Source organism: Sycon ciliatum, chromosome 4 (genome assembly GCF_964019385.1).
Source record: "Sycon ciliatum chromosome 4, ocSycCili1.1, whole genome shotgun sequence".
In the NCBI taxonomy this organism is placed as follows: Eukaryota; Metazoa; Porifera; class Calcarea; order Leucosolenida; family Sycettidae; genus Sycon; species Sycon ciliatum.
The window spans coordinates 40,689,195-40,819,083 of record NC_088646.1 but is presented as its reverse complement, the minus strand read 5'-3'; the positions used below and the strand labels follow the sequence as shown (position 1 = coordinate 40,819,083).

Genomic DNA, 129,889 nt, shown 5'->3' with positions numbered 1-129,889 from the left:
TCTTGCAGCTCGAGTTTCGAGCTATGCTATCCTCAAGAAAATAATTCTAACATGATTAATTTGCCTGATGATCAATTCTCACATTGCAATGACACAACCAAGTCCTTCTTTGTCATGACTCAGAGTTTTGTCTGAAGAAACAACATTCATCAGACAGCCCTGTGTGTGTGTATAATGCTGACTCTGTCCACTGGACATAGAGCACTCTATGCAGACTGAGGACCTTAGACACCTGTCTGAGGATTACACAGCATGAAAGTCAAGCTGCAAGAAAATCACGTTCTGCCTTCTTCGTAAGGGAAGCCGTGCCCATTGCGTTATTGAACACTGTGTGAACAGAGGACTGACTCCACTGTGTGAACAGAGGACTGACTCTACTGTGCGAACAGAGGACTGACTCTACTGTCTTGTCAGTTGTATTATTAAACACACTCACATACTTTGAAGTACAGTGCTGATCAGTGTACTCCGATTGCGCAAGTCTAGTTTACGCCCTGCCCCCAGCTCACATCCCAGTGCTTGCAGGTCCAGGGCTGCACAGTGCCCGACGTGGCATGGACTCGCTTGATGGCAATTCATTGAGCAGCACTGTACTTCAAAACACTCTGACTAAAAAGACAAGCACAACTCTTTGAAAATGGTACCCTACGTGGAGCGTAGCACACCCTGAGTGAGCACTGGATTGACTTACTCCTTGCTTCAAACTCTGCCCACTCTCCAAGATCTCCTGTAGGCCTGGCAAGCTACTCCCTATACACACACCCTGCCAACAGGCAAAAGAACAACACCGCCAAAAAGAGTGTTACATCGCTAGTACAAACAAACAAACAAACAAACAAACAAATACACAAAGACGTTCAAGGTATGCAGTCTGTGCAGTACAGACTAAGTGTGTTGCAGTACTGGGGTTGAAGGCTCTGAGCTAATAATAGTGTAGTGTTCATATAGCAACATGCACCACACTACAAATCCACAATGGAGCCAAATTTCCCTCAACGCGATGGTACCTGTGAGTGGAAAGCCGTACATTTATACACAAACACAAGGCAGAACAACAGACCAAAAATCTCTCAGAACAACAGAGACCAAAAATCTCTCAGAACAACAGAGACCAAAAATCTCGCAGAACAACAGAGACCAAAAATCTCTCAGAACAACAGAGACCAAAAATCTCTCAGTACAACAGAGACCAAAAATCTTTCTCGTTACTCCGAGTTTCGTGTTTCAAAAACACTCATCAGACGAATACACAAATGTTTTTTTTCCCTCTGAACAGGATCTCAACACACAGAGTCACAAAGACACACCCAAGGAGTCATGCACAAACAAACATGCACGCACACACGCACACACACACACACCTCAGACCTCAGACATGCCCATCGCGGAAGCGATGATAGCGAACAGCTATGTTAGACATAGCAACTTGTGCTGGGATTACACCATTCAACAGCTTGCAAGGCTGATGAATTGACCGCCACTAATTTTTAGCCTGGTATCCACCACACAGCTGATTGAAGTGGCTTTTTCTGGCCAGTGAATCCCGATTTTTCATGTTTCATTTTTCACTCATTTTTACACACACGCCACACCACATACTCCGGCATACACTGGCTGTTGGTAACCACCCAAGAAAATGAAAGAAGAGCTAGGAAAATGAGAAATAGAAGAAAGACGTGTGCGGCCATAGTCGTCGGGAATTGAACCCGCAACCTCTCGATCCACACACACGCATGCTGACACATGCAACCACACGTACACATGCTGACACGTGCTATCACACGTACACATACGTGCACCACCAGAAGTAGTAGGCATCACTCACACGCGTGGAGGATGAATCCACTCAGCAGACAGCAAACAGTTGTACGAGGTTATACGGTATTAGCCATCATGCGTTGAGACTAGTGTCACGTACCGTTCTGGAACAGTCCTCATCGGACGTTGGCTTCCACTTGGCCATGGACAGGGCCTCTGTCGCTGCTGATAAGGCAAACCGAGTTGCCAAAGACTCCTGGGTTTAAAACAAAGAAATATGTATGTTCACTGGTTTGAGGAAAAGACGCAAAAATTTATGTCAGCACACTGTGTATGTATGCATATCTCATGCATATCCCATAACCATTCTGGTCGTAGGGGCTGTCGAGAATATGTAGCACGAATCCGCGTTACGCTCGTTATTATGTCAATATTTGTTCATGTGTACATCATGTGTACATCATGTGTACGTCATGTGTACGTTATGCTGACGTCTTGCTGCACACATCGCATGAACAGTTTTGCAGCGCTCAGGCCAGGGCATGCGCAGCGAGCCAGTGGCTTCTTTTCTGCTACCTTTCTCCATTGGCCCAAGTCCACGAAGCTCCCCATCTTCGAACAGAACCGTGTCAACGCCATCCAGCCGTTCCAGACGTTCTCTACCATTACGTCCCGACAAAGCGGAATCCAGCCGACCTACCGTCCCATGGTTTGAGCGCCGCAGCCCTATTGAAATGCAGCACCTCGTGGAACGGTCCCAGCCTGCCGATTGAAGGCACCACTGCAGCAACTGTCACTGTTGCGCCGGCGGAGGGTCCTCCGGAAGTCACCTCAAAGGGGTCGGGGGGGGGGGGGGGGGCAGCCGTTTGGTCAGGGTTTGCAGACAAATAAAAAAGCTGATGCATTTCCATATGGCATTCTTGTGAAAGACCTCTCGTCGTTCGACTCTTTAGTGCGCGTGTGTGCAACTTGCTTTCATTTCCTCTGTCGGCTGCGGAAGAAACCAACTCCATCTGGACCTGTCACGCCTAGAGAAATCGAAGCAGCAGAGCATGTATGGATCAGCCACAGCCAGTCTGCACACTATGCAGATGTGATCACCGCTCTGTCCAGTGGGAAGCAGCATCCGCTGGCAACTAAGCTGAACTTAGTGCTCGACAACGGAGCACTGAGGTGCCGAGGTAGCCTGGAGAATGCTGACCTCTGCTTCAAATCGAAGTTTCCCGTGCTAATCTCCAAGGAAGACGCCATTGCCGACCTCATCATACGTGATTGCCACCTCAAGGTCATGCATGGCGGCGTAACACACACTCTATCCCATGTCCGATATCAATTTCGGATCCCGAAAGGCAGATCAGCTGTAAAGGCTCTAGTGAGTCGCTGTCAGACTTGCATTCAGTACAAAGGCGCTCCATACAAGACGCCTCAGATGAGTCCGCTACCTGCTACCAGAGCAACCCAAGCGCGACCGTTCTCCCACATCGGCCTGGACTACTTTGGCCCCATCCTCGTCCATACGCAGTCGGAAACCGTCAAGGCATGGGTCTGCCTGATCACGTGCATGGTGACCAGAGCTGTTCATTTGGAGCCAGTCCACGACATGACAGCTGCCGAGTTTCAGCTCGCACTGAGACGTTTCGTCGCCCGCCGTGGCACGCCGGAGTTAGTTGTGTCCAACAACGCTCCTTAATTCAAGCTAGCCAAGTCAACTCTAGACATTGCCTGAAGTAACGTTGTGGTGGATACCAGTGTTGCGTCGTACATTAGCCACCATCGAATCCAGTGGCACTTTCATCGTTGCCAACTCTCCGCAGATGGGTGGAATGTACGAAAGGCTTGTGGGTATCGTCAAACACTCTATGCACAAGATCATTGGGAGACTGTCCCGAAGAAACTTGTTGAACATTCAAGGGTTCAATTGAAAGAAAAAATAATGTTTAGCCGATAACCCGATCGTTATGGTATCAGCTAAGCCACTAAGGAAAAAATGTAATTGTTTCAGCACTAGGAGACACCTCCTCACAACCAGTCAACTCGCCACTCTCCTGCCAGAGGTTGAGTCTGTCGTCAATTCTCGGCCACTTGTCTTACTCTATGTCGATGAGGAACAATACAGAGTACTAACGCCTGCTGGTCATTTCATCAGCCTGTCTACCACACAGGGATTCTTCACGGCCAGCAACGACCCAATCGACCCGGATTACCAGCCCATCAATTCCTCCCAGGGGCGGATCCAGGATTTGTCCAAGGGGGGTTCAATTTTTCCCACCCTACCCACAATGACGAAATGATGACTACGCCGCCCCAGTATGGGAGTCCTCCCTCTCTGCTGCACAGCGGCTCACCCTTGAACGGCTGCAAGCCAGAGTAGCCCGCACAGTCATGCGGCTTGAGAGATGCTCTTGCCCATCAGACGAGCCCAAGTCATCATTGTTTAAACAGCTGGGGTGGCCAAGTCTATCCTGGCGCAGGAAGATCGCCTGCCTTATGGAATTCTTCCATCTGGTCACCACCCAACCAGAACTTTTTGAAGCAGCGGGATACTGCCCCACGCGTAGTCGCCGCCGCCAACTCGCATTCACTCTGCCACGGGTTGGGAAACACGCCGGGAGGTCATTTCTCTTCCGCACCGCTACTGTCTGGAATGACTTGCCCGCAGACCTGAGAGCCACAGCCTCGCAGTCCCTGTTTCACAGTCACATTTGCACGCACTTCTCTGACACCAAACACAATGCCACTCCTCACTGACATGCCTCTGTCCTCCTTCTTTGAGCGTTGCGCTTACTCTTATTTTGTGTTTCTGTTTCGGTATATTTCGTATTTCAAGGCATACCCCGAGGCTATAGGTATTATTGAGTAAAGGACCATTCTGGAACATTCAGCATAATTGTATTTCTCTAGCTAGGCTGTTCATTACGAATCATTAGCCCTCCACTGTCTGCTATCTCAACCCTACAGCCTCCCATTATAATGGAACTCCCTTCAATTTAGACTACGTCTTTGGGAAATCCTCAAATAATAATAATAATAATAATGACATACACATGTATAACAAGTTCACACGTTCGCGTTATACATGTAGGCACAAACATGTAACTTCAGTACCCCTATACCCCTATTTTCAACACTCTGCAGCTAAAACATTATTGAAGACACGCAGCACAAGGAAGAAAATTTCAATTTCTTTGCCGCAGAATTGGTACTTTCTCCAGCAGCTCGTCTGTATTAATTGTCCGTAATATTGTACTCCGAGCCACCCGATGTTGACTCCACTGTACAGTAGGTTCCATAAGGCAGGCTTCCTGCATCTTTTGTGTCTCAGTCTTAATTGTCCCCAGTAAGAGTTCGGAGAAATTTTGATTATTGGATGATGGGACGTTGAACTTGAAGGTGATTTTCAAGTTTCGCTCTTTGTTTTACCTTCGCCACTAGTGGCTACACATTTCTTTGGAGTGTCACCAAAATTCAATGGCAGCTGGTCTTCAGCCTGCCTCTTTTAGACGCTTGGACAAACTCTAAGACAGTTCAAAAAGCACGAGCCGCGACGACAATACAGCACTGCACAGCCACTATTCAGAAACTAGTGTTTGAAACTTACTTTCGAAGTTGCCGCAGCAGCTCAACAAATGCATGCACCTCTTTCTCCGAAGCGAACACGTAGCTGTAGCTGTACATTCAGTGTGGATCTACATGTACATGTACATGGCTGTACTTTACTTTTCTACAAAACTGTACAAGACAACAATGTACACCGGCATGTAGATCTACCAAGGACATAGCTAGCGGACCGCTCTGGCCTGGGCCGCTGGGCCATAGCATCGGGCGCGCACATCGCATGCATGAGCATGGGTCACACCCGAACTATGGTCGGAAAAATCAGGGGGGTTCGTTCGAACCCCCCGAACTCCCCCTGGATCCGCCCCTGCCTCCGCCAACAGCCTCTTGGACCTTTGGAAGAAGGGCCAACAACATCTCGATCAGTTCTGGCTCGCGTAGAGAAACAAATAACTACTCAGCCTGCGAGAATCCCACTCGTCGTCCTTCAGGCAGTCAAAGACTCGCCCATCAACGTTTCCGGAGCCTGCTGATGTCATCTTGATCAAGATTGAATTGCCTCAAGGCCACTGGCGCCTTGGACGAATCCAAGAAGTCCACACCAGCAGCAATGGCAACATCCACTCAGCCACCATCGTCACATTGTGATACTGCTTGGTGTGGCCTGTCAAAACGGCTTCTTCAAAAGCTAGAAGTACATCAGCGCTTACTCTTAAAAATAATTTCGCAAAGACCCAACATTCTCATCTGAATCTCTCTATACTCTTGCTTCTTCATCCCCCCTTGTTGACCGGCACCAGCAACATCTTTGCAGCCTTGCCCATAGAATCCGTCTCGCGCAGGTTCCACGGCATATTCATGCATATAATTGGTTTTCTAACAATGGCTCTACTCGTGATGCGCTAACCCTACCACGTGTCCGATCCTCCCTGTACTCGAAGTCTCCTTTCTTCTCCGCATACTCCGTAGGGTCTGCTCTGCCTCTAAGCCTTAAATCATGCACTGATATCAAGGAATTTAAACGTGTTATCTCTGGCTAACTGTGCCTGCCTCTACTTATCGTCATCTGTACTCTCCTTTAAAAAAGTTAACCTCGGGTTATTTTCGACTCTTGATTCCTTCATGCCTTCTACTTTTTTTACTGTTTCGGATAGTTGCGGTGTTGGCTACCACCTCTCATTTCACATTCATTTTTCATTGGCAGTCGTTTCACGCCGAGCCAGGAAATGTTGAATTGATACAAATGCCGTTAAGTACCGTTGATCCGCCAACGCTCTAATTCCTGCCCCCTGTCGATTTTCTGCCTGTGAAGCGACTTCGGCGTATACAACGAAATACGATGTTGAACTGACGCATGTACTGCTGTACGCAATATGTGCGAGTGCAGGATGAAGATGTGCACAATCCAGCATTCCAGGTCTGATCTTCTGCTTTGTTGTACATCGTACTGCACTTGAACGACTTGATCTAATTCCCGCCCCCTGCCGAAAAACCAGCTGGGAAGCGACACGGCGTGGGAGGGGGCGGATCAACGGTACTTTACGGTACAAATACTTTGGACAAACGTACTGTCAAGCGGCCAGTGAGTCTACTGTGTCCACTTGAGATCAGCAGTAACATGAGTACAGAATCCTCAGCTGCCAGCAGCAGCACACTACCCCGCTCATTATCATCATCATGAATACACTGTGCATACTCACAGATCTATCAAGTCTGCTACTCTCCTGCCACTGTCCATCACCAGACCCTCTGGGTACACGAGCAGCTACAGACGGCATACCGGTACACGAGGTGTGCAGAAAGACAGTAGAGACAAGACACAGTGACACTCTGCATGTTCGAAACGTGATCAAGGCATAGTTGCTGCCACTGTGCCATCCACATTCACAGTATGTGTACAGGCATGCACAGTCATGCACAGTCATGCACAGACGTGGCGGCCAAAAAGAAATCCGACCCGTTAGTCAAAACTAGCGACGCATTTCCATTTCAATTACATCATACACGTACCAAAAACTGATCCGAGGGACGCAGGGGCCCGCACAAGCCATTGCGCTGCTTTCGGCACGTGGGTTGGATTTCTTTGGCCACAAATGTACATTATAACAAAAGCGGGGCAAGATGAGATGAGCTGTCAGAGTCCAACATATTGCACCCTGCATGCGATCTGCAGTGCAGGCAGCGTGATCGCAAAGAGGGAAAGTCGCGGCACTCTGTGACTGGTTTGTGGGCACCAGAGCTGGTATCTGAAAAGAGGCAAGCTGTGACCGGTGTGTGAGTGAGTTTGACTGTATGACTGACTTTGAGGACCGCGACTGCTAAGCGGGACGTGACTACTATGTTGGACGTGACTGCTATGTGGGACGTGACTGCTATGTGGGACGTGACTGCCATGCGGGACGAGACTGCTAAGCGGGACGTGACTGCTATGTTGGACATGACTGCTATGTGGGACGTGACTGCTATGTGGGACGTGACTGCTATGTGGGACGAGACTGCTATGTGGGACGAGACTGCTATGTGGGACGAGACTGCCATGTGGGACGTGCCTGCTATGTGGGAAGTGACTGCAATGTGGGACGTGACTGCTATGTGGGAAGTGACTGCTATGTGGGACGAGACTGCTGTCAGAGTCCAATAGATATCCTCTGACACCTGAAATTGCCTGCTGGTGACCTTGTGTAGGTCAAGTCCAGCAGCTCGTGTATAAGAACTAATGGAGTAGTATCAACAATCATGCACAAGATACCGCAAAAGAAAACAGTGAGTGAAGAGAGATCATTGACGTACCAACTTTAGACGGTATCTCAGCAAATTCTAGCAGAACAGAACCAACACACACACACACACGCACGCACACAAACAAACAAACATGCACCCAAGCACGCACGTACGCACAAACACAGAAAACAAAAGGCAGGGAAATTGGACAGAATGTCAACGGCATCATATTAACGTCTCTATTGCCTCCGATCTTGATAATATACTGCATCTCTGTAGCAGGCTGCAGTGCAAACCATATCCGTAGACACTACAAGATGACTGATCGGTGGGAAAGATCCAAACATGTACAAACACTGCACATATGTATGTTCATCTCATTATCATGAGCAAGTACACGCATCCGGTGTGTGTATACACATGCATGCGTCGCACTCACAAGCCTGAACACACACACACACGCACACACACACACACACACACACACACCACATCTATATCAATCAAGAGTACACAACCCTCCCACAAGAGTGTGCAACCGCCGCATGCAGTGCTGTCCCGAGAGAGTGTCAAGTTCACGTCCTATTTTATGATGCGGTGCTTCTTGCAGGAGCGGCATGCGACATTTGTCCTGGGTGTCAACGCATCACACGTTTTTTTTCCTTGCACCAATTCGTAACCGCTACAGAATGAAATGCGGATTTGCCCACCACAGGTCTAGGATACGTCTCATAACACGTGTACAGTCAACTTCGCGTACAACCACACTCGACGGGGCATCAGAAAAGTGTCGTTATTCGCGAAGTGTCGTTATACCCAAAGTCTCATGTATTACAGTTGGATGGGACTTTGCTCTGGGCATGGAAATTCTGTCGATATTCGCGAATTGTCATTATATCCGCAGTCGTTATTAGTGAACCCCGCCACGTATTGCATCATAAAAGTGGCGTCAACTTGAAATTCCGTCGAGACAGCAGTGACAGTGGAGTTGCACACTCTTGGAGGGTTATGCACTCTTGCTATTACATGTACATTTCTGCTCAATGAAATCCAGTCGCGTCACTCAAGTTTGCGCCTCGAATCATTTTGCAGCCCAGTGTTGGCAGGTCGAGGGCTGCGCAACGCCTGGAGTGTACATGAGTGACACAACTGGATTTCATTGAGCAGCACTGTAAAACAGACAATAATACAGTAATCACATACATGTCCACGTACACATACTTTTGAAGTACACGTAAACGTACACACACAGCCATTGCTCTTACCATCACCATATAGCTGCCCAATACCGCTCTCTCCCGCCAAGAGTCGACTCCACGAGGTTTCCACGCCAACTCCAAGTGGTGTGACGGCACCTTATCACAATGAACGGGCAGTCACAAGGCAAGAAACCGTTACAAGTTGCCATGGGTACAATGAGGGGATAATATTCAGTAGATGAGAATATTTCCATGATGCTATCTGCTAGAATGTTGTTACTGGAGCTGACCGACAGTAAGTAGAGTTGAGCAATCAAATCTCAACAGAGCTGAATGAGAACAGCAACAGCAGCTACTGAGCAAAACTAACCCAAGCACTACAGTATCCTGTCTGTGCAGCTAGATCAAGATGAGAACTGTACAGGGTATCAAGATAGTGCAATGGTGTGAAGAAGACTAGAGCATGCAATACGCCTACAAGTACAGTACTGCTCGATGAAATCCAGTCGCGTCACTCAAGTATGCGCCGGGCATTGCGCAGCCCTAGACCTGCAAACACTGGGCTGCGACATGGTGCAAGGCGCAAACTTGAGTGACACGACTGGATTTCATCGAGCAGCACTGTACAAGGTACAGTTTCAAGATCCTGCAATGGTGTGAATACGATACCATGCAATATGCCTTGTGAAGGATTCAACACAAAGTCACGAGAATGAAGGGGTCAGGTTTTTAAAGTGTGAATTTAATACTACTTCATGTACTTCATGTAACAGCTACGCTGCTCGCTACACTGGATAGATACCCTCCGCACCACTGCTGACTACACTGGATAGATGCCCTCCGCACTACCCACACCAACATCCGTCAATTGTGGTATGCCGATGATTCAAGTGGTGCAGGCAAGCTAGCTACAGGCCCGTCGACGCTGGTGGGATGATGTGGACGAGACTGGGCGACCCTACGGTTACCATGTCAACGCCTCGAAGACTCTCCTCCTCGTCAAGCCGGAGCTACTCAACCTGGCCCACAGTGTCTTTGCAGGAACTAGCATTGAAGTGGTCACGGATGGAGCACGCTGCCTGGGTGCCGCTAAAGGGACACCTGATTTCACCGCTGGCTATACAGCTGGGAAAGTTCGAGACTGGTAGCAGGAGCTTATGCGACTGTCCGAGATTGCCACTACCGAACCTCATGCGGCATATGCTACCCTCACACACGGGCTGCGTGGTCGATGGACGTATCTCCTCCGTCCACTGGAGTTCTCAGCTGAACAGCTGCAGCGCCTGGATGACACGGTCACGGAGCACTTCCTTCCGGCTCTGACAGGGAAACGCACGTTCACGGCGGATGACCTCTCTCTTCTGCGGCTACCTTGTCGGCTCGGTGGGATCGGTCTGCCATGCTTTAAAGAAATCGCTACCTCCCAACTGCAGGCTTCCCCAAGTCATCATGTGCAGCCAGGTTGACGAGATCATCCACCAGCACGATAGAGAGTGGCAACATCATTCCTGCGGATCTGTGGCTCAGGTAGCCCGACGTGAGAGTGTCTGCTGCCAAGTCTTCCAAGAAAGCTAGTGCTGCCTCTTTTGCTGCTCTCCGAGAAGCTGTGGACCGCCCCTTGGCCCGTCGTATGGATGAGCTGTCCCGCAAAGGCCCCTCTTCCTGGCTCACTGCTCTTCCTCTCAAAGAACATGGTTTCCACCTCTCGAAGCAGGAGTTCAGGGACGGCCTTGCATTGCAGTATGACTGGCCTCTCCCCGATGTCCCCACGAAGTGTGCCTGTGAAGTTCTGTTCTCCACTGCTCATGCCATGTGTTGCCCCCGGGGTGGCTTCCCTACAATCCGCCATAACGAAGTCCGCGACGTGGTAGAGGAGCTACTCACGGAGGTCTGCCGCACAGTGGCAATCGAGCCCCAGCTAGCCCCACTCTCCGGAGAGGTGTTCACTGCTGCATCGGCAAACACCGCCGAGGATGCTTCACGCCGATGTCCGTGCCCCTGGCTTCTGGACCCGAGCCCAGGATACTTTCTTTGACGTTCGCGTCTTCCATCCTGATGCGGCGTCGTACTCGGCCCAATCACTGGATGCCCTACTGCTTCAGCACGAGCGCCAGAAGAAGCTGCCTTATGGGGAACGAATCCTCAACGTGGACCGTGGCACATTCAGCCCGCTGGTGTTGTCAACTTCTGGTGTTGCCTCCGCTGAATGCGAAAGGTTCTTGAAGCGCCTCTGTGGCTTGCTTGCCAGGGCTGATTCCAGCATGCCCTATGCACACCATGTTGCATATGTGCGCCGCAGGCTGTCTTTCGCGCTGCTGCGGTCCGCTGTCATGTGTATTTGTGGGTCTCGGTCTGCATACCATCGTCCAGCTAACGAGCACAGGGAGCTGGCGGTGGTTGAAAGCCGGATCTAAACCAGTTGTGTTTTAGTGTAAAACTCTCGCCACTCAGGAGACATATTTTCCACACCTGTGTGTTATTTTCTTCCTATCATACCCTGGTTTCTCATCATTGGGTTGCTTTTGCCCGTAAAAGAGGCTGTTTGATAGATGCCCTCAGCCTCTGGTGTTCATACACTGTACTACACACAGCCCATCTTGCCACAACCGCACTGACAACTACATGACATGCACAGTCTGTGCTGAATGAAATCCTACCTCACCAATACCGTCAAATCCCGTGTATATGCGCACCCGCGTATAAGCCCATGCTCGCGCATAAGCCCAGAGTCAGTTCGAACATCACAAAGCTTCGTCGTACAAGCCCATGGGCCTAGGTCATACCATGTACGTAGCACATGTAGTTTTTTTGTACATTTCAACACAATCATCGGTTGTTTTTGTTTGCACAGTGGTTTTCAGCAGTGTACTTCTCACTTCCTTGGTACTTTTCAATAGCACAATGTTGGTGTCGGCGTACAAGCCCATGCCTGCGTATAAGCCCATGTTCTTGTATAAGCCCACCGAAATAGCCTTGTGAAACAGATAAGCTCATGGGCGCACCCGCGGGATTCCACGGTAAGCTATCACCATGCATCAGTGCAGCACTTGGTGTTCACAGGTCTGGGGCTGTGCCTGAGCCACACCCAGCAAAAGCTGACTCATGCGATTGGAATACATTGAACAGCAGCGCTATAGAAATACTACAGTAGCATTGGAATAGGAACATGATCTATCAACAGACTCTTTCAAGCTAGTAAGGGATTGATTGTATGTGACAATTGTGAAACCCCAGCACCGGTGATCTGCATCTGGGATCTCAGACGCTTATGCAAACAAACTGAAAACTCCCTGTGCGCGTACATAAAAGGGGCTGTCCCAGCCAGTCGGAGTCCAGGTCGAGGCATCTGTGATCCCGCATGATTGAGTCAGCCCATTTGGCGCAACGAGTTTTCCGGTTTTATTGGTATACATGCGGGAGATCCTGGATGCAGGCTGAACTGATTAGCAGCCTGCCTATCTGTCAGCTCGGGCTGAAATGATTTTTATGTGCTCCCTGCCCATCAGTCAGCCTGCGTTGGAGTTGCACAAACAAAAAACCAAAGTTCTCACCACTGTAAACACTACACAGTATTTAGTAATTTACCGTACTTTGAGAGTGATGGCGTTCTCATGGATGCAGTCAAAATTTAGTCTGAATAAGTCTCACACGAACCGTGAATTTTTGCAGCACTTTGTGTGGAGTTATGATAGATGCAGCACTGAATGTGCTGTGGCTTGTTGAAATCAAATACACTCGGACGTCTCTTATCCGGGCACGTTGGGACCGGGCACTGCCCGTATCTCAGATTTGCCCGTATCTCAGGATAACTCCTCTACCATGTATCATATCATTTTTTTGAAGAAGTTTACTGGACACGTACTGCACATGTTCAGGTTACAGAGAGAATCCATTGATAAAAAGGTGTGGATTTCACAGGTTGGCAGTGACAAATAAGCACTTGCGCATACGAAAAAACTTCAAACCAACCAAATTCAAAGCATTTTTGCCATAGGAACTCAAGCTGAAGGTAGAGAGACGTGCCCGTATCTGAGGCGTCCGGATAAGAGACGTTTGAGTGTACATGTAATGTCATTATGCAACATTGTTTTCTTCTCGTACCAAGACTCAAGAGTAACAAAATTGCCTACTGTAGAGTTGAGTCTACCTTCTTGTACAAGTAGCATAATATGCCTAGTTTTGCATGAGTACTCTTGCTACATGTACCGTACTGGCAATATATCTTGCCGCAGTGAGGCCATGAAGCGTTACATTGGCACATGTTTGCCGCACGCAGGGCGTTACATGCAAAGTCGCACAGGAGCCGTTACACAGGTTTCTTTTGCCGCAGTCCTTTTTTTTGCCACGCGCGGTACACGTGCTTTCACAGTTTTCAGCCTTTGCAGTGCAAACTGCAATGAAAAGATCGCCGCACCCCGCCTGACGCGCGTTACGAACGCAACGAAAATTTGTCGCACTAGCCTGGTCGCGCGTTACGCCGCACCCCCCTGCGTTACGCGTTACGCGGCAACATATATTGCCAGTACGGTATTACTTTACTTTCAAGTTGAAATTCAACTGAGACAAGACCTGGGTATAAACTCCCCTGCGTGTACTACTAATAGGCACCAGGTGTTTTGTGTATGCATTGTGGAAATATTACCTGCGCCAGTCACAACAACTCGTCTTCTCGTCCCTTGGGTTGACGTGCTGGACACATTGCGACAACATGTCACTGAGAGCACGGGACTAAAGCAACGAACAGCACTCATGGCAGGCATAGCGTCAACACGCAAACTCAATAAATTGGAAAGGAAGACGTAGAACTGTGCATTTACATTGTGGAACTGGAAAGAACAAACTACACAACTGTTGTGTATTGTAAAAGTTGTAAACAAAATATTTCCTGTGTGCTTCTGTTTGCAATCAATGAACAGATTTTCAAACTGACGTTTCTTTGGCCGCACGTGGCGCGGCGGCCAAAGCGGCGCCGTGCACTCTACTCTCCCGACATAATCTTTTTGAAGTGGCTCCAGCATGTTTCCTATTTCAAACCAAGGCTCAATCAAATCTGTACTTTTTGTTGCTCGACCTTGACCTGATTTTGTTGACATTGGCTGTCATTTCCAAAAGCAGAATGACCTTTGTTGGTACACATGCCATTGCAGAATAAACCCTTTACCTTCAACTAGCTACGATGGTCTCTACGAGCCAGACACCTGAAGCTGGATAAATATTTTGAAAATATTCACCAATAATTGTGGCTCAGTACTAGTACTGATCTTCTTGTCGCTTGCCTGAGCGTAAACAGTGTTGATGTTTGCACAATACTCCTGAAAGATAAATACGCGGAGTATTGAACGTGTGGCGATCATGGCTGATAAGTGTGATTACGATGTGGCAGTAATCGGAGCAGGAGTCAGTGGCGTTTCAGCACTGAAGTGTGTCCTTGAGGCTGGTCTCAGTGCTGTGTGCTTTGAGAAGACAGAGCATGTCGGTGGTTTGTGGCATTTTACTGAGGACGGCTATGGTGTAATGAGATTCACACATATGTAAGAGAAACATTTTGCGGTACAATAATTATTTTAACATCGGGGGCCAATGAAATCCCGCCTCCCAAGGCCCAAGAATACATTATGTAGTATGGGATGTTGCCAGGTGTCCAGTTCCGGCCCAAGAACTGGCGTGCACCCCCCCCCCCCCCCCCCCCCCACACACACACTCACATACTCCATATTCAATGCCCGAAGTGTGCGCTTTGACCCCAGGTTTGGATGCTTCATGTGACCGATGATCTATGCAACATGTGCATATGTGGCCGCGATTGTGGCTTTGACCTGCTGACCCCAAACGTCACAAAGACCAGCGATGCAAGTTTGCATACATTGGCCCTGCCCCAAGGACGACTGGAACAGACAGCTTCGGAGCAAACAACACAAAATCATTGTTTCACACTTCAGTTTCCCGTATCCGATCTACATGGGAAAGAGGGAGCACATACACGTGCTGGGTTTTGTTTGCTTTGCAGACTTTGTTTGTAGATACCGCTGTCAGTCTGGTTGACTCTCACTGGAACTGTGCAATTATTTGTAATGTTATGCCACCGCTCAAAAAGTACCGTATTTCCCCGATTGTAAGGCGCACTCGATTATAAGTCGCACCCCCACTTTGAGGTTTGAACCACATTGTTAATGTTTCAATACATGCCTATAAGTAGGATGTCACTCTCGATTGTAAGTAGCATCCCCTTCTTTGCCCTTGAATCTTAGGTGCCTTGACTTATATTCAGCAAATACGGTATCCTATTCTTGTGAAGCGCTACCAGCAGCATTGCCGGGGATTCCCCCGGGGATCCCTGTTAGCATGCTATACTAGATGTACAGTACAATGTAAACCAGGGTTTCACTAACCAGGGATGCAACATCCAGAGCAGGCAAACAAATTAAAAAAAACTTCACCTCACAGTTCACGTGAGACTCGGTGAGACCGATTTTTCCGCATTCGTAGGAACGCCCCTGCCCCAGATCAGGTAATGTTGCCGGTAAAGCTCAGATATTGACCTGGCCTATTTCTGTTTTCATGTCTTGACTCTTGGCCATGTTCTCTGTTGTCAGCAATGTATCCAAGTACAACTATTGCTTCTCTGACTATCCATTCGCGGATGACGTTGTGGACCACCCGCACAATGCTGACATGCAGAAATACATCGAGGGCTACGTGGAGCACTTTGATCTCATGAAGCACATCAACTTCGGCACCACCGTCGTGCACATGGAACAGCAGACGGACAACGGTGGAGTCTGGACTATTCGTACCCAGAGCGCCAACAAGGCAGAAAGGACGGTCGTTGTTAAGAATGTAGCCGTAGCAACTGGCCACCATGCACTACCAATAATGCCATCGTGAGTGTTAATAGAATGATAGTGTATCTGTAACCATGGTGACCATGTGCGGCTGACTCACTGGATTTAACACTGTAACGTAGTGCACCGTAGACTCCTGCCACACACAGCATCACTGCATCTCTGCTCCATGTGGATGATCATTGCTATGTAGCAGGGAGTAGTAAAATGCTGGTATTTTCCTACTCCCTGCTGTGTACATGTACTTTGTAGTTGAAACAGCTGCTTAGTTGTGTCTGTCCGTGCACACACACACACACACACACACACACACGCGCGCACACACACACACACACACACACACACACACACACACTGTTCTGCAGGTTTCCAGGCCAGGAAACATTCAAAGGTGAACTGCTGCATAGCGTTGCCTACAAGGACGCCATTACTAACGGAATCGTCGACAAGAAGCCGCTGGTCATCGGTGTTGGTAACAGCGGAATGGACGTTGCCGTTGATCTGTTTGCACGCGGTAACTGCAAGCCAGTAAGTGTATTCCTATCGACCTGTTTCCAGGTATGAGAGAGAGAGTGATCGCATCCAGTGAAATCCCATACCCATCGGGTATGCACGCATGTGTGGGTGTGGGTGTGTGCGTGTGTGTGGGTGTGCGTGTGTGTGGGTGTGTGTGTGCACGTGTGTGCGTCTGTGCATGGTTGTTTTAACTGTATGTGTGTGTGTTTCCTTTGTCTCTGGGTACATATTCCTAGACCCTGCTGAGCACCAGATCCGGTGCATGGGTGATCAACAATCACGTGTTCAACTACGCCACCGACCTGTACGCATGTCGATTGTTTCTATGGTTGCCATGGCGCATCGCCACCGTGATTGTGGAGCTGGTGACCAGACTGACGAATGGCAATCCATTTGATTTTGGCCTGAACCCGAGCATGCAGATGCTGCAGACCCAGCCCTCGGTCAGCGGGGCTCTCTATTTCCATCTCCGGCGTCAGAATGTCGTCGTCAAGCCAAATGTGAACAGGTAAGACCAGTGCGGTGTGTGTGTGCATGCTATTGCGCAACACTGCAGACTTGTACCACTTCTGGTGGTACAATGTACAGTCAACTTCGCCAATAACGACTGCGGATATAACGACAATTTGCGAATAACGACAGAATTTCCATGCCCAGAGCAAAGTCCCATCCCACTGTAATCCACAAAATGAGACTTCGGGTATAACGACACTTCGCGAATAAGGACACCTTTTTGATGCCCCGCCGAGTGTCGTTATAAGCGAAGTTGACTGTACATTCAATCAGACGGAGTGAAACTCATAAAGTGTTTGTGTTTGATCAACACTGTTGCAAACCATGTGTACATGTACATGTACCCGTATGTAGGCAAGCACATGTGGGGTCTTCATTCATGCAGGGAGACCTGTAGACATGTAGTGCTGCGCCACTGTTACAGTGTATGCACAGCATGGGTGATTGTGTAGTGTGTCATTACGCACTGGTACACTTTTAGCTGAACAAACTAAACACAGTGGATGTGCACATCAAAAAATGGAGCCCCCATCCCCCTCCACTCGTTGGATAGACTGTCATATTGCTGTAGGCTGCTTGTGTAGGTAGAACATAGGTGACAATGAATACTTCACTAGATGGTATGTGCATATTGCCTGACTGCACTTACACGGGACCTGCACTGTGGCTACTTTCTGAGTCGGTCTCGGCCTTTACTGATGATCCGACTGCTGCAGAATATCGGGTAATCGTGTCTTGTTCACGGATGGCTCATCCGCCGATGTTGACACCATAGTCTGCTGCACTGGGTATCGGATACACCTGCCGTTCATCGACACCAAGCTCAACAATGTGCTCCTGGACGATGAGAGTAACGAGATCAGTCTGTACAAGAATGTCTTCTCGCCGTCCGTTGGCCCGTCACTGGCGTTCATTGGCTTTGTCCAGCCATCGTCTGGTGGCATACTGAGTATGGCGGAGACGCAGGCGAGATGGTTTGCACAGCTTTGCCTCGGTACTGTGAACCTACCAAGCAAACAACTCATGCAGAAGGACATTGAAGAGGAGCGGCAGGTTGCCAGGGAGCGCTACTGCAAGTCCACGCGTCACACCATCCAACGAGATCCGATCGTCTACAACGACGAGATTGCGTCGCTCTTCGGTGCCAAACCACAGTTCTGGAGGCATCCCCTACTGGCATACCGGCTGTTGCTAGGCAGCTGTGGGTCTGCACAGTGGCGTCTGCAGGGCCCCGGTACATGGAGTGGTGCTAGCAAATTGGTACGCAGCATTCCCGTCACGCCGCTCATGCAGGTCATGTTTTGGGCTCTAGTTCTGCTGCTTGCCTGGATGATCAAAGCCGTCTACTCCGTATTTGCTTGAGCATCCTCGTACACACAGTGAAACACACACGTTACGATGTGCGTGCCGGAGTATCGGCTTTACTTGTGTCAAACACACACTGCTGTGTATGCCAGTATGTCCTGCGTACATTGCTGTGTATGCCAAAGTGTCTCGTACATACATTGCTGTGTATGCTGAGGTACTGTATCTCCTACATACATTGCTGTGTGCATGTGCCGAGGTAACTCTGCCAAGCACACATTGCCTGTGCAGTGCAGAGTACTGTTCTTGCCTTGAGACTGCACTGCAATGCCATGAGTGATTCACTTAGAGGATCCAATATCACTTAGCTACCGTTATTTCCTTTCGTGCTCTTGTTCGTCTACTTCAAGTACAAGCTTTAGATAGAGCAAACGAGCCAAGTTGAGACTACAAACACAATATTATACTAGTCAATAGTATGTTCTTCAAGCTACTTCAGTACTTGTATAATGGACACGCTGACGACTGCCAGAATGATAATAGTGCTCTATGGCATTATAGCTGATATTACTCCGTTCTACGCTACTTTGAAGTCACTTTGTCTATTGCAATGGTGCCATCACGCACCAATGCATTATTATACACAGTGACATAGCATAGCCTATAGCTATCATGATGCAAACTGAACAGATTTAACTGTTCTGTGAAATTTTGCAGCCGCATCATTTTTGTATGTGTTTTTTTCCAAAATGGTTACACATAGTACATACTGTCTGTGGTATACAAGTAGTTTTTTAATGGTGTACAGCTGGGAGTGACTGCACATTTACAGCTGGGAGTGACTGCACATTTCCCTTTATATCTCTTTAAGCTATTTACCTTTCAAATTTAGGAATTGTACATTAAATTTTGTAGTCAATGATGTAGTAATCCCACAAGTCACTGGCATCCTACTTGAACTTCAGCAGATGTAGCTCCTGCATATCTGAAAATTTGACTGTCTTTTCCGGGTATTAGCTACACGTTTATTTTCACAAACCATCCAGAAACTGACAATTCGGTTTATGCTCCGAACATTCATCTCACGACGGACATTTGCAAGCTGGAATGTGACTTTTCACCTCCAAGAGGGAGTGGAGTTTAATTAAGTTAACAGCTAGGCCTTTCCGAATAGCTTGTCATGTACTTGGTACTGTGCTTTGGTTAACACAAACACATTGCCTCTATTTTGCAAAATCGCAGTAGAAAGGACCAAGAGCAACAAAGCTCCACCGCACCTGTCGGCATGAACACACATGCTGGAATTCTCTCCATACGTATTACATGTACCGGTACAGTCAGGCCTCGCTTATCCCGTTCTCTTTTATCTGGATCCCTCGCCATCCGGAAGAAAATAGCTGGTTACAGATTTACAGCACACGTGATGCATCCAACATAGCCGGCGTTCGGTTATCCGGTTCCCTCGCCTATCCGGATGTTTTAGCGGAAAACGAATGTGTGCGGTTAAGCGAGGCCGGTCTGACTGCATTATGTTTAGTAGATCTATGCCAGTGCAGCACAGCTATAATCATGATTAGTATTGATACCCAGACCGTGCCAGCAGCAAGATGTTAGTGATCAGCCAGGCCTGACTACCACCTATAATTGTAGCAGTAACATAGTACCTAGTCACCAACCACTCCGCACAACACTCACGTACGCCATGTACACTGCTGTACACTGCTGTACACTGCTGTACACTGCTGTGCACTGCTGTACACTGTAGTGCTGCATGTAGGAACAGCAAACATGCAGCACTGCCCAGGTAACGTTACTCGCAGCCACCGCAGCACATTGCTAGAACATGACATGGTGAAATAGCTAATCAATCTCAATCATTGGTTTTGCAGCAGGCGTCCTGAAATACAACAACAGAGACAGCTATCACAGACACAGAATGTCATAAAAGAAGAGTTTGTATAGATGATAATGACGTTTAAAAATACTCAAGAATGTCGTTTGATCAACGAAACGCTAAGCGAGCACCTGGTCGCCATCTTATTTCCGTCGTCGTGGCTTCTTCTTGTCGACCACAACTGGTTGCCATGGTACTGGATTACAATACGTCGGCGACATGGGTGCTCTCAGGACATCGAACATTTCGCGACGACGTTCTCTGCTAAGTCGATGATCCGCCTCGGCGCACCATGCTCTGTATGCTTGAGTGGCTCGCAACTGCTTCTCAGCCGTAACGACTTCCTACACGTGCACACACACACACACACACACACACACACACACACACTGAACTATTGGCAACTTGCTTGGTATCAGCTAGTGAATGCCAGACAACTTCTACATTGTAGTATCACGGATATAAATTAGATCGTCAACGAGAGAGCTTGGAAGCTCAGGGCCCTACGCTATGCTTTTTGCCTTGATGACCTAGACCAAAAAAAGCATAGGGATGTTATAAATTCTTATAAATTTCTACTTTTTGTTTTTATACATAACCTGGGATTCGAACCCGCACTATCGCCCTGCATGCATTCCCCGATACACTTCGCATACATACTAATTCTTCCAAGTTGCTTCACGTTATGATCTTGTATTTGAAAGCCCTATTTGAATATGCATTGTGGCCAGCCGCCTTTGATTGTACGGTACGGTACGGGACAGGTACGGTCGAGGGTAATACGACACCATCTACCGACTTGATGACGGCAAATAAAGAATAGGGATGTTATAAATTTTTCAATTCTTCTATTTTTTTCAGGCATTACCTGGGATTCAAACCCGCACTATCGCCCTACATGCATTCCCCCATACACTTCGCATTCATACTCATTCTTCCAAGTTGCTTCACGTTATGATCTTGCGTTTGAAAGCCCTATTTGAATAGTGCGGCCAGCTGTATGTGGCCAGCTGTGTTTGATGGTACGGTACGGTACGGGACAGATACGGGATATCGCCAGGCGTGACACAAACACACAAACACCAAATTAAAGCTGTGTGGACCCTGGCTAGCGCCAGACGTTACTGAAGTAACGTCTTCTGCATAGCTACGGGAATAAATACACGTAGCCGGCCAATGTACCTTGCAAGGTACATCTTCACTGACAAGAAAACACAAGAGCATTCGACATAGTCATCTATATCGTGCACACGGTTGAGATCTGAGCCATTCGCTGCAATGCATACCTTTTCTCTTAGCTTCTGCTGCTCGTGAATGACCTGCACCGTGCTCTCCCGTTGCTTATCCTCCAGCCAAGCACGGAACGCTTGTTCAGCCCTTAGCTCAGTTTGTCGCTTATTCTGTGGAGGACGAAATATTAGAGAGAGGGATAGCTAGTGCACAGACTTTCGGATTTTTAGTCCCATGGAAACTAATGATGCTACAGTAAAACCTGTGACTAACGACCACTCCTTGGGGCCAGAGAAAGCGGTCTTTAGTTAGAGGTTTGCACCGCACAACCATACATGAATGTGAGACCGTCCGTGCCTGACGAAGTGGTCTGTAGTACCAGGCTGGTCGTTAGTCACGGTGGTCTTTAGTTACAGGTGTTACTGTACTTCCAGTAAAAACCTGAATAATAAGGAGACCGCCTGGTAACAGAGACCACGCTTGAAGATCCCCTGAGCGGTCATCTTTGACAGGTTTCACTGTACATTGCACAGGCACAGTTGCATGGACGGTCGCTGTGTGAGACTGCTCTCTGCAATACAGGTTCCACCACCTAGGTACTGGTTTGTAGTTTGTCATTCATTACCCCATACACCGCACGCAGGCGCTCTTTCCCTACCTTGTCCTTCCGTCGGAGTGCCTCCAAGTGAAGCTGTTCATCTCGCTCTTGTTTAGCCTGGTCTTGTCTTGCCTTGCTTGAGCACCATTCTTGCCATGCCGTCTCTGCCTTCTCATGTTGGCGACTCATGGCCTGTCGCTCTGTTTCCACTCTCTGTTGAGCAACTCGCTGTGTCAGAGGCAAATCAGACAAACAGCGGTCACATAGTAAGAATCACAAAAACAACCAGTCATATAGTGGTGGTGGTGGTGGTGGTGGTTATTGGGCACATCTACGCCAGGCAGGGCTATGGCAGGCAGGGCTACGGCAGGCAGGGCTACACCAGGCAGGGTTACGGCAGGCAGGGTTACGGCAGGCAGGGCTACGGCAGGCAGGGCTACGGCAGGCAGGGCTACGCCAGGCAGGGTTACGGCAGGCAGGGCTACGCCAGGCAGGGTTACGCCAGGCAGGGCTACGCCAGGCAGGGTTACGCCAGGCAGGGTTACGGCAGGCAGGGTTACGGCAGGCAGGGTTACGGCAGGCAGGGCTACGCCAGGCAGGGCTACGCCAGGCAGGGCTACGGCAGGCAGGGCTACGGCAGGCAGGGTTACGGCAGGCAGGGCTACGGCAGGCAGGGCTACGGCAGGCAGGGTTACGGCAGGCAGGGCTACGCCAGGCAGGGCTACGCCAGGCAGGGCTACGCCAGGCAGGGTTACGGCAGGCAGGGCTACGCCAGGCAGGGCTACGCCAGGCAGGGTTATAGGCGATTCACACGACAGGCAAATCCACGTTTGTCAGGTGCCCGCAGGAAATGAAACGTGAGGCTGCAGTTCACACGGCGGCGGGTGGTGGCCAGAGCTCCCGCGAGTATCCGGTGAGTATACGGCGTTACTGTGGTGTTTTGGAATGAGTACCCAAAGACAAAGGCCAAACAACCAGGGTTCAAGACTACCGTACGATAGTACGACCTCACAGCCTCATAACTGTAAAAGTGCCCGCAGATGAGTGCATCCGTGGGCAAAAAAGGCCATGGACACTTTTGATTCCCGCGGGCAAATTTTGGTCGCCCGCAGGAATATCTCCATGGTGACTTTCCTGTAAACGTGGATTTGCCTGTCGTGTGAATCGCCTATTATGACAGGCAGGGTTACGGCAGGCAGGGTAACGGCAGGCAGGGCTACCCCAGGCAGGGCTACCCCAGGCAGGGCTACGCCAGGCAGGGCTACGGCAGGCAGGGCTACGGAAGGCAGGGCTACGGCAGGCAGGACTACGGCAGGCAGGGCTACGGAAGGCAGGGCTACGGCAGGCAGGGCTACGGCAGGCAGGGCTACGCCAGGCAGGGCTACGCCAGGCAGGGCTTATAGGCGATTCACACGACAGGCAAATCTACGTTTACAGGAAAGTCACCATGGAGATATTCCTGCGGGTGACCAAAATTTGCCCGCGGGAATCAAAAGTGTCCATGGCCTTTTTGCCCGCGGATGCACTCATCTGCGGGCACTTTTACAGTTATGAGGCTGTGAGGTCGTACTATCGTACGGTAGTCTTGAACCCTGGTTGTTTGGCCTTTGTTTTTGGGTACTCATTCCAAATCACCACAGTAACGCCGTATACTCACCGGATACTCGCGGGAGCTCTGGCCGCCACCCGCGGCCGTGTGAACTGCAGCCTCACGTTTCACTTCCTGCGGGCACTTGACAAACGTGGATTTGCCTGTCGTGTGAATCGCCTATAAGGCAGGCAGGGCTACGGCAGGCAGGGCCACGGCAGGCAGGGCTACGGCAGGCAGGGCTACGCCAGGCAGGGCTACGGCAGGCAGGGTTACGGCAGGCAGGGTTATAGGCGATTCACACGACAGGCAAATCCACGTTTACAGGAGAATCACCATGGAGATATTCCTGCGGGCGACCAAAATTTGTCCGCGGGAATCAAAAGTGTCCATGGCCTTTTTGCCCGCGGATGCACTCATCTGCGGGCACTTTTACAGTTATGAGGCTGTGAGGTCGTACTATCGTACGGTAGTCTTGAACCCTGGTTGTTTGGCCTTTGTCTTTGGGTACTCATTCCAAATCACCACAGCAACGTCGTATACTCACCGAATACTCGCGGGAGCTCTTGCCGCCACCCGCGGCCGTGTGAACTGCAGTTTCACGTTTCACTTCCTGCGGGCACATGACAAACGTGGATTTGCCTGTCGTGTGAATCGCCTATTACGGCAGGCAGGGCTACGCCAGGCAGGGCTACGCCAGGCAGGGCTACGGCAGGCAGGGTTACGGCAGGCAGGGCTACGGCAGGCAGGGCTACGGCAGGCAGGGTTACGGCAGGCAGGGCTACGCCAGGCAGGGTTACGGCAGGCAGGGCTACGCCAGGCAGGGCTACGCCAGGCAGGGCTACGCCAGGCAAGGCTACGCCAGGCAGGGCTACGCCAGGCAGGGCTACGGCAGGCAGGGTTACGGCAGGCAGGGCTACGGCAGGCAGGGTTACGCCAGGCAGGGCTACGCCAGGGAGGGTTGTACTCCAGTAAAAATAAACATTCAGTGCTGACAAGTGTTCCACTCGACTAGCTGTTTAAAAACAAGCAGTGTACCTCGTGTTGTAGTTGAGCAGCAGTGCAATCGCGCTCTTGCTTTGCTTTCTTTAACAGCCATGTATCCCATGCACTTAGATCCTCCGTTGCCACCGCCACCGACTCTGCAACACAGGACCGACACATTAAGCCGCAAAGCCGAACAACAATAAACTTTAAGAACTCAGATGGTGAGCCAAGGAAAAATTGTATTAAACTTGGACAAATGTGGGCGCAAGTCATGCGCATAGCGTGTGCCCACATTTCTTCCAAGTTCATGTACCAACTTGACACAACAATCTACTGTAAAAGCAGAAATTTTTGGTGGTGTAATCTTTTCGGTATTCTCCAAAATCGGCGCAGTTCAGTGGAGGGAAAATTCCGCAAACCCGTGTTCCAGGTACCGTACTAGTAAGTGTTACTAGTGTGTTAATATTAGGTTGCGTTTTATTTTACGTAAAAATTGTCGGCACCGAAGTTACCGAAAATAAAACACCACCAAAATGTTCTACTTTTACCGTACGTACATAACAATTATGAGCGGTGTGAAGAGATCGTCCACACTGCTAGTCTGAACAGGCTTCAGACTAGCAGTCGTTGAGCTCGGTGTCTGTTGTTGTTGTAGGAGTAGGCAACAGTGCAACACTGATACAGGAATGCTCTCAACACCAGTACTTGTACAAGCAGCACTATCCTAGCCTGATACAGGTGGACTGGTGCATGCAGTGTGTGGCTCAGTACCGCTGCCTAGTCCGGATCAGCCTTGCTGATCATACATACAGGCCCAGTCAGAGGCAGTCACGCAGACTGAGCACTGGCAGTGGTGTCGGGGTGGTAGTACAGCCAGCTCAATACTCAAAACTGATCATGCAGTATCCACAGTATAACCAAGAGCACACCAGAGTGGATTAGTGGTACAGTCAGACCCCTCGCCATCCGGTCCTCTTTTATCCGGATCCCTCGCCATCCGGAAGAAAATCATTGGTTACCGATTTACAGCAAATGTCATGCATACATACAGTATGTGTGTTCGATTATCCGGTTCCCTCGCCTATCCGGACATTTTTCTGACCGTAGAGAATCAGTGCTGGCTATAACTTTATAAGCGGCCAGGGCCCCTACTTGCAGTCCTGCATGCTGCAGAGTGGCAGTCAAGATTTTCTTCATTTCAACTCCCTCAAACTTATGAAGATACGGTATTGCTTGTGTAGTCCTTCCAGCACAAAATCTAAATTTTAACGGCAACACCGTTACCATGGTAACAGCGTGAACCTCACTGGCTGTAGTGAAGCAGTAGTACCTGGAGTTGGTTGAGAACCAGAAACACCTTGCTGTCTTCCCTGTCGTCCAGTGGCTGATGATGAGCTACGCGGTTTGACGGGTTGAAATGTGCCCGGTTTGCGACTGGGTTTCTGTGGCATGCCCGTCGCACTGCGTGTGCCACACCTGCCTGCCACTAGTGCAGCCTTGGATGGCCGCCGGGTCGATGGTGCAGTACTAGTGGCAGTAGTAGCATGGTTGACAGACTCGGCTCGACTAGTCTTGGCTGCAGCATGTGTGTGCCTTTGACTAGGACACGCAATGTCTAACTGCAATGTGTCCTCACTATCCGTGAGCGAAGACAGGGTGCCAGAACTCAGAAACTGTTGCTGTGCAGCAAAACTGGGATCACTGTCAGACTCTAGCCCTGCGACGTTAGACTTTTTCTCCGTGTGTATCACGCTTGCGTGTGTGGTGTGGCGAGCGGCCGCATTCTGCCCCATCGGGTCAACGAGTAGTTTGGTAGGAGCGCTGTGTGGATCAGTGGTTGCTGTCGCGACGTTGGTGGCGCCGCGCCGTGGAGAATCAGCTGCTGATAGTTCAGCACACCCTGCGCCATGGGTACTATCACTGATGGTAGCTGCGGACAGTCCAGCTGAGGACAACATTGAGTTACTACTGCTGCTGCTGCTGCTTAGATGGCTTAGTACGCTGCTGCCACCGCCCTGATCTTGCTGTGCTGTCTGACAGCTGTCGTCGGAAAGATGGCCATCTCCCTGACTGGTGATTTGCTTGCTGGACATGTGGGTGGACGTCGACATTGCTGCACAACAAGTCCTGTAGACGGTTCCTGCGATTCCGGCGTATTGGTAATGTAGTGCAGTCTTTCACAATCCGTGTCCTCCACAGTATACACAGGACGCTTCCTGCACTCGTCGCTTGCCGAACACACTGCCGCTGTGCCAGTCCGCTATTCCACAGTCACCGAGCCATCACCACGCCATCACTACATCAGCATAAGAAGGGCAGTTCAGTGATGCTACCCACGTCAATAACATAATATCTGCACATGTGAACAGGAAATAGCAGAGAACAGCCATGACATCATTATGACATCATCATAATGACAACTCTGCACAATATGCAGCAGTGAGACAAGCTAGACTAGAGTACATGCATGGCGTGAGCAATGGACTGTACATGCATGTGCATGGAGGATGACCGCGGTATTGTAACAATAGCACCATGATACTGCATGAATAATCCCATTGTGCAATGAATGCATACCTGCCCGACCTTTGTTAACCTGAGATCGGGACAATGATCATACCCATCTATGAACATGTAACTGTTATGCAAATATAGCCGTGAGGCACGCGACAAATGCACTTTTGGGTGCCTATTACCACCCCCGATTTCGGGACAGTCCCGGCCAAATGGGGATGGTTGGCCGGTATGGCAATGCAGTAGTCTGTACCACCAACACCACAGTACACTAGTGACCCCACGCGATGGTCGCCTGGCTATGCTTGTGTAAAGTGCTGAACAGTGTGAACAGTGCTGAACAGTGCGGCTGCCGCATTGCTGATCCCAGCATACAGTACTCACGTGTATTCCTCGTACATTGGACTCGTATTTGGCAATGTGCAAAGGGGTCTATCACCTTGGCTAAAGATACACACTAGTCACTTGCCTCACTGCTTGCCTTGCTGCTATTTCAGCAGGCGCTCCACAATGTCACAATTACATATTCTGTATGTCTCTGGGTCTGGGTGTGATGTACAGTCAGACCTCGCTTATCCGGATCCCTCGCGACCCGGAAGAAAATAGCTGGCTACAGATTTACAGCATACGTGATGCATCCAATGTAACCGGTGTTCGGTTATCCAGTTCCCTCGCCTATCCGGATATTTTTGTGGAAAACGGATGTGTGCGGTTAAGCGAGGTCTGACTGTACTGTTAGCATTTTCAAGCCTTACTGATCAATGCAAGGAGCAGTCTGTGTGTAATGAGTAGCTATGTATGGAGCAGCTAGTCTGTGTGTAATGAGTAGCTGGCCATGTGAGTTCCATAGAAAATCGATTGTGCCTGAGACATGTTGCGTGTCTGGGAAGGGGTGTTAATAGAGAGGTTAAGCTTTACGTGACACGAAAGTTCAGCTCGCGTGTTGGAAAACAACGCGAGTGACCTGCAGCTCACGTCGAAATTTGAAGGTTTACGCCTAATTTGACGTGATATTGCGCATCACGTCAGAAATAACGTGCAGCTTAACCTCTCTCTAATAGTCAGTCATGTGAAGTGTGTACAGAGCACCTTGGTAAGCACATATAGATCATCTACATGTATGTGCTTGACCCTGCTAGGAATGGGAAGGTGGGTTACTAGCACCCCTTCCACAGAGAGTAGTGTGCAGTATGAGCTGATAGAACTTCCATGACAGCGACCTCCATTGGAGAAGGACCCCTGCTGTCTAGTGGAAGAGTTGCCTGAGGCTCAGCCGTACTTCTTATCGGTATCTTTGAGTACAAGAACATTTCAACATGCTACATTATTGTGCTCCTTTGTGGGTGTTCCAGTAAGAAAGCTATGTTTCTTTGCCGATAGATTTCTTCGTGCTATGGGTCATCTCTTACTCTGTGTGTGTGTGTGTGTGTGCCAGCTAGTTCAGTTGGTGGGTACACTTATGCCTGATTGTGTTGGGTATGTTGCCAACGGGCTCAGCTGCTTGAAGGTGTAATGTTGTACTTGCCACCTTTGTTGGTTCCAGGGTTCATATACTTTCTATTTGAAGTATACATACCTGTTAACCATGGACTGCTTCTGGCTAGATTAACTCTTGTGTAATCGATGGGGCTAGTGATGTCTAAATCAGATCCAGCCTGATTTAGCCACCCGCACTAGTAGCAAGTATTACCTCCACTGGGGGCAGGGGTAACTGCAGTTGGATCCCAGGACGGATACCCTGATGCCGTCAATCCTTTTTCTGCACCTTGTCCACACCCACTTACTGAGGTGTGGTGAGCCCATAAGTGGGATCGTTTTCAAGTCCACCCAGAGTTTTGGGGATTTCAGGGGGTGTCGGCCGTTGGGCGGTTCAATAACCAATTGAGTCATCTTTCCAAGATTCCTTTACAGTCTCTCTCCCCTCTCCCGGGGAGACCCACGTGACCACTTTTGGCAGTGAGCAACAAGTACAAGTACAGGTGTGTGTGTGTGTGCGTGTGTGTGCATGTCTCTCTCTCTCTCTCTCTCTCTCTCTCTCTCTCTCTCTCTCTCTCACACACACTCTCTCTCTCCCTCTCTCTCTCCATCCGTTCTGTTGTACCTTTCAGCCAAGTTCATTTAACCCCCTCTTGGATGATTCCATCGTCATGGCGCGTCGTCTGCACGCACTCGGCAAGGATGTGACACTACGCCCATTCGACGGAATATCCCATGGCTTCCTCAACTTCCACGCAGTCAGCCGCTTGGCGCAGCAAGCCACCAACGTGTGCATTGAGTTGATGGACGCAGCAATCAAGCAACACGACCAAGATGTTTACCGTAATGTCGCGTGCATTAGCCGGGGCTTATATGCCTATAAGCCGGTGATGGAGTCAGGCTTGTACACAAGACAGGCTTATACACGAGACAGGCTTATATGACAAGCACCACTCAATGACCAGGCTTGTATGTGCAAACTGCTGACTTTTGGACGTCAAAACCAACATTTTCCAACGGGATGTTGATTGCTGGTGTTGATTTCCGCATCTTCCCACGTTTTCCGCGTGTGCAAGTGTACGGTACCATGCAAACATGAACATGTAAAAGGCGCGCTCACCAGTCTTGCGTAGTAGCCCGGCTTACGCACGCGACACGTGGCGCGTCTCGTGTACTGGCCCGGCTTATGCATGCGACAGGCTTGTACGCGAAAAGCTGTTGCAGATTTCATGCTTCTACACGAGACAGGCTTATGCACAAATCCGGCTTATGCACGCGACATTACGGTAGTCGTGATACAAGTAGTGCCTATTGCAGTACGAGATGTCACCACTCATGCGTTCTCAGTGCAGCACCGGACATTTGCCCATTGGCACTCATTTTACGAGTATTGAACTATTTTTTTAAATACTTAAGTAAGGTCCATAATTAGTTTTATTCCCGTAGCTATGCAGAAGACGTTACTGAAGACGTTACTTCAGTAACGTCTGGCGCTAGCCAGGGTCCACACAGCTTTAATTTGGTGTTTGTGTCACGCCTGGCGCTATCCCGTATCTGTCCCGAACCGTACCATCATACACAGCTGGCCACATACAGCTGGCCGCAATATTCGAATAGGGCTTTCAAACGCAAGATCATAACGTGAAGCAACTTGGAAGAATGAGTATGAATGCGGAGTGTATGGGGGAATGCATGCAGGGCGACAGTGCGGGTTCGAATCCCAGGTAATGCCCGAAAAAAATAGGAGAAAAATTTATAACATCCCTTTTCTTTTTTTTGCCGTCATCAAGGCGGTAGACGGTGTCGTATTACCCTCGACCGTACCTATCCTGACCGTACCGTACAATCAAAAACGGCTGGCCACAATGCATATTCAAATAGGGCTTTCAAATACAAGATCATAACGTGAAGCAACTTGGAAGAATTAGTATGTATGCGAAGTGTATCGGGGGATGCATGCAGGGCGATAGTGCGGGTTCGAATCCCAGGTTATGTCTAAAAACAAAAAGTATAAACTTATAAGAATTTATAACATCCCTATGCTTTTTTTTGTCTAGGTCATCAAGGCAAAAAAGCATAGCGTAGGGCCCTGAGCTTCCAAGCTCTCTCGTTACCAAGCATCAAGTTGAAGTGGTTTGGACATGTTGCAAGGCATCAGGATAGCTACTCCCACTATTTCTTGGATGGAATAGTGCCTGGTTCTTGGCTGCATGTAGTCTAGCCTATTTTGCACTAGCGTGACCCATGCTACCGGCATACCGACAGCTCCTAAACAAAAAATAATGCGGTGCCCACGTTATTGTTGATATAAATATGACTGTGGCTAGTAGGGTAGTGATCAACACAGTAAAGAAATATACACCAGTTCTATGTGCGATAGTGCAGATCTGATACTTGCTGGATATAACATTGGAGGTTAGCGTCAATATGCACTTGGAACACTAGGGACAGGCCAGCCGTCTAGATGACTACATTATCATACTCCCATCAGAGGGTGTACATGATTTAAACATACACACATAAAACGAGGCACTCAACTGTGAATGTACAAAGAGCCATGCGAACACGTAGTCTATGTCTTTTTCTTAGCCTTGGCGCGGGGCACCTTCGTGTCCGCGGATGCCCATGCCTTGAGGGCACACAGCTTCTTGCCCAGGTCAGTCAAGTCGACACCAGCTAGTTCAACCTACAAGTACACCATGTAAACACAGAGATAACACTGTGTTACATGTGTGTATCAAGACTCGCTGACTGAAGACTCACGAATCATGCATGCTCATATCACACGTGCGCATGCGAGACAGGAGACAGTTTGGGGAATGTCATCACACAGGAAAACAATACTAGCACATCGTTACACCACTGGCACTATGATAGGCATGTGACGTCACCCGGATGATGTGGATACATGAATGCAAGGGTATCCGGGATGTGAATACAAGAACACAGACAACAGCACAATAAGCACACAGCTACAGGAAACAACGCGAGGGGCAGTACCCAGAGCACACACAGGGAAGCAAACAATCACATGATCCGCTAGGCAGCAGCAGGACAACAAAACAGCCTAAGGACTACGAGATCTCGTATACTTAGCAGCAGGACAGACACATCCATTACTGGTCACATCAGCCGGCGGAGCACCCGCAACATACCTTGTCCTTGATAAGCTGTCCACGATTCTTAGCTCGTTCTGAGTGGAGGTTGATGGATGGGAACATCTTTACAAATTGAACATACCTGCAGAGGACATTGTAGGTCCACAAGAACTTGTCATAACACGAACCCACACATAGCCTAGAGGGATGATCCTTTCCCACCAACGACTACTATTCAAGACTTCAAGTACCATAGTACAATACATGTCAGTAGCCTATAGCGATAAGCAGCCCATAATTAAGTTCTCCGTATTCCAGGAGGGTCTAGATGCTGCTAGATATCCGGAGAGCATCATCTACTCATGTACCGTAGAGCAGAGCTTTATCATAGATATCAGTCTGGTTGGTGAGAACTGAGTAGGCGGGAAAGCACCTAGTACAAACCACTGCATCAAACTTTAAAACAAATACGGACACACACACACGAGCGCACACTCATACACACACGCACACGAATACTCATATACGTAGCAGTGTTCTGACGTACCTTGCTCGCGTGCTGTTGTTGGGCCGACTGCCGTGCGCCACACGCTGGTCCCAGATGAGTAAGCTGCCAGCACGCATGGGTACTCTCTGGGGCTGTTTGTACATGGGATCATGGCCATGCACAGGTATAAAGTTCTACAAAGAGAACACAGAGATCACAGGTAACAACCAACCATTTGAATGGTAAAGTAGTCGTTGTTGATGAAATCCAGCCAAATAAAACATCTACCCCGCAGCAGTACACAGACAACTGTCCCTGTGGGCAACAACTGTATGGTCCTGACCCTAGTTGAGCATGATACGGCTGGATTTTGCTGGACATGGCAGTAGTTTTAAAAAGCAGCACAGTCCTGGAGAAGGTTGCAGGAGAAAACAAGTAGCTGAAGAGAGAGTTTTTTTTTGCAGATTTAGATTTATATTGCTCCAGGAATGGTCAAGGGTGAACAAGGGTCTTGTCAACTGCACAAAGGTGTTGTTTGTTGCTCGGACCGCGGTCACGTTCTCAGTACTGAATATCACACCAGCCTTGTCGCGCTATACATTGTGCCGTGGTGGTCACAGGTGAACGCGTTGGAGTGTCGCTTCTCAACAGAGCCTACAAAACAAAGTCATGGCGAGTGTGCCGTTATCACCGTTTGCATGAAGCCTCAGATGTCCAGGAGTGATTCTTAGTTTCTTACCTTGCCCTTGGCTCAGCTCCAAGTTTTCCTGTTTCTGTAGTTACGTCATGACCAGTATGGCACTCAGCTGTGGGGTAGCTAAGGATGAACCTAGTAGGGTGCAGAAAAAAAACACATATACATCATACATTAAAAATCCGGTTTGCATCAGCTGTGGATTTTTCAACTCCCATCCTCCCAGTCCCTGCAGAGAAACGAACGGAACTTTGGTATAATTAGTCTGATGTGATATTGAGTCGCGTGATATTGCAAGATAACACACAAAATGTAACACATTGAGTGCCAGATTAGATAACATTCATATCACTTATGTAACATGGACAAATGTGGGCACAAGTTATGCGATTGAGTCTACCAACTAAGCCAGATTTTGAAGAGTCGGACGTGCACAATCCAGCACAAAACTGACAAGGAGCACGGAGACATTCCACGGCATGAAAGTGCCTTGTGCCCACATTTTTCCATGTTATAATTTTTTCTTGGCTCACCGTCTGAGTTCCAATCTCTTATGTGTTGAGTTATAGTATTCTTGAATTGTGTTCAGTTTATCATCATTATAATAAGGTCGAGCATTGAAACGATTGTTTTCAGAATCAGAATATTCTTTGAAATGCTGATAAGTAGTTGATACATGTGGATAACACAAGTGGTTATTTGTAGAGGTTATTCTTCTGGCAACTTTTTATTTCGCCATTTGTTTGGATAATGAACCTACCGCTCGCACAGACTGAGCTCACACAACTTCTCAGCTTCAAGGGCAGTCGTAACTGACTTCTTTAGTTTCTCCAGCTGGGTGTTGTGTCCTCCACCTTGTTTCATGCTGTCAAACTAACAACATGTATGAACTATAACAAGGTTTATCTAATACTAGTATTGTACTAGTATTGGGTTTGTACAGTCTATATCCAGCCCACTGATAATGGTGCAGAGCCACTCCGTTTTATGTGTCTATCAGCACTGCTTGTTGTACTGTTGTGCATTATCATACTACTACGCATTCGTTCCTCATGTTGTATTCACGTCTGATGCGCGTAGTCGCGTACACTGCTTTCATTCCTCATGTTGTATTCACGTCTGGATGCGCGTAGTCGCGTACACTGCTTTCACTTCTCATGTTGTATTCACGTCTGATGCGCGTAGTCGCGTACACTGCTTTCGCGCAATCTTTTGATTTGAATGTTTCTTGAATCTCCGCTTCTGCTTCGAGAGAGGCAGAACTTTCCTTTGTACTGCAAGATGATTTCGATCAGAGTCAGAGTAAAACATTATAATACAGTCTTCTAAAACAACAAGTCGTGTGCTATCCGGAGGCATGTTCGAGTAAGAACAGGGTTATATAATAGTACTTATCTGTATCAGAGGGTCCCGGGCATCATACAGGCGTAGGAATAGGGCCTTTGTAAATAGCTGCCGTTCTTTGCCAGTACGGTAATGTTTCTGTGGGCTCTTTTACCTAGGGTTTTTGTCTCTTTTTTGTGTTCCAATTGATTTTTACTTTATATTTTTGTGTTTAATACTAACATTCATGCATTTTTATGACTTGGGGCTCCCCGCGTGCTAGAGTGTACGTGAAGTGTGTGGGTACAGTGAGGGCTGCGTCCCACCCGCCTGCGTGGATTCACAGGAAGTGTAAGTTACGAAGTCTGAAGAAAATGTTGAACAGTCTCTGCTGGGATGACGACTACACCATAGCTCAGTGGTTAGAGCATCGCTGGCTTCAAGCGAAGGTCCCTGGTTCGAGTCCAGGTGGTGACAGTCATTTTTGTTCAGACTTTTCCTGTTTGTCTCTTTCCCTCAAACTAGTGAAGATTCATGCATTTAAATTGATTTTTGTACTTCAAAGTAGTTTACTGAATTTGAATTTGTTTGATGATATGTGCAATTCATTTTTCCCGCACAAGAGGCTTTACTAGTACTTACCTGCGGAGGCATTGGTTGTGAGAGTTACCACCCCACCCTCGCAGTTTGGCGCTGCATCCCCTCTGAGATGAACGGCTGCTGAAAATGTTATTGCGTCTGCGTTGTTGTGACTGCTTTTGCTACGCTGCCTGCTCTTCTTGGCATTGCTGCTGCTACGAGTACGAGTTCGTACTGCAGTCTTCTGTCTTGGCAATTACTGCACTAATAAAATAATATTGAAGTAATACGCGGAAAACGAAAACGAAAGGACGAACGAAGAAGATTGCTGACCATGACGAACAACAGTGCATATCCAGACGACAGACGGCTTGCCAGAATCAGTCTGGTGCATCTTCAGGAATCCTAATCGCATTCAGCAGTCAGCTTCGAGGTCAAGTTTCAGAAGGAATAATTTTAATTTTTTTTTTTAAATTTTGGAGAAGAAGCTTCCTTTCTAAAAAAAAGCGTTCCTTGCTGTCAAGCAAGGTGCCTACACAATGTGTAGGGCTCCCTGGTCGGGAGTATTAACAGCTGCTCGCATCCCATGGTGCTCAGTTTCGCTCTATCCGATCGAGTAACTTTTTACCTCCTGTAGCTCAAGACCAGGGAGCCCTATACTACACATACCGGTATGTGTAGGGCTCCCTGGTCAAGACTGCACTCGTACTGGGTCACGGCCAAGTGTCTCACTCGCTGTCCCGCCGCAAGTCTGCAGCGCTTTGCGCTGGTGGCTCTCGCGTGCGCGCACTCCTCGTTGCCATGGCGCGCAAAAACTGCCGCACTCCTAGACCAGCGTCCCTTTAGTCCTTCGCGTTCTATTATTGCCAGACGTGCTATTATTGGAGACTGTGTTTATATTAGAGATAATACGGTAAGCAGCATTGCAGGGCCTCAGCAAACCATTGTTCACTGCTGTTGCTAGGTGAGCGCATCAGTCTTGCACTTTGCAGCTTGGCGAGCAAGCAATTCACTTGACTGTTTTATGCAAAGACTCAACGTAGACCCGGGTGCTCGAATCAGAAACGATTTGACAGGTGTGCAATTTCTCATCTGTAAATCTCAACGTCAGAATATACTTTTGGAGAGGCGATGGAACAGGGAAGAGAGTCTGGCTTGACCCACCCAGCAGGAATTCAGAACCTGGGTGCGCTACAACACAAGCTACAGACGCAGTAAAATTGTCGTATTTCCTTCGGATTTTTTATTTGAAAATTGGGTGCTCGAATCAGAAACAGCGAACTCGTCAGATCGTCTCCGATTCAAGCACACGGGTCTGCCATCGTCTACGCTTGGTGTGGCAGTTGAGGGCAGGGAGTAGTAACTTACTACTTCATTTTTGAGAGCAAGATGGTCAGTGGAGCCGCAGATTCAGCAGGTCTTTGGCAGCACCGTACAGGAGACCCATATCCTCGAATCAAGGACCCAGCAAAAAGTGGGTCGCGAGTATTTCAAAAAGTGTTTACCGGGCAGCGCTGAAATTTGGCATACCGTTAGCAGGCTGTATGTTGATGGTATTTGTGAAAACTAAACGAAATCGGAACAAGTTTAGGTACAATTTCAGGGTGTTTCTGTTTTGGTACCCTGTGTCTCATTCGAGCACCCGGGTCTACGAGGCCAACCGGAGTGGTTGTTATTGCACCCAGTAGGAAAAAACACAGACACGTTCGATTACACATTCTCTGGACCCAGATTTGAAAATTCTCGAATACCATAGTAACCAGAATGAACGGCCCTTGCAGCCATGTAAACGAACGGCTGGAATTCATCACGCATTAAATCGTGCCATACCACATAAAAATCGCAACCGGACCATGCAGGTTCGCGTGGGTACGAAAAATATCGATGTGCATTTTGCATGCGTGAGCATGTCCAGAAAAAAACGAAAAATATCGACACTATGTGCCATTTGTATGTGTTCGTTTCTCAGGGAGGGGGGAGGGGGGGTTGAAGAGAAACGACTAGTTTTCGTTTCTAAATAAATATCGGTATTTACGGAAGGCCCCTAAAGGAGCGTTCGTCAATGACTGTAATTTCTGGTGGGAGAATAAGAAATTCCATCCTCTCTTTAAAAGAATAGACAGAATAGGGTTCGGAACATTCCGTAGATTCTGACGGCGGAATTTGTGTAATCGAACGGTGCATGCACGGAACGACAGTACTTTCCGGAGAAAAAGCCGCACTGGAGCACAAGCCGGACTAGGGTTGGTCCGATCCAAATCCGTTGGATCTGGATCTGGATTCATTGAAACGAACGTGCATATATTGAGCGGATCCGATCGATCTGGATCCAGATCCAACCAATCAAACATGCCCTTGGGCTACTGATCCAGTTCTATCTACTCACGTGCACCCAATGCTGTAGACAGTTAGCTGTATCGGCCAATTAGGCTTCCTCAGTACAGCTATGAGCTTTTAAAAGTAATGAAAATAAAAGTAATCACATGTAAATGTACACGATAGGTAAGGTAGAATAGGTGCAGGTTCCTGCCGGTTAAAAACAAATACATCTGAACAGAAAATAACTAAATCCACGCAGAAAATTGTGGACGAGCAGTGTTGCGGCTGCGAGACGGCAAGCGCAGCAAATCTAATCAGCAACAAAAATCTAAAAAATCCTAAATTATTGTTAAATTGTTATCACGAGACAAAGAAACCAATCACAAGAGCTTCTTTTGAGGTACATGATGTTCGTGATAACTTCTATGCTAGACGTTTGCTCAGATCAGCATTGCAAGGAAGAAGGAAGCTCTACAAATCTGAGCTCGTCACTCTAAAACACCCAAGTTGGTGTGTGAACTTGCCTAACAAGTTAGCTAGGATACAAACGGAGCTGAAGTGCTACGTATGCAGACATGTACTTATAGTCAGCCAGCCAGCCATTCGGGCAGTCAGGCAGCCATTCGGGCAGTACGCCGTTCAGGCAGTGAGCCAGTCAGGCAGTAAGCCGTTGCGGCAGTGAGCCAGTCAGGCAGTAAGCCGTTCAGGCAGTCAGCCATTCAGGCAGTTAGCCGTTCAGGCAGTCATTCAGGCACTCCGCCAGTCAAGCAGTCAGCCAGTTAGGCAATCAGCCATTCGGTCAGCAAGCCATTCAGGAAACCTGTCATTCGGGAAGCTCCAGTCAGCAGGACGTAATATCACGTCAGGCGTCTGCCAGAGTCCATTACGATTTCATCTACAACATTGGCTGAGTGTGCGTGTGTCATTTCCTTGTCCACTTTAAAGGTTTCCTTGTCCAATACAGGTGTTCTCTCAACCACAACTGGCGTTTCATCATCCATTGCTGAGTCTGCGTGTGTCATTTCCTTGTCCACTACAAAAGTTTCCTTGTCCAATGCAGGTGTTCCCTCAATCACAACTGACGTTTCATCAATTACCGATGCTGGTGTTTCTTCGGCATCCACTGTAGACATTTCTGTGTCCACCACTAACATGTCCGCGTCTACTGTAGGCATTCCGTCGCCCATTGCCGTTGCAAGTGTTTCACTGTCCATCGCGGATACTTCTTCGACAACTGCTGCTTCCTTGTCCAGGGAAGGCATTTCCCGGTCCAGTGCAGACATGTCGTCACCACCTGCACATGGTCCACTGGTAACCACAGACGTCTCATCACTCATTGCAGACATGTCCTTCTCCATTGCAGATATGTCCTCGTCTATTGCAGATATTTCCTTCTCTATGGCAGACATGTCCTTGTCTGTTTCAGAGATAGGATTACAAGTTGCAGCATGGCTTGCTGCGGTCAGTAGCGGTTCATGGGAGATGGCGATAGCTGATGGCAGAACAAGAAACAATCACACAAAGAAAGTCATCAGGAGAAAGACAGCCTCTCTCTCTCTGCTCTCTGCTCTCTGCTCTCTCTCTATCTCTCTCTCTCTCTCTCTCTCTCTCTCTCTCTCTCTCTCTCTCTCTCTCTCTCTCTCTCTCTCTCTCTCTCTCTCTCTCTCTCTCTCTCTCTCTCTCTCTCTTATCTCTCTCTCTCTCTCTCTCTCTCTCTCTCTCTCTTTCCCCCTCCCCTCCACTGAGTACACAAAATAAATCTAACATAAGATCCACAACAACAACAACGACAACAACAACAACAACGACAACAACAACAACAACAACAACGACAACAACAACGACAACAACAACAACAACAACAACAACAACAACGCCGACGATGATGACAATGACAATGAACAACAAGGACAATTACAACGCCAAGCAAGCAGTGGTGCAGTGGTCCCTCACTGTTCATTTCTCCGGATATCATGTGCTCGTTGATTTCATGCAAAGTCAAGCGACACTTCTTGCTGAAGGACTTGTTGCAGATCTTGCATACGTGAGGCTTCAGCTTGGTGTGGCAGAGCTCATGGCGACTCACGTCACTAGGAGCACGGAATCGCTTGTCGCAGTACTGGCACGCGTATGGCATGATCTTATCTGTACACACACACACACACGCACACACGCGCGCGCGCACACACACACACGCACACACACACACACACACAGAGGCAAAGGCACAAGCACACACACTTAATACACATACTGAACAACCCTCCAGAGTTTCCCGGGAAAATCCCGGGAAATCAACCAATCTCCCGGGGTTCCGGGGATTTCATGCAAACTCCCGGAAAATGGACATTTTGTCGAAGTCCGGGGATTGGCCGCTAAAGTCCCCTTTTTTTCTCTTAAAAAAGCGGTACGGGCGGTTGTGCCCGTACGCGATGTACGGTAGTAGACCTACTCGATGTGCGCGTGACTTTACAATACTTTAGTAGCGCGCTGGCCCTGTAAACAGCTCTCGCATTCGGTCATGCAGTAGGTAACAGGGTAGACCTGACTGACTGTACTTGTAGTACTAGAAACTCCACGTACTGTTGATCGATTTTGAACGAAGCGCAACAGTTGATCTGGCAGCCTCTTGACCTCTCCACTAACCAATTTTCCGCGGAGGTTCTACGAAGCCTGCGTCAAGAAGATGCTTGACAAGTTTCCGTTGAACGATCCCACCATCCGTGCTCTTTCGTTTCTCAACCCGACCAATCGTTCATGGATTTCATCTGCTGCTGTCATCACCACCTGTGCCGCAGGCTACTGGAAGAGCAGTGACCGGAAGAAATTGATGCCATCCTCACTGAGCTGCTCGACTACAAGAGCTTGCCAGATGACAGTGCTGCCGGCCGTTGGTGAAAGCCTCAATTAGTTCTGGTCTTCTTTGAACAAGTTGACTCACCCTGAAGACACAACCCAGCTTCGATTTGCAAATCTGAGTAAGCTGGCGAAGGTGGCACTGGTTCTCCCACATGCACATGCTGATCCAGAGCGCTTTTTTAGTATTGTCAAGAACATTGAGACGAGCTAGCGAAGCTACTTGAAGCCAGAAACAACAAGCAACCTTATCAGTTGTTAGTACAAGCACTCGGTCCCGGGGCCATCAGAGTACCTCACTGTTGAGGCCCCAGTTTCTAAGTCATGCCAAGAAAGCCACAATGGCCAGTCTTCAGCCTTCAGAAACCTGGTTACCAGTGATGAGGATGCAGCCTCTGCCCATCTCCTGTGATCCTCTTTGTCTTCTTTCGTTTCTAAGTCCTGATATCGGTTTTTTTCTCTTGTGGCGGGAGTTCACGCCCCATATGCAATGCCTTTGCTTTTTGGAAAATCCGGTTGCTGTTGTTTCCTTGTGCACATTCAGACTGATATAGCTGCACTCCTTTCTTTCTCCTTTTCAAGTCCTGATCTTTTTCTTATCGCTGTTGTGTTGTAGTGGGAGTTCAGGCCCTACGTTCCATTTTGCCCTTTTTGCTTTTCTTTGCTTTTGCTGTTTATTTCTGCTTGCGTTTTTTCCTATTCATCTTTCTATTCTCGTTCAGGGGCCATTAGACACTGTTTTCTCCATCCGGTGGAAGTTCAGGCCCCACATGTTGCTTTTGCACGTACTCTTGGAAGTCCAGGACCAGCTATGTGCACTTTCTTTTGTTGCCTCAGCCTATTAAGTATTATGTTTTTCCCCACCCGTGGTCTGGTTTACCTGCAACACCATGCGTCCTGTATCGGCACACTTCCGATCGGGGCGAACGCCGTTTTCCTGTTTTTTTTTGGGGGGGGGTGTATCCAGGGATTTTAGCTGAAATCAAGGGAACTACCATGGCTTGTCAAGGGCTTGTCATTTGAGGGGTTGGTCAGTACGAATATAGCACAGGGGAGAATACAGGTGCAGACAAAAGGAATATACAATGGCCCTCTGGGTGGCCATAGCATCCTTCGTCTTAGGGTATAATGTACATGTGCAATTCCAGCCCAGACTCTCTGACAGCTGTGTGTGTGTGTGGGGGGGGGGGGGGGGGGAGGGGGGCAGAGGTCTCTGGCATAAACGTCAACAAATTGAAACTCGCTGTGAGTGTTAAAACATGCCAAACGGGCCAGCCGGGCTAGCTGGGGGCTCTAGATGCCTCGGGCTGGGTCAGCCCGTTTGCCATATAACCGCACAACGATTTTCAGTAAAATAAGAAAAGAATTTTAAAGAAACAAAGATGTTCTCGACTTGACGTGTTTAAAGAAGCATTAAACAAACAGCGAGGAGACAACAATTATGATATCGCTACAGTCAGACCTCGCTTATCTGGTCCTCCTTTACCCGGATCCCTCGCCATCCGGAAGAAAATCATTGGTTACCGATGTGCAGCATACATTACGCATACAACATAACCGGACCTCGCGATCCGCATACCGGTGCATGATGATTTTGTGTACAAACTGGTCGAAATATGTACAAAAAGCTTCGTCGTATCCGGTTGCACGTGGCTTGCAGAAGCTAGAACCAGGGAGTTGTACAAACAAATGAGGTCCTTGACCTGCTGCATGCATGCGGATAGCACTCAGTTGCATGCACTTGTCATTTTTCTCGCTTGTTTTACATATTGTGCACCCTAGTTGTTCTGCATAGGACCCGCATACATGTATGTACGATGCCGCCCATCTTGATGTGCCACATGCATATAGAGTATGTGTGTTCAGTTATCCGGTTCCCTCGCCTATCCGGATATTTTTGTGGAAAACGGATGTGTGCGGTTAAGCGAGGTCTGACTGTATAAGTATAAGGATGACGAGCTGAATTGAGCTCGTCATCCTTATAGTGATATTGAAGATGCTCTTTGACAATCATAACCTGCATGTTTCGTCAGGTGACAAGACTACCAATCTGTATGTTTGGTCATGTGACAAGACTACTAACCTGCATGTTCGGTCATGTGACAAGACTACCAATCTGTATGTTTGGTCATGTGACAGGACTACTAACCTGCATGTTCGGTCATGTGACAAGACTACCAATCTGTATGTTTGGTCATGTGACAGGACTACTAACCTGCATGTTCGGACATGTGACAGGACTACTAACCTGCATGCTTGGTCTGCTTGGTCATGTGATAGAGAAGAGAGTGCTTGGAGGAATACTTCTTGTTGCACATGGTACATTCATAGAGATCTGCCTGTGTATGCAGCAGCACATGCTGGTTGAGATTACGGCCCTCCGTGAAGCGTTTGTGACAGATGCTGCACTCAAACGGACGCACACCGGCGTGCGTGAGGTAGTGACGCAACAACACATACTTGCTCTTCAAGTCTTTGCTACACACCTCACACGTATAAACAGATCTGGTCTCACTGGAGTCTGGACAACCTAGACAGAGATGAAGAGAAGAAGAGCACAGAACACTTGAGAGAGAGAGAGAGAGAGAGAGAGAGAGAGAGAGAGAGAGAGAGAGAGAGAGAGAGAGAGAGAGAGAGAGAGCGAGAGCGAGGGAGAGCGAGAGAGCGAGAGAGAGAGCGAGAGCGAGAGCGAGAGCGAGAGGGAGAGCGAGAGCGAGAGCGAGAGCGAGAGAGAGAGAGAGAGAGAGAGAGAGAGAGAGAGAGAGAGAGAGAGACAGAGAGAGACAGAGAGAGACAGAGAGAGACAGAGAGAGACAGAGAGAGAGAGAGAGAGAGAGAGAGAGAGAGAGAGAGAGAGAGAGAGAGAGAGAGAGAGAGAGAGAGAGAGAGAGAGAGAGAGAGAGAGAGAGAGAGAGAGAGAGAGAGAGACAGAGAGAGAGAGACAGAGACAGAGACAGAGAGACAGAGACAGAGAGAGACAGAGACAGAGAGAGACAGAGAGAGAGACAGAGACACAGAGAGAGACACAGAGACACACACACACACACACACAGAGAGAGAGAGAGAGAGAGAGAGAGAGAGAGAGAGAGAGAGAGAGAGAGAGAGAGAGAGAGAGAGAGAGAGAGAGAGAGAGAGAGAGAGAGAGAGAGAGAGAGAGAGAGAGAGAGAGAGAGAGACAGAGAGAGAGAGAGAGACAGAGAGACAGACAGAGAGACAGAGAGACAGACAGAGAGAGTGCAACTGTGACCTCTTTTCAATGTTATGGGCCAGATGCGCTGTGGACTGCCTTTATTACATGCAGCTATAGCCCGCACACTGTGGAAAGTCAAACACATGATACTGATAGTCACAATTACCGTAAAATCCCGCCAGAGCGCCCCTACCTCCTCGACGCTTCAGGTGGGGAGGGGCGGATGGGCGAGTCCTACTTGCTGCATTCAGTGCTACATGAAAAAGTACTCACCCTACGAAAACTGTTCGTGCATCTCGTACACCGACCAAAGGTCAAGAGCCAGGAGTCGTACAGACCCGACAAAACGCAGGGTTTGTGCGATCCCTGGTCAGGAGGGTGGGCACTGTTGCGTACATTTCCAACGGGGTCGAGCACGCGTCTGCAGTGCAGTACGGCATCACAGACTGCGCCAGAGTCATACGAGGATACAATCAATCACGTCCCTGACAAGAAGTCAGGGAGGGGCGGATGGGAGAGACGGGGCGCTCTGGCGGGATTTTACGGTACTAGCAGCTATTTGACAGCGGCAGCACGGACGTCGACATGGGAGCGGACTCAGTTGAGACAAACACTACAAAGAGACTGCACATTGCACAGTGCAGACTGCATAATTATCTACGCCACTGCAAACATGAGCCAGGCGTGAGCAGAACAACGCCAGCAAGGTGTCACTGAGCTAAACGGGGCTAGGCAAGTTGTGACTCTCTGAACAAATGTAAGTGCAATGCTCTGCTGCTATATAATACCGTACTCATATTCTCAGTGATTACACGCGGACCACAAGCACAAGTAAGCGCAGTCCAGTGCTCAGCGTCTAGTACCGTAGTCATGTTTGTCAGTGATTGCACGTCTAGTACCGTAGTCATGTTTGTCAGTGATTGCACGTCTAGTACTGTACTCATGTTTGTCAGTGATTGCACGTCTAGTACCGTACTCATGTTTGTCAGTGATTGCACGCGGCCCGGGCCACAAACACAGGTCACTACTAGAACAACTTACCGGTGTGTATGTCTAGTAGATGGCGAGTGAGCACCTCCAGCGAGTCAAATGTCTGTTTGCAGACAGCACAGGGGAAAATCCCTTTGGCGGCCAACGCTTGCTGCGCTTTGATGAAGTCGTGCGAGAGGCGGTGGTTGTAGAGACTTTGCGCTGACTTAAACTGCTTTCCGCACTCTGTACACACCCTACTAGCACTGGTACGCGTAGACTTTTTAGCAGCATTGTCCGTGGCAGTCGTCCCACTGCTGCCACTTACATCACCATCACCATCACCATCGCTCACTTGTGCTGTTGCTGACTTTGACCCATTGTCATTAATGGCTTCCAGGCTAGCATGTTCAGGTTGTGAGCTACTGGAAGCGATTACCGGTATGGTGTCTACAGATGGCACTGCCACGCCACTGCCAGGTGATGGTGATAGAACGCTGAAAGTGACCGTTGTGACGGCACTATTTGAAGGCAGCAGGGGGATAGTGTTACTGCCCATGTTCTCACTAATGTTGGTGTTTCCGCTGTCACTGATGCTGCTGCTGGTGGTGGTGGCGGTGGCAGGAGTTGTGATTGTGGCGGTGATGTCGCTGGTGTTTCTTTCTCCAGCACTGCTGTTGCTGTTACTGGCGCTGCAGTTATCACCGGGGTTGTCGTTGCTGCTGCGGCTGCTGCTGTTACTGGCGGTGTTATCAGCAGAGAAGTTGTTGTCACCGCTGTCGCTCACAGTGGCAGCAACGCATTCCACTATAACCTTTGTAGTAGAGTTTCCAGAGTGTCCAACGACCGGTTCAAATGAAGCTGGACACACACACACACACACACACACACACACACACACCTACTTGTACTTGCTCACTGCCATAACTGGGCACGTGGGTCTCCACGGGAGAGGGGAGAGAGACTCAAAAGGAATCTTGGAAAGATGACTCAATGGGCTATTGAACCGCCCAACGGCCGACACCCCCTGAAATCCCCTAACTCTGGGTGGACTTGAAAAATGATCCCACTTATGGGCTCACCACACCTCAGTAAGTGGGTGAGGACAAGGTGCAGAAAAAGGACACGCCCGTCGCAAGAGAAGCACTGGATGTGCAACCACAGATGTTCTCTTATAGCAATGATAGCAGACAAGATCTGAATGAGACAGATCAAGACTGGTGTCAGATAACTATCTAATACTGTATTTTTCGGAGTACAAGCCACACTGGCGTATAAGCCACACTGGAGTGTAAGCCACACTGGAGTATAAGCCACACTGGAGTATAAGCCGCACTGGAGTATAAGCCACACTGGAGTGTAAGCCACACTGGAGTATAAGCCACACTGGAGTAAAAGCCGCACTGGAGTATAAGCCACACTGGAGTGTAAGCCACACTGGAGTATAAGCCACACTGGAGTATAAGCCACACTGGAGTATAAGTCGCGGCTTATACTCCGGAAAATATGGTAACTGTCTAATCCACACAGCTGGCACTTGGCCAACTCTGTTGCTCCCGCCTGGACTTTTATACGGCACGTTCTTTGACTTCGCTTGCTCCTACCATGAATTCCAATGGTGCTCTATACGCATACCCCCCTCCTCCACCAAACACACACACAGACGCACATGCAGATGTATGCTCTCCACCTGGCACATGCAACACACCACAAGACACTAGCTAGTGGGAGCTGTTTCTCATCCACCACCAGCGCCATCGCCCTGCATGCAGCTACTCACCTTTCATTTCTCCTGATGTCTTGTGCACGTCGACGGCATGGAACACCAGCTCACTGCGCTTGTTGAAGGCCATGTCGCAGATCTTGCACGTGTGCTGCGCCACCTTGGCATGTACCTGGTCGTGTCGCGACAGGTCGCTAGGGTTACGGAATGCCTTGCCACACAGCTTGCACACATGACGTAGCGTAGGGGCTGAATAGCAAAACACACAGCAAGAAGTCTCATGAATCATGACATAATTATGATGGCACATGAATCATGGCATAATGATGATGTCATAGCTCCTTCATTCGCAAACAAAAAAACTGGCAACTTTGATTGAACTGTCAGTTCTGTTGAATTGAGCTCTGAGGAATTGAGCGATGGTGACTCGGAGTGAAGCTCAAACAGTGACAATTTCATTTGCACCGCTGCTCAACCACTGACTCTATACGTCATAGCTTTCAAATGATCAGAGTAGAGCCAGTGAGTGAGTGAGTGTAAACGGCTGCACTGGAGTCTGCGAGTGCTCAGGAAAGTATAGCCAGTGTCCTCAAAGAATCACTCAGCACTTCAGCAGCACAACATAGTCCAGGGGAAAAAATTATTGGTCGAAATAAACTATACAACTATGAAGCATAGAGCCAGTGCAGTTTGAGCAGCGGTTTCCCGGACTCCAAACTGACCTGTTTTCTAGTGTGTACTCTCTCAGACCTGAGCTAGCATGCAATTGTGTTATTAAAGGCATGTGTCGACTGGACATCACTTACTTTTGTGTTTAGAGATGTGATAGAGTAGTGAGTCGCGCGACAGATACTTCCTGTCACAGTGCGGGCATTCGTGCAGTTTGCCCTTGGCATGGTGCACGACGTGCTTGTTGAGAGTACGCTCCTCGCGAAACCGCTTCTCGCAGAAGCTGCACTGGTACGGCCGGACGTCGGAGTGCATGAGATAGTGCCGTATCAGCTGGAGACGGTAGGGAAACTCCTTGTAGCACACTTCACACACGAACACACCACGCTGCTTGGCATTCCATGAGCACTGATCTGCAATAATAAAAAAATAAAAAAAATAAAAAATTCACGGTTCGCGTGAGACTCGGCCAAAGGCCCAGTTTTCCGCATCCGCAGGAACGCCGCCACCCTCTTGGATCAAGGCGCAGAGGGGATGCAGCTCCTAAGCGGTGGGGTGGGTAAGTGGTGGTTCTGAATAATAATAAAACAGGTCGCGTAATAAAGCAGCATAACAATAACTAGTTAGATGTGCAAAGTGAGTCTTCTCGTAAGCACCCCGGGTTGCAAGATTACTGCAGAGACCGAGTAACCTACTGGACAGTACGCACCCAACTGAAACTCCAATGTCTAATGAAAGTTGGTGTCAGCGAGTTGCATGTCTCAGTACTCTGTTAGCTTAGCGCCTAGTTGTTGCCCATGTTACCGTATTTCTCGAATAGAAGTTGACCTTTTACAAAATTGAGGTTCCAAGTATGGAGCTTCGACTTATCACCACTTATAAACGGGAAAACACGGTAGTTACAGTGGTGGGTGGCTATTCATACATGTAACACTGACTAAATGTCTCCTGTCCTCTCTATAATAAGATAAGAGTATGATATAATTTATAGGCAACACTACTGATGCACAATGTGAACATGCACTTGTAGCACAGTGTCAGCACAGGGCCAGTCGACATTCAGCCTGCTATCATTCCACACACCATACTAGATCCCCTTGTCCCTTTCCTCAAAGTGACGAACACAGTGACACACACAGTGACACACACAGTGACACACAATCACAACTTGAAACCTACTGATGTGAGTTTCCAGGTGCCGGCTGAGTGATTCCAGCGAGGGGAAGCACTGCTTGCACACAGAACAGGGGGTTTCCCCAATCTCCACCATAGCAGGGTGTGTTCCCAGCGGGTTAAGTACGGCAGCGGTGTGTTGTTGCTCCGTTTCACTGCCTTCTGTTGCTGGGGCGGCAGCTACAGCGACAATATCACCAGTATCCACCGGGGACTCAGCACCATCATCCATACCTTCTTCGCTCCCATTTTCATTCGATGATGTGTGCAAATTCTCAGCGGGCTCATCAGCTTGACCCGTCGAAGGTGCTGTGACACTGGAAGAGACGCCTGCAGCACATCGAGTAGTCACAGTAGCAGCACTGCCACCACTAGCTCTGGCTGAAGCCGGCAGGTAACAGATCAACACACAGTAGATCAACACAGAGACAACATGTCAGTGTACACACACACACACACACACACACACACACACACACACACACACACACACACACACACACACACACACACACACAAACACACACACACAAACACACACACACACACACACACACACACAATGCTGTTGAAAATTGAGTGCCCCTGTCAGTGATGAAATCCCGGAAAAAGGTATGCAGTATCCGACGTACTGTACTTCTTATTCAAAGTTGACTCACGTGGCCCCACCAATACGATACATGTGCAGTACTGTAAATATACAAATTTTCGGCAGCTATTTAATTTCGGCTATATTCGGCACCGACCCAAAATGCCTAAATTAAAACGTCGATGAAATTTTTCACAGCATCTGTCGCACTATACTATGCCCTCTACCCCACGCCGAAAATAAATCGCCGCCGAAATGTCAAAAATCGTGAAGTGCCGAAATTTTGCAGCGCCGAAATTTTGTATATTTACAGTATGTCAAAATGCTTGAAATTATTCATTACATTTCAGAGGTTCCAGCTCGATGCTCCAGTGTGTTAGGCCTTTCATCTCACATAATAAAACCCGAGATTTTTTAGTGACGTCAATAAACAAACACATCTTCGCGCCTTTATCCTCAGCTCCAACCTGACCCTCACTGGCCTTTTTTCTCTCGCTTTCGCTTTGTGTGGATGCCAAAAATTGTTCTCCTGGATCGAAATCCGTCTCTGGCCATGGCTACCTCCCCGTTGAACGTTGCTGATGGGCACCAATCCCCTGCTGCTACGCAGGATGTACCCGTGTTGAACATGGAAGTGGATGCGCCCCCGTTGCTGGGGTTGTCATCCTTGCCGAACGACCCAATGGCTGGTCTGGCACATACGAACTCTGTTTTTCCAGATGGAATTTCTGCAGGCGCATCCCCGGAGCTGGGACTGTCGCATCTGCCGGAGGGCCCATTGGCTGGCCAGGCAACTCCCTCGGCTCGCCCACTGTTCGATCCCAAGGGCGAGGAGGCTGCCACGAAAAGGCATTTGTATAAAGCCTCTCCAGAAGTGCAGAGCTATGTAGAGCAGTATTTCCGGACAATCCAAAGTGATGCTGTAGTAAAGGAGATGACCTCCAAGGACCCACGTCCCGATACCGCAGCATGTGTTGTGCCAACGGTGGACGACGCCGTTGCGTCTTGGCTCGGGGAGGAACTCCCGAAGACCATGGATAGTGGCCTGCACAAATTACAGCAGAATTTTTTATCGGCGTGTGGCCCACTGACCCAACTCTGGGAAGACATTATCAGCAACGGGGACAGTATGGACGTTCCCACGGATGTAGTCCTGGATGCTGTTCAGCGATCACTGGTACTGTTGGGGCATGCCAATGCCCGGATGACTGCTCATCGCCGTGCCGCCATCTTGGAGGGTGCAGGGCACAAGGCACTGGCGAAGGATGCGAAGGAGCTGCCGCTGCCGAAGGAGGGCACCTCCTTGTTTGGTGACACATTTTACAAGGAACTGGAGCAGAAAGGCGAGGTGAGGAAAACCCTCGCCAAGTCCACGTCAGCTTGGACCAACACCCGTCGTGATCGGTTGCCGACCCACCATCACTCTTCGTCAGAGGGTTTTTCCTCCAGGCCCTGGCAAAGCCGCCCCGGGGCGTATTCCCGCGCGAGCCGACCTGCTCCATACAGGCCTCAACGGCCCGAGTGGTCCCGTCCACCACAGCATCCCACAGGCGGTGCGAGCCGAGGACGTTCGGACTGGGATTATGTGGAGTAGACACTGCACAGTTTTCTGGTCATTCAACTCGATCTGCCGCTACGTCTGCTGCTCGCTCTTCTGGTGTCCCCATGGAAGTTGTGCTTGCCGCCGCTGATTGGAGTGGTCCCAGCACGTTTATTCGGCATTACTACCGGCCATCTGCAATGGCCCAGTTCACCCAAGCTGTCCTGAATGCTGATTGATCGCTCAGTCCGGACCGACTGCAGTGTCTGCCTCTTCAGACCGATGTTAGGTTTTGTTCACTTTGAATGACACACTGGAGCATCGAGCTGGAACCTCTGAAATGTAATCTGTAATTCTGCAAGAATTCTCTGAATTTGCAGTGGAATTATGGTTACATGAGGAGGTGAAAGCGAAGATGTGACAGTGTGTTCCCACCCATTCTATGATGAACGTTTCCGATTCTACCCACCCTAGCTGTCACAGTTCCTAACCAGTGGGTTGACTGTCTGCTCTAGTGATCCACATCTGTTGGATTGACCACTATTTTATGTGTTATTTGGCTGCGGTGCCGAATGTATAATACTTCCGTTTATCCCGTTATCCGTGTCATGTTTCCAAGGTGTGGACTGCACGCTTCCTATGGTATATGACTTTGTAGTGCCACCTGCCAATTCAAGTTGTATTCCATGAAATACTAGGTTTTCTGTCAGCTCGTTCAAAAGGCCAGTGAGGGTCAGGTTGGAGCTGAGGATAAAGGCGCGAAGATGTGTTTGTTTATTGACGTCACTAAAAAATCTCGGGTTTTATTATGTGAGATGAAAGGCCTAACACACTGTCACATCTTCGCTTTCACCTCCTCATGTAACCATAATTCCACTGCAAATTCAGAGAATTCTTGCAGAATTACAGATTGCGCTCAGAAATGTATGTGGTTGCTGCCACCAAACCAGGCTTCCTGTGCTACAAACAGTACAAGATCTGACTGAAAAGATAGAATCGCAAACGTTTCTCATCATGAACCAGCCCAATTTATGAAAACGCTAAATTTGCGCACCGCGAAAGTTTGTCGCTTTACAGTACTTGGTTGAGTAGAGTAGAGTAGAGTAGAGTAGAGTAGAGCGGATCAAAAGCCGGTAGGTGCTAGTTTACCAACGTAGATCTACCCTTTTCAGTAGAACGTCGATTTTACAGTACGATGTACGCTATTGTGTGGAAACCAGCTCTCATCGTCACACAAGTACAGAATTACCATACCTCTACCAACTTCTACCGACTTCCACAGGCCTCAAACCTGATAAAGCCGGCAGAGGAAAGTACAATCTACCGTTGGTCGTAGAAAAAACGAACATATTTACCCTGGTTCGAGTCCTGGTGGTGACAGGCACTTTTTTCAGACTTTTCCCGTTTGCTTCTTTCCCTCAAACCAGTGAAATCTACCAGAAGAAGTAGTTTGTACTCAAACCTGTAGATCAAAACGAACGCTCCCTAAGTCGTATCCATACACATTTGTATATGCGCTTACGGGAGGAAAATCCGTGCGACGAAAAAGGACCGTACAGTGCTAAGCGGGTGTACGTGTTTTCCGGGTACGTATTAAGTGAGTTCCACTGTACAGTGAAACATGTCTAAGGCGACCGCTCAAGCCAAGGAACCTTCAAAATGTGGTCTCCATGTACAGGTGGTCTCCATGTACAGGTGGTCTCCTTATCCAGAGTCATTCGACTGGAAATAACACCGCTTGGTCCTAGTTGTAGTGGTCCTCCGAAACAGGTGGTCGCCTTATCAGAGTGGTCCTCTTGACAGGTTTTACCGTATTTGACATTCGATTTCGTTAGCGATTATTTTGACCGATTTCGCGGGAGATTTCAGAGAGTTTTGTGCTAGGATTTTCAATGTGCAGGGTCGGCGGAAATTGTTGACCATTTCCCACAATTTCACCATGGAGACTCAAAAATGGAGTCTGTAGCCCAGCCAGTCGCAGGAAAACTGATTTTCTTCGATCCACGTGATGCACCAATTTGTTTTACTTCCATGTCGTAGAAAAAAGGTCAACTTTGGACAAGTAAGCATCAGCCATGGGTGAACAAACTAACCTACAACTTGCAAAGAGGGAAGCAGTGGTTGCCACGAGCCAGGATGGCTCTTTGTTGCCGGACGGATCGCTCGTATGTTGGGTTTGTCGGCTCATGGAGTCAGACAGATCGTCATCCAGCCAAACGCCGATGAAGTCAGCCGTGCTCAATTCAATGCAATGCCAGCCTCCGCAGCAGGCAAGTGACGCCGCTGTGATGATATTGAAACTCTATATCGTTTAGTGCCAATAAAATAATATCCCTTTAGATATAACTATAACCTTCACATCCTCATATTTAAATCTGTCCATATATGACATTAGAATAGCATGCTGAGTACTATTTCCCATACTACCGGTACCTTTTCTAGTACATGTACTCACATATTGTACAACTTGATAGTATTGCACACCAAGATAAAATAACAAGGATGACAGCCCTTCACGGTTAGTTGTTGGTTAGCCGAACGAGAGTGAGTTGTTGGTTTGTCCTCTCCTTCACTTGGTGTCAGAAGTGGTCCAGTCATTGTGTGTCAGTACTGCGTACCTCCGTCGTTGCTGAAAGTTCGAGTATTTTTATTTTTATTTTTTCATTTTCTCGAGTTCGTGGGCCGCAGTTGAGCCATGTATCTCGAGTCGTTGGCGTGTGCACGCCACGACACGCCACGAGCAGTTGAGGGATATCTGCCGGGGGCTGCATCTCCCCAACGGTGGTTCATGACCTGATCTTGTGCGGAAGATCCTCTCAGTATCGCGTAGCAGTGCGGGGATGGGTCGGGAGATCGATACTGAGTTCGAGGAGGTGGCTCCTGATGATGGCGAGCCCCTACCTGATGCTGGTACCCGGTCGACACTCCCTTCTCCGCCGACGGATTTGTTTCGTTACCTCCGTCACCGAAACCTCGCTTGCCGAAAGTAAGTGCTAATTCTTATTTCGGCAAAAGGAACAAATTTGATTATACCAGTGACAGTGTTGAGCAGTCCTTAGCCACGAACCAGTTGAAGTTTTCCTTCAGGGTTAGTTGTCGGTTAGCCGAACGAGAGTGAGTTGTTGGTTTGTCCTATCCTTCACAGCCGCTCTGTGCTTGTGGAACCTGACCTACTGCCTGACTTCACCTGCGGAAGCAAGCAAGGTATGCTGAACACAAGAGTGATGAGAGGTATGATAGGAGGCTTAAGGTACTCAGTCTCGTTGATCGCTTCAAAACTGCCACGGGATTACGGAAGGAGCTTGCTGCAAAGACTGGCACACATCTCTCACGTCGTACCTGGATCACAAAGTGGCTGTGAAAAAGCCATATATTGCCGAAACACATCGCAAGAAGAGGTTGTAGTTTGCAAAAGATCATAAATCATGAACAACTGAGCAATGGGCGTAGGTGCTATGGACTGGCGAGTCCAAATTCAATATGCAATGCAGTGACGGAGTTCGGTACGTCAGGAGGCGCAAAGGAGAATGACTGAACCCCAACTGTGCTCACGTGGCACAGTTAAGCATGGTGGAGGTGGTATTATAGTGTGCGGCACTATGGCGGCGTGCGGTGTTGGACAGCTCTACAAGGTCATGGGCAAGATGGAGCACACCCAGTGCCCAGTGGCTTGGCATCTTACAGAATTGCATGGTGCCAAGCATGCACGAGTTGTTTGGTGAAGGCCATTGTGTTTTTCAACAGGACAATGACCCGAAACATGCCACATGCGCCTCGAAGAGGTGGCTTTAGGACCAGACATTCCGCACAATGGAGTTGCCAGCCCAAAGCCCTGACCCGAACCCCATTGAAAATCTCTGGGAGACACTGAACAGGCACCGTGACCACTCCAGGCATAGTCGGAATACTCTACTCAATACATAAAAGAAAAAGAAAACCCCAAACTGTCTGCTGCTCACCATTAGAGTCAACATTGTGTACTTCCAGTTTGTGCGCAGTGAGTTGGTTGATCCTGTTGAAGGAGAGGCTGCACGAGCCGCACTGGTGCTGCGGCGCTCGAGTGTGACTGATCTCGTGTCGACTGCAATCACTGGGTGCAGCAAACGCCACGTGACAGTACTTGCACTGAAAGCGCTTGACAACATCTGGACTCACATCAAAGCCATCAAAGGTAGGGGTGAAACGAAGGTCTCAATTTGCAAAACAAACCTTCATCAAAACGAACGAATGTGTCGTAGGATTCTTTTACTTGAAGTACCAGTTCACAGTTCCCGTTGAAGCGAACTCTGTGCATGATGTGCCCTACTATGACTGTACACAAATGTTTCGCTGTGCGGTCACAACAAGCCCATAGCTTTTGCTATGTGCTGATTGTGCCACCAACTGCCCAAGGCTGCTTCTGCACACCGTGGCCGTGACTGGCACGCGCTCAAGCCCAGTCCTTGGCCTACTATGCACTTGCAGTGGCGCCTAACGGGAGTCAAGTGGACACACAACTACCGGTAGTTGACTGTACAGACTACAGTACAGTACGGTACACGTGTATACAGGGAAGATCAGTGCATGCTTGCATGAAGAAATCGTGTGTTGACCTTCTTTTAAATTGCAAACGGAGGTTTGTTTCAAATGAAAACGAAGGTTCTTCGAACCTTTGACACCTTCGTTTCACCCCTTATCAAAGGCAAAACACCCAAAGTCACAGTGCAGAACAACACGGCAACGATGAGTGAGGAATTGAGCGATGGTGACTCGGAGTGAGACTCAAACGGTGTCAATTTCACTTGCACCCCTGCTCAAGCACTGACTCTATGCGTCATAGCTTTCAAATGATCAGGGTACAGCCAGTGACTGAGTGTTAACGGCTGCACTGGAGTCTGCGAGTACATGGGAAAGTATAGCCAGTGTCCTCAAAGAATCGCTGAGCAGTTCAACAGCGCACCCTGGTCCAGGAAAAACAAATTAATTTTATTGGTTGAAATAAACTATACAACTCTGAAGCATAGAGCCAGTGCAGTTTGAGCAGCGGTTTCCCGGACTCCAAACTGACCTGTTTTCTAGTGTGTACTCTCTCAAACCTGAGCTAGCATGTAATTGTGTTATTAAAGGCATGTGTCGACTGGACATCACTTACTTTTGTGCTTAGAGATGTGATAGAGTAGAGAGTCGCGCGACAGATACTTCCTGTCACAGTGCGGGCATTCGTGCAGTTTGCCCTTGGCATGGTGCACGACGTGCTTGTTGAGAGTACGCTCCTCGCGGAATCGCTTCTCGCAGAAGCTGCACTGGTACGGCCGGACGTCGGAGTGCATGAGATAGTGCCGTATCAACTGGAGACGGTAGGGAAACTCCTTGAAGCACACTTCACACACGAACACGCCACGCTGCTTGGCATTCCATGAGCACTGATCTGCAAGAATAATAAAATAAAAAAAATAAAAAAATCACGGTTCGCGTGAGACTCGGTCAAAGGCCAAGTTTTCCGCATCCGCAGGAACGCCACCACCCTCTTGGATCAAGGCGCAGAGGGGATGCAGCTCCTAAGCGGTGGGGTGGGTAAGTGGTGGTTCTGAATAATAATAAAACAGGTCGCGTAATAAAGCAGCATAACAATAACTAGTTAGATGTGCAAAGTGAGTCTTCTCCTAAGCACCCCGGGTTGCAAGATTACTGCAGAGACCGAGTAACCTACTGGACAGTACGCACCCAACTGAAACTCCAATGTCTAATGAAAGTCGGTGTCAGCGAGTTGCATGTCTCAGTACTCTGTTAGCTTAGCGCCTAGTTGTTGCCCATGTTACCGTATTTCTCGAATAGAAGTCGACCTTTTACAAAATTGAGGTCCCAAGTATGGAGCTTCGACTTATCACCACTTACAAACGGGAAAACACGGTAGCTACAGTGGTGGGTGGCTATTCATACATGTAACTCTAACTAAAAGTCTCCTGTCCTCTCTATAATAAGATATTAAAAAGAGTGTGATATAATTTATAGACAACACTACTGATGCACAATGTGAACATGCACTTGTAGCACAGTGTCAGCACAGGGCCAGTCGACATTCAGCCTGCTATCATTCCACACACCATACTAGATCCCCTTGTCCCTTTCCTCAAAGTGACGAACACAGTGACACACACAGTGACACACACAGTGACACACAATCACAACTTGAAACCTACTGATGTGAGTTTCCAGGTGCCGGCTGAGTGATTCCAGCGAGGGGAAGCACTGCTTGCACACAGAACAGGGGGTTTCCCCAATCTCCACCATTGCAGGGTGTGTTCCCAGCGGGTTGAGTACGGCAGCGGTGTGTTGTTGCTCCGTCTCACTGCCCTCTGTTGCTAGGGCGGCAGCTACAGCGACAACATCACCAGTATCCACCGGGGACTCAGCACCATCATCCATACCTTCTTCGTTCCCAATTTCATTCGATGATGTGTGCAAATTCTCAGCGGACTCATCAGCTTGACCCGTCGAAGGTGCTGTGACACTGGAAGAGACGCCTGCAGCACATTGAGGAGTCGCAGTAGCAGCACTGCCACCACTAGCTCTGGCTGAGCGCCTTGGACGATCGGCAGCTATCGCCCTCGCTGAAGCCGGCAGGTAACAGATCAACACACAGTAGATCAACACAGAGACAGCATGTCAGTGTACACACACACACACACACACACACACACACACACACACACACACACACACACACACACACACACACACGCAATGCTGTTGAAAATTGAGTGCCCCTGTCAGTGATGAAATCCCGGAAAAAGGTATGCAGTATCCGAGGTACTGGACTTCCTATTCAAAGTTGACTCACGCGGCCCCACCAATACGATACATGTGCAGTATGTCAAAATGCTTGAAATTATTCATTGAACTCAGAAATGTATGTGGTTGCTGCCACCAAACCAGGCTTCCTGTGCTACAAACAGTACAAGATCTGACTGAAGAGATAGGATCGCAAACGTTTCTCATCGTGAACCAGCCCAATTTATGAAACGCTAAATTTGAGCACCGCGAAAGTACTTGGTTGAGTAGAGTAGAGCGGATCAAAAGCCGGTAGGTGCTAGTTTACCAACGTAGATCTACCCTTTTCAGTAGAACGTCGATTTTTACAGTACGATGTACGCTATTGTGTGGAAACCAGCTCTCATCGTCACACAAGTACAGAATTACCATACCTCTACCAACTTCTACCGACTTCCACAGGCCTCAAACCTGATAAAGCCGGCAGAGGAAAGTACAATCTACCGTTGGTGGTAGAAAAAACGAACATATTTACCCTGGTTCGAGTCCTGGTGGTTTTTTCAGACTTTTTCCGTTTGCTTCTTTCCCTCAAACCAGTGAAATCTACCAGTAGAAGTAGTTTCTACTCAAACCTGTAGATCAAAACGAACGCTCCCTAATTTGTAACCATACACATTCGTATATGCGCTTATGGGAGGAAAATCCGTGCGACGAAAAAAGGATCGTACAGTGCTAAGCAGGTGTACGAGTTTTCCGGGTACGTATTAAATGAGTTCCACTGTACAGTGAAACCTGTCTAAGCCGGCCGCTCAAGCCAAGGGACCTTCAAAATGTGGTCTCCATGTACAGGTGGTCTCCGTATCCAGAGTCATTTCGACTGGAAATCACATCCCTTGGTCCTAGTTGTAGTGGTCCTCCGAAACAGGTGGTCGCCTTATCAGAGTGGTCCTCTTGACAGGTTTTACCGTATTTGACATTCGAATTCGTTAGCGATTATTTTGACCGATTTCGCAGGAGATTTCAGAGAGTTTTGTGCTAGGGTTTTCAATGTGCAGGGTCAGCGGAAATTGTTGACCATTTCCCACAATCTCACCATGGAGACTCAAAAATGGAGTCTGTAGTCCAGCCAGTCGCAGGAAAACTGATTTTCTTTGATCCACGTGATGCACCAATTTGTTTTACTTCCATGTCGATGATATTTGGTCAACTTTGGACAAGTAAGCATCCGCCATGGGTGAACAAGCTAACCTACAACTTGCAAAGAGGGAAGCAGTGGTTGCCACGAGCCAGAATGGCTCTTTGTTGCCGGACGGATCGCTCGTATGTTGGGTTTGTCGGCTCATGGAGTCAGACAGATCGTCATCCAGCCAAACGTCAATGAAGTCAGCCGTGCTCAATTCACTGCAATGCCAGCCTCCGCAGCAGGCAAGTGGCGGCGCTGTGATGATAGAGAGGTTCCGCACTACGTAAAGTTGAGGAACTTTACGTTAGTGGGCGGGGAAAACCCGTGAATTCGCGAGTTTGCACTCCACTTACGAAAAGTTGTCTATGTAGAGTACGTAGATAGGGCTCTGATAACGTAGCTGGTCCGTAAGCTGATTGGGGTACAAATTTATGACTCTCTCCCCAGGTCGATCTGGTCGTACACTGCCGCGTTCGGAGTTGCCAAGGGCAGCTACGTGATTTGAAGACTCCGTATGGTTTTTCTTCTCTTAATTTTGATACACAACGGCCAAGTGCTCCGTTTCCCCCAAAATGCTGCATCACGAGCCCAAAGTGCTGGGTTCGCGGATTGTACCGAAAATGCTAAAAAAATGCCGGCATATTACACGGGGGCCTAGCTGTTTTGCACTGGAATCGTACTTGTACTTTTGACCTCTTCACACTTCTCCTTTTGGCAATGCGTGTCCTAAATCTCTTCGCGAAGTTTCCGCTGATCCCGCGCGGGGTTCTCACGCACTGTGCGGCGCAGTACGGAATTTTGCACTTGTTTCTTTTCTTGTATCCTTTTCTGGTTTCCTAGCACCTTTTCGGGACTGTTCCTCTGGGCAAGAGGTAGCCTTGTCTTGGGGGCTTTCTTGTTCATGGTAGAGTTTTTCTTTGGTGCTCATAGAGTTTGCTTCGTCTTTCTTGTCTTATTATCAAATTTACACTATCGTCATATACTAAGCACAGCTTTGGAGTGTTTTGGAGTGTTGGCGAAATTACATACTCAATACATAAAAGAAAAACAAAAACAAAAACCCACACTGTCTGCTGCTCACCATTAGAGTCAACATCGTGTACTTCCAGTTCGTGCGCAGTGAGTTGGTTGATCCTGTTGAAGGAGAGGCTGCACGAGCCGCACTGGTGCTGCGGCGCTCGAGTGTGACTGATCTCGTGTCGACTGCAATCACTGGGTGCAGCAAACGCCACGTGACAGTACTTGCACTGAAAGCGCTTGACAACATCTGCACTCACACCAAAGCCATCAAAGGGCAAAACACCCAAAGTCACAGTGCAGAACAACATGGCAACGATGAGTGAGAATAAAGAATAATAATAATAATAAGAATAATAATGATGAGCCCTACGTGTTTCACACTATTATACACCACTACCCAAAAAACGGTCTGTCGACTACAAATTCTTCCAAAAGTAAAAATACACACAAACAGTGCCATGCACATGCACACGGATATGATACTGTATCATACTGTATCATACAGTAGATGTACAGTCATGCTTGGTGAAATCTGACCCAAACTGCATATTTAGCATCCTCAACTTGCACGGCCCATGATGCCCTGGAAGTGACACGAATACGGCTGGACGTACACATGTACAAGCACAGTGATGTAATCGGAACTGGTCCAGGGTGTCAGTTTTGCACAACGGGCCAGATTTCAGTGAGCGCAACTGTACATGTACTGTGACATACACCTGTACATATACAGTGACATACACCTGTGCATGTGCAGTGACATACACCTGTGCATGTACTGTGTCAAACACATGTAACCTACCTTTGTGTTTGGTGGCCTGGTGATGACCCAGCGATTGCTTAGAAAAATACTTCTTGTCGCATTGATCGCACTCAAATCGCTTCTCGCTGGAATGCTGCGGCATGTGTTTGCGCAGGTTACGCTCCTCGCGAAAGCGCTTGAAACACACACAGCACTCGTACGGACGAACGTCCGCATGTACAAGGTAGTGGCGTAGCAGGTTGAACCGCTGCTGGAGGTCCTTATCGCACACCTCACACGTGTATGCCCGGACCCCGGAGGACTTCTTCTGATACGCGTCTGCAAAAAACAAGGATAGGAATGTTTGCATAGAAAGTTACAAAGGGCAGAGGGAGGGCCTTGTCACCTTTAAATTAAAACAACAAAGCTTGTGCTTGGGGCTGTCGCTATGCTGGCACTTCACCGCCGCCTCTTGGCAACTCTCACATGATCTCTTGGTCACGTGCTATATGCAAGCAATGGCCATAAGCGAGGGTCCCTGGGTCGAGTCCAGATGGTGACAGTCCAGTTTTCTTCCCTTTGCAACTGCCTCAAACTAATGAAGAAGTAGGAAGTCACGCTCGATGGGGTAAGTCACACCCCCTTCTTTGCTCTTGAAGTTTAGTGTAAAAAGGTGTGACTTACATTCGGGGTAATACGGTACATACTAGTATCCGCAAACCTCTCCACGCTGTGTATGATGATTCGGGCGCATATACAGGAAGCAGTCAACCTGATAATGACTGTCAGTGCCACAAACACAGCTACATGACATAACAGAGTATGTGCAATACACATGGATTTGTATACGCTCCTACGGAAGGAAATCCGTACAGGTCTACTCTCTGGGACCACGCAAAAATTATGCTATATCGAGAGTTATGTTATGTAGAAAAACGTATGTAAAATACAAGGTGTACCTCAAAATGAAGGGTATTACAAGGCAGGTTTAACCGTGCAAACATAATTATACACACTGTATCGCCATCGACATCAGATACCATCAATGCCGCAGAATATATGCACAATAGGACTAAACTGGCTAGCTACGGCTACAGCTTGATCATACCGCGCACGTGATTCTACGTTGTATCGAGAGTGCGCACGTCGGGGACCGCGCCATAGGGTGCGTTATGCCGAGGTTTACGTTATGTAGGACTAAACTGGCCTAAAATGCCTAGCAACAGCTACTGCTTGATCGTACCGTGCAGGTGAATTTACGTTGTATCGAGAGTGTGCACGTCGGGGACCGCGCCGTAGCGTGTGTTATGTCGAGGTTTATGTTATGTAGATTATGTTGTGTAGAACAAAATTTGTTTGGGAGTGATGCTGTTTCGGCGCGGGATTTGATTTTTTTTATTCGATTTTTTTACTTACTAGCGAGGTTTATGTACAAGTGAGAGTTGTTATATCGAGAGCAGACCTGTAGATAACGTCTGCCCTAACCTCAGCAAGTTAAGATATCAAAATGTCTTCCCAGCTTTAAAAATGCTCTCCGATCACATAACGAAGCACAATAGGATCTCTCTTGCTGGCTGCTTGTCTATCCTTCTTTATTCCCTTCTTTTTTTTTCTTGCCGTGGTTGGCTATCATCCCTATCTCGCACTTTGCGTGCCAATTGGTCATGGACCACGAGTTGAGTGAAATAAATAAATAAATAAATAAGCAGGTGTATGTATTAAGCGGGTACAGACTACAGGACATGTGCTGTACAAGCCAAACACCATGTCCATTTTAAAGATGGAAACATACCTATGTGTGCCTCGTGGTGCTTGTTGAGTGAGTCCAGCGACGCTAACATCTCAGTGCAAATTGCACATCGCGTCTGACCAATGTCCACCCTGTCGTAAACGCTGTCTTCTCTCGGCGGCGCAATATACACAGTCATATGTCCACCATCATCATCATCTGGCGAGTCTGCGCACCACAACACTGCATCATCACCATCTTCTCCCCGCTCAAACTCATTCGCCGGCGTACTGCTGCTAATAGGCGTCCTGGCGGCGGAGTGAGCGGTGGAAAGGTTCGGCAGTGGACAGCGCCTTGACGGCGGCACAACAGTGGATGCAACTCTGCTGGGAGAAATGCTGCTGGTCGCTTCACTTTGATTCGACCGCATACTGCTGCGCGTATTGTAGGCACGGAGCGGTGATAGAGGTCTGGTGACTTGACCAACAGCATTACCAGCTCCATCAACTGGCTCGACCATGACGACATCCTCAGGATCGAGCCACGAGTGACTTTCCATGGCTCAAGGCAACAAAACCCCTGGAAAAAGCATACACATATACACACACACACACACATAAGTGCACACACACAAACGCACGCACGCACACACACACACACATAATATAGAAGTGGCGCCACTCACAATCTTTTAGGTACCAATGTGTGTCACTACAAAAGCTATATATGGACCTGTTTGCTGCTGCTGGTATGTGTGTGAATCCGTTGGGCCGCTTGTCCTCTTCTACACAAACGTGTTATCGTGCATTATTTTACACATCGTGCGAATCGCCTATAAGGGAAACTGGGCGCGTGTGTTACTAAGGCCGTAAGGGAACGGCTTTGGCTGGGTTGGACATGCGCGATATGCTGACCCCAACAAGTCAGCTGTGATTGGGTAAAATAAGATTCTGCTGCCATGCACTCATTCATTCAGACTCCCATTTGAATTTCATGGCCCAAATGATATATTTTTATGGACAGTATAGCACTCGTAGTCGAGACGTGCTACATCCTTGACGTGCAACTCAGTACCACCAAGTCACTACAGGGATCCAAGTAGCTGCATGCAGTCCACGATCAGTCTTTATCACTGGACATTTGTTCAAGAACTCCAACGGAGGTGCACGTTCTTACCAGACTAAACTCTAGCTCGTTCCGCAATCCGAAGCTTTGGTTGAACTCCTAATTGACCTAAACCGCGACCTCTGGCAGGGTTTTTGCTATCACCTTGCTAGGGGGTTCTCACCCGATGGTGTCAGGCTTTACTTTTTCCAAAGACAGTTTGAACTTTCGTTTCATTTCGTAGAGTCACTACAAACATTGTACATGATCTGACTGTACAAAAATTGATTTTGTTACCACCAAGCTAGCTCGAGCTCGGGTCCGCCACCTGCGACTGCATGCGCATACTGATCCTACAAAAAAATCTACAGCAGTAGATCTACGAGCAAGACTCAAGAGTCCATAAACAGTTTATGGACTCTTGGTACAGGATCTTGCAGCTTGGAAGACTGCATGCACATATACATGCATGCCGAGAATGATGTCAAGAATATAATTATAATAGTAACTAACTAATTTCAGAATCAGTATAAAAAGGAACAGGGCTTGTCTGTGGATAAGCCCTGGGATGTAGGGATCAACCTGACTGTCAGAGAGACAGCGTGCATCTTCTCAGCAGTGTCTGTGATTGCAAGACTCCAAGAGCCAGTGTGTGACAGGGCAAGCTGCAAATGCAGGAGACATGATTTTCCATCCACCTGCAGAGCTGCTGTGAACCAGTGTTTCTGATCAGTGTGCATGGTATACACAGACTCGCAAATTTCATTGGCTTCATCCTCCTCGCCAATAGTCTGGGCTCTAGCTTCCTTGCCCTTGGACAGGCAGACGACTTCAAAGTGCCCGACCTTTGAGCAGTGTCTGCAGCGAACTCGCGCAGCCGGGCAATGGTCCTTGCCTGGTGGATGGGTTCCGCCACAGTACTTGCACGTGTGAGCCTTGCTTCTGCCGTGCTGACGGTGTTTCACCATATTCACCGCAGCCGCATCCGGTGCTACGGCTGCCACACTTCCCGAAGGCATGTCCAGTGTCCTTCCTGCTTCCTCACTGAACAGTTTATTGTCAACCTTTGAGGCTTCTAATGCGACAGCTTTCGCGATAGCATCAGCGAGCGTTAGTCTTGACTCCATTAGAAGCTGCTTGCGTGCCTCCTGGCACGGCAGCCCGGCTATGAACTGGTCCCGAAGCTGGCCATTCACTAACGAGTCCACTGCAGTCGAGTCAAACTCGCAAAGTGCCGCCTTTTCTCGGAGCCGTCCCATGAAAGAGGTGACGGACTCGTCAGACTGCTGCCTGAGTTTCCTGAATCTGTGACGCTCCGCAGTTGCATTTACCGACGGGCGAAAGTACGATTGGATTGCGGCCTTCAAGACTTGGTACGCGTCCTGGTCACGAGAGGGTTCTGCGACCTGGAGACCCTTCACAATGCGGCGAAGAGATAGTCCTGCCAGGTTAAGAAGCAGTTTCTTCTTTTCCCCTGCGTCTGCGACCTTAGCGATATCGAGATAGTCCTCGAAGTCCTCTAGCCATAGGTTGAAATCGGCTGCTATATTGGCAGAGGGGTCCACAACAAATTCGTGTGGTGGTCGACCCTTGACTGCTGCCATCCTGCCTGGCCACAATCCTGTTCACTGCGCCAATGTGGTGACCAACAGTTAGGTGTGCAGGCTGAGAGAGAGATCTCCCTGTAGCTCTGCTAGTCTATTATACCAATCGTATAGGTGTGACATGATATAGGTGTGACATGATATAGATGTGACATGATATGAGTGGTAACGTGTGGTGCCAATGTATAACTACAGTCCATTTCAAAACTATAGACGCGTACCTAGGCAAAAACCGTTATGCCAGCATCTATACCACATAAAATCTGTGATCACTTTGTGCATAAATTTTTCCAAATTGGGCGTCTGTTATCCAATCGTTTAGAATCTATGAGAGTAATTGTGGAGCGGTCCTGAGCAATATTCCGAAAACTATTCTCAAAAAGTTCCAGCCAAATTTGAAATATTTCAAAAACCCTACACGTCTATAGTTTTGAAATGGACTGTATGTAATAAAGGTAACGCAATGCAACACCAGAGCATTAGTACTTGAAGGCAATACATTACACTCTGTGAACTTTGTGCTTTGCGTGCGTGTAAAAACCAGCGAAAGTATTAGAGTGTGGTGCTGGAGTACACAGACCCGTGCCAGGTTTGCACGGGTCTGGTGTATGTGTGAATCCGTTGGGCCGCTTGTCCTCTTCTACACAAACGTGTTATCGTGCATTATTCTACACGTCGTGCGAATCGCCTATAAGGGAAACTGGGCGCGTGTGTTACTAAGGGAACGGCTTTGGCTGGGTTGGACATGCGCGATATGCTGACCTCAACAAGTCAGCTGTGATTGGGTGAAATACGATTCTGCTGCCATGCACTCATTCATTCAGACTCCTATTTGAATTTCATGGCCCAAATTATTGTTATGGACAGACAGCACTCGTAGTCGAGACGTGCTGCATCCTTGACGTGCAACTCAGTACCACCAAGTCACTACAGGGATACAAGTAGCTGCATGCAGTCCACGATCAGTCTTTATCACTGGACATTTGTTCAAGAACTCCAACGGAGGTGCACGTTCTTACCAGACTAAACTCTAGCTCGTTCCGCAATCCGAAGCTTTGGTTGAACTCCTAAACCGCGACCTCTGGCAGGGTTTTTGCTATCACCTTGCTAGGGGGTTCTCACCCGACGCCGATGGTCTCAGGCGTTACTTTTTCCAAAGACAGTTTGAACTTTCGTTTCATTTCGTAGACAGTCACTTGCACTACAAACATTGTACATGACTGTACAAAAATTGATTTTGTTACCACCAAGCTAGCTCGGGTCCGCCACCTGCGACTGCATGCGCATACTGCTCCCACAACTCGGCACAAGAAAATCTACAGGATCTTGCAGCTTGGAAGACTGCCAAGAAGGATGTCCCCATCCGAGTCTCTTCACTTCAGAATCAGTATAAAAATACTAGTAAATAAATAAAAAGGAACAGGGCTTGTCTGTGGATAAGCCCTGGGATGTAGGGATCAACCTGACTGTCAGAGAGACAGCGTGCATCTTCTCAGCAGTGTCTGTGATTGCAAGACTCCAAGAGCCAGTGGCAGTGTGTGACAGGGCAAGCTGCAAATGCAGGAGGCAGTGGAGATCAGAAACGAAGGCCAAGGGCCAGAAATCAACACCAGTGCTGGATGCATCTCTCGATCGATGGTCGTAAAACATCAAAAGACAGTCCAATCATGATGATTGTCCTCTTGAAAACATCCAACCTACGAAGTACGAGTCCTCGTACTTGTAATTGTTGTAGCTGGAAAACACTGCACTGACAATCTACTACATTTGTAGGTAGGTTGTGTATGCCTGTATGGTCCACCCGGACCCCACATTCTCCTTTGATCACGTGATCGCTCTAAACTTTTTGCAAAATATTTTTTGCTTTCAAAGCTTTTCAAATCTGATCAAGTGAAAGTCCTTCATCGTCTTATTGCTGTTTGAGCAGATAACATTTCAATCAGTTTTCGGGATCCTTACCCCAGCTGGACTGTATGTAGTTAGTACGTAATGGCGTGTTTGCTGCGGAGCGGTGTGTTTGCAACCGTCCGTTGCGCTGGCCTAGCTTTGCAGCAGGTGAACAGAAGCATTCTCGCAGTGCCTTGTAAACAGTCGATCAGAAGACATCTCCACACCTCTGCTGCAAATAGACATGGCGATTACGAGTGGCAGGAGCCAAAGTCGCCAGAAGACGTTGTGAATGTAACGTATGTAGACAGAGATGGCGAAGAGATCAATGTCAAGGGAAAAGTTGGAGATAACTGCCTATATTTAGCCCATCGCCATGATATTGACCTTGAAGGTGCTTGTGAGGCGTCCCTGGCCTGCTCTACATGCCACGTCTACGTGGAGAATGGCTTCTTCGATAAACTAGAAGAGCCCAAAGAGGAGGAGGAGGACATGCTGGATCTTGCCCCGTTCCTCCAGGAGAATTCACGGTTAGGATGCCAAATTACACTGACGAAAGAGTTAGAAGGGCTGAAGCTTGTACTGCCACGTGCCACACGTAACTTTTATGTCGATGGGCATGTTCCTAAGCCACATTGATCTGCTGCACAGTTACAAATTGTAATAGGTCTGTGAAGGTAGAAGTCTTGTACATATTAGTTTTCACATAGCCGCTGGTTTTACGGTATATGTTTGCGTTGACATTTATTTTTTCTGAATTTTTATTTAACCGATGTTACAAGTTCTTCTAGGAGTTCTTGCTGATATTATCAAACTGTGGGATTCCAGAGACAAATGGATTGTGCACTCGTGTGCAAGTATGGGGGTATGGGAGCGTTCAGACTACCGATAAAAAGTGACGGAAAGGGAAAGTTTCCAAGGTGATTGATTTGCAGGGATGAATTTATCCGGTATCGCATCGCAGTTTGCTACGCAAAATCAATCTACTGCTAATCAAAAATCACAGTGACATGCAGAAAACTGCGATGTACAGGCTATCCATGCTATCCATGCTTACGTCACAATTGAGAGTTTGCATAGCAAAGACTGCTATGCAAAAACATGAAAGTAAATTCATCCCTGATTTGATCACGTGACGTTACAGGCACTTTGCAGGCGGGAAAGTTTCACTGCTGTGGCTGCTCTGTCCCCACAGAATAATGCGGACAAAATGCTAAAAATTATGCGGCAAATATGCGAAGACGGCGTGCAGAGGTGCCCATTGCGGTCATTGTGCATGAGTTATCTGTCATTGGTACAACTTGAGCGAACATTTTCATGCAAGTGTACATGTACAACTTTGTTGTACAAACCCATGCAGGTACGACTTTGTAGTATATTTCCATCATCATGTACTATTTTCTTGTAATTCACACGGATAATGCGGGTTTTGTGCAAAAAAATCTTGACAACGCGGATGAAAGTCAATAACGCGGAAAACTGCGCGTCAGCGGTATGCTGTGGGGACTGGCTGTTGCGGTGGAAACAGCATTCCAGCAGTAAAACAAAAGTGCTCACGCTTTGAGTAGAGATGGGCTGGGGAGGGGGGAGGATATCCGTTCTCAGTGCCGCGGTGAGAGCTGCACAAGTAATACTAATAGTGGATTCACACACGGGTTAAACCCGCGGTTTTGGGAATGTCATCATGGAAAGTTGGAAACCATTGTACTGGGGGAAAGGAAGAATCTCTCGGGAAAATTTGGCAAAGCCGAAGGACGAAATGCCACGGCTATACGACACACATGCGTAGATCTTGTCTTTGGCGAGAACTCTGAACCCTAGTTGTACGCGTGATCGCAACCTGCATTTCCCGACAGTGCCTATGCGACAATCGCGCATGACAATTGCGAAACATAATAAAGAACATATGCTACAAAAATGCAGAACAGATTGGATTTTACACTATCCCGCCACAAAATCATGTCCAAACTTACGGCGAAATGAAAACTGACTACGGGTGTGAACCAGGGAGTTCTAAATAACCGGTTTTTTTAGTACTCCCTTGTGTGAACGGCCACACTCGGTTGCCCGGCGGTGTGACCTTTTACCGTGTCCCGTGACCTCAGGTTTCCCATAAGTGTGAATCCCCTGTAACGCATCCAATATGTTCACAGTTTTTGGGGAGTCCTCCCTTTGGTATTCTTGCTGTTGTGTGGGCCAAGCATCTCCAAACACTTGACCAGTGGCCACATACATGATACTGAAGCTCTTGCGACTTCTACCCGAGCCAAGGGCACATTGGCTGACCTCTTGTGCATATTGTGTCCTCTCCCGGGTTGATACCACTCCGTGTACAGCAGTGGTTATTCAGGGGCGTAGCAGCCGGTCCGGACCGCTTTTTCGTCCAGAAGTGCCCAGAATGCAGGATTTTGCACCCTAATTTCACAATTTTCCCGGGGGACACCCCCAGACTCCCCCTCCAACCGGACCACCTCCAACAGCGGTGCTACGTGCCTAAAGCATGACTACCCGAGGCAATTATTAGGGAGGTTCTGCTATACGTGAAACGTAGAGAAATCACGTAGAGAGCAGGTGTCTGGGTTAGAGTCTACGGCTTCGCGTGTTTTGGCTCCAGATTTCTACGCGGAGCTGGGGTTCTCTACGTTGTGGCACACGCAGAGAAAATGCGTACGGATTTGCTGGGTATCGATCAACTGCATGCAGAAAACTGCCAAATATGGAAGGGGAAATTCCCAGTACACATTCCACGTGACTTCTCTAGGTGAAACGTAGAGCAGAACAGCATTTCTTTACGTTACGGGAACGCGAAGAAAGTAATAGTTCGCGTGATTCTTTGCGTCGCGTTCCCAAAACGTAGAGCAGAACCTCCCTAATGTTAAAAAATTCTGCCCTACCAATCTGGTATTTGCACTGCCATGCCAGTAGCAATAAGCCTTTTGCGCGTTGTACAGATGCACGAAATCCCGTAGAATCCCGTAGAACCTAATGGGTGTTCAATGTGCAGGACCCTATTGTGTTTTCTGCTATTTCCACTAAGAAATGGGCCCTGAAGGCATTTCAAACGAAAACCTTTTCTGACAAAGATCTAGCTAGTCATTAGTTCTAACCAAATTGAAGAAGCTGGAATAGGGATTGTTTGCCCTTAGTTATGAGGCTAAAATTGGTCAAATGTGCATGCATAGCACACAATGAACACCCAATCGGTTCTGTACACACCTACGCCCTAGCACTGAACTTCGTACATCTGTACAACGCGCAAAAGGCTTATACTGGTATTGTACTACTCCCTGGTACGAAGGTTATGATCGAAGCTAGGCCCCCGTGTAATATGCCGGCATTTTTTGAGTTCGGTACAATCCGCGACCCAGCACTTTGGGCTCGTGATGCAGTTTGGGGGGAAACGGAGCACTTGGCCGTTGTGTATCAAAATTGAGAGAAGAAAAACTTCCCAAACAAGAACGTCACTTCCGCATTCCGTGGGTTAGTAGCTTCTTGTTGAGTAGTTTATGAATTGAAAATAATGGTTTTGACCAGGGAGTCGTAAAATACCGGTATTTTCTGACTCCCTGGTTTTGAGTCTTTTGACGGCGTGTCCTGAGGATTACAAGAAAGTGAGCCTTTTCCGAGCATTGTCGGCAAGGTTTGGGAGCATTTTCGGCAAGGTTTACGAGAATTTCCCGAAAGCATTTTCGGCAAAGTTTCCGGCATATTACACCGGGCCCTAATCGAAGCACTGGAAAATCTCCCTGAAATCGACTTCTGCTTGAAGGTGGAGAAATGCAACGCGAAATAGTACCAATGCACTCGTGTAGTGTCTCACAATCTCAAAACGTTTAGCTGCTGATCACATGGCCTCACTGGAGACATGTACAGCGACTTGATGCTCTTCGCCAGCACCGCCGCCGCTGCAATCGTGACCATTGACGGATCAGAACTTCAGTGCAATACAACTCAACACGATCAACAGTTGGTTCTGGCGGCTGCCTTGCACGCAGGCACAGTCTACTAAAGCATACATAACTAATAGTACATACAAGATGCTGCGAATCCTAGATTGCTGAGACATGATAGTGCTATGGGACAATTACGATCAATCAGAAAGAAAGCTGAGGTCAAGAATAATAGTAATAACAGTAACGTTGATGCTGGTTTTAATACGAGTAGTTTGAAAATAGTTACTATTGCGAACGCAAAGTATCTAAAAGGACTTGAAACGAAGTTCACCGTTGAAAAGCTTATACACTGGAGTGGCTAACAAAGTACCTGAGCAGAGCGCTATGTGCAGTAGCTTCACCCGTACACACTACGAGATAAAAAATAAACATAAAAATAGAGTTGCCAGAAGCGGAGATCAAGGCGTTGGCAATGTGCAGCGGATACTGACGGACGAAAGCAGCAGGTGAAGTACTTCACAGGCCGAAACTTACGAAGTAGATTTACAGAAGACTCCTTGCTCCCACTGCAATGGGTGGCAGGAGTGGAAAGTGTTACGAAACGATACTGGTGATGACCTGGGACTAGGGTGCATGTACAGAAGCAACAGTTCCTAGCATAATTCTACTGCAGAACTAAAGCAAACTAGAGGATCGGATTTCGTGACATTGAACCAAAATGGGGGAAATGAACCGCGGCAACGAGAGACTAGGCTCGCTCCGGTTGCAATCAAGCTCAGCCCAGCATGGAGAAAGACATATCGGCGACGGGAGCAGGCACAACAGGAGGTGTGCAAGTAGAGTGACACAGATCAAGTGTTAGTGCAGCAGACTTCCACTGGCCATACTGGTTGTGGTGTTCGGAGCTTGCATCCTACAATCCACAAAGCACAACAAACAACACAAACAACAACAGCATAGAAACTTAAAAGCTGCGACGAACTTGACCATTGAATAATACTAACTTGAAATACTCCACGCTGCGCTCTTGGCCCACATTCTCAACACCATAGCGAGGACATTCGTTCTTGGGTAGATGTTGCGCATATTCTGCATACAGCTGCTGTTTCGCTTTTTGAGAGCTCCTCAGTGGAGGTAGATAACGAATTCATTCCTTTATCTGCTATTCATCTACCTCCACCGAAGAGCTCTCAGGATATGCAGCAACATCTATCCAAATTGCAAGAAAGGACCGACATGTTTATATCCGTAGTTTGTCCAACACCAACAGACGCGACATGCGACTTGCGACACATGCGACGAGCTGCGACAGCGACACACGGTTCACAATATTTTTCATGTTTGCGACATCCTCATGCACAAGTAGTACTATGCACGTGCACTGCACATGCACCCAGGGTCGAAACTGTACTCCATTTGTGTCTGTCGCGTGTTGCATGTCGCAAAAGTTGAACTTTCTTCAACTTACACAGGTGCCTTGCGACAGCTCGTGACAGGCAGTTTCTTGTCGCAACTGTCGCAAATCGCGTTGCAGAAAGTTGTATTGTGAATTGGCCTTTAGTCTTTTGTCACCATCTTGTCAAAGCTACCATTCTTAGTTCGCTGTGATGTTTAGCTTGTTTTTGTCATGCACCATGCACGCTCGTCCGAAGAGAAGCAAGCAGATCAATGCAAATGCACTGGAGGTACACTAACACACTTTCTCTTATAGCAACGCAACGATAACGGACAAGATCTGAATGAAAGAGATCAAGACTAGCGCCAGATAACTGCCTATTCCATACAACTGGCGAAGCCATGTGAATTGACCCCCTAATGCACACCTGGTACACACCACACGGAGCACACTGGAATAGGCCAACCTGTTGGAAGGCTACCTTTTTGCCAACGCATTCGGAAGAAACAGTTAGTTGGACTAATTTCGGCTGCACAATCCAGTGTGCTACCATATACCGTATATTCTCTATTATAAGCACAGGTCTCCATTACTAGCACAGTCTCTAATACTAGCACACTGTGAGCACCTTTCGAAACATTATAAGCACAGTCTCTATTATTAGCACGGTCTTCGTGGAAATCAATGCTGCATGCATGATATCCAGCATGTATTTCTTCTTGCTCCGTATGGATGTATTGGTTGAAAAAATATAAGCACGGTCTCCAATATAAGCACGGGGTAGAGGGGTGTTGAAAAAATATAAGCACGGCGTTTATAATAGAGAATATACGGTACACGTAGCTTCATGGCTGATGTTGGTATGTTTGTTCGCTCTGGGTTCCCACCACTCAGTTGCCGAGGCTGGTTGGTAAAGAAACTCCAATTTCACTCAAGGTACTAGTGCATCTAGTGCCTGCTTCTATCAAAGCAGCGCGCTGTCTATACTGGCTACCCCAGCAAGTGTAGGGTGCGTGCATAGGTAACTGCTTTGGCACACACGCACACGCACACGCACACACACACACACACACACACACACACACACACACACACACACTCATACTCCTGCCCATCGCTGAAGTGATGATAGCGAACAAGCTACGTAAAGGCTGATTCACAATACAATTCTGCGACGCGACACGTGATTTGCGACAAGAAACTGCCTGTCGCGAGCTGTCGCAAGGCACCTGTCGCAGAATTAGTTGAAGAAAGTTCAACTTTTGCTACATGCGACACGCGACATACACAAATGGAGTACAGTTTCGATCCTGGGTGCACGTGCAGTGCACGTGCATAGTACTACTATACTGTACTACTATACTTGTAGTGCACAAGGATGTCGCAAACATGAAAAAGATAGTGAACCGTGTGTCGCTGTCGCAGCTCGTTGCAGGTGTCGCAAGTCGCATGTCACGTCACAAGAAGTTGTATTGTGAATCGGCCTTTAGACATAGCAACTTGCGCTGGGATTACACCATTCAACAGCTTGCAAGGCTGATGAATTATTGACCGCCAATAATTCTAGCTTGGTCTACACCACACGGCTGGTTGAAGTGGCTTTTCTGGCCAGTGAATCCCTATCTTACATTTCGCATTTATTTAGACACACACACACACACACACACAGTAACCAACACGTATCTGATCATAGCTTACCAGCTTGAACGCAGCCCGTGCACCACAGGCAGTGGCCGGCCTCTCTCCACCGCAATTCTAACATCCTCACGTAGCTCCGTCAGCCCTTTCCACGCCTGCTCACAGATGTCCCTGTGACCAGCGGCGATTGCATTGTTCATGCTGGAAAACTGAGAACGTGTACCATTAGCTAGAGTGATCTCCACACGACCGGACGGCTGTAAACCAAGCTTAGTGACATCAGCACCGGTCCAGAGCCAAAAGCGGAAACGACCGCTCTCCACCAGCGACGAGTAGGAGTTGGCCGTGTAGCAGCGACCCTTGATCGTCCAGGCGCGCAGGTGCTCAACAAACTGCTGGAGGAGGCCGTAGAAGTGGAACAGCCGTCGCGGCATGCTATCATAGGTGTACATCTTCTTAGCATCCTTGTTCACTTCCACAACCTGGCCTCCATCGCGGGATACCTCCAGTCGCCGATTGTAGACTTTATCAACCAGGGTTACCCATCCATCGGAGCGCAGCTCGTACTGATGTGTCTTGCTAACGCGTGACTCTGTACGCAGGCCTTCGGCTGACAGGCGCGCTGGCTTGTTGCTGGACGTTCCGTTCACCTGTTCAGACAGGCCAGAGCCGCTGGCATTGGCAACACCGCCGCCGCCACCGGCGTCAGATTTAGACTTGTCCAGTGACAGGCAAGACTCTAGCTGCTCTTTTACAGCCGAGAGCGGCAGTCGCCGACCAGGGTCTGGCTGCAGGAGCTGAGCGATCAGGGACTTTGCCCAAGCAGGCACTGTCTTTGCAAGCTCATAATCACATGAACACACTCTCTGCTGTACGCTGGCAATGTCCTTCGCCTGGAATGGAGCTTTCTTCTCCAACAGGAAGAACAGCGTGGCCCCAAGTGACCACAAGTCGCTCGCTTTCATCGGTAGTTGGTCGGAGTTAAATATCTCCGGTGCCATATAGTTCGGTGTTCCGCCACCGCTGCGTGCCTGACCAGGGTCATCAAGACGTACAGCCGTACCCATGTCACACAGTTTCAGCTGTCCACCAGCACATAGCAGCATGTTGTGTGGCTTGACGTCACGATGGATCACCTCAATGCCATGTAGAAAGAGCAAAGCATCGACGACCTGTATCAGCCATTGTCTAACCTCTACGTTGTGAACGTTACTACAATGAGACACATAACTAAACAAGTCACGGTGAATCTGATCCGCTATTCTCCAGCCCTCGGCTTCCTCCAATAATAAATATACAAATCCATGATTCACATCAGCACTGGATCGATCTTCTTGCACGTCCAGTAACTGTATGATCCGATCAGCAAGTGATGCATTCTGTCCTCTTTTCTCCTCAATATAACGATAAATAGATACTTCATTGAAGCAAACACGGCTTCTCTGGCATCGCTTGACCACTACTTTTCGTCGACCCTCCTGGGCGACAAATACTTCACCAAATCCACCTTTTCCAATTTCATACAAGAGATCGAACCTCATCCTTTGCTGCAAATCGACATTGTCGACATTTCTGCCCTGACTACATCGGCATCAGCTTCTCGGTCAGTTACAAGTGCATTTACACCTGACAGCAAACGAATGAAAGCTGCTCACTCTATTCTGAACAACAAATTCCTTTGACTTGGTTGAGATTCTTTCGCTGAGTTTTCTTGACTTGGCAGCAAAACGTGGACGAAGCGTCCTTTGTGATCGCGTGAGCCGTTGGCGCCATACCTTCGAAGTAAAAGCGGCCCTTCAAAAATGACAGTTGTCGTGGCAACTGAACACGGCTTTGGCGCATGCGTTCTTGCCCTGGAGTTGTAAAAACGCGCAGGTTTTTTTCAAATACTCACATCGAATTTGGTGATCAGCGTTTACTTCTGATTAGTTGTAACTATGGTATCAATCACGTGAAACAGGTTCACTGTAGTCCAGTCAGCTTTGTTGCTCTCTCGATCGCGCCCCGCACCGCAAAAGAGACGACTGCCAGATCGGCTGAACAGAGTGATCAGATCTTGTGTGTTGTTGTTTTCGACAAGACACTTCCAATCGCAACAATGCCGGAGGTTTTGGATCTTTGCGACCAGGTTCCCATCGCCTGCCACGCCTGGAATGGGGACAGAACTCAAATTGCTTTGTCACCCAATTCTACTGAGGTGAACATCTATCAGAAGGTTGGAAAGACTTTCGAACTGAAGCATGTTTTGAAGGGAGTAAGTCGGACTTGTTCTCACCTTGGGTTTGTATCATGCAATAGAGGTAGTAGTGGACTGATCGTTGTGCGTGTGTATTTGGTGTATAGCACGGACAGCGTGTGCGTGGTGTGGATTGGGCACCCAAGTCAAACCAGATCGTCACCTGTGGAGATGTAAGTATGAGAGCTTGATTAGATTTGAAAGGATTCCCCTTTGTGGCGACTTCTGAATCTGAACAGTTTGTGGAACACTAGTTGTTGCTGGGGAGTTGTACATTTGAGAGCTCATTATCTGATCAGTTATTGCAGCCGTATGCAATGAGCTGAGTTCGTTCGAACTGAGGACGAAGTGAAGAAGATTTAGAAGAGCTTTCGTTGGTCGGACCTGTAAATATGCCGTTGCGGTCCGTTCAACTTCAAGACATGAAGTGCGTGGGGTGAAACCGAACTTTCCAGCGTCCGAGTCGGGAAGCATGGATGGCTGAGTGCATAAACGACACATGTTAGCTGTACTAGGAGAGTCGAGTTCAGTGGTAAGTTCAACCTACCAATCCGCAATCGTGCCGGTGGCAGTTTATCAGGAAGAGCTGCGCTCGTTGATCCAGCAGCAGAAGCGGTCACTGACTGGGCTCTCAGTGTCCTGGCTTTGTCGGAGACAAGTGTTGGCCACACTAGCAGTTGATTTCCTGGCCCACGGATGTCACACAGAGCATAAGAATGTGCCCACTACCCAGGAGGCATGCAGCCTACAAGATATCAGTACCCAAGCCTCTGTAAATGTATGACTGTGAGCAAATCATTTTCGGTTGCAGGCAGGTGTAGCTTACCAGGCCTCAAGGACGATGGTGGCCGTGGAAATGCCGCTTGTTACGGCCTGGTAATTTGTGCTCAATTGAAGACTACGAGCCTGTTTGTACATGTACATGATCATCATACGACATGAACAGGAGCCGGTCTCTCTTTCTTTCACATGCATGGCAGCCTCTCTTTGCTAACTCCTCAATTTCTCCCTCTGTGTCCTCCTCGACAGGATCGTAATGCCTACGTGTGGACCCAGCAGGACGATGGCACCTGGAAGCCAATGTTGGTGTTGCTGCGTATCAACCGTGCCGCTACCTGTGTCAAGTGGTCACCAAATGGTAAGCAAAGCGTGCTCAGGACACCATGCTTCCAGCATGTACTGTCTCTTCCCTTTTCAACTCCCTCAACCGGTACTGTGTATACTTATTATGATAAAATAGCCTAATGCTTGTACTGCTAGCCACAGTTGTTGCAAAGTGATGCAACGTATTTTGGATGCTGTGATATGCAGAGTGAACACTAGAGTAGCTTGAGTAGTTACTTATGTTAGTTATGTACTTACTAAATCAGCAGGCAAAGCAAGTGCATGGCAATATCCAACAGCCTGTCAGCGGCTGTAAAAGGAGAGTGAGTGTCGCCCGCCTGGCACTGCCTGTTCTCTGAAAGCTAGAAACTCACTTCCTGTGTGTCTGGCCACACTTCCCGGGGTCAAGCTCAGCAGCAGCAGCACCATCGTGCCATTGCGAAATGCTGCTCTGTGTGTGTTTTCCACCAGGGCTCAATGGTTACGGATTTTGTGTCGGTGGCAGCCTGTATATAGCTGTGTAGCTCAATTACTCACCCATACATGTACTTAGTATGTTGTTGACCATATCCCATGCTATTCAGTGATTTTCATGAGATGTGTTGTGTTGGTGGATGGAGAGGGGGGGGGGGGGGGGGGGGGTGGGTGCTAGTAATAAGTACAGTGAAACTTCAGTATAAACAATGAAGTATCCTGGATACTTCATACCTTGAGATATAAATTGCACTGTTTTGTGGCATCCTTCATCAGACTGTACCACTCATATGCCCTTGGATATATGGTACCTCTACTATAGCGTACACACATAATTATTATGTTATAGCGTATTCATTGGGGATATGTTGTACTGGAGTTTTGCTTTACACGATTGTGTACTGGTTACTATCACTAATGAGGGCTGCTGCATGGATACTCCTTGCCACTAATGTGGCTATGTGGTGCAGGGATATTCCTTGTCACAATCTACCAACATTGTCTCTTCTTCATCATCTGTCACTTGTGCATAATTAGTTACAATTAGGCCATGGTAAAAAATATCTTTGATTCTCAAGTACGCGCGCATCGATTTTTGGTGGCGCACCGACGATTTTTTTTATTTCTATGCATGCATATGCGTGCATGAAAACGGTCAATGCGAAAGGCATGAATCCGGGAGTAGAAAAATACCGGTATTTTTCTACTCCCTGGCCTGAATAATAAAATAATTATAAATTAATTATGAACCTGTGACGTACACATGTGTGACCCTATCTTTGGAAATAAAAAAATTGTGTGAATTAAAATAAAAAATCGCTCGCTCGCACCGATTTTCACAGGCTCATGACCTGAGAATCAACTTTATTTTTTACCATGGCCTTACAGCTACAATGAGTAGTGAGCGTTTCTCACACACTTACTTCCTCCGGTTCGTTTTTATTGCCACTGTTCATGTATATTATTATTATTTGCACATAGAACTGAACTGCAACAATGATTTGAACACTGGTGCCTGGTGGGTGGGGGGGGGGGGGGGGCAGCATTGTCTTTACCCACAGGCCTCATTGCTTGGTTTCTTTGTGCATGTGGATCAGCATGTGGTCCTAGCATGGTGGGGGGGGGGGGGGGGGGCAGGATACTAGTCTTTATCCACATGCCTCATTGCCTGGTTTCTTTTGTGCACGTGGATCAGCATGTGGTGCTCCTAGCATGATGGCAATTCTGCTGCTGCTGCTTTCCATGCTTTTTGTGCCTGGACATCAGTAGCAGTAAGTGAGTTTTTACTTGCTGTTCCCTGCAGAGAGTAAGTTTGCCGTCGGTTGTGGTGCCAGGCTCATCTCCGTCTGCTACTTTGAGAAGGAGCAAAACTGGTGAGTACTCATGATACATTTGCGTTCAACACCTATGTATTTTTTCTTGACTGTGCTTGACAGTCCTGCCAAAATTCTTTCACCTGACTATTCTCTACAATTGTTGTTGTTGCTGCTCCTGTGACATAGGTGGGTGAGCAAGCATATCAAGAAGCCCATCCAGTCCACTGTTCTGAGGTAAGCAGTCGTACTGTGACAGGATGCTGTGTCACACGGGCTTGGCATGGTTTGCTGTGTGCCAGTGTTGGCTCTTCTTTCATTGCACACTCTACACTGACAGTCCTGTATGCATTCTGGGGTTTGTCCTCCATGTTCTTCCCTATCTGTGGAGAAGTGGTGGACTGCATAGTGCACTGTATGTACCCGTGCAAGTAGAGATCATCGAAGAGGATGACAGATCAACACGATATCCAAGTCTCTAGTCCCCCCTCTTCAAAACTACTATGCAATGGTGATCACCTTGCTGAGAGTTGTAGCAGCTTAGTCCACTTCACAGTCCCCAATCTTGTTTGCTGAACCAGTTTTACTGAGGGCTAGGGATGTAAGCTTGTATTCTTCTGCAGGCATACATGTCTTTGCTTTTGAGCTGAGTTTGTATTTACATTGTGCCATGTGTGTGCTTGCATGTTGATGTTTGTGTGTTTTCTTAGTCTGGACTGGCATCCCAACAACTGCCTGCTTGTCGCTGGTTCGGCTGACTTCAAATGCCGGTACGTTGCCATAGGTCACACTTATCTTTCACCTATGAATATGTCCATTGGTGCTCCCTGGGACAGTATTTACATGGCTCTGTCGTGTACGAGTATCTGTTGGGTACGATATATGCACTTTTGAATCTTACTTTTTTTAAGCAGCTACCACCATTCCAAAGTACATATATTTTTAAATATATGTACTTTCGAATGGTAAAATGGTTCTTCGCTCTGCAGACTCGTGGCAGATGGCGACCTTTATTACAACTTTTACTTGTATTAAACCAAGAAAGATGTGTTCCTCATGCTTCATGTACTCTTTATTGTGCAGTGTTTACTCCGGATACGTGAAGGAAATCGAAGACAAGCCTACACCCACCTCATGGGGCAAGAAGATGCCTTTCGGTAACTTGATGGCTGAGTTTGCTAATGGCCGTGGCGGTTGGGTACACAGTGTTAGCTTCTCTCCCAACGGCGAGAAGGTCTGCTGGGTGGGACACAACTCCAGCATCACTGTTGCCGACTCCGCCAGCGACAACCAGTAAGTCACTTTTCGGAGAAAGGAGAACTCTTGTCCTTGGCAGCTAGGCACGACTCTTGTCCCTGAATGGTTCTGCTATTTTGTTGTGGCACTCATGGACACACAGCCAAACATACATACACAGTGCAACTCTGATAAGCTATACCCACATTGGCAGCAGGATATTGTACTTGGCACCCGAGGTACTTCTTATCCTAACGTATACTCTAATTTCAGAAATTTTCGGTGCTCAATATTTTCGGCATGAGGGCAACAGGCTAGGTTAGGTGAACAGAAATTTTCGGTACAGAGAAGCAGTTCCCTATTGGATTATGTGTGCTAGTGTTTGTTCGGTGTATTGAAATTTTCGGTATGAAACAGACGCACCGAAAGTACCGAAAATTTGTGAGATTACAGTATTATTGGCCAAGGCCCGTACCGTAGTGACCCACATTAAAGCCCATGCGCTTAGAAGCGAGATTTTGCCGTATTTGAAATTTGTTGAAGGTCGATTGGTCTTACATATACTTGTAGGCGCATGCGCTTGTTTGAGTTACCAGTGTGGAATTTGGACATTGCACAGTATATCCTGTAAAGATGGTATCATGGTGGCGTCAGTGTGTCGCGGGATTGAGTTCACTTAAATGCCCATGCGCTTATATTTGGGGGTGCGCGTATGCCCGGATAGTGGCACGTTCGCTTTAATGGGCGTCACTACAGTGACTAAGCAAGAGTATGTCTTATCAAAGTGCGTTTCAAGTTGAGTCCACTGTACTTGACTATGAGATAGATGAATAGCTCACACCACCACGACTGTTGTATGTCTACACACATGTGCTACTGTTGATTGTCGCTCACCTGTGGACATTTGCCTTCTTCTTTGCTTAGGATCACCGTGGTGGAGGGCAACCATCTTCCCTTGTTGAGTGTCACCTTCCTCTCTGACAAAAGTATCCTCGCTGCCGTAAGTTTGCTCTGCAGCTGTGTGTATATGTGTCTATGTTTGGACCATGATTGGTGGCTAAACTGGAGGTGAGAAATTGCTCGACTCCGTGTAATTAATTGCACATTTATTGGATTCACATCTTACCCTGCCACTGGGAAAGGGGTAATGTGACGGAATCGATTCCCGTGAAAACGCGGAATATGATCTGCAGGCCATACTGATTTATCTTCGATGGCTACAACAACGCAGCACAGACCAAAGCTGCCCTGATGATAAGAAAATGTAGAGCCAGACTATAAGTAAGACGGTTGTATCCGTCTGGCCACGTCCTGCAGCTTCATATCAGAACTACATGACATTGTGTTTTGGGCAAGCCACCACGACTCATATTTGCACAGCTACTCGCCTCCATACTGTCGAGACCCTTTCCTACTGTTGCACAAGCTCTCGAGAAACGGATTTCCGTAGCCTTTTCCATCGTTGCCTGATCAGTTGAATGTTCCCGGCAGTTCGTTGTGCCCAACCTCTCTCTCGCTGTCTCTGTCTCTTTCTGTTGTGCGTCTTGTCCTGACTTACTGCAGGGACACGACTGTTCACCAATGCTGTTTGATGTCAGCGGTACAGACATCAAGTTCAAGAAGCGCCTTGACGAAGCTGGCCCCAAGAAGGCTGCTGGTGGAGTCAGGTGAGTGTACTAGTACTGGCTGAAGGTCAATCTGAACACACACCGTGACCTGATCCGTATAATAGTACGCACAAGGAACAGGATATGATTGTATTCAGACAAGTTAAAAATTGAAGATTCTTGAAACATTCCCATCAAGTGCATGTGAAAGACGGGCTGCAAATTAGAGAGGCATACGTATCGTGTGCGAAGTTGAAACTGTCTTTGTCGTCATATCTCAACTTACTACATTTATAGACCAGGTGTGTGTGTGTCGGGGTTAGTTGAATAATTTCTCCAATCTGTGGATTGGGCAGTTACAAGTCGCAAGTGTTGAACTGTTTCATTCAGATTATGTGCACTACTTTCCTCATCAGAGAACCTGCGATCGTGCATGGAGTGCGCCTAAAAGCTTCACTTGCATGGGATTCATGTGGTGTATGGTTCCTGCTGCCGCTGACATCCTGCCTTTCCTCGGGTTATGGGCTGGATCTTTTGTGTCGTGAGATGAAGTATTAAAGGCGACATACATATTATGTATATGGTTGTTGGCTTAGGTAGTTATGTGTTTGTGTCTGTCTGTGTATACAGTGCTATGGACAAGTTCAGGAACATGGATGCCAAGGGTACCGACAGCAAGACCCAGGGAACCGTTCTCACTACCACTCACCAGAACGCCATTAGGTGAGTATCTTGTGTTTGCTTTGTGTGTGTGTGTGTGCATGTCTGTTGGTCGTTGTCAACCATGTGCTACATCATAGCAATATACCATGGCTAGAGCTGTAACCGCCTCTTCGCTGACTTTCCGGATGGTATTTCACTAATTACAACGAATAGGGCGTTTTGTGTGTTTTCAGTTTATTTACGAGGTGTTTCTTGTTGACTGCTCCTGTCCTCACAGCGCCATTGTTATCCACACTGGAGACAAGGCCAGCGGAGTGAAGAAGATCTCAACATCCGGCAACGATGGTCTCTTGGTCACGTGGGATGTCTAAAAACAAACCACCACCAGTAGTGTAGTGACTGTTGTTTAGTTACACCACCGGTACAGCAACTATGTCAAGACGTCATCAGTTGCAGAGCTGGCTCTGACGCACCACGGCTTGTCAACCTTCCATTGCATGAAATCTGTTTCCTTTTTTTAATTATTTCTCCATCAATGAACAAAAAATATTTAATTAACGCTCCAACAGAGATTCGTGCCATAGTATTTTGTGTACTATGCTGTGTACTGTCTATGCTGCGATTTGTTGTTGTGTACGGAGGGGTATCCACGCTGTCATGTGTGCAGCAGTAACGGCTTGCTGCGAGGCATTGCGGAAGACAAGCGTGGGTTGTGTGCATGGTGGTTCTCATCCGTGTGGTCTTGTATACTCTCAAACCACAACTGGACTGATGTGCAAACTCCAGCACTTGTTGAAATGTGTCATGCAGTTCAGAATCTTTAGGGCCGGGTTCCACTGCGGCTCCGCGGCACTTAGCTGCATGCAGCGGAGCAGCAAGGTTCCACTGACACTCGCCATTCGCGATACCGCGGTTGTGTTCCACTTTTTTATGACGTTTCACCTGCCTACCCGCGCGAAATCAAAAAAATCCTCGTCATCTGGCCTGCCCAACTCATTAAAATTTGAATTTTAAAATTCTCGCATACAAAACAGTGCAAAATACGGGAAACAATATGCGTTTCCAGCCCGGATTCGGGTCTATGCATATTGTAGGCTTGACCTGCTGAATCACCTCAAGCACGTATAAATTGGCCCTGCCCTAAGGTCGGCTGTGACTTCCTGCTACCGGGTAGCCCGGTCGGCATCAAAACCCATCCGAACATCAAAGTTACGGGTACTTTTTTTATTTTTTGGTCCACCGGGCACCCTTTTGGCTCCCACTTTTAGCCAATTCATCAATATCCACTTTCCGGCATTTATTATTCCATATATTGACCTTTGATAAATACCCACACTCATTAGTGACCACACGATCAACAGTATCAAATTCAAATAAACTTGCTTGACTCAATAAATACCACTGTACTTTTCCATGCAGCACTGCACTTTTCCCTAAAAAGGAGTATTTTATAAACAGTATTTATTGGCCTTAGTGGTATTTTATAGGGAAAGCGAAGGTCAACATATGTATAATAAATGTAGTAGCCTCAGGATTTATTGCAATTACATACCAGTTATAAAAACCTCGGGGGACCTCGGTTTTTATACTGGTATGTAATTGCAATAAATCCTTCGGCTCTACATTTATTATATACCTATACATTATAATATATTACACATGCACCAAAGAACACACGCTCTCCACAGCACTACATGTACCAGGTGCATGGAGACTTGTGCATGACTGTACATGTAGCCTAAATTATAAAGCACAGGAGAGTGCTGTGTGTGTGTGTCACGGTGCTGCAATTCCAGCTTTTTAAGTTTTTAGATTTTCAATTTTCATCAGGTGCGAACGTCAACAACGTTCAGGACGATATCGGGACAAAACAGGACATTGTTGGTCGTCGGGTTAGCACCTTGATATCGGGGACCATCCGGATCAGATTGGGACGGTTTTGCAGGTATGGTTATGTTTCTCTACCCTGCCCCCCCCCCCCCCCCCCCAATGCCCTTCGTCTACTGCTCCTCCTCACTCCCTGGTGTACTGGAGTGTTGTTGTAGCCAAGAAACCTCAGGTCGGCGGAGATTCTGATACTCAAGTGTATATTTCGCCACCAGAGCTGTGAGTGTGACTGCAGCTAGCTAGCCATCTCTACCATGTGTGCAGTACCTGTTCATGAGTTTTGTGGGTTCTCGTTAAAAAAAAACTCCAAAGATAATGGCAGGTACACGTACTGGTTCAACCGTTGATATCCGCTGCAATCCACATCGCCATGACTGTACGGGTGCAATCTCGCTAGCGAGTGCTGAACAGCGGAGGGCCGCACGATGCCGGAGAAGCAAAGCGCAGAGTCCTGAGGCTACACATGCCCGATAACAATGGTACTGGTAGTGTGGCAAGCCATTGTAATTTGTACTTTGTAGATCTTGTTAGAAGACTGACAATAACCCGACATGGCTGACAAAAGACATGTCATTGCGGTTGCTGACACTCCCAATGACCAACACTACATTGTAGTCAGCACTGCGACACTGCAGAAACAGAGGCTTTGTTATCCCGTCAACACCTCGAGATCTGCAGGGAAAGCTTGTCTGAGCTGAGTGAGCTGCTTGCATGGAGCCAGTGAGTGGCAGTGACCCACACAGGCTTCAGAAGTACCGGTCATGCCATACTTGCAGACGTAGACTGGGATGACATGTCTGTCACTTGTCAGTGCTGCTCCATTCTTTCGACAGGTGAGAGCCTGAAGTGAGGTGAAGGCGTTTCTGCGATCGCGACGAAGCTAGCTACTGTACCGTCCGTTGGGCAGCTACGTCGTTGTATATCCGAGCGCATGCGGAGACCGTGACCTTGACGAACTATTACTTTCCTCACCTCAAACGTCCTTCTGCCAGCTCTGTTACTTGATGAACAACGGATCCCGGTTCATCCGCAACGTACTACTACCGGTAGTACTAGTACTACCATGCCTACACTCTACAGTACTGCCGGGAGCGTTGCTTGCAATAGCTGCGGGTGCGGCTAGCTAAAGTCGAATGAACTCAGCCGTGGAGAAACCTAGTAATTTTACCCTTCCCAACAGCCCCAGAGCCAACAGCTACAACTACTACAACAATTAATTTGAGGAGGTTGAGGAGCAGCTACAAGTACAATTACTAGTTGTAAGTTCCAGGCCAGTACAAATAGAGAGCTAACAAGTAACATGACTGTATGATTTTATAATTTATTATGATTCTGGACTGATTTGAATCATATCATCTTCCTTATTGGCCATATGGGCCATCGTGGAAATAAAGAATAATAATAATAATAATGTAAAAGAGAAAAGGACATATGAATACGAGTTAAGAGTAACTCTCCATCACTGTAACATGATACTATATACAGTCAGAAAGTGCAATAACTAGGCACAAAACTGACAGAGTACTGAGACATTCGACGTCCTGACACCTAACTTCAACACATCTCCGTAGCGCTAACCGACAGCCTTCCAACTTGGAAGGTTCAAGGTTATGGAAAGACCAAAGAGGGGAAGGCAAGCGCAACGAACACGAGCAAAAGCTACAGTCCCAACGGAACAAAGAATGTCGATTGTTACTGGACGATGACGAGACCAGTACGATATTTGACAAAGCGGTCTAACTACAATTCGAAGCAGCAAAGCAGCACACCACCCAACTTGGGTGGGTCATAAATATCAAAGATACTCTTTTACATTTTATTTATGGCTCAACATCCGAGTTTCAAATTGCACACCTGATGAGCCGTCACGAACCATACGGCGAAACGTACGTCGTGTGAAACAACTTGTTTTGTAGTCAACTAGTCCATCACAATGTCATGCATGAGGAGTACTGTAGGAGTTTGGCTTTCGGCTTGTACAATTCGTTTTCGCAAAGCTTCCCTTTCTTTACTTATCTTTGATATTTATGACCCACCCAAGTTGGGTGGTGTGCTGCTTTGCTGCTTCGAATTGTAGTTAGACCGCTTTGTCAAATATCGTACTGGTCTCGTCATCGTCCAGTAACAATCGACATTCTTTGTTCCGTTGGGACTGTAGCTTTTGCTCGTGTTCGTTGCGCTTGCCTTCCCCTCTTTGGTCTTTCCATAACCTTGAACCTTCCAAGTTGGAAGGCTGTCGGTTAGCGCTACGGAGATGTGTTGAAGTTAGGTGTCAGGACGTCGAATGTCTCAGTACTCTGTCAGTTTTGTGCCTAGTTATTGCACTTTCTGACTGTATATAGTATCATGTTACAGTGATGGAGAGTTACTCTTAACTCGTATTCATATGTCCTTTTCTCTTTTACATTTATTTATGGCTCAACATCCGAGTTTCAAATAATAATAATAATAATAATAATAATGTCCAGGACCGGGACAGGTGCTGGAATGAGGAGGATTGGGTACGAACTGACATGTTACTGTCAGAACTGACTGTGCTAACGTCTTTGCAAGTACAATCATGTAGATCTAGGTCTAGGATGTAGTTTTACTGTTTCAGTGGTGTTTGCATGACTCTACCATGATGTACCTAGCTGGTGCACCGGCATATGCGCGGCAGGTCCCTTGCGGAGGACACGTGCGTTTGCTCAATCTCATCACCTCAGCTCACCTCATTATTATTACATAGACATGACATGTCGACATATCGATGCATCAGACTCACGCGCGCACACGGATGAACACACACGCGCGGGTGTACCTAGATCGCGTGCACCGCGTCGAGACGCATGGTCAGAATTCTTGCCATCGAATCCATCGGCGTGATAGCTAGCGCGGTCAAGAAAAAAACTGGAAATGGTTCGATTCGAGAAATGGCGTGTTGTCGTTAGTTGCTCGGTGGTTCCCGTTTTCTTATTCCACCATGTCGACTCGGACTCTGTCACTGGGATGACCATCGTGAGAGCAGTAGAGCTTGAGCTGGGCATCACCTGTCCCACAGTATGCTAGCGTTGGCTTGCTTGAAGTGCTGGAGCTGAGCGCAAGTGGCGACGTGGAAGTTACAGTTGGAGTTGATAGAAATTCTGCTCCTAATATCGATCATGTACTAGCAGACTGTGTCTCGAGGAGACTCAGACAGAAGCCAGGGTGAGGTTGGTAGTTTTCCTAGTGGTCAGTGCGTTCGTTTAGGCATGGCTGCGAACATCACCGAAACAGTGGCCACTGGCCTGCAATCAGCAGGCGTTCTGGAGGAAACTTGGTCGTATGTTCTAAACAACTACACCAAGTGGCAGATAGCAACGTGGGGTTCGGTATTAGTACACGAGGTAAGGGTCTAGCGGCCAATCACAAGAAACCGACAATGTTGCTCTTGCAGAGTTTCAGGGTTGCACAATCGTCATTGTACTACACGGCTTCAGCAGCCAGCCCCGATTCAATGGGTTGAAAATGAGATGCTAGTAATCTTTGTCAGTTTGTGTCTGAGAAGTGAGAACCGACTTGCATGGTGATCATGGTGATTGTGCATGCACTGATGCAGGCAGTGCATGGAATTATGGAATGCTGCACTTTACCACATAAATTTTGTTTCGAAAAAGAGGCTCATAGAAACTAAATGATTTGGAACAGGGTAGTTAGGTCGTTGCTACAGAGCTACGTAATGAAATGCGATCGCACAATTAAAGGGGAAGTATACCCTAAAGTCAAATTTTTACCAGTTGTAGTCTTCGGGGTGCTGAGTCGAATGGTCTTGGTCCGAGGAAGCTGGTCCTTTATTCCCAATTTATTCCCAATCGAACTCGCGCACTTCCACCGAAACTGGGTGACTGCGCCCTACTAGATGGGGATTTGTATGCAAAAAAAAAAAAATTCACGGTTCGCGTGAGACTCGGCCAAAGGCCCAGTTTTCCGCATCCGCAGGAACGCCACCACCCTCTTGGATCAAGGCGCAGATGCAGCTCCTAAGCGGTGGGAGGTGTCACTATCAAAAAACGCGGTTGCATTCTTATAAAAGCACGGATGACCGCGATTAGTCCATATGTTGTAGTCTTTTGGACGCTGAGTCGACTGGTTTTGGTCCGAAAAGGCTGCAATGCAACGTTCGGCTCTTATTCCCAATCGAACACGGGTTAGTAAGCGGTCACGTGCTCGTGCGTACACCAGTCGCCTGGTCACTGACACTGTGCCTGCAGGCTACAACTTTCACACCAAGGTTCAACTCACAGGTTCAACTCACAGGTTCAACTCAAAGGTTCAAAGGTTCAACTCGCGTGACAGGAACACTGTAAAAGTTGTAGCCTGCAGGCACGGTGACCAGGTGGCTGGTGTACGCATGCACCACTACAACTGGGACCAAGGAATATTATTTCCAGTCAAATGACCCTGGATAAGGAGGCCAGCTGTACACAGGGACCATGCTTTGAAAGTCCCTTGAGCGGCCGCCTTAGACAGGTTTTGCTCCAGTGCACACCTAACATGTTAACATGTTTATGACCATCTTACCCACGAATGCATTGTGTCTGGCATTCCTTGCGTTGCCTGCTGTTCCGCGTAGTGACCCCTGTGTGCATTGGTTGATCTGGTGTTGCTGTTGCTGCCCCTGTGTGCATTGGTTGATCTGGTGTTGCTGTTGCTGTTGCTCTCACCATACAGATAGTCTACTTTGGCCTGTGTTTACCCGGATTCCTTTGTCAGTTCGTACCATTTGTTCAGAAGTACAAGATTCAGTCGGTAAGACCTGCCACGGATAGTATTTACTACTATGCCACCTGGGGAATTTCGCACAATAGCTTTCAAAGGTGTTATGATCTTGTAACTTGACCAGGGAGGACTCGGGTCAGCAAGACTTGAAGTACTGTACGGTAGTATGTTCTAGCCGAGTATATTACATATCCATGCATCATGCAAACGTGTACAGTGTGCATGAACATGAATGCACGGCAGGGCAGGTATTACAAGTTCCTAGCAGATGTACTCCCTGTAGAACTGATCTGGCCAGCTGTAGGTTTTCCAGTCAACCGTAGATTATCCGACCAACTGTAAATGCTCCGGCCAACTGTAAGTGGTTCCGCCAACTGTAGATGGTCCGGCCAACTGTAGATGGTCCAATCAACTGTAGATGGTCCAATCGACTGTAGGTGGTCCAGTCGACTGTAGATGGTCCAATCGACTGTAGGTGGTCCAGTCGACTCTAGGTGATCCAATTGACTGTAGATTGTCCAGCCAACTGTAGGTGGTCTGGCCAACCATAGATGGTCCGGCCAGCTGCAGATTATCATCTTTTTATTTCTCTATTACGGGGGAGAGAAGAAATAGTTACCGGTATTGATAACATTTCAGGTTGACGATGGATATTTTGAATTGATGAGAAGTATTTAACACACATTGACTTTGTAGATTGTCACAATAACTTTTGGCTCCTGACACTTACCCTGTTTGATTAGACTATAGCCCACTAGCTGTTCCATTTCTTACCCGTCTTTTCCTTCTCTCTCTCCCTCCCTCCCTCCCCCCCCCCCCCCTCTCTCTCTCTCTCTCTCCCTCTCTCTCGCTCTCTCTCTCTCTCTCTCTCTCTCTCTCTCTCTCTCTCTCTCTCTCTCTCACTCTCTCACTCTCTCACTCTCTCTTTCCCTATTTGCCAGGAGAAAAAGGAATCGTTTGACAAGCAATGGCAATGCTTCAAGGTCCTCATGTTCAACCATTTCTGCATCCAGGTATTGAACTGCATTTGAACTATTTTTGTATATACTTGTGCATTACCATCAGACCCTGAGGTCTTCTTACAGGGTGCCTAAGGTATGCAGTGAGTTCATTACAAACTCAGTGATGAGGAGTTTGGGGCATCAATATTGCGGAGGGATACGGGAAGTACGGGAAGATACGGAGGGATAGATTGAAGTGTATTTAAAAGCGGTCAGCACGAAGGAATGCAATACATTCCCCGTACTGCGCTGTATGGCACCTTGAAACTGTGCTTTTTGTAATTAGAGCCAGCTGTCCCGGTCCCGGTTGTTGTGGTGGTAAAACAGGGTCACCGGCTGTGCCGGTACTGCTGTCATATACAACACCATCTGCCATTGACTGTACTGCTAAAGCATGCTTGTCCGCACCATTCGGTCACCATTGTCGTCTTTGTTGCTGTTGTCATTGTTGTTTCTGTGCAGCTGCCCCTAATCCTGGGAACATTCATGTTCACGGAGTATATGGGTATTCCGTATGATTACGAATCCATGCCAGCGTGGTACGTATCCGTTTGTTATCTGCTCGTTCTTGAGCCATTGCTGCCGGCGTACCCACATGCCCCCCCCCCCCTACACACACACATGGTAGCAATGCCACGAACTATGAAAATCAATTTGTTTGCAGTTGAGCTTTCTGAAAACCATTGCTCAAGCCGAGTAGAACATTGTCACGTGCGGTGTACTGTGCACTAGAACCACTACACGTAGTACATATCACTTTAACTTCACAGAATGCCTGTGTTGTACGGGTGGAATCCTGATAATTCGAATATGGCATAATTCGAACATACCGCTTGATTAGAAGTTTTCCCAGGACTGATTCTATCAATACGATTCCCACATAAGAAATTCTGATAATTCGAACCTCGAACTGGATATGTCCGGTTAATTAGAAGTCCTACAGATTCCACTTACATAGAAAATGTGTGGGATATGTGCTGATAATTCGAAGTTAGCAAAGTGTAATTCGATGTAACAAAGTTCGCTGTACATTGTACTGGTCAGTTCAGTTTGCATGAGCAGGCTGTGCCGGTCAGTTCAGTATCCGTGAAATCTGTGTCTAAGGTCCATAGCGCAACTCTGCATGACCATGAGAGCACTTTGACATACATATTGTGTTGTTGGTTCATGTTTGGATATTTAGAATGTCCGGATAATTAGAAGTTTTTTTCCTGGCATTTTGAGGTTCGAATTATCAGGATTCCACCTGTAGTGGTGCATACTGTGCTGGACGTGGGATGGTGCTTGAACACCAGACTAGCTGACTCTTTATGGTGAAAAACAAGCGGAGGGGAACCCCCTCTTGAATATCTCAGGCCTTGGCGCGATCATGTGTGTGCGCATGCACAGTGCTAATTGTTGTGTGTGATTTTACGTGTTCTTGTTTCCCTGTCATGGGAATTGTTTTACTTACCATGGCATGCAGGTACACCACTCTTGGGCGTTGCTTCTGCTGCTTGGTGATAGAGGATACGTGGCATTATTTCCTGCATCGTGGACTGCATGATCGTCGTATCTACAAGCACATACACAAAGTGCATCACCACTTCCAGGCACCATTTGGAATGGTGGCCGAGTATGCACATCCACTGGAAACAATGAGTAAGTGCTGCGTGCGCCGGTGTATACGCGTGGTGCTGCCATGTGTGTGTGTGTGTGTGTGTGTGTGTGTGTGTGTGTGTGTGTGTGTGTGTGTGTTGGGCCGCTATTTCAGTAGTACTGGAGCAGCAAACAAATAAAAGTGATTGCGGATCCCTAAAAAGCTGACCCCGCTGTCTCGGCTTAGGAACACGATGTTTAGTTGCTACCGTGGATCCTAAGCTGTCTTTTTTTGTACTTACTGGCAAAGCCAAGAGAGTAGTCATAGGCGGCACACAATTCCTCTATCAATGTGACTGGTACAATGTCAATGTGCTTGCCTTGGTCATGTCTTGCAGTTCTGGGCACCGGTTTCTTCATCGGCGCACTCTTCTTCTGCACCCACATTGTGTTCCTGTGGTGCTGGATGTCGGTGAGGTTGCTGGAGACAATCGACGTGCACAGCGGTTACGACTTTCCGCTCAATCCGCTGCATCTCATACCCGGATACGCTGGTGAGTCATGTTTAGTTCACCCCTGATCCTGCCCATGGTACACTTGCCTGTGTTCCCGCACTCACCCCTGCCCGTGCCCCTGCCCTGTCCCGGCCCTCACCCCTGCTCCTCCCCATGCCCTGCTCCTGTCACAGCTCCTGCCCCTGCTTGAAGTAAAATTCTACTTTGATTGCCTTTGTGCAGGGAGCATCATTATATTTGTGCTCTCTCTCCCTTCATTGAGCTGGGGACGGTTAGAAAATGGAGCTGGGGTGTACATGTATGTCATCAAGGGTTTCGATGTGCGCATTAGCATTGTTCTCGTGTGTGTGTGTGTGTGTGTGCACGCGCGAGTGTGTGATAAAGTGGTGTTGGATACATGTGTACTAATCAATGCATATGTGTGTGTGTGTGCGTGTGTGTGTGTGTGTGTGTGTGTGTGTGTGTGTGTGTGTGTGTGTGTGTGTGCTATTATTTGTACATTGTGTTGCACGCGTGTCCCCCGCCCCTGGTATGCCCACAGGTGCCCGATATCACGACTTCCATCACAAGAACTTCACCGGAAACTATGGCTCTACGTTCATCTGGTGGGACTGGTACTTTGGTACAGACGGAGAATACAAACAATTCTTGCAGCGACAGAAAGAGACCGGGAAAGACGATTAGAGGAAAACTCAACAGACGGAAGCCGTATACATTTTATCATTATTATAATATTATTTCAACTATCTATGGACAGTGCTGCTCTTCCACGGTCCTTAGAGGGGACCCATTAGCTAAGAGAATGAGTCAAACTTAATATTATTTATAACGTTATTTCTTTCAGCCTAGGGTAACATTAGCTAGCATGTAGCATTCACCAAGTACAAGCACGGTGAAAGATATTTTATGCGGCACAATCATAGCCTATACTTATGGTATCACAGAATGAATCTAATCAAATTGTATACTTTTAGAATGCCCTGAAATTGTTGATTCATCGCAGATTTTAGTGCACTTCTTGAAACCTGCCTTGGTGCTTCACTAATGTTCTCCGTCCCAGTTGCTTTGCCAGGTTGTCCTTCGCAATCATGAATGTTATTGAATTCACGGAAGTTTACTAGGTTGTAGCTCAGTGGCTAGCACTTGATGGTATGTAATGACCTTGATGCTAGTTACAGACTGACAGGGTTGCATGATACCCCCCCCCCCCCCCCCCCAGGGCCAACGAAGTCACTTCACCGCCCAGAAAAAAAGCATGGAGTTTGTCCCGTAGCTTCGACTGTACTTCGTACGATTGGTACAAGTAAGTTGTTTGTCCATGTTGTGTAGTCCCATGGTATCATGGTGGAAGTTGGAATTGATGCCCGAGCATGGAATACTACCGTATTTCCCCGTAAGTTAGTACGTACTAACTTTCGAACTTAGCAGCCACATGAGTACTAACTTTCGGGGGTGGTACTATCTTTCGGGGAGTACTTTTTTATCGGGGGTAAATGACACGCAGTGGGAAGCCTGCGCAACTCTAGTGTCCGTGCATATGATGTATGTACTGTAAGGTGTCTGTACATGTAGGACGGGTACGAACTTACTATCTTTCCGGGGGAACTGTCTTTCGGGGTGATAACCTCGGCAGTGGAAAGTGTATTTTTTATAGGGGGGGGGGGGGGGTACTAAGTCATTGGGGAGAACTAACTTACGGGGAAATACGGTGGTACATCTGCGAGTCATAGCACACACATGTAGAGATGGCAACTGGGGCGCTAAACAATGTGAGTCACAGTTTCACTCTCGTGCTGTCCGAGTAGGGCTGATTTTTAACATGCTCACATAATGATGGCCACGTGGGGGGGGGGGGGGGGCAGCAAGCCAAGGAGGTGAGCTTCATAACTACAGTACAGACCACCATGGGTCACGCAGAACTTACAAATCCAGGATGAAATGCACATCGTTTTGGGTACATGTAGCACTGTTGCCTCGCGTCATCTCCCTAGATGCTACCACTCATTACGACACCTCATGTACACAATGCACGCAGTGTATGTCAACCCACTTGCAACACATCCAAGCCTACACTACGAGACTTACATTACACTCACTGTACACGTTTGCTTCGGAGGTGCTCATAACCATGGTAACATACTAACAAGGGGCATATATCTTAGTGACAGTTCTGTAATTTGAAATTCAGAAGCAAAATATGAAAAGAACTATCGTATGTGGGAGGCACAAAAGAAGGGCTAAGATCTGTTTGGGCAGATGCAGAAAAGGAAAAGTGAATCTAGCATAAAACTCGAGCAAGTTGGGCCGCTCATGTTTCGTTGACTGTGTGTGGTTGCATGATGAACCAGGTTACAACGAACCAGGGCACATTGGATGTGCAGACGATCAGTAAGTATCCGTCACTGCACTGGTACACTGCTGGTGGCGGTGGTGGTGGTGCGGGTTTGCAGTGAATTCTTGCCTCTCTAACCAGACATGATGGTCTTGATAAATTCTGCGTGGAATGAGCACATGGACAAACACACACACACACAAACACACACACACACACACACACACACACACACACACACACAAACACCCGCATGCAAACAAGCACAGATCATCAGTCATAGGGCCAAGACTTAGTCTATCCATGCAAAAGGTTTTAACCAGGGAGTAGTAAAATATCATGCTTTTTTTACTCAACACAGTTTTTATTCGGAACGACGCTTCACGCAGCTTCATTAGAATCAAACTTGTATTATGGCAACACTGGCCAACACTCGGATGCACTGCTACTCTCAGCTCTTTTGGCGCTTTCTCAACGTTTCGGTCACCGCTCTGACCATCTTGAAGATCACAAAGTTGTTTTATTAAAATGGGCAGAATGTGAGAGCAACAGCGGACACAGAACACAAGGCAATCGCATGTACTACTCCCTGGTTTAAACCTATACAGTCAGACCTCGCTTACTGATCCGGTTTTCTTTTATCCGGATCCCCCTCGATCCGAAGAAAATAGCTGGTTACAGATTTACAGCATACGTGATGCATCCAACATAGCCGGTGTTTGATTATCCGGTTCCCTCACCCATCCGGATATTTTTGTGGGAAACGGATGTGTGCGGTTAAGCGAGGTCGGACTGTAGTAATTTGAGGCGATGTCATTCAAACCCCAAAGCAAAGCTTCCAGGAACAGTGCTAGCTGCTTAAAATGCCCGCCAGGCATTGTCGGTTAGCGGGCGCTGTGCAGCCCCACCAAACTTGAAGGTAGTAAGAATCATGCACTGGTGCAGGCTGCAAACTGTCCGCGTATCACTGAGCAGCAGTAGTATGGTCACGGTACTGCTGCCCATAGCTATTCATTTCAGAAAGATGAATTGCACCATGGTTATAGGAGCTAGCATGATGGCAAGAGTGTATAACTCCCAAGAGTGTGAAACTGCCTGCTCAACCTCCATACAGTGCCGTAACGGCAGAACTTCGCATCATGTGACATGGTTCAAATGGTTACGCTGGCAAACAGTGCAAAGTGACCACAAGAGAGTTGTAGCCAAAGCTGGGTTGCATACAACCCCGCATCTATCCTGCACAGCGTGCAAACATGCGTACGGGTTCATCACATGATGTGAAGTTTTGCCGCCGCAGACCCCATATTTGGTAGTGCCGATCACAACATGTTCCAGAACAGCACAGTGACGTGGCAGTGCAGTGACGCGGTAGTGCAGTCATGACTCACGAGGCAGAGCAGTGAAACACATGACACATGTTCTTGACACACCACAGTGCCATTACCTTCGTATTGCACTTGTCCATTCGAGTCCTCCATTCCAGTCAGCAGCTGGTCAACCTCCTCTTCATTCAACTTCTCACCTGTGTGAGCGGAATACACATATATAGCAAACCAAGGCATACCGGTCATCAGCCTTCAAGTCTGCCAACTACATATGTACACATGTACATCTGCTATGTCTGATGTGCATTTACCATACCCTCCCTCTCTCTCTCCTTCTCCCTCTCTCCTTCCCTCTCTCCCTCTCTCTCTCTCTCTCTCTCTCTCTCTCTCTCTCTCTCTCTCTCTCTCTCTCTCTCTCTCTCTCTCTCTCTCTCTCTCTCTTACATTGTAAGGGCGCCGGATGTGTCCATAGACAGCAGCAAAAGAGACAAAAACACATGTATGTACACTAAAAAATTACCCCCTGCCCGTACCTATCACAATACAGTAAAACCTGGTTTAAGCGACCACGGTACCACGGTACCACGGTCCAAGGAAAAGCAGTCGTTAAAGCCAGGTGGTCTTTAGAACCAGGTCCCACAGTGTCTGTGTACAAGTAGAACTGTCGGTGCATGGAAAGACGGTCGTTAAGAGCAGGTGGTCGCTAAGCCCATAGGTTGCTTACACCAAGTTTTACTGTATTGAAGTTGATAAACAGGCATGGTACAAACAGGAGCCTATGGGCATTCCACGCAGCAATGGTCAACTCGTGACGCAATTCAAGTACGTGTACTTAGATCACAGCACGAAGCACACAAGATACGTCGAAACCTTGGCACGATGTCGCCGGTTCAAAGGCTCACCTAAACTCGTCAGTACATGTCTGAGCTCGACAGAGTTTATAGTGCCGTTTCCATCCTTGTCGAAGACGCGCAGACCTTCGATAAACGCCTCCTGAGATCCTGCTTCTTTCTTGGAGCGTACTGAGTTGAAAATGGGCAGGAAGTCTTCAAAGCTTAGGCGGTGATCAGCTGCAGTACAGTGGAAAACACAGAGGGATAACTGGTCAGGAATAACCATAATAATATGTGCAAAGTGATCAAATGTAGTACATCAGACGTAATACAGCGGTGAACACAGAGGGAAGTGAGTGTCAGCAGAAATCATGACATGTGCAAAGTGGCCAGCTGTAGCGGCACAGTGTTGAGCATAGAGGGGAAACGACAGCATTACCCACGGGCAAAGTGACCAGATTTGACGTGAAATTGTGGATACCCCTCAGACTGATGTGGTCCGCGATCGCCAGCTCTTGCAGGTACAGTGCCGCATCTCTATGCCGGATCTCTATGCCGGATCTCTATGCCGGATCTCTATCCACACAGCGTGTGCATGTAGTCGTGTACGAATCCTCGTGGCGCAGAAGCCACAAATACACGGGGTTACCATTCGGTGCTATAATTATAATTTATAATGGCGACCACTTTAACACACACAGTGATTCCTAGCCCCTATCAAGACTCCCCGATCAAGGTTGTCCCGACAAACCAGACACACACACACACACACACACACACACACAGCCACCCACACACATACTCACACACACATACATACACACATACACACACACACACACACACACACACACACACACACCTCAGACAGCAGACCTGGCCATCGCGGAAGCGATGATAGCGAACAGCTATGTTAGACACACACACACACACACACACGTGTGCGCGCACGCACACACACACGTGTGCGCGCACGCACACACTGTGGTGCATGTCCGGGCAACACAATAGCTCCCAAGGCGCAGGCGTTGAACAAACATTCATCACTAGTGTCGCTATGAAGGTTCCTGGTCGTACCTGATTTTATATCACCTGCCAGCTTCTTCACCTCTGCATTGGTTGGATTCTGACCAAGAGCTCGCAACACATCACCCAGTTGGCTCACATCGATCTTGCCATCTCCTTTTCTGTCGAAGAGCCCGAATGCGTCCCGGTGCTCTGCAAGCGCGCAGCAGTAACAACACAACACAACAGTCAATACACCACGCAATTGCGCACGTTGCAGCGAGACCTAGTGGCACTAGCGATATTGCAGTCGTGTTTGCTTGCGCATTCGCTTGCGCGCTTGCCTTTACCTGACAGCTGATCGTCCGAGAGCATAGACTTTTGGAGGACGCCGCACAGATATTGAGATAGAGATCATGGGAACCCAGGAAACACAACACAGACCAGATTAACTCCATATTCCTAGTGTGAACCAAGAGCTCGCATTGCTGGCAAGTCAGAGGCCAGCAGGATCTAGGAGTCTAACCATTTTTTCTTTGTCGTTCGTTCCTTCGCTTCTCTCTGGATCTCTAAAATAATCCTAGCAATCTCTCATTCTCAGAAATCGGTCTGCAAATGCATATCCATGTATCGCCCAAGAACACATACATGCACAGTCAGTACAGCGCCGCTAGCGCAGTCTGCAACGCGTTTTTTACGTGAGCAGAGCGAATCGCGAAGACAAACGGCCCGGAATGATCGGATGCACTGCCGCATGCCAGCTAGCCTGCGCATCAGACTTCATATCAGACTCAGAGTTCAGTGCTCGCTACGTAGATCTACGGATGCTTCATGCATGGTTGGTTGTGCGGTGGATGGTGTGTGTGCACCGTGTCGGCGCCGGTGGTGCACGCGCGTCGACGCTTGAAGATTTCGGAGCCGGGTGCGGCGCGGTGTTATCCGTAGATTTAGACCAGGCCGTCTAGGCCAGGCTGCCAAGTGCCCGGGCCAGGGGTAGATCTACGGCCCAGTACGCAGTAGATCTACTGAGTACTGGCAGTAGAATCTACGACTACGGGTAGGGAGTCGTACAGAGTCGTACAGACTCTCTAGTCTCAGTCTCTAGATCCTGGTCTAAATGGGCGCGCTCATGCATTGCACCGTACATTCTATTCTAGTTCACTCTAAGATAACCAAACTTCGGTAATCTAGTCAGTAGTCGAACCCTTGCCCTAATGAGAAGTCGAATACATTCCCTAATGTTGATGTCTAATAATTCTGTCCTCGTCCCGTGAGATATATGCTTTACCGACTCTAATATTAATAAACTGGTATCTCTGGTGGTCTGGTGTGAACCGTAACATTACCTGAATAGACAACACATGTACCACCAATCCCCATGCCCATGCCATGGTGACGGTGTACATAGACAGTCTAGTCAGTCTTGTCTGATCCCCTGGAAATGAAAATTTCATTAATGATTGATGACTGACATAAAATGCCGGTAGTGACATTTTCTTCTGTGTCATCATGACAGACTCATTGTTTAGAGAAGACTGTAAGTCTATAATTCGGAGTAACAACAAAACAAAGTTTACCGCCTTCACTTTCTTCATGTACAGTGATTACGAGTGTACAATCATGTTCTTGCACAAGTAATAATAGTTCTGACTGGATTAGCACTGTCTAGTCTGTATAATTGTACATGAACATGATGAAAAGCTGTTGCTATGGCAGTTGCAGGCAGCCACTTGCACCTGTCACCTCTTTTTCCTTGTCGCGCTCTTCCACTTGGCAGCCCGTTGTACCTTCTTGCTCCGAGTCCTAGCTCATACACACACCTCACTCTCAAGGGCAAGCCCGCGGAAAGTAATTAGTTCACAGCCTTGGATTTCAGCAGGAATCACAAGGTCTACACCTTGTGATTCCTGGCGCATTCAGGCCAGCTCCAATTACTTCACACAATAATAATATGAACAGGTCGCATATTAGTACGAAGTAGTGGTTGCGACTTCGGCGATGATTTGTAAGAAAGGGTTTGCTCCCCACACCGGAGCTCGCGCTATTCCGCCGACGTTACTTGACACTTGACTGACTCACGACTGACATCCAGAGCACACGAGAAGTCCATTCAACCTTCGACTCGGCAAACCTGCAAGAAAGCACCACTCCCTGCTCAATAGTACACAGTGTTTCGGGGAATTCACCCCTCATCAGTTGAGCTTGAGTGCCTGAAGAGCACCACTTATAATTATAGTGCTCTCCAGGCACAACCATCACCAGGGATACAAACTTACAGAGACGCTCCGTTTCCAGCGCGACAAACACCTCGTGAACAAAAGATAGCAGCGTGAGTCAGTGTCGCTCCTGGACGGTGAGACAGACGTCGAGGACCCTCGGTCATTCGCAACGCTGTCACCTCCAAACCAACCAGTCGCAAGCCCGCGCTGGGCACAACAGTACGAAGTGGTCGCATATTGCCTGCATAAACAAATCATACGGGGGTCATGCATCTGTCAATGATCGTTAACCAGAGTTGCTTGTTGGTGGCGAGGTTGAAGCATCCCTGAATCGGCACATTCAGAGGCTTGAGGTCTTCTTTGATGTTGTGGACTCATCTCTTGTGGGGTCATCCACGGGGGCGCTTGATGTCCGAAGTATTGAGGGCTAGCTGCAGTGCCTTGTAAGAGGCCGCGTCGGGTCCTTCCCGGGCAACGTACCCCAGCCGCAGGAGGCGGCGTTAGTGATGTTTGTATTCGTTAAGTAATGGTTGCAAGCCGGCTGGAGCCAATATCGCAAGTGATGTTTGTATTCGTTTAGTAATGGTTGCAAGGTATTTTACGACTCCCTGGTTCTACCGCAGTACCGGTAGCGAACGCGAAGGACCAAAGGGACCGATTCAGGGCAGATCGTGACATGATGGTGACTCTGATTGGTGACCCATGCGAGAACACACATTCGTGTGGCCTTGCACTGAGTTGACCGGTGCCCTGTGCGCAAACACACAAAGCAGCGCTTCTGTTCAATCAGTTATTCTTTCCGCTGTGCTACTGTTGTGTATTTCGCGCAGTCACCACATACCATGCTTGATGTTTCAAGCACCACCGGCGCAGGCCACGTTTTTCGGCACCGACGATTTGTTCGTCCACTAAAAGTCGAAACAAATGTTTCTCACTTGAACACTCTGTAGAGCTGCCGCTGTTGTGCCAAGGCCCATTGGCGCATGGTGTGTATACTCCAAATTTACATGTATGATGATGGGTCACTGCTGACGTTTCTGCTCTTGGACAGTGCAACGCCGCATGAAGATATGTTGTGGCTCCACAATCGCTGAGAACGCTAGTGTGCGTCCATGGAATACTAAAACACAATAGGCGCGGCGCAGTTAACGCCCACTTGGATGAATCGGAGTGGTGGCGAGTGCATTCTCCTTCCTCGGTGAACACTGCTGGTCACCCTGTTTGATGATCCACCAAACACCATCGGTGCAGGCCGCGTTTTTCGGAACCAGCCATTTATTCGTCCACCAACAATTGAAATTAATGTTTCTCACTTGAACACTCTGTAGAGCTGTCGCTGTCGTGACAAGGCCGTGTATACTCCAAATCTACATGTAGGATGAAGAGTAACAGTTACTGCTGATAATACGGAGGATTAGCAAGACGAAATTCGTGTTCGCGTTCGCAAACATTTTTCAGGTCGCGAACTGGATTGCGAACTTTCGCAGTTTTCGTTCGGAAAAGTAGTCGGAACACGAATCGCGGATTCGTGTCAGAGCAGTCATAAATTTACCACGCTGTACCTGTACATCGTGTCAACGTCATGCATGTGCGAATTCTGTTTGCTAATCCTTCTCATAACGCGAATTCCGTCACCGAGTTCGACTTTCCTTGGAGTGCGAACGCGAACGCGAATTTCGTCTTGCTAATCCTCCGTAATGAAGTTTGCGCTCGTGGACAATACAACGCTGTGTGAAGTAAATTGTGGCTCCACAATCGCTCTGAATGCTAATTGTGTCCATGGAATACTAAAACACAATACGCGCGGTGCAGCTAACGCCCAACGTGGATGAAACGGACAACAGCAGCGGCTAGAGCGTTCTCCTTCCTCGGTGAACACTGCTACAAGACATTATGCTTGATGATTCACCAAACACCATCGTTGGGGGCCAAGTTTTCCGGCGCCAGCGAGTTGTTCGTCCACCAACTAACTTTGATGAGTCTTTCTTCAACACTTCGTAGAGCAGCCGCGCAAGGCCTTTCCTTTGCGTTAGGGTAGCGATCCTTCCTAGATGATGTCGCTATTCATTGTTACTTTTTACTACAATGAGTAGTGTTTCAAGAAGGGCTGAGGCTTCCTGCAGCTTCATCTGTGAAAAGAATTCGGGTGGACACACCCATTCCCATAGCGCTGCATATCACATCCGAACCAGTTCCGTTATTTTACAACGTTTCGGCACTTGGCCATCATCAGGTAATAACAATGAATACCGTGGAAGCCACACAAGAGCAGTATATACGCAGAGTGTAGCGCCAAAAAAGATGCGAATTATGTCACCTAGTATGACAGAGAGAGAGAAAAAGGCGCAACTAGCACATCACGGAGGAGAAGCAGCAAAAGGTAGCGCGCATTATGCTCTGTGAATGGCGTTGCACAGAGTGTAGCGCCAAAAAATAAAATGATGCGAGTTATGTCACCTCTATACAGAGGGGGGGGGGGGGGGAGAGAGAAGGTGCAACTGTGCACATCACGGAGAAGAAGAGCGCGCCGTTGTGCTCTACGAAGTGAGGGCACATGCCAAATAATTATGGTGTTAATTCTAGCGCAGGATCTAGGAGGACGGAGCCCCATGAGTCAATGCACTATGAGGTTAAAACTTCCATGCCAAACTGTTACCACCAGGGACGCGACGAGGCATCAGGAATAGAATGGTTTTGAGTGACCCGCCTCATATTATAATTATTCAGTGATATTGAAGTAGCAGCAGGGGAAGCCGAGAAAATTCACAACAAATCCCATCCGGTGCTTATGTTCACACGGGGTTTGGCATCACGAATCCCAATCGCCTCGCGCAGTTTTCGACGGGCTCGATCAGGCTCTCTTCCTATTACTTCAACTGCAGAGAATGCACTTTGCCCATAGTTAAGCTTACATCCAGGGTGAGTGGTGCGAAAATGTTGGCCCCATGGCTTGTCGAATTCCTGGCGTCTTGCCTCACCATTATGTTCTTCCAGGCGAGTTTCCAGAAAGCGGCCAGTCTCACCAACATATTGTTCCGGACATTCTTTGCACTTCAGCTGATATACAACATTCTTCTGCATACATACATCCTGTCCCCCGGATATACACGAGATACATGGCCCCTTTGGGCGACCTCTCTTTTTCGGTTGTAGCGGATTTGCAGCCTTGACACATAGAGGAGGAACGAGGGCGGAGCGACACAATGTGCGCCTCAGGCTACCAGTGTGCTCATATACGACTCTAACCGGAATTTTATACTTTCTGATTGCTTTATTCACTGCTTGATGTACTTTATCTGACTTATATGGAAGCTTTAGAAATGCGCAGCATGGGTTGGCATGGCGACGACGCTTTGGCCTTATGGAGGCAGTGCGTGCCTCTTCAATGATTTTCTCTGGGTAATTGTTCAATCTTAATTGCTCATGAACCATCGCTTCACTTTCTGCACGCATTCTGGTATTCGATGAGAGCCTCTGAGCTCTTAGGAATTGTGACGAAGCAACTGCCATTTTGATATGGTGGGGAACTGCCGAAGTATAATCAATGAGTAGACCACTAGCACATGCCTTCTGGTACAGCTTGTATGCCAGCTTGCCTTCCTGGATCATAATTGTGATATCCATATAATTTATGGAGCCACTCACCTCGCTGAGCTCATATGTGAAGTTGATACTTGGGTGTGCAGAGTTGAAATGCTGCACAAACCGCATCAAGCTCTCTCTGCCGTGGGTCCATAGCAGCAGGATATCGTCGATGTAGCGTTTGTAGAGGAGCGGTACTAACGGAGAATCCTGCAGAAGCCTGGCCTCAACCGTATGCATGAATAGAATCGCAAATGGGGGTGCAAGATTGTTACCCATTGCAACCCCGTCCACTTGGTGATAGATCTGATGGCCGAATCTGAAATAGTTGTGGCTGAGAACAAACAGCAGCAGATTCCGTACCCCGCTCACACTCAGCCCAAACATGTCGATCCGCTGGGAATACTGCTGCAGCATATCCACCACTGCCTGAACGCCCTCCCGAATAGGTATGCTCGCGGCGATTGGGATTCGTGATGCCAAACCCCGTGTGAACATAAGCACCGGATGGGATTTGTTGTGAATTTTCTCGGCTTCCCCTGCTGCTACTTCAATATCACTGAATAATTATAATATGAGGCGGGTCACTCAAAACCATTCTATTCCTGATGCCTCGTCGCGTCCCTGGTGGTAACAGTTTGGCATGGAAGTTTTAACCTCATAGTGCATTGACTCATGGGGCTCCGTCCTCCTAGATCCTGCGCTAGAATTAACACCATAATTATTTGGCATGTGCCCTCACTTCGTAGAGCACAACGGCGCGCTCTTCTTCTCCGTGATGTGCACAGTTGCACCTTCTCTCTCCCCCCCCCCCCCCTCTGTATAGAGGTGACATAACTCGCATCATTTTATTTTTTGGCGCTACACTCTGTGCAACGCCATTCACAGAGCATAATGCGCGCTACCTTTTGCTGCTTCTCCTCCGTGATGTGCTAGTTGCGCCTTTTTCTCTCTCTCTGTCATACTAGGTGACATAATTCGCATCTTTTTTGGCGCTACACTCTGCGTATATACTGCTCTTGTGTGGCTTCCACGGTATTCATTGTTATTACCTGATGATGGCCAAGTGCCGAAACGTTGTAAAATAACGGAACTGGTTCGGATGTGATATGCAGCGCTATGGGAATGGGTGTGTCCACCCGAGTAGTGTTTCTCCGAAAATAAAGTCAGCTGCCTGGGCATTAGCCTTTGGCATTAGTACTGCCTAGCCTAGCGCCTAGCGCCTGGACTTGTAAAAAAATTGATTTTGCAAGTCTTCAATGGGGCTGTTAAGTGTGACGTCACGGCTCCTTCGATACGCATAGCAACGGAGAGCACTGGGGACAAACAAAAGTCGCGTCCTCTGGATGGAACCAGATGTCAAGGGCAACAGCATCTAAATGACTGGAGAGACAGTTGTTTTTCTTTGCTTTTTCTTCAAGCGATTGTTGTCGCTCTTTACTCCTTGTTTTTTCCTCTGCAAAACTCCTGTAGTCGTCGAGTGCCTTCATGATGGCTGTGAAATTGGCTGCCCACAGTAAAACTCCGTGTTTGAGAGTGCTTTGAAGATGTTTCGCGTCCTGATGGATCAAAGTATGAGCGCTCCTTGTGGATTCGATTATATATAGGTGAGTTGTTCAAGAAATCAGTGTCTTCTTTCTGTCTCTGCCCTCACGCTGGCACAATATCAGCCTCTATATCCATGACAGCTCGTACCTCCCGTAAACTGCATGACTTAGATATATTTTCGCCCTCCGTGGTGATTGAAGACCCATGGAAGAATTTATTATGTTCAGAATGATGTCCTAAGAATATAAAATAAAATAATTCTAGGGAATTGTCATAGGGTATTTTTCGAAGGATGGAGACAGAGAGAGAGAGAGAGAGCACTGTTTGAAGCGTTTGTCTCACTGTAATTACTCCAGATTATTGAATGTTGTATGATCTACTCTATATTTTCCATAATGGCTTTTCCTGATTTGCGGGATCTCTTCTTTTGCTGTTTGCGTGTTTACAGGAAGTGGCTGTCTGGTGTAACTGCACCAGATCCTGGGGAAATTAAGTCAGATGCAGAGGCAGGGTCGTCCAGTGATGCAACACTGCCGTTCTGTGTGCAACGTTACCGCTAATACCCCCGGCGAAAACACAAAAAAGACAAACACGTGAAAAGACTACAGTATTGACCGTTCTGCTAATAAATGCATGACTGCTCCGACAGTCGATAATCGAAACACAGAGCACCAGCATGATGTTTTCATATTGGGAACCACACAACAGCTCAATTCTCAAGCCCAAAAATTGATGAATACAAATACTGAGCAACGCAACAAGAGGTCATCCGGCAACCAAACAAACCTGGGTCTAATGCACTGAATAGTCCTGAAATACGCAGGCCAGACAAAGCAGTGCAAGCACATAATGTTACAAGGTACATGCATTGCAGAACAAAGTGTAACCAAAGATACACAGGGTTATAGCTGCACACTTGTGCATGTGCTCGCTCAGCCCAAGAACACACGATCATGATGATAGAAACAATCCGGGGGAAACACGCTAACACCGAAGTAAGCATCAACACGTAAATAGTGCAGCTCTGAAAAAATTACATTGACATGAACATTGGTGTGTCGAGTAGTATCAGGCTTGAATAATCATCCAACCAAGACTTCATCAGGTCCCAGACGCTGAGATCGCACGCCGAATGTGAAGTTCGTCTAGCCTTGAACCTGTCGCACAAGGCACACATATATGGCAAAATGACATCCACTCTGATTATTTCCAGAGGCCAATCATGACAGAACACAGAAATGAAACCACGGGCTCAACCAAGTAAACGCAAAGGAAGTTAGTCAAAATAATCCATGTAGTGCTCTTTTAATTGCAGCGCTGATTGCAGTGTTGCGTCATAGCCCGATACCCGCTGAGCACAGACACAACTCCATTCGTCAGGGGCAAGACATACTCTTTTGGAATAAAGTCATAAAGTACAGCGTTCCAATGACATAACGGACACCTCGTGTAAATGCATGGTCTGTTCATCTGGCCGACTCGGCCACGCATGAGAGTGTGTGCATGTACATGCGCGCGCGCGCACACACACACACACCATGTATTCGGTGCGTATGGTGTACCAGTTGCGGGACAATGAAGATGGAATCATTATCATGATGTTACATGTACGTCTACAGTGTATGTTTGAGTGTAAAGTAAATTTTATTTTATTGCACATTTCTTCGACACAACTAATTACTTACTTCACATGTTCGCATTTCTCATAATCGATCCACCTGCACTCCGTATCAGTTGAGGAAAAATTCTCCCAGATATACACTAGTCACCACAGCCATGTGATGACATTGGGATGGGCCCCAAGCAGTGCACGATTGCACTCTCTAGTTACAATAAATTTGGCCAGATTATCTGTGAAGACGAAATGCAATGCATAGCGCCAATCGATGGATGAAGAGAGAGTTTGTAAATACCCATATCTTTCCACTTGTTCAGGAGCTTACCTTTTGGAGTTCACATCGTTTACACGATCTCTCATGCTGTCTTGCACCTTGGTTTTGTTGACCATGGATACGCCAACCCAGAAAACATTCTACAGGAGCTACTAATGCAGAGCGTTTTTCACGCTCGATCTCGGCGATCTACCTTGTCACGCCAATAAAATCCTCCGTGACACTGGCTACAGTCACAAGAGACGTCTCAGTAAGGTAATGAGCACGACAACATCGTCGAGATCAAGGACAAAGAGAAAACAAAACACTCACTGAAAACAGCAAAGAAGAAACGAAGAAATGTACACGATTCCTATATGTTGCCACTGACAACTGGGTCGGTGGAGACGACGCTACTTTTGTTTGTCCCCAGTGGGATCGTTGTTATGCGTATCGAAGGAACTGTGACGTCATCACTTAACAGCCCCATCATGTCTGCATGTAATGATGTACGCGCTATCCAATCCAGCCATGTGGCGTGAACAGATTGCTTGACGTGAAAGGTAGCGCGGCCGGCGAGCGCGAGTCGTACGCGCTCGCGGACGTGTCTGGCACGTGACACGAAAAGATTTTTTTGGCGGGTAGTCGGCAAAAATTAAGTGACGTTCCCTTTAGTCCTTCGCAGGGAGTCGTAAGATACGACTCCCTGGTCCTTCGCGTAGCGAACCGGTACCTTCACTTGTGTTGTTGCCATGGTAAATATGGCGCGTCTACATGCCAAACCTTTTTTACCTGAAAGGCTGAAAATATTATTATAATAATCATTTTGCACATTTCCCACATGCACAAACTGTGTTTCACATTTTCGCAAATTCACACTCAAAGACAGTACATTGGCAACGTAGCCTCTCTGACCTGTTTGGCAATTTCCTCGGTGTGTGTATCAAAAGTTGTTGAAGCGCAGCAGAGGTAGTTAGTATTCAGTAGAAGTCGTCATGGGGAGATTGAGACGGAAGAGGATGCACAAGAACATTCGAGACACGAAAAGGAAGTTCAGGACTAAGCGGCGCACCAAAGACATGGATCAGATCCATGATGACTTGAAGGAGGTCAAAAAGCTCACCACTCAACCGATTGACTATGATCTTCCTGGTGCTGGACAGTACTATTGTGTAGAATGTGCGAGATACTTCACTGATGGTACGTCCAAAGAAGAACATATCAAGTCGAAGCTGCACAAGCGCAGGCTCAAGGAGCTCAAGAATATTCCTTACACGCAGGAAGAAGCTGATCGTGCTTCGGGCATGGGCTCGTATCATATACGACACACAAAGGGTAAGCACGCAGAGATTGCACATAACGTTGCGCTGGATGGCAGTGAAGTGCCTGCTGCTGCTGAAGCTCAATCTCACATGGACGAGGAATCTGACGAGGACTTGTGATTTGTGAGGAAAGCATGTATAATACTACTAGATTTATTATAATACTGTAATATTTTAATCTTCGTACGTTCTCCTTTGTCATTGATACACCTAATTTTACTGACAGGAGACATGCTGTACATAGCCAGTGCTGTATATAATTCACAATGTAAATACTTCGTATGATGTGGTGGAAAACCTGTATTATAACATACTGTACATAGTATCTACTGTTGCATTCTATTCAGATATGCATGTGAAATGTGTTGTTAATCAACCTCGTGAAATCAATAGCAGTTCGTTACTGATGATGAGGGGCCTTTATTTCATGTGTGCGTTCACAAGTATACTTGTATCTAGCAGGAATGCTGACCAGCGTTCACGCTGGTTTGTGTATGCGCCCAGCCAGCTGGACGGCAAGCGACTTGCCGTAGGTTACGCAAGCCTCAGCAAATGTCTGTTTTTAATTTTAATTTTTATAAAGCAATAAATACACAGAACAACAAGGGCAATTGCGCAATCAAGGCTAGTTAGTCGCTACTCTGAGTTTCATGCTGTTACGCAATCATCAGACATCAGCCAGCATTTCAGAGTAGTGACTAATAGGCCTTGATTGCCCTTGTTGTTCGGTGTATTACGCTCTGCCTCCACGTTGTTGAGCACTGTCAACACACTGGGTGCATCCTCCGGTAAAGAACTAAGTCTGCCGTGATCGCCATGCATCAATGAAGTCAAAGGTTTTCCAGAATCGATTTCATGTCACTGTCGCCCGTAAAATATCGTGACTGAAGTACGTTTTTCGTAAGTTGTATCACATTTTGGAGTACATAGATGAAAGTGACATGAAAATCGATTCTGGAAGCCTTTTGACTTCGTTGATGCATGGTGATGACGGCAGAGTTAGTGCTGGCCAGTGATGTTTGAGTAGAAGCTCGAAAGTGAGCCTACCGTAGTGACGCACATAAAGGCCCATACGCTTATGAGTGAGTTTTGCGTTATTTGCTATATGTTGTGGGTCATTTTGTCTCACACGTAGGCGCATGCGCTTGAGTTGCTAATGTACCGGTGCCTTGCATAATTATGCAAATAGTGTGATACCGCACTGCACAGAATGTGACATTAAACTATGTGAACATGGTCTTTTTGTGGTGTCTGTGTGTCGCGGATGGAATTGCATTTAGGATCACTTATAAGCCCATGCGCTTATTTGTGAGGGTGCGCTTATGCCCGGGCAAAGGCACATGCGCGTCACTACGGGCACCTGCTGGTCGGAGTGCAGTTGGCTTTTACTCTTTCCTCGGGAAAAGTTTTTATTCGTATCGGAGGGCCCAAACTTGCTAGCAGAAGGCCAATAATAATATCTTTATTAGGATGACCCAGACTGAGGCTTGTCGTCTATCAATGTGACCAGGACTGGCAAGAGTACGTTTATGTACTCTTCATGTGACCCTAATCGCCAGTTCAGGATATGCGGCGTGTGAAAGGTGTTGCTAGTCAACCTCATGAAATCAATAGGAGTACGTTTGTTACAGATGATGACGGGCCCATCAGTCTTCTCTACAAGGAGGGAAACTTCCTTCTCGAGTGTACATGATACAGTCATGTTGTTGCCAATGTTGGTTCTTCTTTTTGCATGACACTGCATTGTACGTTATCATGGTTTGTGACAATTACAAAAGTTGAACTATGACGTCATCATTCATAAGGCCATGCATGGCGCACGAAACTAAATTTTAAAAAATCTCAGCAATTATTTCGAAAACACACAAACATCACTTGTTTGTTCATAGCTTGTAGATAGAGTCAGTTAGAGATGTACGTTTACTCGCTGTTGCTATTCAAGTAAAATTTTATTAATATTAGTTGAACCAAGAGTACACTCTTGGTTGAACAGCTACTTGAGCTAGTGCCAGGCGGAAATAGCAGTGGATTAGTGGCTGTACTTTAGTTGTTTTACTAACTGAACATCGGTATCCCGTCCAGACTCAGGGTTCCATGAAACTCGAACGCACTTGTGGTATAATCATTTCAACCATTTCTTTAGGCCACACCTGAGTTGGTGTTGTTCAACTCCGAAATGTGGTGTCGCTCCACGAGTAGATTGTCCCTGTGTGCGATGGTGCGGACCTGTAGCAGCACTTCACCATCAGCATGTTCTCAGCAGGCACAAACGTGGACTCGGATGGCTGGTGGCTCAGATATCAAGGAAATTCGCGAGCACATGTGGAATTCGTTCCTGGGTGTGGACCACCAGCTGCCCTGGAGAAAGGAGCGTTGGACTGCAGTAACTGCAGAGAAGCGTGAAGCAACTGCATGCGGCGCACCATTTGAGCCTGACATTGCACCGCATAGTGTAGAGGACAGCAAAGTTGTTGGATACATTCCACTGGGGACGAGTGCAGAACGTCGCATAGCCTACATGAACATTATGGGTGGTGTGCGTGCAGGGCTGCTGCTAGAAGACATGGACATTATCGCTGCCTACTCGGCGTACATGCACTGCTCACAACACGGGAATCTAGACAAAGCCAAGAATTTATCAATAGTTACAGCGTTGGTTGACCGATTGGATATCCGTGAGAACATATCGTTGGAGCGAGACATTCGCCTCACTGGAATGGTGACTTGGGTGGGCAAGAGCTCAATGGAGGTAGCTGTGTTCATTGATCAAGAAGAGAAAGGCCCCGAGGAGACTGCAGCAAAAGAAAACACTGCGGCATCACAAGATGGGGATTCGAGCAATGACAACCGGCAGTGGAAGCGTTTGGCGGAGGCCACACTTGTGATGGTCGGCCGTAACCCACAGACAGGCAAAGCGGCACAAATCAACTTCCTGCAGCTGCGTACTCAGGAGGAAATAGAAATGTTTCAGCAGGGCGAAAGAAGAAAAGCTGGGCGTCAGATGATGGCCAAGGCATCGCTTACTAGACGGCCACCGAGCGAGGATGAACGAAGGGCAGTACACGAATTGTTTCTGGAAACTGTTGATTCTTCCTCCGCCGCTCTGCAGGATGATCCGCGGCTACCGGAGGGTTCGGTGTGGATGTCCGACACACGCATGTCCTCTGTACGACTCTGTCATCCGCAGCATCGCAACATGCACAACAAGATCTTTGGTGGATATCTGATGCGGCAGGCGTTTGAACTTGCCTGGGCGTCGGTGAGCGTGTACACGCAGACCCTTCCACAGTTCATTGCAATGGACGACATATTCTTCAGAGTGCCCGTGGAGATTGGAGACATGTTGGAGTTCAAATCGCAGATTGTCTTCACCGAAGGACCGTACCTTCACGTGTCCGTGCACGCAGAGAAGATTGCATGCGGCGATGGAGCGCGTCAGACCACCAACATCTTCCAGTTCACCTTTGCCAGCCAGGAGAAGAAGCCGCGCCGAGTGCTGCCGAAGACGTATTCGGACGCCATGCGCTACATCCACGGCAAGCGCTGCTACGACAAGACCATGAATCGCTTTAACGGCTACAGCGCATCCTAACTCCTGACTGTGCTGACTGTGTTTGCTTGCCTGAGCCAGTTTGTCTATAGACTGTTGAGCATAATCCGTGCTTGTGTTTACTAGTCATGTACTTGCTATGCCATGGCCGCCTTCATCAGGTTCACAAACACACCACCGGTTGTATGCTGACTATACCTCCAAGCCCTCTAGTAATGCCGTAAATAAATTGTTGAGACTTTCTTGAACCCTATTTCAAAGTTTGTATATGATACAATATGTTTTCATATCCACATCCCATATATTGATACTTACCTTGCTTTCTTACTCATATCTCGCCATATATTTTTATTCCAAGATTCCATTCTTTCAAAACTCCTCACCTTGCTCATCATTGTTAGCCCATCTCAGTAAGTGTTACCAATGCTACCATTACAATGCAGCCAGCGGAGGTACGTGCATTTTTGTTTCATTCACCTCGATATTTATTTATGTAGCTTTTGAACTCGCCTAGCGTAAGCCGCCGGTGCATTTTCATCTAGTTTTTTTTGTAGTTTTCTCACTTGAAAACGAATGTTGAGACCCCGATCTAGTCTTAGGTTGGACCTTTGTCTAACATTGAATGGTAACGTCAAGAGAATCATACCCCTCCGGTCGGGGGTTGAGTAGTGTAGCAGCTTGTAATGGGATCTCCAACACGAAGAAATGTGAACATGCAATCTGCATCTGTGCATACATCGATGTATACAGTACACTGTTGGCAAAAAGCAGTTAGGGTTGATAATAATACTAGTACGACGCCATGTGGCTGATGCTGCCATGGCCACACAGTCACATGAGATCAGATTTTGTCCAGAGTGTATGCCTAGAGACCAGAACTATGCCATGCATAATGCATGCCGGGGTGGCTGGGGTGGAATGGCATGCCTAGACATGTATGGACAGTTTCTTTTCGATGGAGAACGGGAAACTTGTCGGCATTGAACGCACCAATTCAAAACATGTTTGTGCTAGACGGGATGTGCCCGTTTTCTGCTCGCCTTGTGATTCAATTTTCATGTCTCCACTCCACGGGCACGCTCTCGAGATCACGTGCCTCACTTCCCGGTACGTGGCATGCAGCCCTTCCATCGTGTAAACAGGCCGCATACATGTACTTAAAAAAAAAAACATTACGTGTGCTGATTGCTGTGGTAATTACTGTGCATGTATCCGTCTTATAGCTATAGACGTCATCCCATGGCCCAGCCCGTCATGATCTCTCTCGCTGGGCCCAGTGACCCCAGTCACAACCCAGAGCATACATGTACTGCGGGTACAACCCGACACATGTACAGTTGAACATCGATTATCCGCACATCGACTATCCGACCATTCGATTATCCGTAACAGTTTTTTTGGGCGCACGTGCCGTAGAGTACGCACTGTGCATGTAGTGAGCCATTCAAAAAATACGAAAATTTTGAAAAGTAAAAAGTAAAAAGGTCGTGCGGCTAGTAATAACCACTGAAAGTGTGTGAGAGACAGTTTTTTCTTATCCGGAACATTTGCCTTATCTGAACACCGCCTGACAGTTGCCTGCCCAGAGGTGGTCGGATAATCGATGTTCAACTGTACATGTACTGCAAATGCCAATGACTTGTCTAGCATTCTTGTCAGTATAGGAGTACATCAGTTGCTGGAACATATACTAGTTACTATACTAATAATTTCATCTCTCGTATCCGGACCTCCAAGTTACGGTCACCTCGGTCTACTAGGCACCCTGCACCCTGCACCCTGCACCCTGCGGCCTGCGGGCAGGTTTTAGTGGAAATACTACTACAGTACGCATCTCCTATAAGGTTGGCGGCTATAGTAATATAGCGGCTATAGCGATCAACTTCTCAAATTCATTTTCATTTGCTATAGCTAAGTACATACAGTTACCGTGTACAGTAATAATATTATACATGCATTGGCTATAGTGATCAAATTCAATTTTCAAAATACCTCTACTACATTATTTTTGCATCGGTTAAAGTAATTGATGTGAAATCAAGTGGTGTCAGAGGCGAACAGGAAGTTACTTCTTTGTGAAAAATTTGCCCGGTGTTGTTTCTTGAGTTCTACTTGTAGTATTAGTCTTCCAAAATACCTCCCTCGTGAGGATACATGTATGCTGACAATGTGTGTCAGGAGCCTTGGCTGCATAGGCATGATAGGGTGCATTTCTCCAAGTAGGAGTATACTGCAACCAACTATACAGTGTGTATGTGTAATGCGCGGAGTCTTTTGATACCCCACTCGCATACAGTGCAGGCAGTATCGGTCGTAGTAATAGTTATATCGCTTGTAGTGATAAATTGCTCAAAATCAGAGACCACCGCTATAGGCAATACTGACTGTGCTCGATTGCCTTTCGGAAAGAGTTACGTCATATGCCAGATGCTATGTCCTTCCCTATGCAAACGTGTGTGATTCCTAGTTACGGACATTTCCAGGTTATGGGCAGTGACCAGTTCCGGACTGCCTAGCTAGGAGAGATAGGTATGAGCAAGAGTAGATAAACAAGAGTGTGCAACTCCGGATCTCTTCTGCACAATCTGCAGATACCCCCGCCCGTGGCGAAATTTTTTGTTGACGTCACCTTTTTTCAGAAAAACGCGCATTTTGCCCCAGAGCAGTGTGAGAGCACGTGCTGGGCACCGACTTTGTAAAGTAAAGCCTGGCCAAGTGCACGAGGCAAAACTTTCCAAAAGACTCGCAGCGCATGCATCGTCGAAAAGATTACGTCAACAAAAAATTCCGCCTCGGGCCAACCCATCCAGGAGTTGCACACTCTTGTTGATCTACTCTTGGTATGAGTGTACTGGTAACTGAGGCAGTGTGTTGTTGTCACAGTGTCACTGTCTCATGATCAGACTAGCCGAGTCCTCCTGAGAGGCTGTACTGTGGTGTGCTCAGTGTGCTGCTGGCTGAGATTATAATACTGAGTGGAACTCCAGCGCACCTGCCACAGTGATAATATTATATCTGGCATCAGGGTGGTTTGGTGTGTGTGTGTCACGTGTGTGTGTGTGTGTGTGTGTGTGTGTGTGTGTGTGTGTGTGTGTGTGTGTGTGTGTGTGTGTGTGTGTGTGTGTGTGTGTGAGGTGTGTGTGTATGGTGGTGGTGTGTGTGTGTGTGGTCTGCGTGTGTGTGTGTGTGCGTGTATCTGTATGTGTCGTGGCGTTCCATAATACACGCATGACAGTCCCAGGTCCACTTACCTAGTACCTATGCATACTCAGTAACTGTCCATGCTGTACACCATGGTACACACGTGACGGTGACTGTACTTCGAAGTACATACCATGCATGCAGGCATCCGGGAATAATGACCGCGTTACTTCGTCACACAACGGGTCTCCACGCGCACTTTGCTGCCTGCGAACTGTATCCTGGGAGACAGAGGATGCTCGGCTATTCACTAAGTGCATGCTATGTTCCATGCCTGAGTATCCCACACAATACACACGAGTCACTGTGAGTGTTACCGACTACTGTAGCACAGCGTAGATTTGCCAATGTTCCGCTGTTACTGGAGGCCGTAGGTCGCAGGTAGGAGTGCGCTTGTGCATCACTGCGGATGGGTGCTGATCGATAATGTGAGGGATCACCTTCACCGTAGCATTGTACTTCACTAAGAACACGAGCGGCCGGCCTTTCCGCGGAACAGAGCGTAGTACTAGAGGGGCGGCTCTCAACGTTCAACGGGCACTCACAGCTCTTCCTCAAAGTACTGACACAGTCACAGTTTCAACCACTCTCTGACACGCCAAGAAGCACCGTGCAACGCCCGCTCGCCCCACACCAGCAGCACCATACCATACATATAGGTCCATAGCGGCTAGACTCAGCAGTGCAATGCGCCACGCTGTCGAGGAAGGCCTGCTGGAGACTTCATCAAGTTGGTGCCAGCTGTCGAGGCATACAATGTACTCGACCTAACCTACTCCACTCTCCTGTGTCTCCCCTTTGGTCAGTCAGTATCACATAGCAGAGAGCAGCAGCCGCGAAGGGAACTGTGAAACACGCCAACAACTTACTTTCTTCAAACGTGGCTGCCAGCGCTAATTACTGCGCATTTTACAACCTTAGCTCAGAGCATCAGGCCGCACTTCTGCTTTGAGCACGGATTTACACTTCTGCTAGTTCTGGTCAGCAGATAGATAAGTCTACGCTACCTGCCATCAAGTGATGATACCTGACCTGTGCGTTAGCGCTTAGCCTTAGAGCAGTGATTAGAGACTGGAGGTGCAAAACAACAAACCGACTGGACGGTATCGTACCGCGTCTCGCAAGTGAAAGCGAAACACTGACTGTCTGTCACTGGCGGAGCCCAGGTGAGTGGAAGGCTCGAATCGTGACTTCGCCACGCTCAGCGGACCAGCTTCACCAGCAGCACTTCGATCTGCCGTACCGCGGCACGTCTGCACTGCAGGTTGGCAATAGTCCACACGACAGCGTAACGCGGAGAAGAGATGGCATTCGAAGCAGCCCAGCCTCCCGAGACAGGGGCAATGTCGGGCACTGGGATGCCCGACGGTGGGGCAGCATCGACACCTGGCACACCACTGCCCTCGGGAGCGTCCGGGAGGAGAAAGCAAGCGACGACAATGGCCACGTTGAAAAAGAGATTACTGGTCGGGGATGAGGAAGTGTCGCGATTAGAGGAGGAAGGACGCAAAGCCATCAAATTAGCTACCAAACCTCAAGTCTCCGACCAATACAAGACGTACAAGAACAAAGTGGTTCTCCAGCCTGGCACACTGGACTCGCCCAATGTCAAGAAACTCATCGATCTCATACTGGACTGGCTCAATGAAGTGCTGGCCGAGCGGAGAATTCTACTGCGCGACTTCTTTGAAGACTTCTGTGACGGGCAAATCTTGACGGAGTTGTTGGAAGAGCTGACAGGCTCGAACGAGACGAGGGAGTCGGCACTGGCACTATCAGAAGGCGACCAGAGAGTCAAGCTTAGCCGTGTGATCGAGTATGTCAACAGACAATTGAGAATCTTCGACGAAGAGGCCAAATGGTCAGTGGAGGCGATCTACCTCAAAGATCCGCTGGCAACGCTACACCTGCTGGTGGCACTGTCTCGCTTGTTCGAGGCGCCCATCGACCTGCCGCGTAACGTGCGCATACGAGCACTGCGTATGGAGGAGGTGGACGACAAAGTTATTCATGAGGAAATCGTGGAGGAAATTACGGGCAGTGAGGACGGCTTTGGAAATCGCATTCCGGATAAGGATGTGTTCGATCGCCTGTTCGAGCAAGCACCAGATAAGCTTCAAGCCGTAGAAAACTCGTTGCTGACGTTCGTAAACAAACACTTAGCCAAGATCAAGGTGGAAGTCGTGGACGTGGGCACACAGTTCCACGACGGTGTCAACCTTATCCATCTGATGTGCCTGTTAGAGCGCTACTGTCTGCCATTCTGTAGCTACAACGTGCGGCCGAAAAACCTGGACCAGAAGCTGCGCAACGTCAAGCTGGCCATGCAGTTGATGGCCGATTCCGGGGTCACACTGCCGCCAATCAAACCAGATGACATTGTGCACAAAGACCTCAAGTCCACTCTGCGTGTTCTCTACGGTGTCTATAGCAAGTTCAAGTTCTACAGATGATCAGATGATGGATCTGCTGGACTTCCCAACAAGCTAATGCCGTGCTAAGTTCAAACAAGCTAATGCTATGGATAAGCACAAGTGTGTGTGTGTATGTGTGTGTATGTGTGTACGTGTGTGTGTGTGTGTGTGTGTGTGTGTGTGTGTGTGCATGTGTGTGCATGTGTGTGCATGTGTGTACGTGCAAGTGCGGATATACATGGGCATCATCCTCAGAAGAGAACAACCCTATAGATCGACTCAGTGGTTCCCATGGCCACAGTTTCAAAGTCTGAATGCAAATATGATAGGTCTGCTGGCCCAAACCTACTTCATGAATACTACTGCTGTTATCGAGCTAGCCGCTCAACCCAAATTGCTCGTGGTATACATCATATATATGTACATGTACATGTACAATGAATTGCTCACTTAGTATAGAGGACATTGTTTTCTTATTGAATACCAAAACAGAGCCTTTATAGCAGGTTGGCGTCACTTTCTCGTGTTAAGCGAGAATTCCCTTTCTGCAAGAGTCTTATTATGAAGTTTTCTATTGAACGTATTACGTTTCACAATTCTAGAAACGGCTGCAAAGAGAAAGGAAGCTATGTCGCAAATCAGAGTTTCACGTTCACCACCATCACCACCATCACCACCATCACCACCATCATCAGGTAGTCAGTAATACTAGTCATTCTGTTTCACAATTACTGTCTAGCAGTCATGATCTGTTGAAGTTTGATTTCATGGTGGTTAAAATATTCGCGTTATGCTCTTCTTGCGAAATTTAGCAAACATTAATATGTGGTGAGCATTAATAGGCAGTTTACAGTACACGGCATGTCGGCTGGGATGTGTGCGCGCTCTCGCTGCTCATATCAGTGTTGAGCACTCGTGCATTGTCGGCGTATTATCATCACCAAGTCTACAAGTAGTCGACTGCAGCAACAGGGCCGACAATGCACGAGTGCTCAACACTGATATGAGCAGCGAGAGCGCATCTTGGGATATGCGATTAGGCCACCCTTTCTTTTTTCGTTGTTTAACGTCCGCGCCCGCGTACCTTTTTGCCTCCGACCGGAAAAAAAAACAAGAAAGTAGTAGTACCAATAATATGCGAAGTTGTAAATACATGATTGTGTAGTTTCACAGTGTGCCGATCATGACCTTAAACTTATAATCTTGCCTCCCGGGCATGCCTTTGTCTTGTGTTCTTTTTCTTTTTTTGTTGGCTTTTAAATATCGTACGGTTTGTGTCCTAGTAAAAATCCAGATGTAATGAATTCATGACATGTTAACTCCATGGTATGTACCTGTTTTGTTGGATTCATCAGGCATGTGCTCCAATGTACCATCAAAGAGTGTTGTTCTATGCCTGCAAGTGCCGTTAGACACAGAAATATTGTATATATCACATGCTTTACTGGTTAAAATGTTTGATTGGGGTTTCCAGTTTTTGGAATGGGCTTTTGTTTTTTGTCAGCCCTCCCGCGTACCTTTTCGCGAAAAAAAGGACGTTAAACAATGAATTAACAAAGGTTGGCCTTATCATCATACATGTATGATATGTGGACCTACCGTCTTTTCCGGAGTATAAGCCGCACCCAGATTTTTGTCACGAAAATAGTGACGAAATACAGATCATAAGTGAATTTGAAGTTTATGATTCCGTTCTCATTTCAGATAATACTAAGAAGGAGGATTTCCCCTGACGAGAAGGCTTGTAAGTCCTTCGAAGTATATACGTGAACACTTTCAAGAAGTTCTTCAAAAGCCTGAAGACTGAAGTGTGTGCTTCTTCTCAGTATTATCGCATTCTTGTCTCCGAGGAAACTCTTCGCGTATATTAACATTTAAATACAGACATCAACATGTATCCTGTTTATCTCCATTAATTTGACCATCGTAATAATATATGCCCACCAACTTTTTTGGATGAATTACTGGTGCTTAAAGTGCGGCCTATACTCCGGGAAATACAGTACTCTGCAGAGTTCAGAGTATTCTAGATTTGATCCACATCCTTCAAGTTCAGCCTCGAGTAGAGCGGATCATGAGCCTTTGTGAACATGGTCAGTACATCATGATCTGGATGGATCACCAAAACTTATGAAAGGAAATATTCGGATGCGCTGGACGGAAATGTCTACCTTCGTTTGCATGTGCCAGATTTGTCGGCACGCATACACAGGTTAATAGCTAGTGAGCTCTGCTGAGCGTGTGCAGCGACACCATTTTCGCTTGGATTTTTAACCAGCAATGGCAGACAACATGCCTCCTACAGGCTTATGCTGCCGCTCTACCCAGTCCAGACTAGAGTTGTGCTAAAAAGCGACTGCGACAATCATCATACCGTGTGCCACTTTCATGCCCCTCCCCCCCCCCCCCTTACACCGGCCTCCACCCAGTCTCCTCTAATGAAGCGGACACGGACCTGGCACCAGACTATTAGCTACAACTTTATAACTCGACATGTGGTGCTCTGTGACTCCGGTGTGGCAAAGCTCTGCTCCTGGGAGCATTCAGCACTCTATGACTCTATCATGAGGACTCTACTCTCTTTAACACCCTTCATAACATAAACACGCAGATTGCAGATTGAGTAACATAAACACGCATTCAAAACCTGGGATATTGTATGTGTACAGCAGTTCTGCATACAAACAAAAGCAATGATCAGAAATGTACAGCCCTCGGAAAAGCTTAGTAAGCAAGAGGCTGGCTGCCAATTGAATAGCAATAATGATAATGATTGCAAACCGTCACACGCACACGTACACAACAACGCACACACACACACACACACACACACACACACACACACACACACACACACACACACACACACACACACACACACACACACACACAACACAAAACAGGTTCAGGTGCAACTAGTCACACAGGATTCGGTTACACTAACCCAGGCCTAGCCTGGCGGAGTTCCTTTACAATGTATACAGCACACCATACAGGGGCGTCGGATGCAATTTAACATTGGTGCGGCGAAAGTGTGAGAGGGGGTCCGGGGGTCCTCCCCCGTGAATGTTTTTTGAAAATTGGGCCTAAAAGGATATGAATATGCATGCTGATGATACACCGCATTGTCGATGTAAAACATGGTACCTGTACAACATGGTACAAGAGTCGACAAGCCATCAACAAGGTTGAAATGCCAAAAAAAAACTTCGAAAATTATTGGTGCGGCTTTGGCCGCACCTGCCGCACCGGTTCCGACGCCCCTGCCATAGAACATGGACACTTGCCGTGACACTGGACATCAGCCCAAACTAACCAACCTGAGCATGTGTTGCGGCTTCAGGCAGCAAGCTGAGCATGAGTTGGCTTCAGGCAGCAAGCTGAGCATGAGTCGGCTTCAGGCAGCAAACGGAGCATGCGTTGACTTCAGGCAGCAAGCTTCGGATGTTGTTGTAGCATAGCGATGAAGTCGCGGGCATGTGAGAGCGGCATAGTGGGTTCCAGCTCCAGGTGTAGCATACACTTACGTCCCCACGGCGGCAAGAGCAGACCAATCTTCAGCACGCGTGTGTTGTGGTTGTTGGTGGCGGACACCACCGAGGTCCATCTCTTGCGGGCACTGGCACAGCAACACTGCAGTCACACACACACACACACACACACACACACACACACACGCACGCACGCGCACACACACACACACACACACACACACACACACACACACACACATGCACACACAGTGGCAAAGGCACATCAGTATAGCAAACATGTCATTCAATGTTGAAGCGTGCATGGTGGTGCGGATGCTTGCAAATACCACTGTCTGTGTTCAGCAATCCTGCTTCCAGCGCCCAGCCATCTAGGACTATACTCAGTTATCCTACTTATCCCCACGGGCAAGGTCAACCGCTTGGAATTCATGAACCAATCCAAATCGGAAATCCAGACCAGCAAGACAATTATTTATTTAACATGCCATGCCATACTTGGAGTTCAAAAATGGATACTAGTATATCAGGTGGGTGTTTCTGCGAAATTTAGTCCTCTTCAATATTTCTTGAGTGTAGAGGAACTACGCCGTTCAGCGTGGTCCTACTTACCGAGAAGCAAGGACAGCAGCCACCGCAGCAAGGGAATACTGGATTGACGTCAGCAGTGACCGAGGCACCAGCCGATGCGCTCATTTCAATGGAAGCAAAGTTGCTGAGTGGCAGCGGCTTGTAGTGGACATTGTCACTATTGGTTGCCTTGAGGACATAGCGTCGCGACGTCTTCTTCTGACCGATGCTCTCCAGACCAAGGCCTGCGAGTAACCAGTCATACAGTTACGCAATAGTCATACAATTACGCAATAGACTCAGGAAACTAAGGGTATTCACACACGTAGCTCCTCGACAGGCCTCTGCGGCCTTTGGACAATCCTTAAATAAAAATCAATCAATCACATGCAAACACACACACACATACATTCATATGTAGTATCCCTACCCGACCAATACGGAAGCAGTACGGAACTATTACGGAGCTTTGCCTGATGTATATTTAGTGTATCTCCGTATGTAAGCGTACGGCGTCTGCTGCATAAAAGCGGCTGCGCATTTCTCTTTTGATGAAGATTAGATTAGATTAGATTAGATTAGATTAGATAGCAATGAAAGCTAACTCGAAGAAGAAGGATTCAACCTCTAGGTGAGCACCGGAGAGAAAGTTATTTATTTTGCCGCTTCTTCTTTCACTAATAATTATATCTCAGGTGTGTACCTGAAAGTAGAATAAAAGTAATTCTTGTTGATTTCACCGCGCCTACCACTCGGCCACCCATTACACATACATACACATACACATACACACATACACACATACATACACATACACATACACATACACATACACACACACATACACACACACATACACACACATACACACACCTCAGACCTCAGACCTCAGATATGCCCATCGCGGAAGCGATGATAGCGAACAGCTATGTTTAACACACAGCAACTTGTGCTGGGATTACACCATTCAACAGCTTGCAAGGCTGATGAATTGACCGCCACTATTTTTAGCCTGGTATCCACCACACAGCTGTTTGAAGTGACTTTTTCTGGCCAGTGAATCCCTATTTTTCATTTCAATTTTTTCCATTTTTTTACACACATACCACACCACATACTCCGGCATACACTGGCTGTTGGTAACCACCCAGGAGAATGAAAGAAAAGTCAGGAAGAGTCCGAGAAAGAGAAGAAAGACGTGTGCGACCATAATCGTCGGGAATTGAACCCGCAACCTCTCGATTGGAAATCGACTGCACATACCACTGCACCATATGGGACACACACACACACACACACACACACACACACACACACACACACATACACACATACCCATACACACCACACACACACACACACAAACACACACACACACACACACGTGGTAAGCAAGGGCAAGCAGAGGAGATAGGGTGATCAAGTGCAGACAATATGACAATCAACACCTCCCAAGGCCGTCACAGCCGGGGCGGCTGAGGCCGCCCCACTTTTTCGACCGTTTTTTTTTTTTTTTTTTTTGGAGCACATTACAACATTAACAAAGCACAATGGTCGCAGCTTAGCGCAAACGTGACAAATCCTTGTCCCCGATCGTGGTTTGCTGCAGAAAAAAGTCTTTCATTGCAGTTACACTGAAATGGCACCAAATGCCTGGAAATGCTTGCAATTGGCTTCAATTTTTGAATTTTTTTCCCGGGGGAGGGTAATGTTTGTCCCCGATCGTAGCGTCATCTTCGTTTGTTGCAGAATCAAAAAGACTTTCATTGTAGTTACCAAATGGCAATAAATAAGATAAATTGTGCACTCATAACAACAGCAAAAATGAAGAAAGTCAAGTTCCATAACGTTTTCTTGTGACTGTCATCAGTGGAATGCCGTCACATAAAAATGTAATAACTAAAACACACACTTATATACATGTAGCTAATATGGTTTCAGGTAGAATTACAGCAGCTAACAAGCAGCTAACAAGTACAAAAAGCGAAGTTTGCACCTTAAGGCCTTTGCAATGTGTGAATATAGTGTATGTGAGAAAGTTATTGTTAGCTGCTGTAATTCTACCTGAAACCATATTAGCTACATGTATATAAGTGTGTGTTTTAGTTATTACATTTTTATGTGACGGCGTTCCACTGATGACAGTCACAAGAAAACGTTATGGAACTTGACTTTCTTCATTTTTGCTGTTGTTATGAGTCCACAATTTATCTTATTTATTGCCATTTTACGACTATTGTCTCCTCGTCGATTGTAGTTACCGTACACTGAAATGGCACCAAATACCCGGAAATGCTTGCAATTGGCTTCAATTTTTGAAATTTTTTCACGGGGGAAGACCCCCGGACCCCCCTGCCATGCCCGCCCCACCTCCAAAGTCGGTGCGACGGGCCTGCCTCCCAGAGGCAGTAGGCTCTGATGTGCTAGAATCAACAACTCAATGTGCTAGGTGCATACGCTGCAATGTATATTATACTACATGTACATGTATACATGTTGTGCAGTCAATCCAATTTTGAAGATATTCCCAGTAAGCCATGAACGGAGACCCCCTCGACTTAGGCCTCGGCCTTCGGGGAATCCATAAATAAATACATAAACGAGAGAGCTTGGAAGCTCAGGGCCCTACGCTATGCTTTTTTGCCTTGATGACCTAGACAAAAAGAGCATACGGATGTTATAAATTCATACAAATTTTTCCTTTTTTTTTTAAAGACATAACCTCAGATTTGAATCCGCTCTATCGCCCTGCATGCATCCCCCGATACACTTCGCATACATACTAATTCTTCCAAGTTGCTACACGTTATGATCTTGCATTTGAAAGCCCTATTTGAATATGCATTGTGGCCAGCCGTCTTTGATGGCACGGTATGGTACGGGACAGGTACGGGACATGTACGGTCGAGGGTAATACGACACCGTCTACCGCCTTGATGACCAAGGCAAAAAAGCATAGGGATGTTATAAATTTTTCAATTCTCCTATTTTTTAGGCATAACCTGGGATTCGAACCCGCACTATCGCCCTACATACATTCCCCCATACACTTCGCATTCATACTCATTCTACCAAGTTGCTTCACGTTATGATCTTGCGTTTGAAAGCCCTATTTGAATATTGCGGCCAGCTGTATGTGACCAGCTGTGTTTGATGGTACGGTACGGTACGGGACAGATACGGGATAGCGCCAGGCGTGACACAAACACACAAACACACAAACACCAAATTAAAGCTGTGTGGACCCTGGCTAGCGCCAGACGTTACTGAAGTAACGTCTTCTGCATAGCTACGGGAATAAAAAATAAATAAATCCACACCATGTACATATGGCATACATATAGTTATACAGGTTATACAGGGTACATATACACCATACCTTTGTGGACTTGAGCAGACAGGAGCAGGAGGCGCTTGTTGGTCAAAATGGCTGCTCCACTGGGCAGGTTATCCACAACAGTCGTTGGTGTCTCCTCACAGTCGTAGAAAGTAGCCTGCCTGTACCCCAAGCGCCAGTCCTTGGTCAGGATGCGTTCATTTTCATGTATCAACGTCTGCAGTAAATCTTCATACGTTATGTTGTCCTGTGCATGCAGAATAGTGCGAGAGCAACATTTGCCTGTTTATCTTTCTTTCGTAGCTGGCTTGCCAGTGTCGAGTTTCGGAGAGAAAAGAGCAGTATGAGGCGGGTGGCCTCTGATTCCCTAATACTTTGAAATTCTCCGTGAAGTCCAAATTTGAAAAAGCTTGGCTCTCGCCCTTCATCTCAACTGATTAATTGGCTGCCTTTTGACGCGCCAGGAGATGTTGTCTAAATACATAAACAAACAATAAAAGCCGTCCGATATGGTCACCAGGCCAGAGCAGGGTCTCATCACCTACATGATGTAGACCAAGACGGTAACGGGCTGTCGTCCAAACACATTTACAATGTGACTGTATAAGAAGAATCTTGGTGGAAAGCAGGGCTGTCGAGCCGCAGTGCGGGATGGCGGGAATGTCTGGATTGTGCATGGAGGATGGTGTGATTTCTGTGTTGCTACAGCTACCAATAGCTGTACGAGTTGTATGCGGGAAATAGTACTCCAGTCAAGGGATGTCGGCAGTAGCTTGTGTGTGTGTGTGTGTGTGTGTGTGTGTGTGTGTGTGTGTGTGTGTGTGTGTGTGTCCCATATGGTGCAGTGGTATGTGCAGCGATTTCCAATCGATAGATTGCGGGTTCGATTCCCGACGATTATGGTCACGCACGTCTTTCTTCTCTTTCTCAGACTCTTCCTGACTTTTCTTTCATTCTCCTGGGTGGTTACCAACAGCCAGTGCATGCCGGAGTATGTGGTGTGATGTGTGTGCGGGAAAAAAAAAGAAAAAAGAGAAAAAAATGAAAAAGACCAAAAAAGGGATTCACTGGCCAGAAAATGTCACTCCAAATAGCTGTATGGTGTAGACCAGGCTGAATAGTGACGGTCAATTCTTCAGCCTTGCAAGCTGTTGAATGGTGTAATCCCAGCACAAGTTGCTATGGCTTCTGCCGTAGCATTGCTATCATCGCCTCCGGCGATGGGCGTCAAAGGTCAAGGTGTGTGTGTGTGTGTGTGTGTGTGTGTGTGTGTGTGTGTGTGTGTGTGTGTGTGTGTGTGCGGGGCAGGAGACGTCAGCAAGACTGGTTTCTTGACGCTATTGACACCGTCCAGCCACTCATCGACCAGAAAAACGCTGCCCAGGTAGTCTTCACACAATCACCAATGGAGAAACACCGGAAAGAGTACCGAGCTTCTCAGCGCTGTGTTTCTGATGCTGTTTGACTCGCCAAGGAGAAGTGGGTCTGTGACCTGGCAACCAAGGCTGAAGACGCTGTACGTAATGGTCGAGTCCGGTGGGGGTGCATAAAAACCCTTGCCTCAACCTTCGCAGGTCGTCAGTCAGCACCGACAACATCAATTCTGGATGAAAATGGCAATGCTCTTACCTCGCAGACACAAATTGCAGCTCGATGGCAGCGCCACTTTGACACTGTGTTTAACGTTGCAACTACTTTTGATGCTGAGGTTATTGGTAGAGTGCCACAAGCTGAGGTCCGTGATGACCTAGACACTCCACCTACTCTCAGTGAGCTTCAGACTGCCTTAAAGCGTATGAAGTGCGGCAAGGCTGGAGGATCAACAGGTGTGTTGCCAGAAATGATAATCTGTGGTGGTGAAGACCTGCACCGGTATCTACTGGACGTAATGGTTTCTGTTTGGCAGAGTGGTGATGTTGTCAGTGACTGGCGAGATGCAGAGATCGTTCCCATCCCGAAGAAGGGTAATCTGCGCCTGTGCGACAACTGGCGAGGTATAAGCTTGTTAGACGTTGCCGGGAAGTTGTTCGCCAGCATCATTCAGACCCGGATGCAATCTATAGCAGAGGAAGTCCTTCCGGACTCGCAGTGTGGTTTTCGTTGTTGTCGAGGTTGCAATGACATGATATTCGTGGCCCGCCAGCTCATCGAGAAGACCATCGAGCATGATGATGAGCTATGTGTACTGTTCGTAGATATCCGTAAAGCCTATGACTCGATCCCCAGGCTTGCTCTTTGGTCAGTCCTTGAGAAGCTAGGTGTACCTCCACAGATGCTTCGGGTAATTCGATCTCTGCATGATGGTATGTCGGCAGCAGTGCGAGTTTCAGGAACAACAACGGATCGCTTCTCCGTACACAACGGACTCCGTCAAGGATGTACGCTTGCACTGGTGTTGTTTAACCTTTACTTTTCTGCTGTCGTGCACGAGTGGCATTCTGGTTGTGTCTCTGCCGGGATACCAGGGGAATATCGTCTTGGTCGGAAGCTTGTCGGTGACCGCACAGCTAAGTCTCGCCTGTCACGCTGTTCTGTTACGGAATCGCAATTAGCTGATGATGCCGCCATATACACACAGTCAGTCGAGGACATGGGAGCTGCTGGCAGTTCCTTCGTCGCCACTGCAAGCAGGTTTGGCCTCACTGTAAGCTTCACCAAGACCAAAGCTATGGTAGTGAATGCCCCGTCGCCACCATCCGGCCTTTTAGAGTTGCCTGAGGGTAGCATTGAGCTGGTGCCTGATTTTACGTATCTCGGCAGTTGTATTTCTTCGGATGGCCAGATGACTGCTGAGATCTCGGCTCACTTGGCGAAAGCTTCCCGAGCATTTGGCACATTGCGCTCATCTGTCTTTTCCAGTCGTGATCTCTCCGTCAAGACGAAGGTGCACGTATATCCGGCCGTTGTCTTGTCGACGCTGCTGTATGGTTGTGAGACCTGGGCAATTAAGGCCGTGGATGTTCGTCGGCTTGCAGCCTTTCATCACCGATGTGTTCGTTTCCTGCTGGATATTCGCAGAGTAACCCAATGGCAGGAGCACATCTCCAACAACACTCTCCTTGAACGAGCCAAGGTACAGCCGATCGAGGAGGCACTGAAGACTCCGCTGGTTAGGCCATGTTGCTCGAATGGATGACTCCCGTATGCCAAAGTGTATCCTCTTCGGCGAACTGGACAAGACCCGGCCACGTTATGGGCCCCGGAAGCGGTGGCGGGACAATGTTGTGTCCGACATGAAGGACCGCCAGATAGCGGACTGGTACGACCTCGCCCAGGACCGCAGAGAATGGAGATCAGCATGCAGCCGAGCCCGTCACCTTAGACTTCGTTTGCACTTGTGGAAAGCGCTATCGCCGTCGCCAGGACTTGACTCGCCACGCCCGATTCTGCTCGTGACTTGAACACTGTTGGTCCCTTTGGGACCTGCTATCATCTCCGGATGGGCATATTGTATTGTGTGTGTGTGTGTGTGTGTGTGTGTCCAACCTGTCGGAAGGCTACCTTCTTGCCAAAGCATTTCGAAGTAGGACTAGTTTCGGCTCCACAATCCAGTGTGTCGTTACTATAATTATAGTTTTCATGGCTGAGGTTACTGGTACGTCTGTGCATGTGGGCCCTGGGTTCCCAGTACTCAGTTGCCAAGCTCTGCTGGTTGGTAAAGTACTGTAAATATACAAAATTTCGGCACTTCACGATTTTTGACATTTCGGCGGCGATTTATTTTCGGCGTGGGGTAGAGGGCATAGTATAGTGCGACAGATGCTGTGAAAATTTTTATCGGCGTTTTAATTTAGACGTTTTGGGTCGGTGCCGAATATAGCCGAAATTAAATAGCTGCCGAAAATTTGTATATTTACAGTAACTCCAATTTCACTTCAAGGTAGCAGTGCATCACATGTCTACTTCTATCAAAGCAGCGTGCTGTCTATAATGGATACCCCAGCAAGTGTAGGATGTGCATAGGTAACTAACTGTCTTGACCGTCCTTTTCCAATGTGCTCCATATGTGGTGTTGTGTAGACCAGATGTGCAGGGGGGGGGGGGGGGGGGTGATTCACATGGCTTCGCCAGTTGTGTGGATTAGACATTTATCTGGCGCTTGTCTTGATCTGTTTCATTCAGAATCAGATCCACTATCGTTGCTATGAGAACATCTGTGGGTGCACATGCATCCAGTGCACTTGCAGATTTGCGTGCTTCTCTTGCGACGGACGATACATGGTACATGATGTTTACATGTGTCTATGTGTGTGTGTGTGTGTGTGTGTGTGTGTGTGTGTGTGTGTGTGTGTGTGTGTGTGTGTGTGTGTGTGTGTGTATGTGCGCCTTGTCCTCACCCCAAAAAACCCCACTTCAACGACTGAGGTGTGGTGAGCCCATAAGTGGGATAATTTCCAAGTCCACCCAGAGTTGGGGGATTTCACGCGGGTGGGGGATGCAGGGCCGTTGGCGGTTCAATAACCAATTGAGTTCATCTTTCCTGAAGATAGATCTTACCTTGAGTTGTGCTACAGTGCTGTCGACCATGCCCAGTAGCGTTGAGCCGGCTCCGTGTATGGCATCCATTGCCGTCTGCCCGCTCCGGTGATACAGGCGAATTGCTGCGTAGTTTAGCTGAGATCCGGGGTCCATGTCCGTGGGATCAAACACTCGCGCGCTGGATGATGGCATGGGCTGCATTGACACCACGCCTGGCATTGTCTCCTGCGGCTGCTGCTGCTGGTATTGCTGCGGCTGCTGCTGTTGGTATTGCTGCGGCTGCTGCTGTTGGTAATGTGGCGGGGGCATGGCGGCGGCGGCTGCTCCTACTGGCTGCTGACCGGTCGCTCCAGGCCCCTGGTAGACCATAGCCGGAGCTGCACTACCAACTGCACCTTTCTGCGCCGTTAGGGTCTCGCCCGTACTGGTCGTGAGGTCTGGACGCTGCTGCTGCTCCATTGCACCACCTTGGCGGTCAAACGGTTCGTACGAGCTGCTCATGATCTCTATCTCTCTCACATGCACACTAACACCACCACACCCTAACGCTAGCTGAGAATCACCACGTGGAGTCCCACTAGCGTGCACAAACCTGCAAAGGCTGCAGTAAGCACCTGGTACCTGCAACGGTAATGTGAGTGAAGCTGGAGGGGAGCGAAGCCACGCAACCACCCGCTTACTGCGGTTCTGCAGACTATCTCACGTCCAAGGCTGGCGGACTTAGCCAGAAGTATTAGTTACTGAAACACCAGGAAGCACGGGGAAGACGAACCTACAGCAATCCATAAAGCGCATTTTTGAAATGGAATGGTTGGATGGGTTTTTCCTTGCATCATCATTGCCATTGGCTGATAGTGGTAATTCCCGGTACATGTATACCGGCTACATCATACACGTACATGACTTGCCATCCGTACCCGCCCAGGCCATACCAGGCCCGGGTTTCATCATGGTTAGCATGGTTATTGCACTGAGTCAGTCGATCTGGTTGATGGGTGGGGTGCCTGGGTGGTCAAAACTAGGTATGTAACTGTTTTTCACACATCAATGGACCATGCCCCCGCCCCCCCCCAAAAAAGCGGAAAGAAAACAGCCAACGCCATGCATGAGGCATGATGTCAATGGGCGGTGAATGACGTTCTGCAGCTTGTAGATCTATGCCAGACAGACACTATGATTAGTGTGTGACCATGGTGACGTGTAGACCTAGTACCCACATGACTTGTCTGCAGTCCACGCCGCGACCACGCATCCGCAATTCCGCAGACGTCAAGCACGAATCGGACTACACCATGTGGAAACAGTCCAGTCACGAGTATGCTTTAGTTTAGGCAATTTTAACCCTTAGCCTTTGTAGGTGAATATTGGTTATCAGACAACCAGGGTCGGTTTCTCTGCCCCAACCTTCTAATGAAACCGTTATGTTTACGTTAGCAGTACTTAGCACTAGTAGTAGTAAACCGAAAGCATAATTATGCATTGTACATCCAACTGTCTCTCACTGTCTGTCTGTCTCTTTCTGTGTGTGTGTGTGTGTGTGTGTGTGTGTGCACGTGCGCACGCGCGTGTGTGTGTGTGTGTGTCTCTCTCTCTCTGTGTCTGTGTGTG

At 47.9% G+C, this 129,889-nt stretch overlaps 14 protein-coding genes and 1 long non-coding RNA gene across 16 annotated transcripts in view; 7 read left to right on the top strand and 8 right to left on the bottom strand.

The window, feature by feature from the left end:
- Window positions 1-14,094, bottom strand: part of LOC135816197 (3-oxoacyl-[acyl-carrier-protein] synthase, mitochondrial-like) — a 30,883-nt gene extending 16,789 nt beyond the window's left edge. The window contains exons 1-6 of the mRNA XM_065329596.1: window positions 13,876-14,094; window positions 9,300-9,389; window positions 8,104-8,130; window positions 7,014-7,078; window positions 1,919-2,014; window positions 692-763 (exon numbers count right to left, since the gene is read on the bottom strand). Of these exons, the coding sequence (XP_065185668.1) occupies window positions 692-763; window positions 1,919-2,014; window positions 7,014-7,078; window positions 8,104-8,130; window positions 9,300-9,389; window positions 13,876-13,993 (468 nt within the window). The 5' untranslated portion in view covers window positions 13,994-14,094. The remainder of the gene's footprint in view (window positions 1-691; window positions 764-1,918; window positions 2,015-7,013; window positions 7,079-8,103; window positions 8,131-9,299; window positions 9,390-13,875) is intronic.
- A 160-nt stretch (window positions 14,095-14,254) lies between these two features.
- Window positions 14,255-19,489, top strand: LOC135816195 (flavin-containing monooxygenase 5-like). The gene is made up of 5 exons (XM_065329594.1): window positions 14,255-14,764; window positions 15,827-16,114; window positions 16,441-16,603; window positions 16,828-17,099; window positions 17,821-19,489. The coding sequence occupies exons 1-5, from the start codon at window positions 14,586-14,588 to the stop codon at window positions 18,464-18,466; spliced, it is 1,548 nt and encodes a 515-aa protein (XP_065185666.1). The 5' UTR covers window positions 14,255-14,585; the 3' UTR covers window positions 18,467-19,489.
- Window positions 19,490-20,249: 760 nt separating this feature from the next.
- Window positions 20,250-27,063, bottom strand: LOC135816194 (uncharacterized). Its single transcript, XM_065329592.1, has 5 exons — window positions 26,037-27,063; window positions 24,758-24,861; window positions 22,192-22,359; window positions 21,590-21,703; window positions 20,250-20,647 (listed from the first exon to the last, which is right to left on the bottom strand). The coding sequence occupies exons 1-5, from the start codon at window positions 26,815-26,817 to the stop codon at window positions 20,447-20,449; spliced, it is 1,368 nt and encodes a 455-aa protein (XP_065185664.1). The 5' UTR covers window positions 26,818-27,063; the 3' UTR covers window positions 20,250-20,446.
- A 3,469-nt stretch (window positions 27,064-30,532) lies between these two features.
- LOC135816193 (putative phytanoyl-CoA dioxygenase) lies at window positions 30,533-35,286 on the bottom strand. 2 transcript variants are annotated; one of them, XM_065329591.1, is made up of 5 exons: window positions 34,941-35,286; window positions 33,021-33,110; window positions 32,342-32,475; window positions 31,852-31,936; window positions 30,533-31,382 (listed from the first exon to the last, which is right to left on the bottom strand). In XM_065329591.1, exons 3-5 carry the CDS (start codon window positions 32,443-32,445, stop codon window positions 31,269-31,271), a joined length of 303 nt encoding a protein of 100 aa, XP_065185663.1. In that variant the 5' UTR covers window positions 32,446-32,475; window positions 33,021-33,110; window positions 34,941-35,286; the 3' UTR covers window positions 30,533-31,268. The 2 variants fall into 2 exon arrangements, with proteins under 2 accessions (XP_065185663.1, XP_065185662.1); XM_065329590.1 differs by lacking the exons at window positions 33,021-33,110; window positions 34,941-35,286 and adding an exon at window positions 32,570-32,677.
- Window positions 35,287-37,275: 1,989 nt separating this feature from the next.
- On the bottom strand, window positions 37,276-65,610 carry LOC135813574 (zinc finger protein 91-like). The gene is made up of 14 exons (XM_065326665.1): window positions 65,057-65,610; window positions 61,393-61,908; window positions 59,661-59,939; window positions 58,920-59,105; window positions 56,085-56,495; window positions 55,037-55,312; window positions 53,865-54,050; window positions 47,783-48,157; window positions 46,741-47,016; window positions 45,992-46,183; window positions 44,284-45,072; window positions 42,301-42,582; window positions 39,150-39,341; window positions 37,276-38,688 (listed from the first exon to the last, which is right to left on the bottom strand). The coding sequence occupies exons 2-14, from the start codon at window positions 61,886-61,888 to the stop codon at window positions 38,054-38,056; spliced, it is 4,575 nt and encodes a 1,524-aa protein (XP_065182737.1). The 5' UTR covers window positions 61,889-61,908; window positions 65,057-65,610; the 3' UTR covers window positions 37,276-38,053.
- A 416-nt stretch (window positions 65,611-66,026) lies between these two features.
- LOC135813573 (adrenodoxin-like protein 1, mitochondrial) lies at window positions 66,027-66,563 on the top strand. The gene has a single exon (XM_065326664.1). The coding sequence runs from the start codon at window positions 66,027-66,029 to the stop codon at window positions 66,561-66,563; it is 537 nt and encodes a 178-aa protein (XP_065182736.1).
- A 3,332-nt stretch (window positions 66,564-69,895) lies between these two features.
- LOC135816191 (uncharacterized) lies at window positions 69,896-74,567 on the bottom strand. The gene is made up of 2 exons (XM_065329589.1): window positions 72,912-74,567; window positions 69,896-70,730 (listed from the first exon to the last, which is right to left on the bottom strand). Exons 1-2 carry the CDS (start codon window positions 74,390-74,392, stop codon window positions 70,676-70,678), a joined length of 1,536 nt encoding a protein of 511 aa, XP_065185661.1. The 5' UTR covers window positions 74,393-74,567; the 3' UTR covers window positions 69,896-70,675.
- A 318-nt stretch (window positions 74,568-74,885) lies between these two features.
- LOC135816190 (actin-related protein 2/3 complex subunit 1A-like) lies at window positions 74,886-82,096 on the top strand. The gene is made up of 11 exons (XM_065329588.1): window positions 74,886-75,105; window positions 75,195-75,260; window positions 76,117-76,225; window positions 77,969-78,038; window positions 78,168-78,215; window positions 78,689-78,748; window positions 79,062-79,271; window positions 80,139-80,214; window positions 80,778-80,881; window positions 81,452-81,544; window positions 81,762-82,096. Exons 1-11 carry the CDS (start codon window positions 74,950-74,952, stop codon window positions 81,853-81,855), a joined length of 1,086 nt encoding a protein of 361 aa, XP_065185660.1. The 5' UTR covers window positions 74,886-74,949; the 3' UTR covers window positions 81,856-82,096.
- Window positions 82,097-86,266: 4,170 nt separating this feature from the next.
- Window positions 86,267-92,334, top strand: LOC135816189 (methylsterol monooxygenase 1-like). Its single transcript, XM_065329587.1, has 7 exons — window positions 86,267-86,736; window positions 88,061-88,138; window positions 89,050-89,121; window positions 89,572-89,648; window positions 90,575-90,750; window positions 91,086-91,241; window positions 91,744-92,334. The coding sequence occupies exons 1-7, from the start codon at window positions 86,602-86,604 to the stop codon at window positions 91,884-91,886; spliced, it is 837 nt and encodes a 278-aa protein (XP_065185659.1). The 5' UTR covers window positions 86,267-86,601; the 3' UTR covers window positions 91,887-92,334.
- Window positions 92,335-93,306: 972 nt separating this feature from the next.
- LOC135816188 (myosin-2 essential light chain-like) lies at window positions 93,307-97,367 on the bottom strand. Its single transcript, XM_065329586.1, has 6 exons — window positions 97,224-97,367; window positions 97,048-97,075; window positions 96,770-96,910; window positions 95,762-95,929; window positions 94,979-95,056; window positions 93,307-93,696 (listed from the first exon to the last, which is right to left on the bottom strand). The coding sequence occupies exons 1-6, from the start codon at window positions 97,224-97,226 to the stop codon at window positions 93,668-93,670; spliced, it is 447 nt and encodes a 148-aa protein (XP_065185658.1). The 5' UTR covers window positions 97,227-97,367; the 3' UTR covers window positions 93,307-93,667.
- A 7,273-nt stretch (window positions 97,368-104,640) lies between these two features.
- On the bottom strand, window positions 104,641-106,389 carry LOC135813722 (uncharacterized). Its single transcript, XR_010553110.1, has 3 exons — window positions 105,990-106,389; window positions 105,732-105,897; window positions 104,641-105,203 (listed from the first exon to the last, which is right to left on the bottom strand). It is a non-coding gene; the product is annotated as an uncharacterized LOC135813722 (long non-coding RNA).
- Window positions 106,390-106,912: 523 nt separating this feature from the next.
- On the top strand, window positions 106,913-107,359 carry LOC135813572 (zinc finger protein 593-like). Its single transcript, XM_065326663.1, has one exon. The coding sequence runs from the start codon at window positions 106,913-106,915 to the stop codon at window positions 107,357-107,359; it is 447 nt and encodes a 148-aa protein (XP_065182735.1).
- A 1,832-nt stretch (window positions 107,360-109,191) lies between these two features.
- LOC135816186 (acyl-coenzyme A thioesterase 9, mitochondrial-like) lies at window positions 109,192-111,412 on the top strand. Its single transcript, XM_065329585.1, has one exon. It carries the CDS (start codon window positions 109,416-109,418, stop codon window positions 110,829-110,831), a length of 1,416 nt encoding a protein of 471 aa, XP_065185657.1. The 5' UTR covers window positions 109,192-109,415; the 3' UTR covers window positions 110,832-111,412.
- A 3,245-nt stretch (window positions 111,413-114,657) lies between these two features.
- LOC135816185 (alpha-parvin-like) lies at window positions 114,658-117,243 on the top strand. Its single transcript, XM_065329584.1, has one exon. The coding sequence runs from the start codon at window positions 115,295-115,297 to the stop codon at window positions 116,441-116,443; it is 1,149 nt and encodes a 382-aa protein (XP_065185656.1). The 5' UTR covers window positions 114,658-115,294; the 3' UTR covers window positions 116,444-117,243.
- Window positions 117,244-118,981: 1,738 nt separating this feature from the next.
- Window positions 118,982-128,873, bottom strand: LOC135816184 (uncharacterized). Its single transcript, XM_065329583.1, has 5 exons — window positions 128,300-128,873; window positions 123,845-124,049; window positions 120,508-120,710; window positions 119,835-120,037; window positions 118,982-119,747 (listed from the first exon to the last, which is right to left on the bottom strand). The coding sequence occupies exons 1-5, from the start codon at window positions 128,780-128,782 to the stop codon at window positions 119,744-119,746; spliced, it is 1,098 nt and encodes a 365-aa protein (XP_065185655.1). The 5' UTR covers window positions 128,783-128,873; the 3' UTR covers window positions 118,982-119,743.
- Between the last annotated feature and the right edge of the window lie 1,016 nt (window positions 128,874-129,889).

Excerpts from the sequence above, each read along its gene's own strand:
- LOC135816184 (XM_065329583.1), bottom strand. The coding sequence starts at position 128,782 with ATGAGCAGCTCGTACGAACCGTTTGACCGCCAAGGTGGTGCAATGGAG. Across the intron at positions 124,050-128,299 it reads GCACTGTAGCACAACTCAAG|GACAACATAACGTATGAAGA; the intron begins GTAAGATCTATC and ends CTGCATGCACAG. Across the intron at positions 120,038-120,507 it reads GCTGCTGTCCTTGCTTCTCG|TGTTGCTGTGCCAGTGCCCG; the intron begins GTAAGTAGGACC and ends GTGTGACTGCAG.
- LOC135816194 (XM_065329592.1), bottom strand. The coding sequence starts at position 26,817 with ATGTCGACGTCCACCCACATGTCCAGCAAGCAAATCACCAGTCAGGGA. Across the intron at positions 24,862-26,036 it reads TGGTTCTCAACCAACTCCAG|AGTCGGTGGCGGTGGCAACG; the intron begins GTACTACTGCTT and ends CCTGTGTTGCAG. Across the intron at positions 22,360-24,757 it reads CTGCTCAACTACAACACGAG|CGAGTTGCTCAACAGAGAGT; the intron begins GTACACTGCTTG and ends CCTCTGACACAG.
- LOC135813572 (XM_065326663.1), top strand. The coding sequence starts at position 106,913 with ATGGGGAGATTGAGACGGAAGAGGATGCACAAGAACATTCGAGACACG.
- LOC135813574 (XM_065326665.1), bottom strand. The coding sequence starts at position 61,888 with ATGGAAAGTCACTCGTGGCTCGATCCTGAGGATGTCGTCATGGTCGAG. Across the intron at positions 56,496-58,919 it reads ACACGATGTTGACTCTAATG|CGAGGGCGATAGCTGCCGAT; the intron begins GTGAGCAGCAGA and ends TGCCGGCTTCAG. Across the intron at positions 55,313-56,084 it reads GCACCTGGAAACTCACATCA|ATCAGTGCTCATGGAATGCC; the intron begins GTAGGTTTCAAG and ends TTATTCTTGCAG.
- LOC135816191 (XM_065329589.1), bottom strand. The coding sequence starts at position 74,392 with ATGAGGTTCGATCTCTTGTATGAAATTGGAAAAGGTGGATTTGGTGAA. Across the intron at positions 70,731-72,911 it reads CACGGGCTGCGTTCAAGCTG|GATGCAAGCTCCGAACACCA; the intron begins GTAAGCTATGAT and ends TGTGGATTGTAG.
- LOC135813573 (XM_065326664.1), top strand. The coding sequence starts at position 66,027 with ATGGCGTGTTTGCTGCGGAGCGGTGTGTTTGCAACCGTCCGTTGCGCT.
- LOC135816195 (XM_065329594.1), top strand. The coding sequence starts at position 14,586 with ATGGCTGATAAGTGTGATTACGATGTGGCAGTAATCGGAGCAGGAGTC. Across the intron at positions 16,604-16,827 it reads CACGCGGTAACTGCAAGCCA|ACCCTGCTGAGCACCAGATC; the intron begins GTAAGTGTATTC and ends ACATATTCCTAG. Across the intron at positions 17,100-17,820 it reads GTCAAGCCAAATGTGAACAG|AATATCGGGTAATCGTGTCT; the intron begins GTAAGACCAGTG and ends CGACTGCTGCAG.
- LOC135816190 (XM_065329588.1), top strand. The coding sequence starts at position 74,950 with ATGCCGGAGGTTTTGGATCTTTGCGACCAGGTTCCCATCGCCTGCCAC. Across the intron at positions 75,261-76,116 it reads AGATCGTCACCTGTGGAGAT|GATCGTAATGCCTACGTGTG; the intron begins GTAAGTATGAGA and ends CCTCCTCGACAG. Across the intron at positions 80,882-81,451 it reads AAGGCTGCTGGTGGAGTCAG|TGCTATGGACAAGTTCAGGA; the intron begins GTGAGTGTACTA and ends CTGTGTATACAG.
- LOC135816193 (XM_065329590.1), bottom strand. The coding sequence starts at position 32,662 with ATGTCCAGCAAAATCCAGCCGTATCATGCTCAACTAGGGTCAGGACCA. Across the intron at positions 32,476-32,569 it reads TGTCTGTGTACTGCTGCGGG|AACTTTATACCTGTGCATGG; the intron begins GTAGATGTTTTA and ends TTCTCTTTGTAG. Across the intron at positions 31,383-31,851 it reads GACAGCTTATCAAGGACAAG|GTTGAACTAGCTGGTGTCGA; the intron begins GTATGTTGCGGG and ends GTGTACTTGTAG.
- LOC135816189 (XM_065329587.1), top strand. The coding sequence starts at position 86,602 with ATGGCTGCGAACATCACCGAAACAGTGGCCACTGGCCTGCAATCAGCA. Across the intron at positions 86,737-88,060 it reads GTTCGGTATTAGTACACGAG|ATAGTCTACTTTGGCCTGTG; the intron begins GTAAGGGTCTAG and ends CTCACCATACAG. Across the intron at positions 89,649-90,574 it reads TACGAATCCATGCCAGCGTG|GTACACCACTCTTGGGCGTT; the intron begins GTACGTATCCGT and ends CATGGCATGCAG.
- LOC135816185 (XM_065329584.1), top strand. The coding sequence starts at position 115,295 with ATGGCATTCGAAGCAGCCCAGCCTCCCGAGACAGGGGCAATGTCGGGC.
- LOC135816186 (XM_065329585.1), top strand. The coding sequence starts at position 109,416 with ATGTGGTGTCGCTCCACGAGTAGATTGTCCCTGTGTGCGATGGTGCGG.
- LOC135816188 (XM_065329586.1), bottom strand. Across the intron at positions 95,057-95,761 it reads ACATGTACTGACGAGTTTAG|GTGAGAAGTTGAATGAAGAG; the intron begins GTGAGCCTTTGA and ends CCGCTCACACAG. Across the intron at positions 93,697-94,978 it reads TGGACAAGTGCAATACGAAG|AATTTATCAAGACCATCATG; the intron begins GTAATGGCACTG and ends CATTCCACGCAG.